General features: G+C 36.9%; 12 protein-coding genes and 1 pseudogene across 15 annotated transcripts; 4 read left to right on the forward strand and 9 right to left on the reverse strand.

Annotated features, from left to right (window-relative positions):
* Nucleotides 1-3,642: 3,642 nt before the first annotated feature.
* Nucleotides 3,643-5,415, forward strand: LOC135640138 (protein RGF1 INDUCIBLE TRANSCRIPTION FACTOR 1-like). The gene is made up of 4 exons (XM_065154295.1): nt 3,643-4,175; nt 4,649-4,723; nt 4,797-4,937; nt 5,003-5,415. Exons 1-4 carry the CDS (start codon nt 3,978-3,980, stop codon nt 5,249-5,251), a joined length of 663 nt encoding a protein of 220 aa, XP_065010367.1. The 5' UTR covers nt 3,643-3,977; the 3' UTR covers nt 5,252-5,415.
* A 3,458-nt stretch (nt 5,416-8,873) lies between these two features.
* Nucleotides 8,874-9,548, forward strand: LOC103988609 (uncharacterized). Its single transcript, XM_009407193.3, has one exon. It carries the CDS (start codon nt 8,874-8,876, stop codon nt 9,546-9,548), a length of 675 nt encoding a protein of 224 aa, XP_009405468.1.
* Nucleotides 9,549-13,750: 4,202 nt separating this feature from the next.
* LOC103988610 (probable pectinesterase 8) lies at nt 13,751-15,548 on the reverse strand. Its single transcript, XM_009407194.3, has 6 exons — nt 15,393-15,548; nt 14,900-15,300; nt 14,637-14,808; nt 14,353-14,559; nt 14,018-14,277; nt 13,751-13,919 (listed from the first exon to the last, which is right to left on the reverse strand). The coding sequence occupies exons 1-6, from the start codon at nt 15,546-15,548 to the stop codon at nt 13,751-13,753; spliced, it is 1,365 nt and encodes a 454-aa protein (XP_009405469.2).
* Nucleotides 15,549-24,889: 9,341 nt separating this feature from the next.
* LOC103988561 (choline-phosphate cytidylyltransferase 2) lies at nt 24,890-33,307 on the forward strand. 2 transcript variants are annotated; one of them, XM_009407132.3, is made up of 8 exons: nt 24,894-25,199; nt 27,858-27,971; nt 29,613-29,708; nt 31,274-31,316; nt 31,436-31,591; nt 31,897-31,977; nt 32,872-32,961; nt 33,031-33,307. In XM_009407132.3, the coding sequence occupies exons 1-8, from the start codon at nt 24,994-24,996 to the stop codon at nt 33,118-33,120; spliced, it is 876 nt and encodes a 291-aa protein (XP_009405407.2). In that variant the 5' UTR covers nt 24,894-24,993; the 3' UTR covers nt 33,121-33,307. The 2 variants fall into 2 exon arrangements, with proteins under 2 accessions (XP_009405408.2, XP_009405407.2); XM_009407133.3 differs by lacking the exon at nt 29,613-29,708 and having other exon boundaries at nt 24,890-25,199.
* A 1,477-nt stretch (nt 33,308-34,784) lies between these two features.
* LOC103988562 (uncharacterized) lies at nt 34,785-37,998 on the reverse strand. Of its 2 annotated transcripts, none has more exons than XM_009407137.3 (3): nt 37,761-37,998; nt 36,518-36,628; nt 34,785-35,186 (listed from the first exon to the last, which is right to left on the reverse strand). In XM_009407137.3, exons 2-3 carry the CDS (start codon nt 36,612-36,614, stop codon nt 34,960-34,962), a joined length of 324 nt encoding a protein of 107 aa, XP_009405412.1. In that variant the 5' UTR covers nt 36,615-36,628; nt 37,761-37,998; the 3' UTR covers nt 34,785-34,959. The 2 variants fall into 2 exon arrangements, with proteins under 2 accessions (XP_009405412.1, XP_009405411.1); XM_009407136.3 differs by having other exon boundaries at nt 37,766-37,986.
* A 2,182-nt stretch (nt 37,999-40,180) lies between these two features.
* LOC103988563 (ALA-interacting subunit 1) lies at nt 40,181-46,387 on the reverse strand. The gene is made up of 8 exons (XM_009407138.2): nt 45,928-46,387; nt 45,475-45,533; nt 45,306-45,380; nt 45,084-45,200; nt 44,873-44,943; nt 44,405-44,705; nt 43,657-43,946; nt 40,181-40,532 (listed from the first exon to the last, which is right to left on the reverse strand). The coding sequence occupies exons 1-8, from the start codon at nt 46,013-46,015 to the stop codon at nt 40,478-40,480; spliced, it is 1,056 nt and encodes a 351-aa protein (XP_009405413.2). The 5' UTR covers nt 46,016-46,387; the 3' UTR covers nt 40,181-40,477.
* A 1,198-nt stretch (nt 46,388-47,585) lies between these two features.
* Nucleotides 47,586-51,346, reverse strand: LOC135639869 (dihydroneopterin aldolase 2-like). Its single transcript, XM_065153849.1, has 3 exons — nt 51,094-51,346; nt 49,796-50,000; nt 47,586-47,936 (listed from the first exon to the last, which is right to left on the reverse strand). The coding sequence occupies exons 1-3, from the start codon at nt 51,284-51,286 to the stop codon at nt 47,720-47,722; spliced, it is 615 nt and encodes a 204-aa protein (XP_065009921.1). The 5' UTR covers nt 51,287-51,346; the 3' UTR covers nt 47,586-47,719.
* A 220-nt stretch (nt 51,347-51,566) lies between these two features.
* Nucleotides 51,567-54,103, reverse strand: LOC135639870 (small ribosomal subunit protein mS33-like). The gene is made up of 2 exons (XM_065153850.1): nt 53,800-54,103; nt 51,567-51,896 (listed from the first exon to the last, which is right to left on the reverse strand). Exons 1-2 carry the CDS (start codon nt 54,006-54,008, stop codon nt 51,806-51,808), a joined length of 300 nt encoding a protein of 99 aa, XP_065009922.1. The 5' UTR covers nt 54,009-54,103; the 3' UTR covers nt 51,567-51,805.
* A 404-nt stretch (nt 54,104-54,507) lies between these two features.
* LOC135641600 (probable ATP-dependent DNA helicase CHR12) lies at nt 54,508-71,810 on the forward strand. Its single transcript, XM_065157103.1, has 13 exons — nt 54,508-55,013; nt 55,887-56,040; nt 57,574-57,638; nt 61,346-61,540; nt 61,643-61,792; nt 61,958-62,353; nt 64,142-64,401; nt 64,478-64,696; nt 65,855-66,062; nt 66,149-66,302; nt 69,332-69,931; nt 70,043-70,763; nt 71,329-71,810. Exons 1-12 carry the CDS (start codon nt 54,756-54,758, stop codon nt 70,690-70,692), a joined length of 3,309 nt encoding a protein of 1,102 aa, XP_065013175.1. The 5' UTR covers nt 54,508-54,755; the 3' UTR covers nt 70,693-70,763; nt 71,329-71,810.
* Nucleotides 71,811-73,086: 1,276 nt separating this feature from the next.
* Nucleotides 73,087-78,886, reverse strand: LOC135584608 (bifunctional 3-dehydroquinate dehydratase/shikimate dehydrogenase, chloroplastic-like). The gene is made up of 5 exons (XM_065153090.1): nt 78,253-78,886; nt 77,972-78,077; nt 77,183-77,401; nt 75,626-75,872; nt 73,087-73,784 (listed from the first exon to the last, which is right to left on the reverse strand). The coding sequence occupies exons 1-4, from the start codon at nt 78,267-78,269 to the stop codon at nt 75,828-75,830; spliced, it is 387 nt and encodes a 128-aa protein (XP_065009162.1). The 5' UTR covers nt 78,270-78,886; the 3' UTR covers nt 73,087-73,784; nt 75,626-75,827.
* Nucleotides 78,887-79,119: 233 nt separating this feature from the next.
* On the reverse strand, nt 79,120-82,249 carry LOC103988568 (acyl carrier protein 1, chloroplastic). Its single transcript, XM_009407145.3, has 4 exons — nt 82,088-82,249; nt 80,690-80,794; nt 79,663-79,785; nt 79,120-79,450 (listed from the first exon to the last, which is right to left on the reverse strand). The coding sequence occupies exons 1-4, from the start codon at nt 82,148-82,150 to the stop codon at nt 79,322-79,324; spliced, it is 420 nt and encodes a 139-aa protein (XP_009405420.2). The 5' UTR covers nt 82,151-82,249; the 3' UTR covers nt 79,120-79,321.
* A 1,149-nt stretch (nt 82,250-83,398) lies between these two features.
* LOC135639794 (sodium/hydrogen exchanger 1-like) lies at nt 83,399-90,024 on the reverse strand. Of its 2 annotated transcripts, XM_065153704.1 has the most exons (15): nt 89,886-90,024; nt 89,618-89,801; nt 89,433-89,551; nt 88,554-88,651; nt 86,406-86,465; nt 86,245-86,291; nt 85,967-86,161; nt 85,802-85,848; nt 85,484-85,550; nt 85,271-85,371; nt 85,040-85,141; nt 84,600-84,738; nt 84,450-84,512; nt 84,112-84,195; nt 83,399-83,945 (listed from the first exon to the last, which is right to left on the reverse strand). In XM_065153704.1, exons 2-15 carry the CDS (start codon nt 89,789-89,791, stop codon nt 83,526-83,528), a joined length of 1,716 nt encoding a protein of 571 aa, XP_065009776.1. In that variant the 5' UTR covers nt 89,792-89,801; nt 89,886-90,024; the 3' UTR covers nt 83,399-83,525. The 2 variants fall into 2 exon arrangements, with proteins under 2 accessions (XP_065009776.1, XP_065009775.1); XM_065153703.1 differs by having other exon boundaries at nt 89,618-90,004.
* Nucleotides 90,025-121,963: 31,939 nt separating this feature from the next.
* Nucleotides 121,964-126,884, reverse strand: LOC135641372 (uncharacterized; annotated as a pseudogene).
* Nucleotides 126,885-144,179: the final 17,295 nt, after the last annotated feature.

Raw genomic sequence — 144,179 nt, forward strand, 5'->3', positions numbered from 1 at the left:
TTACTTATGTCTTTCATAAAAGGGAATTGTAGATACAAGTCCATCTATGGTTTCTTCCCTTATTTTATTTCTCTATAAATATCCTCCAATTATTGATCCATCTTATTAAGGTAGTCTCGGACCTCGATCGAAAGGTTGGTCGATTGAACGACCGACTCATTTAGGAATTTTAGTTCCAATGAAGGGTTTGAGTTTTGGGCCAATGATGGGGAATGTACTTCTGGTGATACTTGGGCATAAATCAGGTAAGACTCGATTACCACACTAGGAATGGGAAATGGTGATAGAGTAGGAGTAAAGATTGATGAAGTGAATGTATAATGTATGTGGGGTTTAATAAGCAAGTTGAGGAAGGTAGAGAGCAATGATTTGGATTATTTCAATTAAAATATATATTTGTTGGATTTGGGTATGAAAGGTTTATGCATAAATATTCATGGTTAGAGAGCTATAGAAGGAGATTGGATAAAGGTTGAGCTTGGAAAAACTATCGAAAAGGTTATGGTTCAATATAGGGAGGGGATTCAAAGTGGCTAACACTCCTAGTTCTCCCTAATTTAAGATCATTAATCATTAAAATTTAGGATCCACAAAGAAACATTTGAGACCATTAGACTCGGATTTGAATCCTCGAGATTTATCTAAGATGGACCCATAAGATTTTCTTGATATATACTGGTCAGTCGTCTTTCTAGCGCCAATCTGTTAGAGTAAATTTTGGTTGTTTAAGTTGGAAGCCAACTCGGATCCAACCTGACCTTTTTTTGAGTCTTTCTCAAGGTAGAGCTTGTTGAGTCAGATGGCTAAACCATGTAAAATTATATCGAGGGTGTTTTTGTTTAATTTAGATTGTTTTGAGTGTTCCGAGTGGTCCCTTTTATAGTTGATGTTTGGGAGGGCTATTACACTATTAGTATGGTAAAAAAATCATAAGAATTGATCATAACCACCCTTCATCAACATTGAACTGCTATACCTTCTATTATTGACCATAGACTATTATGCTTGTATTGTTACACTTGTTTACCACGTTATTTATATGATAATAGGTGCACGAATATTGTCCATGCTCATTTTTACAAGGACATGATTATGTGAAGCTGAGATAATGATGAAAGGTCACTAAAACAGTTTTTATATGTCGGGTACAAAACGATAGTGTTACCATATCGTAGCGATGGATCAGCCACATCACTTTTGCGGTAGTTAAAAACTTTCACGCCACCTAAAGTCTCGGCCCTCAACACCATAGTGTCCCCATCAGACGACTGCCAAACTCGAAAGAGGATAGATCTAGCGGCCTACAGTTACCGTTGGCATATGTTATTTGCATGGTAATCCTTCAAATATTTTCACTTGTATTTTTTTAATTTTTGAAAGAAAGAAACTATTTATTAGATATCATGGGAAAACATCCATAGTTTGCTTTTGCAGTTCCTTTCTTAAAGTTTTTTTTTTTATTTAGAGTGTGGTTCATTTTAAAACTTTGAGGGGAAGTCTTATGCTATTTTTCATCATTCTTTCATATTTTTGGGGATTAATATTATTCTATAGTTAAGATTAATTTTGACCAAAAGCATGTAATAAGATAGATACTAACCAGTAGGGAATAGATAGCTGTTTGAACTAATAGAAACTAATTAATATATAAATAGTACACCAAAGAACCTAACATTCGTAATAGCCATCTCAAGCAACCATAGAAAAGAAACACCTTTTTCATCATCGCTTTAATTTTTTTAGAGAATTACTTCTTTAATTATTTATAGAACACAACAAGCAAGCTGAGATTGCATGCGGTAGACATTAATTTGGAACAGGTTTGTGTTTCCATCTCATCTACCTTGTCTGGTTTTGAGCTCTAAGAACCCACAAGCGACCACCGGACGCAGATCAGATCACCGAGTTCGTTCATGTTTGTCCGGTCGTCACTCACTCCTGTTGTCCGGTTGTAACCTAACCGTCGGCAAGCCCGACCTAGGTGACCATTAATGGTGAACAGTTGTATGCATGCAGGTCCCTACGTGTAGAAGGGTGGAGAGACTGCCGCATGCACTTCCTTGCTCGCTCACTCCTCCAAGATCTATAAATGCATGCAGCCACCATAACTCTCTGGTACAGCTTCACCCTGATCCCCATGGAGATCAAGAAGGCAACCATCGTTGCATTCCTCTTGGCACTTCTCCTCCTGGCTTCTCGTAAGTCATAGATGAAGACAGAAGTTTCTGTGGTGTCAAGTTCCAGCTTAATCATATGCAGTTTTGATGCAGAGGAGGAGGGCGTGGAGGCGAAGATCTGCAGGTTGCCCAGTATAGGTTTCAGAGGGCCATGCACGTCCGATAAGAACTGTGCCAAGGTTTGCCGGAGGGAAGGCTTCGACAGCGGCGACTGCGAGGGGTACACCATGGGATGCCTCTGCAACAAGCACTGCTGATCCACCAACAGCAGTAGTTGCTGTGTTATGTATAAGCCACTGCGGGTCCCAATAAGTGAGTTCTTCTCACTGTGACATGTCCTTGATGTGGACCGGATGTCGTTCTCTTTGTTTTGGTAGTGTTTATAAGAAGAGTCCTACGTGTGTGATGCAGTAAACCCCAGTGTTCATCCCAGGATCTCCTCTCCTTGCAAGAACAAATGGATTAGAGATTAGTCTCGTGATACTAAAAAGAACTAAAGAATATAAATAATGAATTATTGTAAGTTGAATTCCTGAGAGTAATTATTATACGCCAAAATAATTAAGGTAGTCAAAGCTTGTTACCGAGGAAGTAAATGCTGAGGTGATCTCAAGTGGGCAGCGTCGTTGCTGCGTGTTCCTCTCACCACCTCGAACATCCAACCAGAGATTTTTGTAGAGGAATCGTTTAGGGTTCTCAAAAGAGCATTAATCTTAGATGAGTCAAACTCTGAGGCGTTAGAGTCCCCTCCAAGCTTCAGTCATGAGCTTTGGAGACGGAGATCTCCATCGTCTGCTTTCAGAGCTTTCACAATTTTCTTGGCGTCACTCTCATGGTGGAGACTAAAGTGCTTCCAACCCCACAGAAATCTCTGCGTGAAGATTACCTCCTGTGTACAACTCTTCTCGTCAAAGAGATTCACTCATGAGGAAGGACTCTCGTAACCTGAAGAAGATCTGTAGCAGCAGCTCATAAGCTCACTGAGAGGACATCAAGAACATGTTTGCTTGCAGAGATCGTATTGGTGAGGAGGCCCATCTTTGGCGGGAGGGGGCCTTGAAAAAGATGGTTTGACCAGATCAAAAGGGTTGGCTGGCTGGTGCTGTCAGGATGTTTAATGGTTTTACCACAAACAAAAGGAATGAGTGTTTAATGGGAGTGCATGATAACGAAGGTGCCTGAAACGCTTTCTTTTTCTTCAAGAAGGTACAGAGCACTTCTCGAGAGGAAAGATAACACGCAGCTGCAAACCATGTCAGATGAAATCAAAGAAGAGAGAGCAAATATAAAAAGGAAGCAACAGGAAACAAAGGTCTTTTTTCCTCCTTTTCCTTTTGGTTTCTACGACCCCATATTGATCTTTCTTTGAAGGGGAAAAGCCAGGCAGGACAGCACGGAAAACGGTACAAAGAAACAGTGGTGGACTTTCTGAATCCCCCACCAATTCCTGCAACTCTCCATTCCATACACAATAATAATAATAATAATAATAATAATGATAATAAACCCAACTTCCAATGTGTTTGCGCTTCTGGTTGATCCGCCCATCATTTTCTCTCATTGTCTTTCTTTATGCATGTCTCTGTTTCCCCTGTGTTCCTCATTTGATCTATTATCCTCCTCTATATATAGACTCTGCAACTACGTTAGCCTTCCTTCCTGCGTCACTTCTCTCCTCTGATCATCTGAGCTCAGATTAAACCAGCAGTAAAGAACTGTTCCTCTATAAACAAAGCTATATCTGGAGAGGGAGAGGGAGTTGGGTAAGGAGAGAAGAAGAGTGTGTGTGTGTGTGTGTGTATGGGAAGAAGAGAGTATGGAGGAGGAGGAGGAGGAATGCCGGGGTGGCTGGGCGGACTGGTGGAGGAGAGCTTCTTTGTGGGCTGTGGACTCCACGAGGGCCGGAGGAAGAACGAGAAGAACATCTTCTGCCTCGGCTGCTGCACCAGCATCTGCCCCCACTGCGCACCCGCCCACCCTTCCCACCCCCTCCTCCAGGTCATGCTTCCTCTCTCTCTCTCTCTCTCTCTCTCTCTCTCTCTCTCTCTCTCTCTGTGTGTGCCAACCAATACACTGCATGTTTGCCCAATTACTTGTTTGTTTGCTAGTGATCTGTTTCTGTGTTCGTACTGCAAGAATTCATCAAGACAAAGAAATTAATTCTCATATCCCGATTTGCTCCTAATTCTTTGTTAGTATATCTTATTTGGAAAAGAACCAAATCACTACCATCTTGGTCAGGTTTTGTTGGGCATCATTAACGACAGCGCTTGTCGCTGCTTGAATAGTGGGTGGTAATAAGTAAAGCAACACTTGGTGTTCGTCTCTGATACTTGCAGTACCAGTAATTTTCCTTTGCCTTTTGTGTTTCTGATGCCGTATGAAGTCACCATGCAAATTACTGCTTCAATGACTGCTTCTACATGATTAGCTCAGCTTTTTGTGGTTTGTATTCATGACGATTAATGCAGGTGCGGCGATACGTATACAACGATGTGATTCGACTGGATGATCTGGAGAAGCTCATAGACTGCTCTTTTGTTCAGGTGCGTGCAGCAGTAGCTGATGTTTGCCAACTGGTGTTTCTGAAGCTGATATGATGATGCTTTTTTGTGACAGCCTTACACCATCAACAGTGCCAAAGCGGTGTTCCTGAAGCCAAGACCTCAATCCAGGCCTCCCAAGGTCTCTGGCAACATCTGCTTGACCTGTGACAGAATCCTCCAAGACGGCTTCCACTTCTGCTCCCTCTCCTGCAAGGTTAAATCATGTCTCATCTACAGACTTGGCTTTGAGATGTAATGACATGACACGAAGTGCTGTAGGTGGATCACATTATGTTGCGAGGGGAGGATCTATCGAGCATACTGTTCCGGTTCGACGAGTCCGACTTCACCGTCTCCCACTTTGAGTGTCTTCGGGTGGACGGTACCGATCCACTCGATGAAGACAGAAACAGCCCAGGAGGAGGAGGAAGAACGAAGCACAAGAGTGTTGGTGGCTTCTTCCCACAGATGGTCTTGTCTTTGAGCAACAGGAGGAAGGGAGCTCCTCGTAGATCTCCTATGTCTTAGTGAGTCTCATGTCATGCCATAGCATTCATTGGGCAGTAGAGCAGTGTGTTTACTGGTTTGTGGAGGGGACTGAGGACTTCCATTGCTGACAAGGTGGGCACGTCGGCCACCGATTTTGTACTATGGTAATGGTTATCTATGTGATACCTATGGATCCAATTCTATGCTTGTTGTCACTGTCTTTGACCACATGAACAGAAGTAATGGAAGCCACAAACATCTCCCAAGAAACAAAGATATGAACAACTTCATACAAAGAGTCAAACTTTTGTTTGACCAATTCCTTTTTTTGAGCTTACTCTTCAAATCATCGAACCTTCATTATTGATCACGTGAAGGTCAAAAGTTTAGAGAGAGAGAGAAGTAGATGAATCGAGAAGAGAGTCTCTCCCTTGCATAGATTGGGCGAACTATGAAGTGGCTTTTGTTGGGGGGTTCCTAATGACCCACCCCCAACACAACAATTTCTCCTATTCCCAACGACAACTTTAATTGCAGTACAAACCACACAATCAATCACATTAACATCATCATTAATATTATCATTAAATCATAGAATAACAATGGATAGGATACATATATATAATTTGTCTCATTGGAACTTAAATATGATTAGCTATTCTAATACATACCAATTTGAACCACTCATAGCTCGGTTTTGTCAATCTACATAAGTTATTTACATTAATAAACGAATGTTTGTTTTTAAATTAATTATATAATTAGGTTATTAGGGGAGAGAAGACTTTGAAATAAAAAAATCTCATAAATTAATAAATCACAAATAAATCAGAAAATCAAAGCAAGATTAACATGGTTTGATTTTTTTTTTTTTTTGTTGCCAATATCAATCAATTAAAGTATTCTCGAGCTAACCCTAATTCAATTACAAGCACATTTATATATCATCTCAAAATATTTAGGGTATAATCAAATATTAATCTTTAGGATTTTTTTTCTTGAATAAATAAGTTATTTTTCATATTTAGAATATTTATCCTTCACGATATTGATTTCAGAAATTCTAATATATTTATGAACCCTAATTATCATAAAGGTTCAATCAAGGTTACTAGTTGATGAGAAGAAGTTCTCCTTTTGTATTCTTAGTTCATTCGATGCACAATCGCCAAGCATTCTTCAGCATGTTGGACTATCTCTTGCACAGTTTCACCTCCAAAGGTCACCTTTGGAATGTGCATTCCACGTGAAATAAGAATGATGAGACTATATGACATCGTTGCTACATTGCACTATTTAGATAGAAGAAGAATGGCGCCGATGCCTAACAATGCCAAGATCGAAATCTTACATAGGATCTAAAACAGCTTTCGTAGAATCAACACGTGGAAGTGTGTATGCATGCCTTTCTTTAGCTCTATAGCTCTTTAATTGATGTGACGCTCTTTGGCATCATCATTCTCTGTATAGCACCATCAAAATAGAAATAATAATATACATGTGATTTAGGTTCTTGTGCATGTAAGAAGCCCGGAAGCCTCACCTGGTCAAGATAGAAATCTTATCTAAGATCGAGAAGAGGGTTGACTTATTCGTCACACATGATAAATATGGATGTTTGATAAAGAAAGGTTAGGTATATGTATGCTGTGAACTTTAAATTGGGTTGGGTTTCCAAATATGAATTCTATTCTATGTGAGAGAAATTTTAAGCAAACTCCTTTATATAATGAATATCTAGATCACTTAATGTTGATCAATTAAGTCTGAGTCCAAGTTAACATATGCAAAATTTGAATACCAAATATAAGCTAGAATTTAAATTGTTATGTTGTAGTATAAACCTATCGTATGACATCTGTTTGTCTCGATTGTTAGCAATGTTCCACCTCATGCATACATATATATATATATATTTGTGATTGGGATCTATGTGCATGTATGAGATTGGTAAAATAAAATAACATGTGAAAGTGTTAATAACTTGTTCATGGCACATGATAAACATGTGTGCCTAAAATAGAAGGGTTAAGTATATATATTATATATATATATTAAAAAATATAGTACAGGTAATATGACACTTACATGATCTATCACTTATACAATATTACACTAATTAATTCAGATGTCTCAACATAAATAGGTATATCCATGTAGTTAATTAGCTTTGAATTGACTTGGGTTTCCAATTATGAGTTCTTTTGTACTTGAGATAAATCTTAAATCAGCTTCTTTATAGAAGAGATATGTGAAAGACTTAATAGTTTAAGATTAAAAAAAAATCAAAACAAAATAGTATTTTATGTGCTATATATATTTAATTCATATTGTCAATTCGGATTGGATCTTGATCGAATCAAGTTAAAATAAATTGATTATAACTATTATGTTGATCCTAATCCAATTCAATTTGTGTATAAGCCAATAAAAGTGACTTTTAGGATGCAAAAGGTCGAGGTTTTTTTTATTTTGGAAAATATAGATTTATTTTATGATGTTTTTTAATCATGAATATGATAATTTCTTCGGAGGAATGAATGTTGGGCCCACCAGTGGGCCCGGTAACTTCCAAGAACAACTTCAAGGCAGTTGGGTTCGCTCAATGGGCCGGAACGACTCGGACTCTATCGGCCCGTCCAACATAAAGAGCCTGTTTCGAACCCATGTTTCCTGTACCCATCTGTGGGCCCCTAAGTAGAGGGGTGGGCCAAATGGGCCCACTTCGAACCCCATTGGTTTTACGTGCCACATCACCATACACGTCCTCAGGTCAAAAGTCAACAAACGCGCGGGGAGCAAGACGACGAGACCGGCCCCCGCAATTCATGCGCACCAAACTTCACGAGGGTCGAAACAACTTCGTCTTCCTGGGTCCCACATTCCCCCAACCAATTTCCAGGCACGCCCGGTCCGTACCTATCTGTCGCATCGGTAAACCCCAACCACCAATCTCTTTGTCGGTCGTAGTTTGACTAAACCATAGTCGTCATCTCTAGCGTCAGCGCACCGTCGGCCTCGGGCACAGTCGGCCCCACCGTTCCCAGACCCGCTCTTTACCCTTTGGGAAAAAGTGGAGGATGTGATCTTGTGTGGGTTAGAAACCGGGAGATACGGTGCGGTTTAGTTTGGAGGTACATCAACGAGTCGTAATCGCAGGTGATTAGGATGCCTAATATTCTAAAGGCCTCTTGTGTTGCCACGGATCACGCAGTCGTCTCTCTCTCTCTCTCTCTCTCTCTCTAATTGTCTACTTGTGTACAAAATAAGCGTCAAATTCGCCATGTTTGATGGGCAATTTTTCCAGCAAATTTCAGTGAAAACAGAAACGATGGAGACGATTGAATATATTCTTAACAAAAACATTCCAAAAAATAGAATTTAAAGACTAAATTACGTATTAATTTCCTGCAGTAGCATGAACAGTTTGCGTCAAAAGATCACATCACAGCGGTAAATACGATGCTTCCTCGAACCCACGTTTTAATTGATAGATCGCCCAAAGCCGAACAACCCACGTGGCAAACTGTCGGCCACCTATGGTTGAGACATCGAAATCCGACGGACAGGAATTCACTTCGGTCGTCCGTTGACCGCAGTTTCTCCCCCCTTATAAATGTCCACCCCCAACCTTTGCTGCAATCCCTTCCCACACGTTACGATGAGCGACGCCACCACCTCAGGACCAGCACGGTGGGCTCAGCTCCGCGGCTGGCCGCACCTGCAGCCTCCGCCGGCGTCGCCCGCGCCCGCGACGTCGGCGTTCGGATGCGTGTCGGACTCCGTCGTGGTCTCGGCCACGTCGAGCCCGACGATCGACGGGTCGGCCAAGGGCGCGAGCCAGCAGCCCGGCATCGAGGGTCGGGTGGGCAAGCCGGTCCGGAGGCGGTCGAGGGCTTCCCGTAGGGCTCCGACGACGATGGTCAACACCGACGCCGCCAACTTCCGCATGATGGTCCAACAGTTCACCGGCAACCCGTCTGGGCCGTACACAGCCGGCTATCACCCTGGCGGCGGACCAGTCTCCAACGTCAGTAACGATTCCGTTGAGCGAGCTCATCAGACGACGGCCTTAATGTCCTTTGGAAACCCTCAGCAACACCCGTGCCAGCGGCAGAGCCATCAGCCTCAGCAGCAAAACTATCAGTCACCCGATCATTCTATATTTACTGCAACTGGTGCTAGTAATAACAGTAGTGGTGGTTTCCTTCAGGGGTTTAGCAGCTCTGGCACCAGCTTGGAGGTGGGCGATGACTATTTCTATGATGGCATGTACGACCAAATGATGCCAAGGCCAGCCTCCACTGGCAACAGGAGTGCTGGGCACTTCTCTTGACGAAAAGGCATGGCATCATGTTATCAGTCGTGCTTGTGTTACTTCTGAGAGAGATAAAGAAGAGGAGAAAGAGAGAGGGCGCTGTAAATAATGTTATCAGTCAAGTTATGGATACGTAATGGTCATATGGAATCTTTCTAGGATGTGTTAGTTTATCTGTCAGATTACGACCTCCGTGACATACAAATAATTGGTCTTCAAGTGAGAATACTTTTAATAAGATTAATCTAAAGTTAGAATTAGATGAAATAAAAAATAAAAATTTAGATTAAGATAAATAAATAAGGGTGAAATGATTTATTAGAATGTGATAGATTTTTTTTAAAAAAAATATATTTTATCTTTTATTTGATATAAATAGATGATTTTGGATGAATTCGAATCACTTCGTATTGGAATTATTTCTCATTTCTTTTATTATCTTCTTTCTCTTCTTTTTTAAGTTCTATATAAAGTCAACAAAGTATAGTATTAGAGTTTGGTTCCAAGAAGACCAATAAAATATATCGATTAAAAAAGAAAGAAAGGTAAGTAGATCTAGAAAAAAAAAAAAAGATGACAAACATTAGAATAAGTGTTTCTGATCAACTTCTTTCTACTTTTAAAAGTGAAAATGATCAGTTTTGGGCCATTAAAATGATAACTCTATTTATTTCATAAGGATTGTAAAATTTGATAAAAATATAATTTTGTTAAGTATGATCTATCGAATCCTAATATTATTGAAGATCGAAAGGATTAAATGAATGAGAATATACAAAAAGATGCAAGAGCTCTTTATATGCTACAACAAACAATTATGAATCCCTATTTCCTCGAGATGATATCAATATAAACAGAAGCCTAAAAAATATTAAAAGAGTGTTTGGAGACATAGATAAAGTAAAAATTTTAAAGCTTTATATTCTTCAACATATATTCAAAACTTTTATGATAAAAGATTTTGAATCTATCACTAGTTTTTTCTGAAGAGTCTATTCTATTGTAAACCAAATGAGATCTTATAATGAAGACTTCAAATATTAAATTGTAATAGAAAAAGTTTTACGAAGTTTATATTCAAATTTTGATATGATTTCTACTGCTATAGAAGACGATACAAATATAAGTATATTATCTGTTGATGAATTAATGGGTTCACTTTTAGTTTATGAACAAAAAGTGAATAAATCTTTAAATGAAGATAGATTAGGAAAAAGATCAAAAGAAAAATTTTAAAATTAGATCTCAAGAGAGAGATTAAAATGGTAGAAGTCATCGATGATCTAGCACTCCAAGAAGAGAATGAAGCCGATCAAATAAGGGTTAGAGAAACTCTAATGAAGGTAACAAAGAAACCCATCAATATTTTTATTAAAAAATAGACATATTAAAAAAGATTACTAGTACAAAAATAAAAATTTAAAATTTTCTCTTTGCTCTCACTTAAAAAATATGACTATCTTGAAAGAGATTATTGGAATAACAATTAAGCAAATTATAATGAGAAAAATAATAGTAAAAAAAGGATGAAGAAAATATATTTTTATGATATCTGATGAAGAATATTCTAGATTTATTTTATTTTTGGATAGTGAACGTAGCAATCATATGACATGGGATAAAAAATTATTTTAAAGACTTAGATGATTCAATTAGATCTATAGTGCTGATAGGAAATGAAAGTAAGGTTTAAGTGACATAAAAAAAAAAAAACAACCTTAGCATTGGCAACCTAGAAAAAATGATAAGTTTATCAATTTGATATTAAAGCAACCTTCTAGAAAGTTGTAAGAGAAGGTTTATATAAAGTAGTATGAAGGATTTGGAATTAAAGGGCTAGAATATAAAGTGTACAAATTGGATAAAGCATTATATGACTTCAAATAAGCACCAAGAGCATGGTATAACACAATTGATAAGTACTTTTTAACATAATTTTTAAAAAAGTTTATGAAAATTCTTATTGTCTATTTGTTATTGGATGATATATGATTTATTCTAAAAAATTATTAGAAATGTTTGCTAAATTTAAGAAAAATATGATGTTAGAATTTGGAATGGTTCATCTAGGAATTTTACATTATTTTTTTAGAATAAAAATTATTTAAGATGCAAATGAAATTTTTTATGCTGAGAAAAATATGCTAAAGATTTGATAAAAAAAATTATATGATAACTTGTAAGCTAGTAAATACTCCAATGAATACAATAAACTTACGTTAGATGATGGAATTGAAAAAAAAAAAAGAGCAACAATATAGAAGTTTAATTAGAGGGTTAATTTATCCCATATATTTAAGACTTGATATTATGTTTGTAGTTAGTTTGTTATTCAACCACAGCCCTAACAAGCATCACTATAGAGTAGCTAAAAGAGTTCTCATATATACTAAGGGAATCGTAAATTATGACATCCGTTATTAGGAGGTTAAAGATTTTAAGTTATATTCGCATGTTAATAGTGATTGGGCTAGTTGTGTAGATGATAAAAAAAAAGTATTTTAGAATTTGTGCTAAGTCATAGCTTAGGAGTGATTTCAAAGACAATAAAAAAATGAGAATGTACTCTCGGTAAAAATAGGAGCAATTTATTCTATTTCATTTATCAAGAAAATCGAAAAAGAAAGTGAGTATCTCTTAAAATACTAACATATTTTCTTAAACCATCCATAAGAGTTATATTATGACTTTTTTCTAGCGAATATCCAACAATAGATTCTATTGAATGAATAATAGATTCGGATGCGTTGCTCTCTCAAGCTTTGAGGCAGATTATGTTATGGTTATAAATATAACATGTCAAATAATTTGGCTCCGAAGAATTTTAGCAGATCTCCAAGAAAAACAAGATGGATCAAATAAAATCTACTACAACAACATATCTACTATTGCAATGATGAATAATCGTCTTTCATGGGTGTACTAAACACATCGAAGTTCGACATCATTTTATTCATGAACTGATTGATAAAAGAGAAATTTAAATGGACTACCGTAGCACCGAAGATCAGCTTATCAACATCTTTACAAAAGCTTTGATGAAAGAAAAAAATTATTTTTTCGAAGATAACTCCAAGTTATAATTATTTTGAATTAATGGAGTATGATAAGATTAATTCAAATAGTTAGGATTAGATAAAATAAAAGATAAGAATTTAGATTAGATAAATAGTTAGGATTTCTTCATATATTAGGATATTATTTAAAACACTTATATTTTATCTTTTAACTAACATAAATAAATACTCTTAGCTGAATCCAAGGCACAGACTAAAAGTAATTCTTATTTGTTCTACGATCTTTCTTCTCTTTCTTTCAAAAGTTCTGCATAAACCTAACAACTTGTTTGAGTTCTAAACATGTGCTTGAATGGATGGAGTGTAGAAGGGGCACGGTTGACGTTGCTGGGATTCAACCACATGAACGGCACTACGGTGTAAAGTCAAACCCACAAGTCATTGATCGATGTAGATATTTTTGTTGTTTCTGTGTTGCGTGTTTGTGAAGTTTAAACTATTAGTCAATCCATGTTTAGACCTCTCTCTCGTTCTCTCTCTCTTGCCTGCACTAGTTGAGGTGAGTTATAGTTCTGTTTGGTGGAAAGAGATCAACTCCAGCTTCGAATTTCAAAGTGAGATTCCTCCCTTTTATTTTCATAAACTACACTTCTTAATGTTCATGGAAAATGCTGTAAATACAAAGTATGACTCATATGAGTTTGAAAAATCCATCATGCTGTTTCTTTTCTACCTAAGATTTGTACATGAATCAGTTTGATCTTTGGAGCTCTTTGACTCCAATTCATTTAGTAGCTTCAAATGGAATGTTGCTAGTCATCTCAACAATGTCATTGTTGCCAGAAATGCATATGAGGAATTTATTTTTTGAGAGAAGATGTGACCTCATTCTTTAGTTTCTTACACTGCAAGGCTTAAAGGTCCTAAATTGCTCTGTCAAGGAACAGTCAACCCGAATAGCAAATGCATCTTGTTCAAACAGTACAATAGCTTTTTAACTGGTCACGATTGAATGCAGTCAGCATGCCTCTTATGCAAGGAATACATGTAATCAACATTGTCATGCAATTAGATAGCTGAAGAACCTTCAACCTGCTACTACTGACACACACGCACTCTCTCTCTCACCGCCCCAAAACCCATGAAAGAACCTGAATCTGAAAGATGGTCACATCAACACAAATCTGTTGATTTGTTTAGTCATTAGAACAGAAGGTTTGAGTCGAGGGGTTGCAGCCACTGGTCTCCGTCAATGAATGAAGTATTCAGGAATGGAGCAGCTTGAGTGTCGTTTAGCTTTTGTGCATAAGGAACCCTCGTCGTCAGGCTGGCACCAGCACCACTGCAGTTGTATTCACCATAGAATACAGTCCTGTGAGAATGAAGGAAGAAACAGAAAGGTCACTGGCTCAGTACTCGACAGTCTTGCTTAACGTAGCAGTAGATGAATCAGGAGGAATTGGTCCTTACTGATCTCTACCGGGGTCGCCGAAGTCATTCCATCCTTCCGGAGCGATAATATCGGACATGAAGGTGTTGGCGAAGACGACGCGAGAGAACGGCCTCCATGCTCTGCCCAGCCAGATCCGCCCCGTGCCGCCGATGCTGCAGTTGACGAAGGAGAAGCCGGTGTTATCGTCGCCGGATGCTCGCCCATGCGCCGTCACCGTTCCATCTATCGTCTTCAGTCCCGCCGCCACCGGGCTCGCTATCGATATCATTTGGCAGCTCTGAGAACCAAACACATGGCCTTAAGATAATCTCATGCCACATCCCTTGATGCATAGCTGCCAAGTCGTGATTACCTCGTACAGCGATCGACCATCTCCGAAGATGAAGTCGATGGAGCCCTGAATGTGGCACTCCTTGAAGTAATGCCGACCTCTGTCGTCGTGAAGCGTGTCCTGCGCTCCGAAGAAGCCGCAGCCCCAGAAAGCGGCCTGATCGGCGCCGACCCTTATCGCCACCGCTTGCGCCCCGACGTCGCCGGGGTTTGGTATGGGCGCCACGTTCTTGCACCAGAAACGCACCGAGGAATGAGTTCTACATCTGCTATATATACACATATGTCTCAGTACGAAAAGCGTACGATGAAGCTTATGTTCTTTGCTATGAAGTTGGCCCCGAAGACGGCCACAGACGCGCTATAGAATGTGCCGTGGGAGGAGTTGGCCGTGTCGTTCCATGCGATGCCCGTTGTGTACAGCCCTTGCCCTTGGAACGTGATATTTGGCTTCGTCTTCGGTATCGTCACCTTCTCGCTGACATGATCGAAACAACGTAGTGATAGCGTTCGTTACGTGAGGGTGGAAAACACGTAGCATGCGAAACCTTTAGCTTTGCTTTGCTTACTAGTATATGCCCTTGTTGATCCATACGATGCTCCTCTTCTGGCTGAGAACAGCGACTGCGTCGACCGCGGACTGCACCGTGGTGAAGCTGCAGCAGCCGTTACGGTCGACGCAGAAGATGGACGTCGTGTCTGTGTCCGCCGGGGGGAAGCCCGGTGGGAGGTCGTCGCAGATATCGGTGTCGTTGGTCTTGGGTGCCCTGTGGCGGCGGTGGTGTCCTGAGCCGTAGCTGTTGGGGGAGATGGATGATGTGAAGGAGAGGAAGTCCAGGTTGAGCAACCACTCGAGGCATGGTGGGTGTTGGAACACGAGCTGTGAGGAGAGCAGAGCTGCGACAATGGCGGACAGAAGGACGAGAAGGGAAGTGCCTCGGTTGGTGATGGCCATGGTGGATGCCCTGCACTGCATCGCACAAGGATAAATAGGATGATGCCTGGCAGACCTCCTTTTCCTTCAAGGTAGGGATATCAGTCAACCTAACCATGCTTACCAACGATGGCGTCGAGCAGAGACACGAATCCCCAGTCACATTGTTGACATGAGCGTTGCTTGGAAGAGAGACTCTCTGAAGGATCGAGCTGGAGCAGAGAAGGGTGGGATTGTGACACCCCATGAATTGTAATGAGCGGATTCAAGTCATTCCACGACATCAGTCTCCTCTAACGTCATCCATAGAGTTAAATCATCTCTCACTTCCTTCCTTGATCCAACCAAAGCATATGCACGACACAAACATCACTTTGTAGGCTCAACACCAACATCGTGCAGTTCACGATGCCATCAAACCCAACCAAATTTCTCATGCTGAGTCCTGGTGTGGATCTTTTTTGACACATCGAACATAGAAGAACAGTTTCCCTTCTGCTAGCACAGAAAAATGGTTGCACAGCATGTTGCAGAAAGAAACAGAGTCATAGTACAGCTTGCTCAACCAGAATAAAACAGACCCTCATCTGTATTGACAGCCAAGGAGTCCAAAACAAAACATGCAAAAGTAATTTGATTATCCCAATAGCTCTCGCAACTGAAGAAGAAATAGAAACTTCAGACTGCAGCAAATGCTTTCTTTCCACCACCGCTGGAATGTCTTTTAAAACAATGAATCTTGCAGTCTTCAACAATGGCCTGTGTAAAAATCTAAATTTGCAATAAAACTTTAGGAACTCAAAGAGAAACAAGCACGACATATGTTGGAAGACATTGGCATTTCAAGCATGTAAAGGAAATATTAAGTAACTTACCTGCACTGGCCAATGCCCACATGGTCCCCTTCCTTAACACTGAAGCTTGGGGATATGTGAGCTGCAATATTTCAATTTCTTATACTTGTTCTAAGGGACACAGGCAGAAAACACAAAAGAGTTGCTCAAGTTTGCTTGCCTTTGGTACTTGTTTACATAGTGGAGGTAGTTTCTGCAGACAATGACAGTTCTGTTCATCTTGGCACCATGGCATGTGCTGCCAAAATGCGACACCTAATGGAAACATCACCAATAAATGGGCATTTTTAATCTAAGTAGCTCCCTGCAAGCAAAGCCTAAAAGATCAAGCAGTGATTTTATCCTATATATACCATTCATCAGCAACTATGAGAATTAGTCATCACATTATTCATCAAAGCTGATAAAACATGCCATGAAATTTCCAGTATCTCAGTGGATGATTTTGGTCTACATGTGTTTGAAAAATCCAGCAAACCAAAAAGAGGTTCACTAAATAACCAATGTTTGAATTACTACCAGTATTATAATTGATATGATTTCTTCAATTTCTGAAAAGACCTAATAGCCTAGAGATAAAGTCAGAATTCCAACTATTTCAGTTTCTATCAGACCAGAAGGAAAGAAATAAAGCCAAAAGCACAGAGCTTATCATCACTTAATCCAATTTATTGAGGGACCCTAAAAAATGGCAAAATAAACATGTACTGCTTCACAATGATATTGCATTATGTCAAGTTTCTTGGTCACAAGTTAGATGTTGTAGCGATAACAGCATCAATTCTGAAGCAAAAGCTGCCACTCATTCAGGGTCACAAAGTGGACAGCTACATGCGCGTGCACGTAAATTAACAAAATAGTAATTCTGAACAATAAACTTGGGGCAATTCCATCTCCGTGTGGATCAGATGGTCATAACTAATACACTCTGGTTCCTCTAGTTAAACAGGAATGATGCCAAGTTTTGCAACCATCGTGATCTTTCTCCTGATAGCAGATAAGATTTTCCTAACTGAATAAGGAAATCTCCCTATTCTGGTGAGGGAAATCCTCCCTCTCAACCTGTATAAATAGGGAGAGAATATGTCAATGCAAAATAGCTTCTTCACTAGCAAGGCCATTGCTTCCACCTCTGAGTTCTGCACTGTTGGACAGTAGCCTGAGGAGTTTCAGGCTTGTCGAAGCCCTCTTCCTTCTCCCCTTCAGCCTCCAACAGTCCCCTCTTCCGGTTCTTATGACCCTTCTTTGGGTAATGCAGGTCTGGGCTTCATTTTGTGCGAATCACAGGATTGTTCATTTTGTGCAAAGCATTTCTCCGATTTTGCCGTTACTCTTAATGCTGCTAATATCATCAATTTTGTACTGGGTTCTGATATGTTCCCCTGGTCCATCAGGCATGTCATTGCTGATATACATGTTGTTCTTTCTATGCTTTTTGTTTCTTCCAATTCCCACATCCCTGGTAGCCTTAACTCTGTGGCTCACTCCCTAGCTAATATTGGATGAACCCTCTCTCTCTCTCTCTCTATATCGTTTTGGAGAATTAAGTGTCCTTCTCTCTTGGCTTTTGATGTACTTGCCTTTTTTCATCAATGAATGAATAGTTATTTTTTTGCTTAAAAATAATCATGAACAATAAAAGCTTAAAGAAAACAAGTTTCTGTAACAAAAAAAGGGAAACAGTTAAACTAATCCAGTACATACAGAATGTAAAATATGAATTCAACAAAATAGGACAATAAACAATAGGATTCCATACCTTCAATAGCTTCCCTAGGAGTTTTGAATCCAAGACCAATGCTCTTCCAGAATCGATTCCCACCCTTACCAGGTCTCTTCCCTTCACCAGATTTGTTGGAGCTACATGAAATTCGTAATTGTTAAAGAACATGTTCAGACAAGAACTGTGCATCGATAACAAGAATAGAACATTTGGTAGTTTAAGAAATGCCTTCTCTGTCTGTGCACGCTAAAACCATTCATGCGAACCAATAAACAGTAAAAAAGATAACTCGAACTACTTATTAGTCTACATTAACAAGCAAGAGCAAGAACGAGCAGGCCACAATACCATTTTGGAAGCTGTGAATAGAAAAGACCAAAGGAGAATATTAATAGATTGTACTGTCAAATTCTACAGGAAAAGAACAGAGGTGACAGAGTAACAACTTAAAGCCCCAAAATGTAAACCTTCTGTGATACAACCAATCTAAACCAAGGCTAAACCTTGGAAAATTTCCTAAAATTATCACAAAAGATATGTATTTTAATACATGAATTTAACAAAGAATCACGTTAAAGTTTACAACATTATTCAAAACTTTTCTCAAAGTAAATATAATGTATCTTGGTTGTCAATAGATCGTTTAGTCGAATTCTACAGTTTTGGAGAGATTCATCTAACTAAAACATGCAATATCTGATTCTTCCTCAATAATAAAAATCGATTCGTCGTCAGTAAACAAACAAAACAACGTTCAATTCATAGCCGCAGAAGCGCGCAGACTGAGGTCAGAAATCTCCAAAGTGCGAACTTTCTTCTCAATTCATCAATTCCAAACATACCCGGTGCGGATTTCGACATGCTAACGCTCAACTAGCCGACTCTTGATGAACCAGCAATAGTGTGAGTATCAACAACTAAACTATTTGTTAGGCACTCTTCTCAAAATCTGAATAAGAAAGGCAGCTACTTGCTCAAATTTGCATTCTTCGATGCCATATTTGCTCGGGTCGCAAAGGATCGTTACGTGAATGGAGGTGTAAGTTAATGAGATCTCAAGGAAAGGCACCACGCGTTACCTGCTCCGCCATGGTCGATCCATTGGGAAGGACGGAGAGAAAGCGAAGCTGAGGGAGGGAGTCTGAGTGTGGAGAGAGAGAGGGAGAGAAAGGTGGATGAAATGGGCAAAAGAAGAACCCTGGTAGGCTTTTATGTGTGTCGAACCGGACATCATAAGCGACTTTTTTAGCTTCATAAGGGCATATTAGTAAAAGATTACGACATAAGCACTCGATCTTGCTTTAGTCGGATCCAAACTAAAAAGTATGAATCCGTTAAGTATATATATTTTTATCCCTTATAGTTAATTATAATTAGCATCCCGGACCCTATACTTTTAAGATATAGTATTGAGATCCATATACTTACAAAAATGAAATATTATAATTCTTCTCAAATCGTTAACTTCATCAACAAAAAAAATTGCGTGTTATCACATGTAAAAAGGACACGGATGAAAAGGATAAAAAAAATAATTTATTATATTTTAAATTATTAATTTTTCTCTCGTAGAAATTACTTTCCTCTCCTTCAGTTCCCTCACCTTCGGCTGTGTTGCGGACAACATACTAGTGACGATGTCAATGGTGCGCGAGGCTAGTTCTCTAGTAGAAAGTGATGTATTTATGACCTGATCTACTTTTTGAGTGACGCAGGAAGCTTCGATCAGCGAGAGACAATTAAAGCAGAAAGAATCATGTTAGGTTGGAGTGGAACATGTTAGAAGATTGAACGTCGAGCCGGAGGATCGGTCGACATATCGGCAAAAGGCTTCTGATCATGGGTTCAGGCATCGGGCCAAGAAGAGCGAAAATTGTGCTAAGGAAATTAGAGTTACAGAGATCAACTGGCCAATTGGGAAATAGGCCACAAGAGAGGACGATGCGTTGAAGAATCGGATGAAGCGTCGATAAATCAATAACATGTCGATAAATCCAATATTTGATTCAAGCTTTGTAATAATTGTCTAGATCGAAGTAGGTTTTAGGCGTAATTGAGTTAGAATTGGGCCAAATCAATTAGGGGTCAATTGGGCCCAAGTTTGGGCTATGTTAGGCCAAGTGAAAGGCCCAAACAATGACCCAACAAATAGAACTATCGGTGGCATAGTCTCCGAGACTGTGTCATGGTACCGTCCAGTGTTAGTGCTGCAGGCGGTGGTACCGCTAGGACTAGAGAAACCCGGGATGAGACTTTTTTTGCTCTAATTTTGAAACCATTTGAGGTCTATAAATACACCAGTTATTCCTATATGGAGTAGCAAGAATTTATCACAAAATTGAGTTGAAAAAGGGAGAAAAATACTTGAGAAAAATTAGAAAACTCTGTTAGGATTTAGGACCACTTCTTTCTAGTATTTAGAAGTATGTCTAAAAGGATGAGTGAGGTCTAAGAAAGAGAGGCTTGTAAGGGTTGTCTCCTAGACCCATAAAAAGGAGAAAGAGTGTAAAAGGATAGTTAATCTTCGCCTGTTGAAAGAAGATCGTTAGTGGATACCGATGGCCTTGACGGAAGAGGAATCGAGAGTGGATGTAGGTCACGACGATCGAACCACTATAAAACTCGGTTTGCATTTGCTTCTTATAATTTACCTTTACTACAAATTATCATACTTGCTTTACTTTCTCATTACACTCTTTCATACGTTTTTAAGTTAAACTCACATTTCCGATACGAGCTTTAATCAAATGAAAGATTTTTGAACTAACATCGTTTTTATCCATTACACTAACTCAGCCCCCCCGCCCCCCCCCCTCTTAGTGCCGACTCGATCCTAACAGTTGGTATCAGAACCATATTTTTTTCTCGTTTGGTTTAACAACTAAGAGAAATAGCTCTTTTAAGCTTTCAAGAGGGCCACTCTATTATTTGTCCTCCTATGTTCAATGGAACAGATTACACATATTGAAAAACTCGAATGAGAGTTTTCTTGCTTTATTTAGATTTAAATTTATGGAACATTGTGGAAAACGATTTTCAAAGTCTTCTGGAATGAGTTGGAGAAGAAGACTTTCTCTTTAAATGCCAAGACTATGAATACCTTTGTTTTACGCTTTAAATAAAAATGAGTTCAATGGAGTGTCTATTTATGAAATGACTTTTGATATTTGGCACACTCTTGAAATCACACATGAAGGTACTAATAGAGTTAAATATTCAAAGTTAATCTTTTGATGCATGATTTTGAATTGTTTCGTATAAAACCAAGTGAAACTATTATTGATATGTACATCTGTTTTATGGATGTCATTAATAGTTTAAAAGTACTTGGTAAAAGTTTTTTGAATCTTGAACTTATTAATAAAGTTATATGATCTCTTTCTAAAAATTGGGGTTTAAAAGTAACGACAATACAAGAATCAAAGGACTTGAACCAATTTTCGATTGAAGAACTTATTGGGTTGTTGATGACCTATGAAATGAGTTGTATGACACAAAATGAACATGAGAACTACCTTCGAAAGAATAGGAAGGATTTGACACTTAAAACAAAAGAAGACCACTTGAGAGAAAACTCAAGTGATGATGATAATAATAATAATGATGACCTTGAACTTCTCATAATAAAGCTTAAAAAGTTCTTAAAGCAAGAATCAAAAAATAAAAATGAACTTAAAAAGAAGAAGCTACTAAAGAAGAGGAAATTATTCAAGGCGGCTTGGGACGAATCGAGCTCATCTGAAGATGAGAAGCAAACCAACAAAGACAAGTGGCGAACTATGTCTTAATGGCTTTCGACGACGAGGTAACAAAAACCCCCTTAGTTTCCTATGAAATTACTTAATGCATTTCATAAGTTATTTTTTAAATTAGTGCATAAAATGTAAAAAAAATTAAATAAAAGGGGATCATGCTTTTCTTTCTAGTGTTTTTGAGAAATAAAAAAAATGATTATGACAATTGCATTTCTTTATAATAAAAAATAAAATATTAGATTTAAATCTAATACTTATACACCTAATAAGATTAATCCTATATATATTTTTAAGAAGCAATAATGTGTATCTTGATAATTTTCATAGTGCTTTTGGATTTTGATCGAAGATGATTTATGTTCAATGAAACCATGCTTGATGGTTTAATGATGTAATAATAATATAAAGTAATAATGATTTGAAATCATGCTTAAGGAGCTTATATTTTGAAATTATGCATGATGATTTTTGTAATTTATGGCTTATTGATCTTTGGTGTAATGAAAGTTATTTTTTGATTTTAAATATGATGGATGGTTTTTATATGAAAAACTTGAGCATACTTATATGAAATCAATCACATAAAATGAAATACATAAAAATAAAAATGTACTATCATTGGAATTAAAATGATAAATCAAATCTCTTGTTTAAAGAAGTATTATGTTTAATGTGTTATATTTTTTGTCATGATGATTTTGATGATGAAATTTGTTTTTCAATTAAACAATGATGTATGTTTTGATTTGGCGTAAAAAACTTGGGTATGCTTATGTGAAATGAATCACATAAATTCAAACAAAAAAAAAGGGAGGAAAACATTTTTCTTAATAATTTCTCAATCCCTATCTTATCAAGTTTTCAAAAAAGAGAGATTGATGAATCTGTTTATATCATATTTGATGATTTTACATTTTGAAACTATGCATGATGAGTTTCAATGTACGAATTGATTATCTTTTTGTCACACAATTCCTCCACTTGTTACTTTATTTTTTTTTATGATTCTACTTACTATATATTAAAAGGAAGCATTATTGAAATTATGATATTGAATTCTCGGAATCAAAACTTGATATTTTCCTTATGTGAATCAAGACCCCTTACTTTTTATTTTTGAATAACTTCTTACATTTTATTAAAGTGAATATTTATGAAAATGAATAATGTCTTTTGGTATTCACATGATCTTATCTTTCATGATATGATTTTCTTTGTATAATTCTTTGTATTCATGAAGTATATCTCATCACTAAATTTTTCTTGATATCTTCCATGTGATGACTTGAATATTTATACCTTTGTGCTATTTCCCTCTTTTTGCACAAAGGGGGAGAAAATAAATGATGAATATTTGGTACCAATAATCATGAAGTGATAAATGCTTAAAAATATTAATTTAATGTTTGATATCATGAATGCTTTAGTATCATGTATAGGAGAAATGATGAATGTTTGGTATCATAATCAAAATGTTGATTTAATATATGAAGTGATAAATGATTAAAATTTTTAATGTCTTAGCATCATGAATGTTATGTCCAAAATGATGTATCATGAATACTTTAGTATCATGAATACTCGAATGACAACACTGTGATATATTCTTTATGAGTATCCGCTTCTGCATTCTCTTGCCTCATGCCAATGTCTTCTGACTCCAATTTCACTAAGATAAGGTGCACGTGCATTGAAGCTTTCTTCATCTTTGGCACCATGCTGAATGAGTCCACTCTATCAGAATAAGGGACCAATGGAATGATATGATCTCGCTCTTGCCTTTGCAAGAGTTCATGTCATTGACCTCTGTCCAAGGAAAACTTCGTGCCTCTACTTCATGTTTTATCTACTATGCCAACTCCCTTCATATGACTTGGGTACTTCACTAAGTTACACCCAAGTTGCTTCGCTCTTTGGTTTGCATCGAATTGATAGTAGCCCTCGTGCCAACTATTTCATGGGTTAGCCCTCCGTTGAGCCTATTCTCCATATCGACTCTAAGTGTACTTTAATTTGGCATTACCTTTGGTCGCTCCTCAACTTGATTTCGTAGTGCATCCATCAATGCATTACCTTATTCGAGATTATGTGACGACTCCATGTTGAGCTTTGTGGAGTTATTGTCTTGAGGTACTCCTCAACATGTGCAGTCCGTTGCACATGATTTTCTCTCAAGAGAACTGAGATTTATCTCTTCTGGATATCTGTCCCATTGGAACAATTTCTCTCTTTGCATATTTTCCTCTAAGTTTCAAAGATCATCATTCCCTTGGACTAGTCTACATTACCGAATAAACTATGCATTGGCTTGCCTTCGTAAATACACTTGCTAGATTATGACTTTTCGCCTCCCACCACCCCCCCCCCACCCCCCTCTTGCTACACCCCTCAAGGGTTAGCAATATGCTTAAACTTGCTACATACTATTGTCAGGATCAAAATCGGCACTAAGAGGAGGGGGTGAATTAATACTTACGTAAAATCGTCGATGATTTGAAAACTTTATTCGATAAAATCGTATCGAAAATATATTTGAACTTAGAGAAAGTGTGAAGTGGAGTGAGCAACCAAATCAGCAAGCAATATAAAAAAAAAGAATGCAAAGAAGAGAAGACTAACTAATTTTATAGTGGTTTGGTTGTCATGACCTATGTCCACTCCCGATTCTTCCTCCGTCGAGATTATCGGCTTTCACTATTAATCTTCTTTCAACGATCAACTACCCTCTTATAACCATTTTCTTCTTTTCATATGTTTAAGAGATAATATTTACAATATATATATATATATATATATATATATATATATATATATATATATATATATATATATATATATATATATATATATATAAAAGAGATGAGCCAGAGTTAATGGAGGTATATTAAGTATAAGCAGGCCAGAATACATAACTTGCCAGCGCATAGAAAGAATTATTTCCACTACTCTTATAGCAACTAAGAATAGGGAATGAATAGGGTAAGTAAGTGACTAAGTCAGTATTACTTACATAGAATTAATTCATAGGGTATAAGCGCCAAGCAACTACTACAAATGCAAAGGCAGAATTGACCTCTATCTCGCCTGCCACGTGCTCTCAACTACAAATACAGAATTCCACTCTCTAAGTAGGAATTAAGCAGTAACTCGAGTAAACAGAATTGGAGTTCCCCGCTCCCTCTAATAAATAGATTAGGGTAACTAGCACTATATACGGAAAATTCTCGCAGACGAAAAATAGTAACTATAAGAAGTAAAGAACCGTTATTTCCATTTATTATTATTCTTCTTATTATTAAGGCGTCCTACCACTCTCCTCCCCCTCCTCTCTCCCCCTTCGCAAACTCTTTATAAAGCTAGAGAATTCAACTTCAATCCATCGATCGATCTTTCTCTAATGGCGGATCCCGAGTCCAAGGAAGTGGCGATGTATCAGGAGAAGGAGAAGGCGGTGGCAGAGGCCGACAAGACGGAGGCAGAGGCGGGGAAGAACCAAGTGGAGGCGGAGGAGGAGGGGGATAGGCCGGTTCGGGTCTACGCCGACGGAATCTACGATCTGTTCCACTTCGGGCACGCTAGATCTCTCGAGCAGGCGAAGAAAGCGTAAATCTCTTACCCCCTAAATCTTCCTATCTTGATCTCTCGGCATCTTGTCTCGTTGGTGGTTCCTGTGGGATTGGTTTTGCCTTTCAACTGCTAAATTAGCTGATTCGCGAGTTCTTGATTGAGGGGAATTAGGAATTGCTGATTGACAAGTTCGATTCCCTTTTCGTCCTTTCTCGCAGATCTATTTGTTTCAGGTCTGGGATTTGAGTTCGGGTTTTGCTTCTTCCATCGGTTTGTTGCTGTCTTGTTTTCATTAACTGAGACTCGACCTCTTTAATGCTTCCATGGATGTCTGCGGGAGAACTCGTTTTGTTTTTGTATATGTATACATACTATGAGCTCCATTTACGACTACCTTACTACGTGTCTATCTGTTGACAAAAATGTTTCTTTTGATTCCCAGCTCGTCCTTTTACTTATCGAATGTCTACATCTATACTGATATAGACGCATATTGTGTCGGTGAGCATCAACTTCGTCTTATGAATGCGTTTATTCGCTGAAGGTCCCTTATTTGGACGCCACCTTAATGGGTTTTAGCGTTGACCTGTCAGGCTTCGAGCTTAAGTTTGGGGCGCCATTTTGGAGCAGTACTTTTTATATTAGGGATTTACACTTAGTAAAATAATCTTATCTATCATGTGATGCAGATGACAAGTAATGGATACGATTAATCAATATGGCCTTTGTTTCGGAAGAAAAATTCACAGTCACGTTCTGGGAACTGAATAGACTTACCAAGGCCAAATTAGATGCATACTGATCTTTAGTTTCTATAATTCCTGAATATATGTTCGAGAGAGGTTACAACAAACAAATATATGTATATCAATTCCGGGAACTTTCTTCTTAAACTTGTTTGATATGACAAAATTCAGGAATCACATGTCACCTTGTGAAATATTTTATGGAGTTTCAGATATTAAGGATATGTAAGTAACATGTTTCCAACTCTACAGATCTCCTGAAGACAACCACCCACCCACCCTCCCCCCCCCCCCCCCCTTTGCTTTTCAATCATTCAACCGAATTTAGATCTTTAGCAATGGAGAGAACTATTGATCTTTTTTAGCTATTAAATAGATCTTTCTAGAAGTTTCTCTGAGTAGAACTTCAAGTTCTAGTTCATAATACTGAAAACAAAATATGTATTCCAAAGCAAGGTTCGCAATACCATACCGTACCGATATTTCGACCTGGGCTCGGTACCGGTATGGTACGGTATACCGAGCGATACACCCAGGTGTACCGAGCGGTACACCTAGGTGTGCTGAGTACTGTAGTACTGTAGCATTGCTACAGTGCTACAGTGCACTCGGACCGGTAACAGGCGGTCCGCGTACCGACAACCTGTCGGACCGGTACGTACCGCTCATACCGAGCGGTACGGTTCGGTATGACAGACCCTGTTCCAAAGAAGAAAAAGAAAGGGAACAATAAAATTGCATAGAATTTCTTATTCATCATAACCATCACAATTGGATGAGTTGTAATACAGTGGGGAATGCCTTTATGGTGATCAATTCTTAGGCTGAGCTAATTAAATTTCTTTAGGGTCTCCTGTCACGTTTTCTTTTTGTCATAAACTTATTACAAGAAACACTTTCCTCTTTCTGAGAATCCTAAACTGAATTCTGAATCCCTCATGCCATAGCATGCAATTGAATTAATGTTCAGGAAATGGGATCAAATACAAAGGATGTTGAAATGGAGCAAAATTAGTGTACAAGAAATGGGGTCAAATGCAAAGGATAGTCAAAATGGAGCAAAACATTGAAGTGCTTACTCCATTTGTTACCTAAAAGTATCTTCTTTTATTGACAATACCTTTTGATAGTATTTGATGATTCATCTAGGATAAACCATTTTAATGCATACAAGGTAATCCTATCCCAGCATGCCCTGTCCTTAGATAGCAATTGAGCCGAGTCGAATTTTGCCATGTTCAGGCTCAAACCAACTTATCTTATAGGAGCTCAAGCTCAGCCTGAGATTCCAGTTCAGCTTCAAAACATGTTCAAGCTCAGGTCAACATAATTTTGCAAGCTCAACTTCAGTCCTAGTCTGAATTGTCAAATATTTCAAGGACTGTGGCCAATGGATAAGGTACTGCTTTATATAACAGGATGTTCTATTGCTCAAAACTTAGTCGAGCTCATATTTTTTAATATCATTTCTGAAAGAACAATTCTTTCTGCCAAATCATAAAGCTTTTGAAAGAGCAATTCTTTTTAGCCAGTCACCTACCTGGTTATACCCATAGTGGTTTCCATGGATTGACAAGATAGGGAAAGACAGCCAGGTGGATAAAGCTGCTGGAAGTGGTCCGAAATTAAGGAAAACGTATGAACGAAGCTGGAGAAAAATATGTGAAAATAGATGGAGTGTTCTTATTGCTACATTTGTTTGAAAACCTTGGTGCATACTATGCATCTCCAGCTTCTATTACATTGGAAATAAGGTTGAGATGGAGGATAAAGTAACTTATTTGGCTTGAAGTTGCTTCTAGATTTAGTGAGTAAAAGTAGTGTCTCTTCTAGTGCCTCTTTATTGCAATTTTTTAGGAGTTACATTTTTCTTAAATCATTATCATACAAGTTTACTGTTCTGTATTTAAATGGTAATAATTATTAATTAATTTGTCTCATCTTGCAGGTTTCCAAACACATTTCTTCTTGTGGGTTGCTGCAGTGATGAAGTGACACATAAATATAAAGGGAAGACTGTCATGACTGAAACCGAGCGTTATGAATCACTACGCCATTGCAAGTAATGTACCTTGCTCTTTCTTTTTACAAGCTTTCTTAATAATTTTACCCAGGAAATTTTTTACGTTTGTTTAGAATTCAAACTGTTCTCTGAAGATTCAATTGATATTCTTTTTTTGCTTGTGGAAATTTGATTACTCCCCAAGAAGAACTACTATTCAAATGGTCTTAAGTGCAAGTGGATGTCGCTTGCTATCCAAAATGAACTACCATACAATTGAAATTTGATAACTCCCCAAGAAGAACTACTATTCAAAAGAACAGCTAGAGTTCTTTTGCAGTTGTAAAATTACTCTTATTTATATATGTAGTATTGTATATGTATCTGTTGAAATTTATTTACCAGTATGCTTCAATTTGTAATAATCATAGGTGATGACGTGCCACATGTTCACATATATACATGTGCACTCGGGCCAAAACAAGTGTTTGCCGTGTTGAAAGCAAGCAGTATTTCTGATAAACATCATTCTAAGCAAGTGATTAAATAGGCCTTTCATTTTCATATAAGCAAGCTCAAGAATTTCTAATTTGCACATAAAGAAAATGCTGTATGCTATATATTTTTGTCAAAAAAAGAATTGCTATGGATTTTGTTGATGCCTTTTCATTTAGCATAGTCACTACAGATGCGCTATTATTGGAACTTTAAAATTGCTGAATCATTTCCTTGATAAATAATATGTGCACTGCATTCTGCAAAACATCAACTTTCTAGGATATATTTATATATTAATACAAGTAGTAATCATTTTAAGTCTAAGCATAATTAAGAAAAGTTTTACTTATACAATAATTTAATTTGTGGGTTTCTTGATGACTACCTCGAAGGTCATCCAAGCCCATCACATTGGATGAACTGTGTTATTTGAGAACTCCCAGAGAAAAGAGATCTACTTTGGTTCTGTACATATGCGATCTGAAAACTTTGTGACACCTGATAAAATTTCATAATGGACTACTGCTTTTTTCCTTATCCTATGCCTGGACTAGACTGTCCCTTTTAACTAATTATCTCTATAGACAGACTTCATTAACTAATTGCTTCTATCATATTGTGCTAAACTCAAATTTTCTTTTTTCTTTTTAGTTTTTTGACATCTTTAATTTGTCAATGAAGTTCATTCTCCCTCTGATCATAAAGCCATATCTTTCCTTGAGTGCTGAATATCGGAATTTGTTTTAAGCTGTTAAGCAATTTTGTCAGTGTCTTAGTGAATGTTGCTGATGTGGTGAGCATGAAGAGAAACCAGTAATAATTTTGTTCTAAGATTATTGTTACTAGTTTTACTAGTTCTAAGATTCTTGTTACTAGTTTTATTCTTGGCACTAGAGGATTCAATTGAGCTAGTCAATTCAAGGATATTCTTATGGTCATTCATAGGATGAAAATGATGCAGTTTGTAAGTTAGAAGTTTCTTTCATGGCATCTCATCACTTGCTTATTACCTGCATCAGTCTTAATTCTAGGGGTTTGCCTAATGCTTGGATTTCCTAGATGTTATATTCATATTTGTTGTCAGACATACTAAGTTTTTCTTACTGTAACCATGACAAATATGTATTTGTCTTTCCTTATGCACTTTTTGAATCTTAGAAGCCCTTGTGATGAAGTAAAACATGTCATTTTTCCTTTTTCCAGATGGGTTGATGAAGTCATTCCCAATGCTCCTTGGGTGATCACAAAAGAATTCCTTGATGAGCACAAGATTGATTATGTAGCTCATGATTCTCTCCCGTAATGTCACACAACTTGGATACATTTGTGTAATTTGCATGTTTGTGGATAGAATGTTTGCTACCATAGATGTCTATTAACTAGTGTAACCATAAATTTGTCTATAATAATTGCATGTCAATTCCTACTTTTAATATCATTTATTCATCTCAATTATGCATGTATTTAGATTTTAGGATATGCAAATGCGTGTATGCATGTTTTTAAATGGTGACGCTTGGTACAATAATAAGGTTGCTCTTTTGTGATTTAGGTGATCAGATTTAGTGTCACGACCCAGGTCTGATGGGCTAACTATCAACATCTCATTCGTACTTTGGGTACTCGTATAACCATCAAAGATCGTTGAAGTGACTAATTCTTGAAAATAGGGGTGTTGACGATAAAGAAATTGTTGGAGTTACCATTTCCATCTAGCACTAATACGATTGGTGTTAAGAAAAAAACTCTTGCGGGAAGGCTGGCTAGAAATTTCTTATAAAAATACTAGCTCCTGTCAATTCATAATGAGAATAGTGAAATTTTAATTCCATGGATTATTTCCTTTAGATGCACAGAAGGGAGGAGCCGTATAAAATGAAAATCTCACATCCGTCGCTCGTTTTCGAACTAATCAACTTTTTCTTTTAGTCCTTCGGAACCTGAGTGAGGTTGCAAATTGGCTAATCCTTTGCGGACGCTTATCGCAAGGGCACGTCACGACTTAGTAATTCTAGCTAAGTCCGTGACATTGAACCAATCAGAGTGTTAGAATTTTCCCCACTTAAGGGCTTGACGTCCTCGTTAAGGCCCAGCATAGCCCAGATCAAATCCTAGTATGGTACATATGAGGTGTAACCTAGTGGTGGCTTCACATCATGGACGAGTTCCTTGACTTAATCTATAGGTAGTCTTTTCCTACTCGAGCTCCCTCACTATGCTCAATTATTAGGTCAGTTCTGATACCAAATGTCATGACTCGGGTTTGGTGAACTAACTGGCTTATTTACTTTGTTTGGCCCAAACCACTAACCAAATTACTTAATCTAAAGTTGATAGTAATATACTCATTAGACTTTTATAAGTCAATCTTAGTTTTTGCCCACTTCTAATGTGGGACTAATTGGAGTGTTACATTTAGAGTTAACGGAAATAACCTTTGTAATTATAAGGGTATAAATTGGTAGATTGACCCTTTTCAGAAGTGGGAGCCTCGTGCAGTTCACCCTTTTACATGTTTATATGCATAATACATATTTGATTTAGTTAACTCTTACTCTTACTAGTTTGTTTGGGGCTTTTACATGCATATATCTGTCAAGAATAACCAAAGTTGCATATGCGCTCGTGGAAAGCATGTATTTCGCTCAATAGAATAGATTCTAGCATGTATTTCACATCACTTTGAAGTTTGCAATCTAAAAAGAAATGTTTTTAATCTTAGGTTTTGAGGGATATATGTAATTTCATATTTTAGAGGGTAAATATGAAACTCTTGTGTCCATTCTAAAAACCAGGTCTTTTTTTCCTCTTTTTTTTTTTTGACAAACGGAACTCTTTTTTTTGTTTTTATAAAATCTATGTAGATATGCAGATGCAAGTGGAGCTGGCAATGATGTCTATGAATTTGTGAGTCCTTTATGTTCTTTTACTTACATGTGTTTACTATACTTTATTTTTTCCCCTTTCTGTTTCCAAAATCGCTCCTTAATTTTACATTTCATTGAATGTTTAATTTATTATTGCAGGTTAAAGCCATTGGTAAGTTTAAGGAAACAAAGCGCACAGAAGGAATTTCGACATCTGATCTTATAATGAGGATAGTTAAAGACTACAACCAGTACGTGATGCGCAACTTGGCTAGAGGATACACCAGGAAGGATCTAGGTGTCAGCTATATGAAGGTTACAGTTGCACCAATATGTTCATCTTCAATTATCGACAAGGCTTTTTTTCATGTTCTTTTTGTTGCCATAACAAATGTTTCTTACGTGGTTGTTACTTGTGGAAATTCATATGTAACCAGATCTAGGTGTTAGCTATATGAAGGTTACAATTACACCAATAATGTTGATTTTTCAATTATTAACAAGGCTTTTTTCATGTTCTTTCTGTTGCCATAACAAGTGTTTTTTACCTGGTAATTACTTGTGGAAATTCTTATGTAATTCAGGCATCCTGATTTTTTGTCATTTGTATTGCCATCCAGGAAAAACGGCTGAGGGTGAACATGGAATTTGAGAAGCTGTATGACAAAGTTAAACAACAGCAAGAAAAAGTGGGGAAGAAGGTATTTTTGTCTAAATTTAACCGGGATAGAAATTATTAATACATCTGAGGCAGGAGTTTTTTATTGAGAGATAATATTCATAAAATGTTGCCTCCAGTTAAAGGTGTGGGAAGTATATCTTTTTTTATGATAATTTGTGTATCCAAAAAGGTTCTTTTGGCTGCAAAACATAAGTTTATAATGTCTGACAGGCCATGTTCTATGGGTTAGGTGAAACTGTGAGATTCTCTTGATTATCTGGTTGGCTTAATATCGAAACTCAATCTTTAATAATCATGACGCTTGAGCAAATTTGGTATATTCAGAGTATGCAAATTTGTGCTCAAACGTTACATGGAATCTTGAGCAAGTTCTCTAATCTCATTTCTTTTAAATGGACTATCCAATTGCAACCCCTTTGCTTCCTTCTGCTCGAGTAAAATGTGACTACTATGGTAATCTTTGTTGTATGCTTGTACCAGGACTGTTTTTAACTATCGACAAGGATAAATATTTACATTGATACGATGGAATCGGCTCCTAAAAAGGAGAACGTCTGAACCCTGAAAATTTTCTAAAATGTTTTAAATCATAAAAATGTGATGGATGAAAATCTCAAGCAATCTGGTTGCTGTGCTACCATGCATTTCTATATTTTATCTCAATTATACTCGTGTTGGTTCTCTGTCGAATCACATTCAACCGGATAGCCTGATTCCCTAATTGTTCAATAACTTCCCTGATATACCATATCCGGTTCTTCTGTAGTGTGCTTTTGTGAGAAATTTGGAACCAATTTGCAGTTAAATAGGGTAGGCTTACTATTCTCTAGCTGCATTGTGGAATAATGGGATCAGAGAAGTATCATTAGTATTACTTTGTGGACACTACAACAATTTAAATGGCCTCTTACAGTTGGGGCTGCTTCACGACGAGTGGGTGGAAAACGCCGATCGCTGGGTTGCTGGTTTTCTTGAAAAGTTCGAGGAAGGCTGCCATCAAATGGTAGGTTTCTTTGACAGAGGGTGTGCATCTGCTATTGCCTCCAGACTAATTTTCTGTTGAATTCATCAGGGAACGGTCATCAAAGAGCGGATTCAGGAGAGCCTGTTGAAGGGACAACCGAGAGGGTTCAGCTTGTTGCAGTACGAGGACGACGAGTAGCCAAGTATTCAGCATTTCTAGTTGTAAATTGTTAGGAGTTTGTTCAGTTCAGTTTAAATATAAATGTTATAGAGAAAGGAATTGTGATATCTAAATTCATCTCCCATGATGTGTTGGATGATCTTACTACATCCTGTTATTAAGAACACTTGTTGGTAATGAATGCATTGGATGTCTTGGTGGACTATGTGTTTATTGACACTCTTTAAACACATTCTGTTAAGACTATTCTGAGGTTTTAAACATTCTGTTAAGCCTATCTCAGATATTCTTTTACACATTCTGAAACTTCATTTGGAATCTTAACATTAATAAGAAACAATATGATAAATCAATTTACTAGCACATTTCTTGTTGAAGTTCTGATGTTTTCTTTCATTATCTTTCTTCTTGTAGTGTCTGATCATGCTCTCCTCCTGGTTGACAGCCACAGGATTCTACTCGACTCTCCCAACACAAAATTCTTCTGGAACTGCTTAGGGTATTAAAGTCGTAGACGATACGGTTTAATTTGGTCTCGACGAGGATCCGAAGATACATTTTCATGAATTGTTTGATGCTACTAAATCACTTAAAAGAAAACAAGGATACATCTCAAGAACGAACGTGTCAATAGATTTCCTCAAGAAAAGGAACGACAAAAATCTTGAGAAAAGAGGGGAAAAAAAGAAAGAAGGGAAGCAGTTAGTAGGTTTGGGTTATGTTCTAGTTAATATGAGTGGCTAATGGAGGAGTGTAAAGGACGGATACAAATGGTGCAAAGGTTATATTCCCAAGTCTGGTTTAATATAATGCATTGACAATGTTCATTGAGTTTATAGCACAACCATTTTTTTACCATAGAAATTTCATTCATTGAGGTTGGAAACTAAAACATAATTGCTCATCTGAGGATACTTATTTTGAATTAAGATAATATTTATTTATTTATTTATCTTGAGTTATTCTGTCAGATCGGTGATCTTTGGTGTACGTTTAGATATGATGAAAAAAATTGAATCACTTGGTGGATTCAGAGAACGATTCTAATCCTTATGATAATAATCGATATTTTACATATCTTAGCCTATCTATGAGATCATAATAATTTGACGAAGAAGTTGATTGTCAAACACATTACCATCCAGATTGTCTGAAGGAAAACGTGAATATTCTTCACCAGAGGATTACCTCTATTCGATGGGTATAAATGGCCTAAAATAGCAAGCTGATGTATCGACCAACTAAATTCTCCAATGGGTACATATCTATTTTAATTAGCGAAGCTGGCCGGTCCACACATTACCCTCTCCACGGTTCTACATAATGACACCATGAACATGAGACATGGGGCATAAGTCTGAGACAGCCATATGGTGAGAAAAAGAGCAAAGATCTCATAAAACCTTTCCTTTGTGAAAGCACAGAGCGCAGAGGATTAGATGCCAAACAACACTATTGACTTCTTTAGATCGTTAAGAGACATGATAAGAGATTTTATGTCCTTACAGTCAGCAAAAGAAATGTTTCGCACAAATGACCACAACATTGATTTATTACTTGGCAATAATACTGAACAAGATATGATAATGATGTCGAGCACGCTGTTGTGTCGTTTGTTCTTCCAAGGATCAAACAGCTGCCACATCTTTGCATTAAACTTCTTGTTGGGTCGCATAAGAACATCACAAATATGGAGTCTTTTTCTTGTTCGTTCAAAACACAACTCAGCATCATTATTTATATTACAACGATCCAATGGAAGGTAAAAGAAAAACAACTCCAAGTGCTGCTTCGTCATCTTACACAAACTTGACAACATAAATGGTTACAGAAGCATCTAAAACAAACAATGAATGCTTATTCCACTTTTTCCCGAGCCTGGGTATCATCGTTGGTTGTCATGTTTGATGGTTGCTTAATGCTAGCATTAGCCTCTGCTAGAAAGGCAGCATCTGGTTGGTGTTCACTGCTACCCGTCTCCTTCATGGCCATGATAATGTATAGCGCAATCACCAGATTCACCGAAATAACAGCAAGAAATCCACTTACAAGTGTTTGGCTTGAAGATGAAAGCTGACCTGTACCTGTTCATTAAAAGAACAATCATCTCAACTTGGTATGGCAATTAAGAGGTTTGTTGACCAAAAGAAACAGGTATTAAAAAAAAGAATGAGACAAGGAAAAAAAACAATATCCTTTTTCTTTCTTATCAGGAAAACTCTATCAGATCTGCAATTAAAAGTTTGGACAAAAGAGACAGTAAAAGAGAAAAAGAATTAACACCATGAAAAATTAAATGAAATGTCACAACTAAAACAAAAAGAAGTCACTAGTAAAAGTGATATGCTTTTTCAGTTTCCACAAACTGCTGGAGACAACAACTCATGGCATTGCATCAAACCTAGTGAAGAACAGATCTGATTCACATGCTTTATGAAATTTGAAGTAAAACATAACAACCTGATAGAACAAATGTTATTGCCTTCATTTACCTTGCAATCAAATTGTACTATACTATTAGGTATTATTAATTGGAAAGCCAAGATCCAAAAATCCAAGAACATAGTGATAAACGACACCATGAAAAGTTAACCCAAGGTCTCTTTACTTAAATGAAGGCTTTAATTATAGCTATCTACTGATTAACTAGTGATTCTCTTCGAGAAACATTTGGCTTCAAACAAGAATCTTGGTTTCCATCATCCATCGAGTCCATCCAGCAAGCTTTCAGATGACTTTTTTTTTTTTTTTGAAAAGACTTGATCCATTATTAGATGATATTTATTTTTTGAACCTACCAAGAATTTGTGGCTGGAAAAAGAATTGAGATTTCTTAGTTAATCAATGCATTAGAGACACTTGTAGTTACCAGAGTATCACCCCAGATATAGAAATGATTTGAAGTGCCAGTGCCACATTTTAGAGGCATGTTGCAGTTAACACGATACGCAATGAAATAAAATTAATTCAAGCTTACACTTTCCTTCCAGAGCTGCACCCGGGTGAGTTATTTAAAGCTTCCTAGTATATTGCTATGCAGAAAAGTAACTAACACGCAATGCAGAAAGCTAATCCAGCATAATGTGAATCTGGTTTGTAATAGAAAGAACAAAACTTGAGTCATTCATTCCTTCAATGTTTAAGTTGGCATGACTACAAAATAGATGACAATCAATGAAATGATGTACACTAGTTAAAATATGAAACTCAGGGAACCTTGGCAGGGAATAAAATTTCATAAGAACGATAATCAAGAGAAAATGGGTAGACAGTTATAATTTCACAATTAGGAAAGTGAAACTTGAAGACAAGCTTAAAAATACAAGTGAAACATCATTTCCAACATCGAGTCTATGCCTCTCTAAATTGTTGGTGAGCCTTCATAGTGTTGAATGCTAACGGTACAAGTATATACCAGGAAATATATGATTGTTAAATCCATATAATATAGCCACTGGAGCTATCCACATGATCATGGATGTAACAAAGAACTTCTTGATCACCCTTGACATCAATACCTACTACTCTGCAATTTCACAAAAAATAAAAATGGAAGATTAATTTTCCATAGCATCACATCAAATTGCAAATAAATAGCAGTATTGTTGTCATTCGTTTTTGGTAAATTAGTCAAAACTGAATATTTCACCTTATTAACAAAGAAAGATGCATAAAAAATTCTAGCTTTATCAATGTCTTGTATTATTAGTTTAGAAAGATTAAGCATAGAAAAACTGGATATGAGAAATGTGGGCATTCGAGTGTTCACTTGGCCTGTGGTTTTAGCATGTCATATGGCTATGTATTAATGGGCCCAATCAATATTTAAAATTATAGCTTTACAGTAGGGTTTAATGTGCTGCCCCATATTTTTGTGAACCCACCAGGACATGCAGGAGCTTCTATGGGCAACGATACTGCACCACTATGTCGAATGCAGTCATCACATTTCCTAATTTTATCAAAATGGTGTACGTATGTCATGGTTACAAAACCTCACCAGCATGGTGACTGACAGCCAGGATACTGGAAACATCAACTTATGAGATATTTGGCCAAAAAAGCTTTGAGCTTTGTGATGGTTGACATGGAGACAGTATGCTTAAGAATAACGGAGTGCATACAAACGAAATGATTGTTCGACCTAAACAGTACTCTTTCAGCATTCACCTTCTGAAATCAGTATCCATGAAACCATTGATATATTGAAGAACAAAGAACTTGCTACAATTCTCTTGCGATGATAAGGTCAATAAAGATAATCACATCTAGCTACATAAACAAATTTCAATTACCTAAACGGACGATCAACTCCACCAAAATAAACTTTGAATTGTTCAAAAAACCTACTGATCGAAAAAGAAAAGAAAGATTCCAGTCTTTTATGACTCTCCACCAACTGCTCCCAAAATTAGATCCCAAAACGCGAAGGTTTTTGGTGATTAGATACCTAATATTACGTCTACCTTCCGTCGATCATACTTACAACAAACCAATACGCATACGGTAATCTAACGAACGAGCGTTCCAGGCAGATTACAAGCAGCACCGATTGAAACCGAAAGAGCAACGAAAAAAAAAAAACCCCAAGAAGCGATCGACGATCCAGCAAGGAAACCCATGAACTGCGCAAGGGAAATTTGCGACCAGCGAACAACCTTACCGCGGAGGCAGAATCGCAGGCGACGCAGACGGAGCGAGAGAACCGGAGACCGCGGATCGATTAGGGAGATAGGAGGCGGAACGGGTCGGGTTGCGCGCGCTAAATGAGCCCTTTAGTGGTCACCGTATTTGATGCTGTTTTAGTTACGGTGCGCTTCGAGCTCATCATACCACCACCGTCCCTTTCGACGGTAGCGATGGACAGGTCGACCAAATGAACCGCAAAGATTCAACCCATCCGATTCGGGACCCACAGCAGATCTGTGGCAGTTTCGGCTCGACGCTCCCCCTGTCTCAACCGACGCACGAGACAGCCTTCCGCCTCAGGGAGATGGTGGGACCCAATCACATGCTCATGTCCACCCACGAGTTTGATGCCGAACAATTGTTTGTCCCGTCTTTGTCGGAAAAAGATTCTGTAATCAATATAAGAAAATTATATAAAAAAATATCTTCTATTCACAAAAAGTTCCAAATGATTTTACTTGAATGCACATCATTAAGTTTAATAAGTGTTCTCTCTTTTTCTTTTTGCTAAATCAGTGGTGAAGTGGAGAAACAATGACATAATTGGGTGATCATTTATATAATGATAGAAAACATATAACAAATTATAAATATAATATGTTATATATATGTATATGTATATGTATATATATATATATATGTATATATATATATATATATATATATCTTAGATTGTATCTTCTTTTCATTTTTCCTACTAGTCACCCTATATTTCTAATGTCTCAAAAATACCCCTCCAAAATTATCATGTGTTTTTTCACTCATTTTATAAGCCACCCTATGGAGTGGTGCATAGGGTGGAACAGTCAAACTATTTACAATATATTGTGCATTTTTATAAAAAAAAAAAAGAATACTACAAGACTAGTTAAAAAATATTACAAGTCTTGTTCAAAAACACTGTATAATTCTTCTTAAGGAACTATATATTGATGTCATTTTACTTAAAAATATTCACATTAAATCTTAACATGTTGTGGGTTAAATTTAAACTGAAGTATACTGATCCAATTTCTAATAATATATTTTTATCGACGTCACATGAACACTGTAAAGATAGTTAAAAAATACTATAAACATCATATTTTTTTAACGAATACTCAACCTATTTTACGAGCCGATTTATAGTGTTTTATTGTTAACTAACTTTATAATATTTTTTTAATTACCAATAAAAATGCTACAACGATAACTCGTACGAAGTCCTAATGTTATATTATAATTATTTAGATGATATGTGGCATAATAAATGAAAGAATTACCGAAAAGAAGTCTTTATAGTGTTTTTATGTTCGTGTTATAATATTTTTTGAACACGAATGAATGAAAACACCGTAAAGACTTGATAAAAATATTATAATGATATCTTTTAATCATTTTTTTAGAATTTATTATTCAATTGTGTATTTGGTATGCGCTGCAACGAATAAAAGAATGATAAAATTAAAGACTTTACAATATTTTTTATGTTATCTTTAATAGTATTTTTCTAAATATCGAATAAAAACACTGTGAAGACTTTAGAAAAATATCGTATCGAAATCTTTTAATCACTTTTTTTGGAATGAATGATGCAAATGATGTCTTAGTGCAATTCAATTGTGCATATGATATAAGTATCGGAATGAATGAAAGAATGATAGAAATAAAGGCTTCACAATATTTTTATATTATCCATTTTCTAAATACGGAATGAATGAAAACAATGTAAAGACTTTATAAAAACACAGTGATGTTTTAATTTTTAGAAACTAGTCTTAGATTCTTTTTACGCATGACATATCACTTTATTTTACTATGGTTGACATTGTAAGAGTGTAAATACTATACTATGGTTTACTATTTTCTATGCTAAAACATAATATATGATTGACTGTGTTCGATCAAAAATATGATATTTACAATATTATTGAACTACCCTTATCCTTTACTCTGGTAAAACAATTTAAATTTAATCCACAACCTGTGTCAAGATTTAATGTGTATATACTGACATCAATATATAGATCATATTGAACTATACAATGTTTTTCAACTACCTTTACTGTATTTTTTTTAATTAGTCTAACAATATTTCTATAAATAAAAACCTACAAAACATTAATAAACAGTTGGATCGATCCACCATATGTAGGGTGACTCATAAAATGGATGAAAAAACATATCATAAGAAATGGGCAAAAATCCATGACAACTTTTGAAGAGATATTTTTGAAACATTAGAAATAAGAAATGACTAGTTGGGAAAAATAAAAAAAGAGATACCATATGAGAAATACCCAACAAGAAAAAAAATTTAAAAAAATTCACCCTATGCACATTATATATATATATATATATATATTGGTCAACTGTCAACCTCTTATGAAAGTATCATCATCACTAAATATGAAGGAATTTTCCTGATATAACGAAAAAATAAGAAAGAGATAATGTTGTTGTTACACCCCAAGACATAGTTTTCACACAACCCACACAATGGAAGGGTTGGCAGTACGAGCATGCCAACATACAGAATGATGATCACAGAACTAAAAGAATGGAATAGTTACTTTAGTTAATGATACATGCATTGAGTCACTTATGATTTCCGCACAAAATCTTGCTCCTGACAGTTGATGACATGTGACTTAAACACGGAGACAAAAGATGCAGGATGTCATATAATTTGACGAGCCCTGAAAGCTTAGTGGCCGGCAGGATTTCTATTCCATGACAAGTATGAAGGATCACCAAGCTTCCTGCAATGGATACACAAAGTGGTTAACGCTACTAAGAACTAAGGTAGGGTTTACCGTTTTGTATTAGTAACAAGAATGATATGTATAAGAGGGTATCATATGTAGATAACAAGAAATGAACACATGAAGGATATTAGAATCAAGATTATTGTTCTGTTCCCTGAGTAAAGCATTTATGAGTAGCAGCTGGATCTACACCCACATACCAGCTAAGATGTTTTATCGATCACCAAGAACATGCACATTTCAGATCATTTGTAGGTTTCATACATCCAGCATGCATCTGACACAATATCATACAACTCAAGTGTAACTGGTTAAGGTTTTATCATGGATATGGATGGTGCTGCGATGCTAGCCTCTTCTAAATTGATCTTTGAATTACTGACACAAGCAACTAAGATATAGGTATGACAGATAAAACTGGAAAACACAATGAAGATATAGAAACTGAAAACTTATGCACATGGCCAAGAAAAAAAATACATGTTTAAGAAAAGGGTGAAAATATGCCTGAAGAATAAAAAAAAGGTCTCAAATCTACAGTACATCCATGTAATGTAAAAACCAGATATAGAATAAAACATATTAGGGCATGCTTAGTATTTTCCAACGAAGGAGGATGTACTTAACCAGACCAGATATCACCTACTCTTCTTTTTCCTTTTTACTTTTCATTTGTTGCTAGTAGCACATACATTAATTTCCACTCAACAACTGGAAGACAACTTTTAAAGCCTTCCCAGGCACTAATGCTGGCTCAACATGCCAATGTGGACTAAGTACTTAACCAGACCAGATATCACCTACTCTTCTTTTCACTTTTTACTTTTCATTTGTTGCTAGTAGCACATACATTAATTTCCACTCAACAACCGGAAGACAACTTTTAAAGCCTTCCCAGGCACTAATGCTGGCTCAACATGCCAATGTGGACTAAGTTGTCTAGACTAGTATTGATTCTGCCAAACCATAAAAAAACCAATCTGGTTCATTCCTATGCAGTCCGACTAAATAAATTATGCTGCATGCTCTAGTTTCATAACAGTACAAACAAACACATGAAATGTTTTGGCATGAAATAAATTTGAAGGAACTGAAGTCGACCAAAAGAACATGGATTGCTACCAATAGAACATGATGTTGCAGTTCACCAATCTAAAAGTGCAAAACACTATCTTTAACAGGCCCAATAAGTGCATCCTTCGGTTAGAAAAGTCCATACTTTTTGCATTGTCATTAAAGATAAACTGAATACTCCACATTCTTTTCACTATAAATACAGAGAGTCTATGATATCTCATAAGTATATTCATATTCTGCAAACAATGACACTTAGCAAAAGTGTCAAGCCATCACACGAACAGAAGAAACATAGCAACATGGTGGAAGCTCTAAAAACACCTAGGATGAATTATTATTTGCATAATGGTAGTTACCATATATGTTAAACAAAATTAAAGCATATTAAGCTATTTCAACATTTTAATATTACCTTACCAAAAAATTTGAAAAATTGCTTATAAATAAGAACAACTAAAACTAAATTTGTCATCATAGAGGAGCTTTATTTGTTAGATTACTGGATACAACTAATCCCATCTTCCAAATAGATTTAGCCACTCTGATCGATTTGCAAGTATCTTTTGCAAGGAAGATAAGTCAACAGGAAAACATATATCTACAGTTTATAAGAGGTTTGGTAGGACCATAGACTTTCCAACATTTCATTATTTCTAAGAGGACATAAGTGAACATCAATTTGACAGTAACAATCAGCTTTTCCCCAACCACAGATGGTATAAATCTATGATACCAATAAGCAGAAACTGATAACTAAAGGAAAAACTAAAAGTAGCTATGCACCCGCCCTCCATAACTTACTTTAAGATGGTCAACCTATTTTAGCTTGTATAGGTTTTTAATCTTCCACCATACCGGTGTTTGCTCGGTACGGTATGATGCAGCGTACCGAGCAATATGCCAAGGTGTACCGAGTGGTACACCATGGCGTATCGAGCAGTATTACTGTCGGCCGCCTCCCCTGATAAAGTCATGCAAGCCTTTACCAAACCCCAGCATCCAAAATCCAAAAGCAATGAGGAAGAACGATCATCGCCTTTACCAAACCTGTCTCATCTACACACACTGAATTCCCCAAAACCGACGGCCACCAATTGGCTGTTGTCGGCGTGCAAGTATCCCAGGACCCCTTCCTTCATCGTCAACTGCAACCTCCCCGACCACAGCGGCCACTATCCCTCGACCACCCCATCCGACGACGACTGCTTCCTCTACGAGAAGTTCCACTCCCTCTACACACATGAGGAGGTACGACGAGGACCCGCCCCCTGCTGTGTTCCGCCCGATGGAGCCCTTCTTTGTGTCACCCACCAAGTCCAACTCCCTTCTCCGAGATGCTAGACCGAGCATCGCAGCCTTGTCTTCCTCGCTGTTGTGCTCCTCCTCTTGTACATCAGATCCCAAGCCAAATACCTGATACCGCCCGATAGCGGACGGTTTGTGAGTCGGTCAGTTGACAGATTAGTACGTACTGCCCGTACCGGACGGTACGGTACGATATTCAAATCACTGGTTTCAACCACACTTAACAAAGGCGGAATGAAGTGTAAGATGGATTTCTAAATGAGCTAGTTATCTCCCATTGTATGTCTCCCACTAGACAGTGTCTTAGATTACTCTAGTTCCTGTTATTATAATCTACCAATTACTGTCAATGATAAATTAAATTGAAGAAGGCTCAAAAGATGTATCTCAAATGATAAAATTGACAATGTAGAGGGTATGACTCAAGAACTGTAGTACCTTATCACTTGAAGAAACAAAATCAGTACACATTGTAAATTTTCAGTTTCCTTTATCATATAACCATGTCAGTAATTTACTCAGGAGATATTTACTATCCTAAAGATAAAGCAAACGCATAGACAAAACCATCAAGGTTGGGTTACACAACTAAACTGCACATAGACAGAGAGTGACAGATAAATTTCGCTTTAACTAGCTTCCTAGTTTCCAGCACTGAAATAAGTCCACTTCAACCTCCTTGATCCAGTCATGGCATTATCAGTTTTGCTCAGTAGATAAATACAGTAGTACTTACCTAGGTTTTACCAAATACACGATAGTGAAGGCCACAGCTAAAAAGAAGCATAACCCTCCAACAGCCAGATAAGCAATGCCAAGAAAGTCATTTTTTCCACCAAGCCAACTTGATGTGGAAAGCACCAATTTCTTCTTGCCACTGAAACTGTATGTGTTGTAATTGTTCTCTAATGTAACAGTAATGACATCACCCGCATTCAGATCCTGCTCAATCTTCCCATACAATTTCCTAAATGTTGGAAGAGCAGCAGTGCGCATCCAGACAATGAGGTCTTCCTGCTCACTTAACTGTTCACATGAAAAGCAGAGCATATCAATATAGCACTCAGTTACACGAATTTCTCAAGATATCTATGTTTGCAGAGGCAACTATATAGAAAAACCTATCTATTAGGGAAATCTGACACTATAATTTCACTTAACAGATCGAGAGTAGAAGCAAGAATCAGAGCAAACAATTAGAAGCTGTTTCTCTTGGTAGAGGAAAAACATTGGGGTGAATGAATTTCTGAGGAACAAAAGAAAATTACTGAATAAGTGAAACATTCTTATTATTCACCCTCCAAGTCATGGAAGAAAAAGGTCAAATTGGTCTAATATAGAGAGAATGAACAAATTCAGGTACTTGAACTAAATCAAACTAATCACATTACCATGGCACTGTTATAGCTATCACTATTTGCTCATATTATGCCAAGAGATAAGAAACTGAACTTATGCAAAAAAAACACAAAGAGAAGTCTCACAGGTTTTGTAGCGTCAAGTTTTCCACCACCTATAAGAGGGCCACTTTGGAAGTTCTTTGGAAGGACATCCTTTCCAAACTTGTGATCCCTGTCACTCTTCCAAGAAATCCCCTTCTTGTTCACGGTCAAATTTTTGTTTCCAATGGCAAAGATATATGTGTCATTGAACAAACTCCATGCTATGAGACCACATGGAACAATTGGAGCACCATCTTTTGTCCTTTTTTCTGGATCACAGCCACTTGTTTCATTTTCCTGACTCTTCTTTCTCAATTGTGCATCATTTCGGCTCTTCACGTACCTGCATTCTTATTAATATAGGAAGTTAAAGTTCATAAAAATTGTCATGAGATATTGAATATGCAATAAAGAGCAATCAACATACAATGACAATGTACCATTCTAACTAGTTAATCCACAGAAAGAAACACAAGATTTTTTATCTTTAAAAGGTGGCTTGGTGCATACCTCCTATGGTTCTGGTAGAAGTTATCAAGTTGATAGTACACGTAAATAGGCTGACTCATGTGTTTGGGCACCTACAACAGAACAAAGTTGCATGTCATGACCTTAAGATTAATTCTCCTCTGATGGTTCAAGTCAGAACAATAAGCTGTTCTGTCCTCTTCCTGTTTTCACCTTTCGGAGGAAGAACTCGATAAAGGACGGGACACACTACCTCAAGCATTCTTGTGCAGGATTTGTCTGTTTCATTATTCTGAATATACGCAACCTTGTCATTAGTCATGTTCAGAGGCACGCAGACATTATCATATCGGTCCACAATCTCGACAACCTGTCAAAGGAAGATGCATGCTCAGAAACAAAAGGCAACCAACATAACAAGAAGACCATGGAATTCCCATCCTGATATTTAGAAGCAAATTAGAGTTTACTATACATCATTGGAGGCCATTAGTGATGCAACGCCAATCGGAACAAATACGACACCGATGAGAGTGAATACAGATATCACCTACACAAGATGGTGCAACCATGGTAAGGTACATATGCTAGATTTCTGATGTGAGTTTCAAGAATACGGGAAGGAAAAAGCTGCTGAGTCTTACCCATTTTGGAGTAAGAATAGGTTTGCATGCTGGCAGCTCCTGCTGCGTAAACCTTGAATCTGAGTACACAATCGAGCGAGAATTAGCTTTTGACATGTCCGTACTTATAAGAGACAATTTCAGCATTCAGTTCAGCAAATACATTGCTCCGTGGAGGCAGATGAAATTGAGGTATGAACAAAACCGATACCTCTCTTAGAAAGGCCAAACAGATCTTTCGACGCAAGCAGCAGACCAATTAGGAATCAAATGAAATCTTGACAACTCAAAACCCAACTGATGAAGAAACGAAGGCATGGATTCCAAGAAAGAGGCAAAAATGATATTTAAAGGCGCATGAACAGCAAACAGCCCAGGAAAACCTCATCGCACCAAAAAGAATCAAACTTCCGCAACAAACAAGAAGAATCCAAGAACAACAAAAGAAAAGAAACGATCTTGACAAGGGATTACACTTAGGCCGCTTGGAGTTCCTCCTGGGAGCTGATCCATCCCCAGATCCGGAGCTGGAACCGACCACGGAACCGTTGACGTTGTTCATCCCAACAGACACGCTCGGAAGAGCCTCCTCGATATACAACGAAAGGTCGGATTTTGAGATCTGAAACTATAACGATCGATCGCTTCAAAAACCTTCAAGAACACAATAAAGCTGTCGATTCCCCGTAAAACTCCTCCTCCTACTAGTACCAATCTCTCTCTCTCTCTATATCTCTCGATCGCGTCTTTGTTTGACTGTGGAAGGACAAAGAACGGAAGAAGCAGCACCTTCCTCCCTCTTCCCGTCTTCGGCCGGCAAAGAAGACGTCTTCCAAACCCAGAGAGGTCAACACGGTGGCTTCTGGAGACCCAACTTCAAGTACCAAGCATTCCGCTCCCCTGTCCTGGAAGATTGGTGACCGCTTCGCCGACGGTGACCGTATCCCCACAAGGCCTAAAAAGAATAAACCTCAACTGGGGACACGTATTTTGGTACCACGGAAAGTGCGGGTCCCGCGACCACCAACTTGCTTTTCTGCACTCACCAGCAAGGAAGGGACGTGAGTACGCGCGAACCGAGTACGAAAAACATTGCGTGTAGATGAGCTTTCATTATACCTTGTTCGGGACGGAGTATTTATTTAATTTATTATTTTTTATTTTAATAAGAAGGATTAGTAACCGTGACTCGAGTCCACGTTTTATTCATGTGGTCAAAACACACGAATTAGGGCTAATTAATACAATAAATAATCGTCAGTTGTATTGAAAAAAAATATAATAAGTGATATCATATATTATGTTAATGTAAAAATTATGAATAAAAATATAATTTTAATATTTTTCTTTTTAACGATTTTATTTATAAAAAAATAATTTTAACATGTCAAAAATAAAAAAATAAAAAATATTAAATTATTTTTTTAATCATCACTCTTACATGGATCCTGTCATGTCACATGTTATTGATGATATTAGGATAAATAAGATTATTTATTTTATATTTAAAATTATAAAAAATATAATATACTTTTTTTTAAATATAAGAATCATAATATTAATAAGATCTAAAGGATAATACGAAATTAATTTTCATAAATTAGGAAATCAATTCCAAAATATACGATGCTCATATTATATGTTGAATAAATTTGTCAACTAGGCCTTTATTTTCTATAGTAAATTTAAATATTGCAAAATCATTGCATGACACAAGCCACGCCATCGCCATACTGGCATATTTCATCCTTCGTCCTCATTTATATTATATAAATATCTATACAATATAAAGATTTAAGAAGAATCAATGTACAGAATGTCACTCTTGCAAAAAAAAAAAAAAATTCTAGAACTTAAAGAAACAACATGAGATGTGACTCATAAATCCCTCTGCAGAGTTGAAATTTAAATGACAAACTCTTCTAAGAACTCAGAAACTAGATAATGATATATCAAATTCAGTTACCAAGGATTAAGACTCAAAACCTTATTCGATATATTTTTTATATTTAAAATATTAATATGATAGATCTGTGTCAGACCCACTTATCAAAAGTTTTGGATTCAAATCTCATCTTCATTATGTACTATTTAAAAAAAACTCAAGAAAGACAGATTTGAGGGTAAACACCTTCACCGAATGACTGCATATTAATTATCTTTGACCGGTGTGGAGAAAAAGTACCTCGATGTTCATGAAAATTTCTCAAATAAGAGCTCGTGCTGAATTCAACTTGAGCGAAAAATACGGGCTCTCGAAAGACTCTCATTCAGGCTCACACTTATCATGATTTTGATCTCTGTGTCTAAGTATTTCGATGCCTAAATAGTCGATGGTGCCATGGACAGCAACGTGAGGCTTCCCAACCATCACTCTGACAGCAGATATCTGAGGGAATTTGAGAAATGTGGTATTTGCGATCACATGAGCTACCGACTCCAAAAGATTTCGAGATGGACCCTCCACAACTTCCTTAACTAACCTGCACACCCATGAGAACGAGTAGTTAATGGACTCTATAAGATGGTGAAAACATTATTATTCTACAGTAGTAGTGATAAAATCACATGCAATTGAAGTGTTAGTTTTGTAGAACCAGAGATGAGAAACTTCTAACAATTGTAATTCAGTTGGCAAGATTGCTTGATGTTTCAAAAAGACCAGAAAGCTGTGACACCAGCAATATACTGTAAAAGGAAACATGTCATCTTGTATGCTAGTGAACACCGAGTGTCCAGTCGACAATAAGACAACCACCACACTTATATAAACAAGCCGCAAACTTTAGGAAGAACGGACAAAATATGGAACATGCATATATATATATATATATATATATATATATATATAAACTTCTAACAGTTGTAAATCAGTTGGCAAGATTGCTTGATGTTTCAAAGAGATCAGAAAAGCTGTGACAGCAACAATATACTGTAAAAAGAAACATGTCATCTTTTCTGCTAGTGAACAGAGTCTCCAGTCGACAATAAGAGAACCGCCTCACTCGTATAAATAAGCTGCAAACTATAGGAAGAATGGACAAAACATGGAACATGCACATATATGCATGTTCCATATTTTATATATATATATATATATATATATATATATATATATATATATATATATATAATTGTTATGCATCCGATCGATGAACTGCTGATCTAGAAGTCAGCCCTATGAACCAGAAACATTTGGTAAGATTGTGCTACATGCTTAATACAAGTGTGGTTCCACCAAATGGAGTTACCTTGTGAACTGTTTACTTCTATAATTACCAAAATCCTGGAAATGAATTTGGAGGAACCTGCACTAATAATAATTGTGAATAGGAACAATTGGAACATGCCATTGACAAGCTTTTATCATTATCATTACAAAGTTCTGTAACAGGATACCTGTAGGAGCATATAACTATATCATTGTGAAGGATACAAAGGGAGCCTATTTTTAAGGCTTTTCAAACCTTAGTAGATAAAACCAGCTTCATGTTTCAAACTTACCATTTTCATTTTTGTTAACTCTTCTCAAGTTCATCAAACCTTTAGAATTTTTGTGCCAATCATTATGTACCAGGATTGTTCTTCAGCATGCCACTCCATACAAGCTAAGAATTACACCTTACTATATGCCAGCACCTCTAGCACAGGTCAGCATGGCTCGTAGCAGTACCTTCTTGCATTGATTTGTTTCACATCATGCTGACATGTCTATCAGCACAACAAACCATGTTCTGAAATCAATTTAGATAGATGAGAGCAAAGCTAGAGTTGATGATGGTGCAAATGCATGCAGGCCTCGCATGTCCTGGTACACACAAATGCTAGTAAATCATGTTACCAAGATGTGATTGGCAGGCCTCTAGAAAAATGCGGTATGCCCATACCGTGCAAGTTTAGGATTGTCATGTTTGGAAAAATGACAAGTTGATCATTGTTTCTTAATTGGGTGAGTATAAGCAGGACGTCAACAGTTCAGACTGTGCTGGCAACAAGCCGGTTAACATGAACAAACAAGGAGGACAAAAGGAAAAAAGGAAAAGTTAATGTCGATAAAGAATAGAAAACCCTAATTCCACACAACAACCAAAAGAGACAAGCACACAAACACACAAACACACTATTAATCAACACAAACAACTTTGCCAACAGCAACTGCAGATACAACTAAGATGCAATATCAACTGATAAAAAATAGCTATTACTATTGCTAAAATTCAATTAACAAAATATAAATTTGGAACAATTACTGTCTCATTCCGATTGATAGAAGCTAGCATCAACATCAATGCTAAACTTTCATTGTCAAGATGAAAGGGGTAAAAGAAAAAGGAACAATTACCTATAAATATCGGTGTAGCTGACAGTGTCGGAAATATCATCAGATTTACCAGCATTGCTTAAGTCTAACCAGGCATCTACATCAACCACAAACTTTTGTCCTAGCTTCTTTTCCTCTGGTTTCACGCCATGAAATCCATGAAACTGTAAGCCCCTCAATATTAGCTTGTCTTTATTGACAAAATCAGGTTCACCCATGGATGGACCTGAGGAGATATAGATGATTTCACTTTTACTAACAACAATAACGAGAATATACCTTGATGAATTGGCAACATTACGTATTGCATGCAACAACAATTGAGGTTGTTTCAGCAAAAAATAGCATTGATGAAAGCCAAAAGAAACCAGATTTTACAAGATACATATCTTGAAATAGATATCCGCTGCTGCAGGTTTAAGGTTTACATCTGCAGGAGGCTTCAAAGGCCCAAAAAACATAGAAACTTGAGGGTCATCACAGTCATATTGCAGGAAAAACTTGCATTCATGATCCTTTTGTTTTAATAACTATATCTGAGTTCATGAACAAAATTCTTGATCAGTAGTTTGTTATATTTGGTGCAATATCTACATTCAGTCATCATCTCCCATTTTTAAAGTCACACTTTGCATGTTCCTCATGTTAGAATCAGTACCGGATCGTGATTTGCAATTTCTAAGGAAAGATGCCAGCAGATATGCAACTACGTCACCAAAGATTGTTAGAATCAGTAACATATTGCAATATCAGTTCTTTGAAAAGGAAAAAATCACAGCAGATATTTAATTATATCACCAAGAAGCAATTTTAAGATTCGAGTTCAAAGTACCATAAAGGATACAAGATGGAGGTGCAAGGATAAAAAGGGTTCATACAGCTAACCACAACAAATTGAAACTCTAATGTTCAAAGTACAAGATTCATACATTTATGAGTAGGTTAAGAATTTGTTCTATTGGTTTCTCGAATACTAATGCCATCTATAACCTAGGAACCGTCCATTTAAGGGAGCACGAAAACGTTGAATTAGATGACAATAAGAAAGAAATCGATACTAAATATTGTAAAGCAACCATCTCGCATATAAATAAATATATATGTGCCTACCAAAGAACTGTTGAGTGACCAGATCAGACGAAGGATTTCGATTTTTGTTTTGAAAAACTAGGTTGCGATTTTAACAACCAAAGTTTAAACAGCTAAATGAAACCCAAAGCTCGATCTTGAAGATCTACGAAACTATCTACTTCACTGGCTTCCACGACCAAATTAGAACAACCTTTTAATTGATCCTATCCGAAGGGGGCAGAGATTACCGGTGCCGAAACGCCTGTTGCTGTCTGCCCGACGAGCCGTGCGACAGAGGTATATGGCTTCTTTTCGAGTCGATGATTCTTCGGAGGTGGAGGCGATTATGATGGGGTTCGGCGCAGGCGCGCGTGTACCCGAGTGGGGCCGCGACGCGTGCTCGTGCAGCACACACCTTGATTGAGAGAGCCGCAGGGACATGATAAGATCAAAGCACCGAGCATGCTTTTCCTCGCGCCCACTTTGATTTACCCGTGTTAACTATCCGCTCTGTGATTGGAGGAGGCTGTGACAGTCCAATGCGGGACCATGCTTATGGACCCACTCATTGGTGGGGTCCGACTCATATGGATTGCAGCAAGTCAGGAATATTTCGGCCCCACAAGTGGCCCACATTTGTGAGTAGAGAAGATTGGATCAATTTAGTCTTTTAGTTGAAAGATATATAAACTGGTCTCGTCATGGCTCAACAAGAATTCAATGAGCAACAATTCCAGCATCAGAAAACTGTAACCAGTGAAAAAAAAGTACATTACAAACTGACCCAAGTGCTGTCTCCATGAGAGAAAGGATCAATGACCATCTTATTCCTAGTTGCATCAAACTACAATGTGAAAAGGTCTAGCACACAAGGATTAGATGAGACATTGTCATACAAAATAATGTCCTATCAAGAGGAAGAACCAGGCATGAAAGCACAACAAAATAACGATGACACAATTATTTATTGCGCTTAGTAGCACGTTTTCCTTGGCCCTTCTTTGGAGGTCCCTTCCCACGACGCTTCAACATTTCCAACTTCGCCAACCGCCTAACATAGTTAAAGAGTAGCAAAGATAAAAGTCAACCCAGATACGCAATTCAAATGAAGAAATTGATAATTGTAACTGCATTTGCACACAGCTGAAAAGACTTGTTACTTGCTGCTCATACAAAAAAGTTCTTTACAATACTTTTTGGCAGAATCTGAAGCAGAAGATTTTAACAAAACATATATTGTCTAACCTGATAGATCAAGCACTCGATCACTTTAAGCTTGCTTGGGATGAAAATAGGTACTAGTTACAAGACCCAATTATCACAAAAGAAACAAAAATTAACAGGGTTATATCAGTGTACTAAGATGAGATGAATATGCCCAATCAAGTTCAAAAGATGTTGGAAGCAGCATGCTGGAATAAATATCTGAATAAAATCAGGGAAAGAGATGGATGAGTGATCTTCAAACTCCACCTGTCTGTGATGTCAGAAATAAAGTTGAAGTGTCATGCTGTATCGTATTTATTTAGCTCAAGCTTCAGAGTTTGAAATCAAAGACAGTCCTAATCAAAAGTGAACAATAATGTACATGTATTATATAAACAGCTTTACGGCAGAGTGCTAAAAGATCCAAGTATTTGAACAATAAACTTAAAGTAACTCCTGAATTTTATCAATGAATGTTCAAGAGATATAACTTTGTCAAGGGATGGAGAAATTTAGAATGTTGGTGATTCTTATGTTATCATTAACAACTATGAAGAACAAATGTTATAATATATCATGAAATTAAAGTTCTGTTGAAGGTTCATACTGCTCGCCAAGTCTTTATGCATGTTCGTGTCTTAAACAAAGTAGGCACCATAATATTTATATTAAAACCACATTCCTGCTGCGATCACCACCTCAGTGGGGCAAGGATTATGGATAATATAAATGGATGGATAGGACACAATATAGATGAGAATCACATTAAAGACACTTAAACAAGGTTACGATTTAGAAGCTTGTTAAGCTTGACTAAAAAGAATGCTACTGAAGAAATAATATTTGGCCGTTAATACTTCTTAAGGAGCTTTCAGAATTATGAATTGACTAAAAATATTTTTTAATGTATGTCAAAGAAATCAAGTAAAGATGATTGATGTAAATTCACCAAAACATCAAACAGGCAGATGAACAGACAAAGGCTCAAAAGTTTGCACAAATCCGAATATTTTGACAACTGATAAGCACACAAATATCAAAATATTGATAAGAACAATGCAGGATCCTGCATATGTCTGGCATCTCAAGTGGCATCCTTTGATCGCAGAGGAGAAATGGTCCTCAAGGTTGTAAAACTTCAATGCAGTGATAATGGAGCAACCTCAGATGGCTCAATAGAAACTGTGATGTGTTCTAGACATGCAAGTTGCATTGAAATAAAATAATGAAGATGGAGAACATCACTACACAAGGGGGAACTAAATACAAGGACTGCCTTATTACAGTACAAGAATTGTAACTTTCATGATTTTTGTTCTTTTCTTTTCACTGTGTTTGAATGGTTACTCGTCAGTTCCCAGGCCTCGCAAAATCTAATCCCAAGAACAATGACCAGCTTGTAGTTGCCAAAAGAGATTATGGTCACAGACTTACCCTGCAGCCTCAAGCTCAAATTAAGAAAAAGCACAGATCTGTTGATATCTCATCAATCATTCTATACAGAACCGTGATACAATTCTGTCAGCCAAGCACCAACTTATAAACGTTTTTCAACGTGTCTTATACGCGATTTGCAGACGACTATATGTAACACGTATAAGAAGCAACAGAAAACAAACAGCTACGGACACCATGTCACCAAAGCATTTCCTCACAGACGCATAAAGTCAAACAGGTAGCGCGCATCAAAGATCATGGAAGTCACAGAACAAACAGACAAATCGAGCAGCGAGAGAAGGTGGGCGTACTGTTTCTCCTCGCGGGCGATGACTAGGGGGTCGTCGTTCTTGATGTCGTAGGGGTACCACTGAGCGACCTTGTCGCCAATAAGCTTCTTTCGGAGGATCTTGTGGGGGGATCGCTTCCCCGTCGGGTTCAGGATGTGTCCAAAGATCCTCGCCCGCGCCTCCGCCACCCCCTGCAGCGCTGCCGCCGTCAACAGGCTCTTCAGGCTCATCCTCTCTCTCTCTCCCTGTATCTCACTACCTCCCTACGAATCCGCCAAACCCCCCCTCGAACAGTACTAGCAGTCTGCGCACTACCGTATTGATTTCTCGGCCCAACATTTGTAGCCCACTACCCTTCTTGCTATTGACCCACTTAGTGGGTCTCATACGAGAGACGTCGAGGCTGCTCTAAATCGGAGCCAAATCCGATAGGGTTACCAGAGAGACTTGAAGATTCACAATTGGCTACCAGATGATGGATCTACTATATTTGGATTTCGGGTTAGTGTGTTCCAACTCCGACACCGGTCCATGTTTACCCTGCAATAGACCCAAAGATGAGGTTATAAAAATATAAAGCAAAGTTCACATAAGCTAAACAGAACAAAAAATAGAAAAGAAAAGTTCGCTCGATTGGTTCGGGTTCGGATCTACACTGGCGGAACCCGAACCAGACATCGGTCACTATATATAGGCATACATTAAGGGGTTGTGTAACCCTTGGCGAGCCAACATCCGAATCCGCTCCCCGTCTTGCGGAGATCTCCGAAGGATATTAGAGAGACGACAGGGGAGGAGGGGAAAACAAGAGCGAGTTCGATCGGTCGGAATCGGAAAGCAAACGCGATCTAAGTATATAATATATTTAGATTAGGAGGAGGAGAGCGCGGGGTGAAGCGACCGTTGCGGTTTTTTGAATTCGTCGGTGAATTAGAGAGGGATTCGTCGAAGCTGCGGCCGCTGCTCCCACCGCCGACATGGCGGCGTCGGTGGAGAACCCGCCCCCCTCCTCGAACACCCACGTCGAGGAGACCAAGACCCTCATCGCCGCCCTCAACCTCCTCTCCCGCAACCTCCCCCTCCCTCCCGACGTCCTCCGCGCCGTCGCCTCCATCTACCATGCGGCCCACGCCGATCTTCCCTCGCCGACCCCGGAGTCGGAGGCGGAGGCGGTGGCGGGCTCTCTGCCGGAAGAGGCGGAGGAGGACGGTGACGCTCCTTCCTCCGGCGAAGAGGTAGTCGGCCCCGTCTTTCCGTAAATGTTATTTCTCTTGATTCTATTGGATTTTCTTGGACATCTTTTTGTTTCGGGTAAGCTAAGCGAAACAATCGACAAAAAGATTTAGTTTTATGGAAATTTGTCATCTCTAGGGTGGTGTAATGTTCTGCAATTATACTACTTTAGCCAGCGGTAGATTAGTCATTAACACATCAAATTATTTGGAGCCCAAGATAAGGCTCAGTCTTGTTATTCTTGGAGAGTTGTACTCGAGGTACGACAACAGGTGGGTTATGTGTTAGGCTTTCTTGTTGCAATAGATCGAGTTTTAAGATCTTAGGTAGTTTCTAGTGTCTCATATCAATGTTCGTGAGCCTGAGGTATTTAAGTGGAGACTGCTGGTCAAGATTCTAGAACATGGTGATGCTTTTTTGGCAATTGGGGTAAACTAAGTTAGGGTAGTTTTCTCAATCATCTGCAAGTGCATATTTGTTCGCATTAGTTTATGTGCTTTGACCTTCAAAGCCACTCATAAGGAGGTAACTTGGTCAGGAAGAAAGGCCAACTTTGACAACATAATGAGATGAAAGTGCATAACTTATGGAGAAAAGAACCATGAGTCTCATCTGCCTGATTTTCAATAGATCGTTCATCTATGGAAGCACTTACCCTACTTTATTCTACTTGTACTGTATACTATCATTTGTCTAATAAGGGATTTAACGTGAAGGCAAGTTAACAGCTATATGCATTAACAATTCATATTTATGTGATCACTTTTTCTGTAGGATCTATACTTGCAGAGTTATTATTGCTTGTTAGTGCATCTTATAATTTGATTAAAAGGGTTGCACCATTTTTTTTTTCAATTCATACCTTTTATGTGCAGATTCATTTGGATCCAACTGGTGGGACTTTGACTTCAGAGGTTGAAGATGCATTGTTAAAGCAGCAACTAAGTCGCATGTCTTGTTCAGCATTGATAGAAACAAAAGAAAGTCGCTTTAATGGTCTAATTCAGCATCGTCTTGCAGAACTTGAAGGTTACTGAATTTTGAATTTGTAATTCTTTTTCTTTTGAGCAACTAATTCACCTGAAGCATGTTTTGTTGAATATTTTATGAAACTGTTTTGTGTTAATCGGTATTTTCTCCATAAAAGTTCTCCTTTTAAATTGTTTATACTAGAGTATGTTAAACACTTAACTAGTTATTTGCAAGATTGTCTATTGACTGTCTTTTTAGCATTACTAAGTTGCTGTTGTCAGAGAGCTGGGCAGAAAATCATATCTTGCATTGAAGTTTGATCATCAAGAGTCTAAAAGTTATTACCTTCACATTGTTGTCTTGCCTAATGAAAATTGATGATTTGTATGTTTCTTGTACTTGAAGCGTGAAATAAAGTAGGAAACCATCAAATAATTCTCCCAATTTTTCTGCTTCAGATCTTTAGCATCGCATATGGAAAGGATGATACTAAATCACTTTAGATATTGCACAAGGAAAGGAGGGTGGGTTAACTTGTACTAGGCTTGGTAAAGTTAGTATTGGGAGTATGAATTTCGAGTCATGTGATTAAAGGCTTGTTGTTTTTAAGTTATTGGTCTGGTAGGTCAATCATTCAAGTTTAATAATTTGTTCTGATATACTTTGTTGATTTTTGTGTTGAACTATTGATAGGGGTGAAAGTGGGGTGGATGATATCAATCCAAATTTATCTTTATATTTGGGTGGAACCAAGGATTGAAATATCGTACCATATCGGAGTTTCGATATTCGCTCGGTACGGTATGGTACTATATACCGAGCGGTATACCGTTCGATATATATATATAATATAATATATTTATATATAATATATATATATATAATTCGGCGACGTCGCCTCTCTCCTCTCCCTAGGCGGGGCAACGTCACAGAAAAACGAGGCAACGTTGCCTCGACGCCGCCGCCTCTATATATATATATATAAGTAAAAAAATCTTATATATATTTATGTATATAAATAAAAAAGATTTTTTCGGCAACATTGCCGAAAAAGGCGATGCCCCTTCGCCTTTTTTGGCAACGTTGTTGAGGTGACGCGATGTCACCTTTTCTCGCTGGGGAGAAAGAGGCGACGTTGCATATTTATATAATATATATATATATTATAATATATATATTATATATATAATACCGTTCGGTAGCGGGCGGTCCGTGTACCGGTTTGCTGACGGACCGGTATGTACTGCTCGGTACGAGCGGTATTATTCGAAATTGTAATCCTTGGGTGGAACCAGATACAATAAAATAATTTACACTTATTTCATATTCCTATTCGTATCTAAGTGTGGTTATCTAAAATTTTCTGCAAATAGATACAGATGAGTTGGGGCCAACCATGTTATGATATCTTTATTTCTGAACATATTTGGAAGTGTTCAATTTATCTACATTAGTCTAAGAAAAATTATTTTTTGATTGATTTCCTTTGTATTATATATATGTGTAGTACTTTCTCTTTGAGGAAAGAGAAAATATTCAAGTAAATTTTCTTTATTTTATTAGAAAATTCACATTTGTCTTGTGTATCAGTGTTACCGGCAACCAGGGGTGAAGACTTGCAAATGAAGTGCTTGCTTGAGCTCTATGGCTTAAAGGTAATAGAATAACTAGGAATATGTAATTATTGACTTATTAACAAGTTAGTTGTGCATTCATGCATTCTCTTCTCCATTTATGCCTATCAATGACTTATCTCATAATACTTAGCTAATTTTTGCTTTCATGTATGTTGCTAATGCATAGTATGGTTTTTTGATATGGATTTCCATGGATTAACCTTTTTTAATTATATTTGTTTTTGCATATTCTCCAAAAAAGATACACAACATCGAACTGTAGAAGATTATGAATTTTTTATTTATCACATTTAGATTAAAAAATGAATGTACAGTAATTCTATGATTATGATCAAAGAATATTCTTGAAAGAACAAACAACTAATTAAGAAATAATAAGCTACTAATTAGAAAGTCAATCAAGCTTTCTATGAGAGTGAAAGTTGGCTCTCACTAAGAATTTTTCAAGTCCTGAATGATTTTAGTCATAGATGTACTTACTGAGCATATTTGAAGAGTCTAGTACTTGTGGATTCCTTGCTGATAACATGATGTTTGAGTATTCTAAATTATCAGATAATTTGATAAGTGGATGAGTCAAAAGGAATGTGTAAACGTGGATTTGAGTTTCTGAGGGCTTCTATTGTGCCATATAGTTCATTGAAGCTGAATTACCTCCTGTTGTTAGAAGTCCACCACATGCCTATGGTGTGTCTAAATACCTTTTTATTTAATGCTGGCTTGTCTAGTATTTTAAAAAGGCACTTGGGCGCTCGCTTAGCTCACATAATTGTCAGGTGATGCACTTCAGTGAAGCATTGCCTGGGCACTCACCTAAGCCCAAGCGTCGGGCACCTCGGCTAGGCGCCCGATTGAAGGCGAGCAATTGAACTAGATGGTCAACTCTGGTTCGGTTAAATAGTAACTTGGTTTAATCGAACTAATTAAGCATAATAAATAGTAGCAGTAACACTACCCCCCCTTATGCAACCCCTGACCCATAAACCCTAGGTATTTTGTTGCCCACCCAACTCACCTCTAGTCTGGTAGCTGCCTTCGTGCGTAGCCACTAACTCTGCCATCGATACCCATGTTTGACACTTCCTTTGCCGTTGACGGATAGGTCTGAAGTTTGTGTTGTTGTAGCTTTCGTACGTAGTTCCCTCCGTCATCACTACTTCCGTGTGTAGCTCCTTCCGTTGTTGAGGGATAGCACTGCAACTTTCTCCGCTATCGAGAGATGCATTTGAAGCTTCTTCTGCCCTCGACGTTGCTGTCAGTAGCTTCCTCCACCATAGCTGCCATCGTTCGGAGGTTCCTCTATCATCGTCACCCTCTCCTTCCCCATGTTCCACCATCGGTTACTCTTTTTCTCCCCCTTTATTGTTATGACTACTGTTAACAGTGGATTAAGTACTATTAACAGTGGATTTTTAAACCTTAACTGATATTAAAAGTTTAAAACTACTATTAGCATATAATAAACTAAAATTGATATTAATCTTTAGAACCGTTGACCTATTTAGAACTAATTCTTATTTAGAATTACTAATCCTTACTGATCATTGTTAATCGTTATTTAGCAAGGTTCACAATACCATGGTGTACCGCTCGGTATAAGCGGTGCATACCAGTCCGACAGGGGACCGGTACAGGTGGTGCATCAGTATAACCTCATGTATCGTGTATCGGTACGTTCAATACGACCCGGTATAGCTCGGAACGTACTGTACCGACAGTTGGTCGGTACATCGGTATGGACCGATAAGACAAACCATTCTATTTAGAATTGTTATTTGTCCCTATTTAGCACTATTAATTTTTATTTATTTCGATTTTAGAATTGTTATTAGGGTTTTAGGATTAACGACAAGTGTACAAAGGAATACAGAAGATTCATCAAAGAATTCAATTTAATGTTGCATTTTTATGTATATAATCATATTTATCAATTATATTATATATTTTTTTATATTTTAATATTCTAAAGCGCCTCGCTTCGCTCGGATGAGCGCCTAGCGTCGTGGGTGTTTTGGAACCTCTAGCCTAGTGCTTTTAAAAACACCGTTGTTTGATCATTGTGCTCAACTATAGGTGCTTGCTCGAGTCATGTAGAGAAAAGTAGAACACTTTGGTTAAGTACCTTCAGTAATTCAGTTGTCCTTTTATTTCCTGATTTATCTATTTCATGTACCTTTAGGGCTTTTCGGTATAAATGGATAGATATTTCCGTGGGAATTAGACGGGATTTCATATTACATAAACAAATTATAACAAAAATATTTCTTCTTTATAGTATTTGAACTTAAAAAAGAATGGGTAGAGAAAATGAAAATGTACCATGAGGTAGAGAATTTGTTTTTTCTTTCCTTTCTGTTGTTAGAATAGAAGAAGCAAAATTATCTTATTTATTTTAAGAACTTATAATACTGGCTGATCAAGAGTGCATCTATCAGTTATCCTATCCTTTTCAGATGGTGTGGTCAAGAGGATGACAAAGGTCATAGGCTGGAGATCTGATGATTTGTTGATCATAGTGTCAAAAACTGCTAGAGAAGCAGTGTTGATGTTAGTGGAAGGATTGATAATGAGTAATCTCAAGAGGGTTTTCATTTTAAGGGAGTCCTATTTATAGTCAAAATTTGTCCGTAACCATCATCTGTGAAATTTTGGCTGAAGAAAGGAATAGATTTGCAAGAATTTATGGGAATAAAAAGGGAAGAAAGATTTCTTGGCTCATAAGGATTACCATGTTGAGACATGCTTAGTCGCATCACTTTTGCAATTTGCTGGCCAGCATGTAGGTGTTCCATTGGTGTAGGTACAGTTTATGCTGTGCAAGGAAATTTATGGGATGTTCATGCCATGTAGTGTCATACGTATGTGTATCAATATATTTATTGCGATAAAATCAAATATGATTTTTTAATTTAATTTATATACAAATCTGCATCATCTGATGAGTTCAAAGTTTGATCCAAAAGTTATTTATTGTCCAATCGACTGGCATGAGTTGGCATGGGTTGTAATGTATTAAGCTAGAAAAGTGTCAGCATTTTTATACAGCCATGTTGATTTACTGGCGCTTTGTTTGTGGTTCTGAGTTTTTTTAATATATGTTAAATGAATCTTGGGTAACTGAAGCAATTCAATTGAAAACTGTCAATCTAACCCAATCTGATCTATTTTCTTATTCTGATCACTCTAGTTCAGGGAACCTGCACTCGAGCAGGTCAGGTTGGTTCTGGTCAACCTGGGCAATCTTACATTTTTGCTTCCTGACTTTAAGCTTATTCAAATCACAACCAATTGCCACTATAGCTGCAGTGAAGAAGCTCATCAAGTATGAAGTTTGATTATTTCATGTGCTCAAGGTGTTCTCCAAGTATCTTATCTTGTTCCATGACTAGTTTGACAGACTTTGGTCAAGATGTTCTCTAATGTCAAAATACATGAATTAAAGATTAACTTATGAAGCAATTATTTTAAGGTAGTTAATTTATGTATTTATATTCATGGTTTTCTTTTGTATAATACATGCCAAAATACAGAGTTTTCATAATACCTGGTCCTTGTTTACTCTTTAATTCTATAATGTTGTCAGATGCCATTGTTGGTACTTGGTAGAGACTGCTAGGATGGATTTGAGTTTTTATCTCATTTAGTTGACCTTCTGTTTCTTTTGGAGATGTTGATAAAGGCTAAAACTATCCTCATGGCCAAGAATTCTTTTCTTTCTTTGTCAGTTAGTGGAATTGCAGAAGAAGGTGCGTTCTGATGTCTCTGCAGAATACTGTTTAAACAAGAAATGTGCACATCCAGAAAAACAATTGTTTGACTGGGGAATGATGAGACTACGATATCCTTTTAACATGTATGGTATTGGAGACAGTTTTCGAGTTGAGGCTGATGATCGTCAGCGGAAGAAAAGATATGCAGAGGTTGTTCAACTACCAATTAGTACTTTCTGAAGTTCTTTCTTTCAGTTATTTAATGGAAAAGTGTAATTACTTTGTTTTGCATTACAAAATTTCTCATTGCAGAGGATGTCAAGGTTGGAAGAGGATGAAAAGAACCAGGCAGATATCAGAAAGAGGAAATTTTTTGCTGAAATTCTTAATGCTGCCCGTGAATCTCAGTTGCAAGCGCAAGCTGTTCTTAAAAGACGAAAACAGCGAAATGATGGAATTCAGGTACAAATAATATTTTTACTTAATAGTTTTTTGAGACTTTTCCTTTGGGAATTATGTTATTTCGATTTTGAGATTTTTGCATTTAAATTTCGTCACCATCATTCATTCTTTTCTTGCTTTTATATGATAGATATATTAATTATTTGCAACTCTTTGGCACTACAGGCATGGCATGCAAGGCAAAGGCAACGTGCTACACGTGCAGAGAAATTAAGGTTCCAAGCATTAAAAGCTGATGACCAAGAAGCATACATGCGGATGGTTGAAGAAAGCAAGAATGAGCGCTTGACAATGCTCCTTACAAAAACAAATGAACTACTTGTATGCCTTGGAGCTGCTGTGCAGAGGCAGAAGGATGCAGATGGGCTTGAAGCTCCAAAAAGCTTAGAGTTTGAAAATCTTTCAAAGAACTCTCTCTCTACTAGTGAAACCCCAGGGGAGATGTCATTAGATGATGACAATGATTTCGTTGATGCGGATTCTAGCCAGAATAAAAAAGCAAATGATTTGCTCGAAGGGCAACGTCAATATAATTCTGCTGTTCATTCAATTCAGGAAAAGGTATGGAATAAGAATTTTATATTCCAGAGCTTCTTTTTTCTTTTGCTATTAACGGCTGTTGCTTAGGCTACATCATTTTAGGTCATTTATTTAGTATAAATAACTGTCTCATTGCATATCTAGATGAGAACTTAGCTACTATCAGAACTGGTTAATTTTCATAATACCAACTGGTTAAACTTGCACCGGCCCTTGGTGGTCAGGGAATTAAATTCCAGTTGACCCAATACAATACAAACTGGTATTTAGTGATCCGGCCAAGGATTGGTACTGAACCATATAAGTCAGTACCAATTGATATTTGATTTTCTCTTATCATTTGCTGTGATATGAGGTGATACAGGTTGGTAGACCACTTGATATATCCGCTCCATACAGGTCTAACTGGTCACAAAACCATGTGCTTTATGATTCTGAGTCACGGAAATAGATTCTGCTTATGAGATACAAGAGTGTATATGTTTGACCCTTCTCAAGCTCCACAGCTGTGGAGCCTTATCATCTAAGGTGAACCCAGTAAAGCAGTTGAGAATGAGTTCATAAGATGTAATTGAAGTTAAATAGGTCATTTTTTTGGCTGATCCTTCTGATGTTTCAAAATTGGTGAATATAGAACTTTATCCAGCCAGTTCTTATGAGCTACATGATTTGTACTTCCTCTACCTTTCAACTATGTTTATGCTCTATAATATGCTAAATATGATATAAAAATCCTTTATATAATTGCTTAACATAGTCTGATTGTTGCCTTCATCGTATGGATGAAACATTTTGCAACTCATCCAATAGCATTATTGCTGGAAGTACAAGAATACAGTGAAGTTTACATGTGCTAGGGGGGAGTAAGCTTGTTCATTGTTTTTTGCGTTTTTTTTTGTCATTATAATCTGTGGTACTTGGATTTTAAATGTTTTGCATTATGGTTAAAGTTGGACTAAACAAGGGGAACTTCAGAGATTGACAAAATAGATGGATATAAAGCTGAGTGTTGTCTGCAAGTGTAATTGTGGAATAAAGAGTTGAAAGGCCTCCTTGTTATTATAATTTCAGGATATTACATAGATTTTCAGTTATAACAGATATAATCAAGCAAAATTTCAGCAAAATACACTAAGTAAAACATAAAACTTTAGATAGAATCAATCACTAATCAATGAAGAATTAACACTTGAAGTTCAAGGAAGAAATTAGTTGTTGAGTCGGTGCCCTTAAAGTATTTAGCTTAGACTGTGCATTCATAGAGATATAACAAGTTTTGTAATCTTTCTCTGTCTTAATCAATCAAATATTAAACAAATTTAAGAATCAATCCAACTTTAATAAGAAAAGATGAAAAGGAAGAGGTTGAAGGATCAAGGGCTAGGTCTGATTTAAGATCAAATAAGAGAAAGTTGTTCAAGCTAATTTGGACATGGTAAAGAAGACCTGTAAATGCAATGGTCAGATGAGGTGAGCCATTCAAATTAGTGGTGCAAGGATAAACAAATGAAGCCTTAAAATACCTTGATACAGACAACAAAAAGGAATATGATGTTTTTTTTTTGTTGACTAGTAATGTTACATAGATATAACTCAATGGTGGAAAAATCCATGTAGCTGACAACAGCCTGTTGTTATTCCCATGGCTTCTTTCTTTTTTAATACTGACTCTAGCAAGTATCATGCTTCGTTTTCTTTTATAGTACTCTTCTTTTGTTTTTTCTCTAATTGCACAGTTCTATTCTTATAATCTGGTGGGATTTATAATCTAATCTAATGGCATTAGAAATGGTCTTCTGGAATCTGTAGGTAACAGAGCAGCCATCGCTACTTCAGGGTGGGGAGCTTAGACCTTATCAGTTAGAAGGACTTCAATGGATGCTTTCACTCTTTAACAACAACCTAAATGGCATTCTGGCTGATGAAATGGGTCTAGGAAAGACAATCCAGACCATTTCATTAATTGCATATTTAATGGAAAACAAGGGTGTTACTGGCCCACACTTGATTGTAGCTCCAAAAGCAGTATTGCCTAATTGGATTAATGAATTTTCAACATGGGTACCCAGGTACGTCTGGTAAAATTCAGCAACTGTTTCAACATGAATGCCTAGTTTTTCATAACATTCTGTTTATTTTTGTCAGTATTACAGCAGTACTGTATGATGGACGTCTAGATGAAAGGAAAGCAATGAGGGAAGAATACTCCGGGGAAGGGAAGTTCAACGTGATGATTACACACTATGATCTGATAATGAGAGACAAAGCTTTTCTGAAGAAAATTCACTGGCACTACATGATAGTTGATGAAGGGCATCGCTTAAAAAATCATGAATGTGCTCTTGCTAAGACACTTGTTTCAGGGTATGTCCTCCATCACTAGCTCAGTTATATAAGCTTGGTTCAATCTATAGTTGATGAGTACTGGGTATGCTTTGTCTATGACATAAAAATGCTTCAATTTAGTTCTGGAAACAGTAACACCTGCTGCAGTTGCATAAAGGATACATAGCATAAGCAATTTGATTTGCCAATCAATCACTGAAGAGTATCTTGAAAGGTTTAAGCTTTCTGTTTAGTGGAAAAGTCTTAAAAATACTGGTCCATGCTAGATACTGTCTTAGTATTAGACCAAAACAGTATGTTGGCTAAGGCACATATACAGATGGAGACAACAATGAAAAAGAGAACAGGGGATGCTGGTTAGTTAAAAATCTTTCATCTTCCTCTTTGATTATTGCTGGTGATCAGAATGGGTGCTGGAGATGGAATCTGGAGGTGAGAGTCAGAATCTCCTCTTCCTCTTTTCCCTTTTGGTCTTTGTTTTTCTTGCAACCTTTTAAGATGCCTCCAACTTGTGATTGAGCTTTAAAGATCCAAAGGCAATGTTGTTGTGAGCCAACTTGGAAAGTAAATAGTCAGGTTGATGTACCTTGCAACTTATAAATTTAAAGGAATTACTAGTGGTTTAATATCTATAGAACTGAGTGCTCCTGGATTTAGCTGTTGCAAATTGTTCCAGTTTGTCATTATTTGCTGTTGATCAGTTAGCACTTTTTGGTGATAAAGCACCATATAGCTATGGCCATTGCTCAATATTGAAAAGCTTTTTTTTTTTTCTCTTGAACATTATTCCTATTGGATCAAAATTCTGAAGGTTGCTTGGTGGTTGACCTAAAATTGATAACCAATATGCAGTACTTCTCACCTCCCTTTATGGCACTTTTGGGTTTTATGGCAAGTTTCTATTATGTCTAAGTGAACTTGTACAGGACACAACCGTAGTGGTAACCTGAGTTTAGCATTTTTTTGACGTGGTATCATTTGTATATGAACTGACTATAAGTTTTGGACTCTCTTTTACTTCTATCATATTTTATTTTATACTAATGCTTTAGGAATCCAATTTAAGATTGTCTTTTTTTTCTTTTCGATTAATGCTCTCCCTTTAATCTCCTAATTTCTTATTTGTTACTCTCTTCAAAACTTGTAATTAAGATTTGAGGGTTCTCTTATGTCCAGCTATCGTATCCGCCGGAGACTTCTTTTGACTGGTACTCCAATACAGAATAGTTTGCAGGAGTTGTGGGCATTGCTTAATTTTCTTCTACCGAGTATATTCAATTCAGTGCAGAATTTCGAGGAATGGTTTAATGCGCCCTTTGTGGATAAATGTGAAGTTTCTCTTACAGATGAGGAACAACTGTTGATTATTCGTCGTCTTCATCAAGTAAAATTTGATGCTTACATCTTCTGTCCTCTGGTTTGTCATTATCATGATAGCACCTTGCCTTATAAGATTATTAAAAATCTCAGGTTATCAGGCCATTTCTACTGAGAAGAAAAAAGGATGAAGTGGAAAAATATCTACCTAGCAAGATACAAGTCATTCTAAAATGTGATTTATCTGCTTGGCAAAAAGCATATTATCATCAGGTTACTGACATTGGAAGGGTTGGACTAGAATCTGGTATGTTAAAACATGATTTTTTTCATTCTTCTAATTGTTAAAAATGACATCCTTTGGTGTTGCTCCACATTTTTTCACAATGAGACATTATGTTATCTGGATATGTTGAATTCACTGTCAATGCGGTGAGCCCATAAAGAGCACATTGGCAATATTACCTATGCACTTGTGCAAAAAGGTTGGAGATTATGCACCTTTTGCTTTTTTAAAGTGGTTAATATGAAGCTTCTAAACTTCGCAAACATATGCTTTTGTTCCAAAATGCATTTTTTCTCTTTCATGCAAACAACTACTACTACAAAATCTAGCGCTGGGTTCCCAACTATACAAGTTTCTGTTTGATTACATGTATCTTTTTGCATAGCTGAGCTCTGTTTAGGATAGTATCCCTAGTATAATATCTCTTTTTATTGTTTATAATAAATATCTCCTAGGTTCGTTTATATTTCTTCTTAGACCACTAATCTAATTAAATGGTCTTATCTAATGGAAGAATCTATTATTTTTCTTTGGTTATATATATCATCCTAAAAGATTTTCTCTTATTTTTATCTTCAACTGTAGTTATTTCTAGTTGGTCATAAATGTAAAATTTCTAAATTCTATCTTTTCATTATCTATCTCAACTTCCTCTTCTAAACAACACTTCGTTTCTTGGCTACCAAGCATTTCAAATCATAAAATATGATTTTTATAGCCATTTAACAAAATTTATCTTTTAACCTAAGTAGCATATGATTATTATTAAAAAGAGAAGACTTGTGATCCTTTCCACCGTAACCAATCTGCTTTCAACGTGATAAATATTATCTTCAATAGTCTCATTGTCTTGCTGAGTTTGTAATAGGCATTAGTGGATCGAATCCTTAATAGGCACTGAGGAGTGTGTGTGCACATATTCCACCATAATAATTTGTATGAGGTTAATGCCAGACTTGAAGCCTGCTCTTAAACTTTTCTGGTGATTAGGTTTGTTGATTGTGATAGAGTTGTCACATTCCTTTTTTCAATGATTGTCACTAATTGTCAAAGTTTGTACTGTTAAATCAAAATGTTTTTTTTCCAAGAACAATTGTGTTTGCTACTTGTTCATTGTTCACTGCTATAATGTGGTCAGATTTAAGGATTGTTATGTCAGTCGAGATGGGCCAGCTCTTTCAGAGCTGTGCCAACAGATGGACAAAGCCAGTTTTTGCTTATGCTACTTGTCAGAAGGGGTATGAGAACCAGCCAGGCACAATAAGTACGGTGTCATCATGTCTGATTAAGACTTATTCAGATCATTTTATGGGTGAAATATCAAGTTTCTATATAACTCATAATTAGGTCTGAAGACTCTGAACAATGATGTGAACTGTAATAGGCAACTCACAAAGTGTCACTCATGATAAACCTACTTAAAGACATATTTACATGGGCCGAAACACCACACAATATGGATCCTGTAATCATCTAAAAGTTCGAGCATAGAACCAACCCATATATGTCCCAGTTACAATTTAAATTTATGGATTCAACCAGACATGACTTAAAAGTTTGAACTATAGCCTAGATCTATGGTGTACCTGGGTTGCGGGATCCTGTTCTAAGATCTATGATCATCTTGTATAATTTTCTGCTTTAACCACTTAGGAAAGAAAAGCGGTAGTCTTTAGGCCACAAATCTATTTGTCACTTAACAAATATTTCATTTTGGTCTAATGCCTCACAAATTGGTTGTTATTTTATTGTTTGACTTTTGTCTCTTTAATGAAAGTATGAAATATCTCCATCATCTTGTCATTGAACTTTTGTGTTTTCTGTATAAGTATGAACTATGATTTATCCTCAAAATCTTTGATGTGGTCTATTTTTAAATATTGGAGAGGATTTCTTTATGTCCATAAAAATGTGGTGTGACCACTACTTCCTTCTTTACTTTTCTATAGGCATGAAAAAATGCATATGTGCTCAACACTAGGCAAACAACCTGATTTCTAGCTACTTAATGAGTTCCCTGAGCTCAATATTTGGTTGCAAAGACATTTAAAACTATCATAACCTGATTTCTAGCATTTTCTATATTCACAGTAATGCCCAACACTAGTAAACAACTCTAAATGTGACTAAAAATCATTGGACTAAAGCAGCTAATCAGTCTTTAATAAAGCGCCTAATCATTGGACTAAAAATCAACAAAGCTGTCCAAAAATAAGACAATACCATCCAGTTTGACTCAGAACTACACGACTCAATCCAATACCTCATGAACTTTTAGTATCCTTTTTGGACAGCTTTGTTGATTTTTAGTCCAATGATTAGGCGCTTTAGTATCCTTTTGTTAAACATTAATTTGCTCCCTACTTTAGTTCTTCTACAGTCATTTCACAGATTCAAGACAAATATGTGCTTTGACACTTTGCAGGGTTTAGTTTAGAACCTTGCATTTTTATAACTGAATTGAGCATGGATTTGGAAGGAAAAAAAAAAAAACTAGCTGAACTTAGCATATTGTAATCAAATTTTCAGGTCCTTGTGTTATTTTGAAATTTCAAGACTTCTTCTCTTTTTTTGAATATCTAGTTGTTAGGTATTTTACATTGGACTTTTACTGTACCAGACCACTTATCACCACCACCAGCTGACACTGAAACTATTTAAATTTGCATGTCTGTATTCTGAAGATATGTGTGTTTATAAACTTGTACTAATATAACTTAGTTGCTTTTTTAAATGACACCTGTATTTTACTGCATATTTCCTGAATATGATGAGCAAAGATGACTCAATTTTCTATATGTTTTTCGCTTGCAAGTTATCTCAATAGAGTAAGATTCTTGTTCCATTTCCTCCTCCTGTGATGTTGACTAATAAAATTTAAATTAATTATATAGACCAAAATTAGTACTAATTTGCCTGTTTTACTGTCTTATTCATGTTAATTTATCATTGTGTGGGTTTGTCTTTCATTGTCCTTGTGTATTTTACATTGAATGTATTACCTTTCATCTGCCATGCATGACTTATTTTTCATTATCAACAACATTTAGGAATAAAATCAAAGAGTCTTCAGAACTTGTCAATGCAACTCAGGAAGTGCTGCAATCATCCATACCTATTCGTAGGGGATTATAACATGTGGCAAAAAGAACAAATTGTTCGAGCGTCAGGAAAGTTTGAATTGCTTGATCGTTTACTTCCAAAACTGCAGAGGGCTGGTCATAGAGTGCTACTTTTCTCCCAGATGACAAAGCTTATTGATATTCTAGAGATCTACTTGCAGTTATATGATTTCAAGTACCTTAGACTTGATGGATCTACAAAAACTGAAGAACGGGGGACATTACTCAAAAATTTCAATGCCCCAGATTCTCCCTACTTCATGTTTCTCTTGAGCACCAGAGCTGGTGGTCTTGGATTAAACTTGCAGACTGCAGATACTGTTATAATTTTTGACAGTGATTGGAACCCTCAAATGGACCAGCAAGCGGAAGATCGTGCCCATCGTATTGGACAAAAGAAGGAGGTGCGAGTCTTTGTCTTGGTTAGTGTTGGATCAATTGAAGAGGAAATCCTGGAACGTGCAAAACAGAAGATGGGGATTGACGCTAAAGTTATCCAGGCAGGGCTATTCAATACGACTTCGACTGGTTGGTTACTTGTGTTATATCGGAAAGCTGATTGTCACGTTCTTTGGAAATGCTTGTTTCCCTTTCCTTTCAAATGAAAAATTGAGATTATTGTTTGTTTATTCCGTGCAGCACAGGACAGGCGGGAGATGTTGCAGGAGATCATGAGAAGAGGGACAAATTCACTTGGGACGGATGTGCCGAGTGAGAGAGAGATAAACCGCCTAGCGGCTCGAACCGAAGAGGAATTTTGGTTGTTTGAGAAGATGGATGAAGAGAGGAGGCAGAAGGAAAGATACAGGTCAAGGCTGATGGTGGAAAATGAGGTACCTGATTGGGTGTATCCTAAAACCAATGAAGACAAACCCACAGTGAATCTAGGTCAAGATACTCAGGGCAGTGAGGTCAGTGGGAAGCGATCCCGTAAGGAGGTCGTTTATGCTGATTTACTGAGTGATGTACAGTGGATGAAGGCTGTAGAGAGTGGAGAAGATTTGTCCAAAATAACTTCCAGAAGAAAGAGGAAAGAACACCCTTCTGATGCATGTGAGTCTGCCTCTGAGGAGGTTGACCGGCAAAGCATGTCTGAGCATAGGAATGTTAACAAATATATACTTGATGAGGATGTTAGTGATGACTCACCAGTAAGATTGAAGTCTGGCCTACTTCACAACAAAGATGAAGGTGAAAGTGATGCCAGCAGTTGGCCTGACAACATTACTTGGAGGACCCACAAGAGAAAACGTTCAAACCATGGACTATCGAGTGCACATAGGATCTAAATGACTTCTAACATGATTGTTAATTTGGTTGAAATTGATTGACAGCAGTTGATAAAAGCAACTATCAAGAGGTAAATGCTTTTACTACTCGTTATTTACTGACCCATTTCTTATTTCTTAGATAAGGGGGAAAAAGAACCTTAATATTGTGTTGTTTCTCTCTTGTTATTAACTTCAGATGTACTTACCGTCCAAGATGAGCTGCTTCATGACCTTTGTATAGAGATTTAATAGTTAATGTAGCTGCCTAGGATGGGATCTGACAAGGGCTGGTGTCTAGCTATCTTAGGCCAAGTAATCTTCATTTCTATTATATGGACATGAGCCGTAAGTGATTATCAGTTATCTATCACGACAGTGGAAAACTACAATTTCCTTCTTAATATTGCAGATGATCCAGTTATTAACTTCTTTCGTTCTGTGAACAAATTTGAGTACTCGTGTATCTTTTTATTTATCCTGAGACTTTTTTCTCCTTTAAGTCAGTCGGGCTAATTGCATACGGTACAAATTATATGTCACTTTGATCTCTATTCGTGGTTGACTGTTTTTATAGTTGGAAGTATGGTTTCTCAGATGTTTTTTAGTTGAATTCTTGAATTCTCACATTGGTGATGAAGCTTTCTTTATTATCAGCATAGATGCAGTCAAGAGTACGAACTCATGCAGAGTCTGCCAGTCGGCGTGCCAACCGTCCCTTTTATAGTTGCCAAGTAAACAATCACATGGCATTTTGATGGTTCTTGTGACGCTCAAGATGATTTATGAAAGTCTTCATGTGTTGGTAAGATTCTTAATACCAAAGGCTGCTCTTGTTGGTCTCTCCTACTGAAACCATTTAACTCCATCTGCTTATCCATGTCGAATGACATGTTTTGATTCTGCCTATGCAACAGCAGTATGCAATCTGTTTCCTGTTGTAGGATGGCAGATTGTGGGAGAATTAACAGCATGCGTGACTGATCCACACGAAATGGTGCTTACCGTTGTTGTATGTTTGTTGATGGTACTGATTGCTGGACATGGGACTCATTGTTACTTTTGTCGATGAAATTGATTGCAGGACATGATATCATCATTGTTATCATTTTTTGCTCATTAACTTATCTGGTGGTAACTTTTGGGTTGTGAACTTTTGTTTTATGTTGACTATTATTTTTGTTCATTAACAGGTGTGCTTACCCTTAATGCTCATGAAGATGTTCTTTAAAAGTTTAAATCAAAACTGGCCAGTTGGCAAGGTCAAATATCTATCACAATCAGGTTGGCTTGTCTTGATTAATACTGTTTTGACCTCTATTCATTCCTATGCATGCTTCAAGTGTCATTTAAGGTATCACTTGGATGCTTGATGTTATTATTCAAAAAATTTAAACCTTAATCAAAAATTATTTTGACAGAATAAAGTTCACTCTAAAGGTCTTCACTTTATTAGATGGGAGACCAAGGTGGTCCGAAAGTTCAGTTCATAGCATTAGAAGTTTGAAAAATGCGCTTCAAGATTATTTATGTAAAATATGATACTGTTCATCCTTGGAATATATCCAAACTCCGAGTTGGAGTTAGGAATTGTTCTCTCTTTGATATTCTTACATAATGTTATATGTAAGAATATAATATCGATATGATATCGATTTTTTATAATGTTGTATCTTTACCCATAGATGCTAAGGTTGATGCGTTTATTCAATCTGGTAGGGTCGTTGGAATTGTCGATTGGGTATTGGATTTGTGCACACATTACTTGTTGATGTCATTAAGGTGATAGAAATTACAGAACATCCTTGTGATGATATTTGGATATACATAGGTTACCTACAACTAACTACCAAGGGAGCTTATAATCTAAAAACAATGATCTTATTCAGAATTTGGTATGGCTGGATTTGCGTGTGGAAACTTCCTACAATCCCAAGAATTCAAATATTCTATTGGAAACTCATTCATAAAAAGACTTCCAACCAATTATATAAGCTTTTCAAAACTCAGTTTACAGATTCGTAAGTTATTTTGAGTCAGTTGATTATGAGATTGGTGGCTAACATATATATTACATTTCACTTTTGAGCATAAACGTACATGGATTCATGGTGATCGGTTGAAGGAAGACAATAGTATAGATTCAAGTAAACTCGTTAGCCATTGCAAACCAATTCATTTGGAAAACAATATTCAAACCTTCCGTTAAATGGGTTGTGGCTCGAGCTTTCACTTTCATGCCCAAAAATACTCTTTGAAGCAATGTTATAGAGCAAAAGAACTATTCAGCTTTCATGGCTAAAATCTTTGATGGTTTTGTGCTTTCCAAGGATGGGGGGTTGGATTCATATTGAGAGAACACGGAGGAGGAGGAAGTTGCAACGCAGTAGAGCTTCGGCATGTCCATAATAAATCTGTATTAGACTATGAATCATTGGCTGCAAAATTAGGATTGCACTTTGCAATTAACAAAGGCTTTGATTCAGCTACAAATTCGAACTGATTCGACTACATTATCAGATCTGCTAACAAGTGACAAACAATCACTTTCTGACATCAAACTACTTCTATTACTTCTCCATTATTTTCAAATAAATAATCCTCGACTTAAGGCCTCAGGTTTATCTCAAAGCAGAAACCACCTATAGACCTTCCATAGAGTTTTGTTTTTTTTTTTTTCTTGACGATGTTTGATGGAACCATTATTTATTTGAAAATAATGGAGAAACTGGACTGCATGCCCAACTAGCCTTACCAAGTGACTGATATTACAACTTACAAGAAAAAAATCCATATACATACACATACACATACACATACACATACACATACACATATACATATACATATACATATATATATATATATATATATATATATATAGAGAGAGAGAGAGAGAGAGAGAGAGAGAAGTTTAGTCAAAATTAACAAGCAACAGAGTCCAATTTTGGCTCATTTTTTGCTCTTTTGATATCTCTCAGTCTTGCAGGTAGTTTGTTGCCTCTTCTTTCTATTCACAAGTCTTAAAGCTTTTGCATGGATGGTAATACTGTGGGGTCTTACAATAACACATTCTGCTTTTACCTCTCCCTCTGCATGCAGCCCCAGAGAACCTGATGCACGATATTGTAACAAATAGATTACAGCAAATATCACTTGGATATAACTCAGGAAGACTGAGAGATGTCAAAAGAAGCTAAACAGGTAGACATAACAAATATCACACGTACACTTCCTGCAATCTAAAATAGCTAAATTGCATGCCAAATTAGTTCCAGATAGTGGTGCATATGCAAATGGCGTCGTATACCTTCGCAATAGGATCAACCTCATCACAGCATGTAACTGCTGCCTCCTTGTGTGGAATTGTACAGCTACAATGCAATATCTAAGGAACTATTAGACATTCTATAAAAAAATTCGTAAAGGTATTATCTTGTTGGATATTATAATAGTCAATGTCTGATTAATGCCTGAAAGTCATTATTTCCAGAGATCTTTAGTAACATGATTTTTTTCAAACTTTCAAGACTCCTTATGTGTCTTCCTGGTTATTTTTCTTATCTGACATGTGTCCGATATATGAGGTAAAGGATTTACTATACTTTTGATGGTCTTATTCCCTGCTTGACTTCGGCAGATTATCTATAGTCATAAATGAGTTTAATAAAAATCAACTAGTGTGCAATACATTTATACATAAAAATAACACTCATTTTGAAAAATCAGGAGGTAACATCACCAAGGCATTAGAATCCTATCAACAACAACAGTGTAGCAAACTTCTATAAATGAATAATGTTCAAAACTTCAGATGGTAAATAAAGTATCCAGATATCTTGGTGCAAAACCGTAGTGTCACACAGGTGTTCTTTTTAGGTGTCTCCAGCTGCTTGATGCAGTCTCGAGTAATATATCATCCATAATAATAGGTTGGAAATGGTGCCTGCCACTTTATTCCTCTGAATATACATCTTTTACTCAAATGTGTGTGATAACCGAGATATAGTTTTCATAAGGCTCCCATCCACACACATATCACATTTTAATCAAATCTATCAGTTGGTCATTTGTGGAGAGGATGTGAAATGTGCATGTACTAAACTTATCGAAGCACCAATATCTCAGACATACATAAAAGCCTGTCTAAACATGTAAAGCTAGATCTTGTATGCAAAAGTGGATATTAGTACAGTAAATTGCTCCATGCATTTTACATTGGTTTACTTAGTGCCAAATATATGATTCATTGCAATTTTAGAATTCCATAGAACAGCATTTCCAAGTCAACCAAAACTTCAGATGCTAAGAGTTCTCTGTCAAGTAAATTTCTTGGGCAGAATATGAACCTATCTGAACCTAGAAAAGTGTCCAGCAACTAAACAAGCATTAAAAGAAGAAATAAACATAAAGTTAACAGTTATAACAGTAAAACCATCAAATACGCATCAACTTGCTACATCAGCACAGTTCACGGCAAGCTGGAATTTTCAAGAGATAATTGTTAATAAAGAAAATATATCTTTTTTTTACATTTTTGCCTGTTCTAGACTATCAACATTAATGGAAACAATTGATTTTCAAAGCCATAGAGAGATACATAAGATACTCTACGTATTAAGATTCAGCAAACCAGGATATCTTGTACACAAATGCACAACACTAAAAGGAAACTAGAAAGCAACAGAAGGAGAAACCTCAAAATATGAAAACAGGACAATCAACATTCCACAGATCAGAAAAGGAAACATTCAGGTCAGTATATTAATGACCTTAGAGAATAAAATATCTGAAACCCATGGTTCTAATCATGGATGATGCTTCCAAAATGGAAAGAAAAGAAGGCTAGTAACAACATAAGAAATGTAAGTTAACAAAGCATAGGGAAAATTTTAACAATGACTTATACATCAAAAAATAGGTATTGAGGTTCTATTCATAATCCACATTGTACCTGAAACCAGCAAAATCCAGGGATGAGTAGGCAGTGAGAAAATTTGCAAGGTCATCCACCAAAAGTGGTACATAAACTGCATTCAAACCAACTGATCTAAAAGCCCCATTGTGCAAAATTGGGCTCTTGCTGTGGCCCACAGGTTTGCCAATAATTCCAAAGACCTTCATATCAGGGCCTATCTGTTTGATATTATACACATTCAACAAGTCAGAGATAGTCGGCTGTCCAGCAGCTGATTCCTTCCCTGCATCAATTGTGGCAAAAGTAAGATATCCACCAAACTTAGGGCAAAGCAACCGAGAGATGGCACCTCTCTCACTCATGACCAATCCTATTATTGGTACATGCCACTCATACTCACTAGTTAAATGAAAGATGATTTAAAACCAGTATCATAATATATCTATCTTGGATAATTTCATGATCTATAAGAGAATAATAATAACTTTGAAAAACATAATTCAGGAAATTTTGATAAAAATGATTAGATTTCTCCTTTTTTGCTTTAAATATCAGAAAGGAGCTTTGACATGGTCATAATGAAGTCACAAAACATCAAATAAGCATGATGGATTTAAGTGCAAAAGCACAAAATCGTTGTCCTAACAAGTGCAGGAAATGGGATTGTCCAGGAAGCATGTCACATAATAATAGTTCCACATAACCATTACTAATCACTGATCACTACTAAACCTTTGGTGGTTAAAACTCACTAATAATGAGACCTACTCCACATCCTTCCAATTCAATCTAGTTAAGAATATATAGATATAAAGAGACCAGCTTATATAGTTATATGATTAAAATATTCCAAGTTCTTCCACTGCCATATAACCATAACGGAAAGAATTGAATTGTTAATTAAAAAAATACAAGATGTCATGATCCATGGAAACCAAAATTAGACAAGATCAGTTTGTATTATAGTTTAGTGTCATCTTCAATCTACAGAATAAGAATACAACAACAACAACAAGTCACTATGTCCCAAATATTTGGGATCGACTATGTGCATCTTTTTTCCTCATTAAGCTATATGTAGCTCAATATCCCTAATTATAGCAAAAGCAATCAAAGTTTGTTTCATTTTTTCTAATAAAGTTTTCTTAAGTCTCTTTCTACCTCTCCTTGCACCGCTATTCATCACATCTAAGCAAGGCGGCACTATATTCTATAGGTACTCTTTGAATATGTCCATATAATTGTCACCCTGACCTTCCCTCTCTTCCCTTCCACTCTTGCTCATTGATCTTTCTACACATTCTGAAATCCCAATCACATCTGTTTATTCAGCAAAGAGCTGTTTCTGCCAAAAGGATACTGTAGCAGATCGAGCCTTAAACATGAACATAATTAGACACATTTTTTGCATATGCACAGGATGATGCACCAGCTACTGCTCTCAGCTACCAGCACAGTCAAGCCAAAAGCATGACATGTATCATTTACCACCATGCCGATTGCCAACATGCACTGAAGTGATATGGGCACCACATTCATCTCCTTCAGTAAGCACAATTTATTAAAAAAACATCAAATTCTATTTATACTCACTTGGCAATGCACAATTATTTGGAACATGTGTGTTACATCAACAATATCCAAAGCAGTTGTTGCAATCTTTACTATGTCAGCCCCAACAGCTTGTATTCCTGCTACAAGGCTGCCAAGCACGTCCCTTGATGGTGTGCTTTGATAGTTATGCGAAGATACAATAAGCTTAAAGGTCTCTGGCCTTTTTCCTGATATGAATCTAACAAAATCACCAGCAACCTGAAATAAGTGTCACAATAACATATCAAGAAAAGATGAAACAGGGACCAAATGGAAAAGGGTGAAGAAAATTACTTGTGGACATGCAAACAAACACTAAAGCAACGGATGTCCAAGTTGACCTCCTGCAAAAACACATCTCTATATTTTTTTTGGACCACAAGGTTATTCCTAGTATTGTCATTCAATTTTTCTCCGCAGGACCATGTTTTCTATGTCTCTTTGCAGAGATTTAATATGAATATTTGAATTTACCAGATTAATGTTGTTTCAAGTAAGTTTTTTGAGCTCCTATACCAACATTTCTGTATCATTCTTGAGATGTGTTGCAATTGCATATGATGGTCCATGTGTGTAGAAATGCACCATGCTGCTACAGGTCTTCATGCCATGTCACGAGCATGTCGAGTTCCAACTAGACTTTTATTAATGTTTGACTTGCGCTGATCGACATGGCAACCATGTTGTACAATCTAGGACATGTTGGGAAAAATGATATCCTTGACATAAAGGCCAATCATGATCTTAACATAAGCATAAATCATTGTCATATCAGTCTTCAAACCCAACCTTAAGCTCGATATCAATGTATTCAGCTCGTAATTCCATAGCTAAGCACAGTGCGTTGAACCGCCGGCTATCATCACCTTCATATTCCCCTCCTTCCCACTTTGGCCTACAAGGAAGATGTTAGAAGTTACAAATGAATAAGAAAAGAATGATGAAAAGGATGTGGAACAGTTAAAGATAAGCTTAGAAGAAGATTGACCGAAGGATGTGAAACAGTTAAAGATAAGTTTATAAAAAGCCTAAAAAATAAAAAAGACCGCTTTTGGTAAGTTGCAACTCACCGATGGATATCTGGCATTTGGATACATGACAGGTATAGATGAAGGTTGATGCAATAGTCGAAGTATATTGAAAATTGGATGTGATTATGTAGCCTTTGTTGTTGATCTATTTAACTGAAACTAAAGCGTACTAGACAGGCGAGGGAGTGAACTATCTTAGGTCAATGCTTCCTGTTGCATCCTCCTTGAGCTGGTTTAAGCTGCTTCCCTCGTAAAATTTAAATATGCAAAAAAGGTCCCGTAATTTATTCCCCAACCACTCCAATTTCCATCAACAAAAACGAAAAACGGATTATATTTCGATAAACCAAAGGAAAAAAGAAGAAGAAGAAATATAAAAGACAATCAAAGCAATACAAGTTGCGTGGAGTACAGCAGAGTTCAGCTTAGTAGAGTTTTAGGCATTCTTGTTGATCAAAAGACGAGGGCGGGAATAGGTCGGTTCTTGAGGAGGAGCTCAAGATCCCGCCGGGGATGGACGACGGCGAGGTGGTCAAGGCGGATCTCGACGAGGTCGGCGCCGCGAGCCCTGGCGGCGGCCATCTCCGCCACCAGCGGCACGCACACAAGCGTCATCTCTCTGTCTCTGTCTCTCTCTCTCTCTCTCTCTCTGCGCAATCGAATGGAAGTATCGACGATCTGGAGGAATAAATAGGTAAGTTACCAGGGATCCCACCACAACCGTCCATCTCTCATCTCCTTCATTCTTGACCGTCCATTTTTCATTAAATACAAAAATAACCTATTTGACCCAAAGAGAGGGGGGTTCGGACCGTTCATGACTTGACTCACGTAATTGTTCGAAAAGGTCATTGTAACTGTAATGGCTGGCAAGCAGCAGTAACAAAACAAACACGCAGTAAGAGATAGTCATTAAATATTTCTGATGATGTCGAGGAAGTTCTAATTCATAGTAATTCCAATCACAAACCAACAAGGAAATAACATAGAATCTCAGGTCTACCAGCAGTGACGTGACACGTAACTCTAATGTGACTCGGTGGAAAACTATAATGACTCGATAGCCCAAAGGATAAAGCTAGCGATGTGACGAAGCATTCGGGTTTGATCAAGCAGTCTTGGCCTCCACGAGTTCCTCGATCATATTGGCGGCGTCCCGCACGGTCACGATGCTCTGAGCACTCTCTTCTTCCACGGTGATTCCAAATGCCTCCTCGAGACCCATCACAATCTCAACCTGCACAAGAAGTTTGATTAACTTGCAGCATGCATCAAAATGTTATATGCCTTCGGGATTCATTACGCCATTACTCTTAGATTAGACACTTAAGTACCATACTAAACCATAAAATTATGCTCATTTTTTAAGTACTCAGGGAAGAAACTGAATTGGCTTCTCTTTTTTTCTTCTTTTAGAACAGCAAAGTGGATTATAGATATGGATGGTACCGTGTCAAGAGAATCAGCTCCAAGCTCCGCAAACTTTGAATCTCCGGTAATAGAAACGTCATCGGCAAGTGCCAACTGCTTCTTCACTATTCCACAAACCTTGTCCAGTGTCTCTGGTTTAGCCTGCATTCGAATTAGCTCAATTTTCAATCTACTTTGTGAAAAGCCAGTAGAATAAATATAATGGCTTATAGTTATGTAGTACAAAGATTAACATTTACACAGTGCGCATGATTGTCACAGTGAGAATTAGTGAGAGAACCGTATTCTTGGATTATGAAGCACTGAGCAATTGATGAAGTGTTACAGATAAAACACACTACAACTGAAACTATTTGGATGGCATAGAGCATTAACAAGCTTATTATATCAGACAAACAACAATCTTGTTAAGCTTCATAGAAAATTTACCAAAAATATGACAATTCACAATAACTATTAATAAATAAACAAAACTAACATCAAAATAAAGAGTTCTAAAAACATGAAAGAATTATGATTAGACATCTAACAATCAGCAATAAACCTATTCCCCAACCAATCATGCAAAACGCAAAGTACTGTCAGTGCCAAGAATATTCTTTTCTGTATAAGTATCAAAGAAGATAATTTCTACATCTGACAATAAATATATTCACGAGATAAGGAGAATGGTAAAAACAATAACAATATATTATAATATCACAAAAAAATTGATGAGCTATATCTTTTATACTCATAGAAGCACATCGTATTCATGTATTTATAAACAAGAGCTGATTGCAATGGAGTCTGTCTGCCTAGTTCATTTGTTGCTATTGCATCAGTGTCTTCAGAAGTGCATGTTTGCATAGCAGCCATAAGTGGAACTCGGAATTTTCAGATCAAATTATGTTCCATAAAGCAAGGAAATATCCAAGCTGTGAACCTAGTGGTTATTGATTGTAGATTAGCCAAACAGCAAACCAGCAATAGTCCTAAAATAAAAGCATGAGAACAAGACTGCACTTATAAAATTTAAAGCAGATAAAAAGTGAAAGAAACATACAGCACAAGATACACGAAACGGTGCTGGGTTCAAACGAATTGACCGGAAGCTCCTCCTTTGGCTTGAAAAGGAAACTGATTTTAGAGCAGATAGACCATTAAATACCTGCAGACCAGCAACAAAATTGCAACATCATGTAGACTAACATTTTAGTTTGATGAGTTCACTGTACACAAAATTAGTATAGTGATTAGCACACATGAATTTTTTTCCCACAGAACCTTGAACCGAGTTGTTAATTGAAGATCACAAGTTGAAAAAAATTTAAACATAGATCTTGATCAAAAATGCTACTTGGGAGTAGGAATGTATTCTCTCTCTCAAAAGTTAATTCAGTAGCATCATGCACGTTTGAGCACATTTATCTAATTTAAGATAGATGGAATCTCCAAATCAAACGTTCATGCTATTGATCTTCATGTTAATTTGTTTTCCTTGTTCATAGCTAGCATGATTACATAAAGCTCCAGAGATATTGCAGAGTTCAGAAGGTCTGGATGTTCTTCAGGTACGACTGTAGTTAATATCAACGAACAAGCAAACCAAGGATGCTCTTAAAGCAACAGACATCCTCATTTGTTGAAAAAACCATGTAAATATCTGGTTAAGTTCAGCGATTCTACCTTGGTGCGAAAATGTGGGTCATGCTATAATGCCCGGAAGAGTTAGAAATGCATCAACACCGTTGTTTGCCAAGGCAAATGGAACAACAGTTCAAAATGTGGGTTGGGATAGTGGCTGGACATGATAAGGAGATCGTGTTATCAGCAAGAGACGGTGACAATAATTTTGTCAAAGGGGAGGCTTGCAACTATGTTGTGACGGTGATCAACGAGAAACACGTCGAGCAAGGGTGACGGCAGTTGCTTGGTTGTGAAATAGACAAACCCGATGAGCAGAGACGCTAAATCACTTTAAATGGAAGGTTCAGAAAGGGGCTCAGAATGCGATCCGCTCTTCACACTTGTTGAAGAACCACTGGATGTTCGAGATAATGACATCAACATTCAAATAGGATGAGTAGAAGCTACATGCAGATGCAAAAGGCCAGCGATTAAAGTAGAGATAGAAGCAGAGAAGGTTGCATAGGCATAGGAGGCTCAGTAAGATGTAGGGGCGGAGAAAGATGTAAGGACTGAAATTAAAGCTATCAAATGGCAAACGATATCAATCAAGGTGTTTTTCGCTTGATCCATTCAGATCTCGTAAAGACAAAAAAAAGGAAAGATTTTTCGAAAGCATTATCGGGTCCACAGAATCAAAGCAAAAACACATATAAAGCTGAACAAAAAGTAGTGAACCACACGGTTCTATGATTCCGCAAGGCAGAAACAAAGATCCAATGAAAAACCCTCAGGCAAGGCAGTAGGCAAAGACGAGACCAAAAGCGATCGATACCTGCAGAGATTGCCGCGGCGGCCGAGCCGAAACCGGGATCGCGATTCCGGCTATGGAAGCCATAGATCGATCTGTGAGAGAGAGAGAGAGAGAGAGAGAGAGAGAGAGAGGTATGGAGGAAGATCACGGCGACGAACACGAGGAGCTTGAGAGAGGAAAGGTGAGATCCGAATATAAAGAGAACGAGGTAACCTTGGTAGTATCGAAAGGTGCCAAAATGACCATAATACCCCGAAGCAAACAGTTATGGGCTTTCTGGTCGTTTTAACAATGCCGACTTGGACTTGCTTTGCTGTCGCTGAGGTCGGAAAGTCTGCTCAATACATCTCAACCGTCTAACCCACAAAATCATGAAGATCAACGGTTGATTGATCATCGTTTTACATGAGGTGCGATTGCTAGATGCTGTAGCGAGCTGCCAGCAGCATCATTTATATCGGACTCCAAAATTTTCATTAATGTATCAAATAAACGAATGCAATGAACCCAATAAAGAGGTACAATCTCAAAAGAACTCTTCATTTGCAATATAAAGAAGTTTCTTTTTCATTTTTTTCCCCAAAAAAATCTTTTTTTGTTTCAACTGATACTCCCTCCTGATTATATCTCTCATCAATCCTAATGATATTTTTTATATTTTTTATTTGATTTAAATTATTATAATATTTTATTTAGTTCATTTATAGTATTTTTTATTGAGATATCGAGAATATTATAAAGTTATTAAAAAATATTATAAGTGATATTATATTATATCTATTTAATTATCACTGTTCATAAATCATTATAGTATCATAGTTTTAGTTTTCTAGTTGGTTTAATTACGGTTACAAATTAATTTAGATTATTTATAATATTTTTAAAGAAATTTTAAATATCTTGATTGTAATGGTTAAAATACTATAATATATTAATTTTTTATCTTTATTTGGATGATGTTATTTTTAAACAATCATAACTATCTATTTAAATCGTAATATAATATATCAAATGGTCTATAGTATATTTTGATTTCATTTTAAACACTTTGGCGTTTTTCAATAATGTTACAATATATTATGTTTTTTATGCATTATCATTATTTATTATGATATCAAAATTTTATATTGTATTTCGTTTGGTAAAGATTATAAATCTATTTATATTATTTATAATATTTTTAAGTAAATTTTATATTTTTTTTATTATAGTGACTAAAATATTAACGAAAAAAATACTATTAAAATCAGTGAAAATTTTTTGAAAATTATTCGAAACTGAGGACATTTGAATTAAAAACAAAAAAAAATCCAGAAAACTCACTCAAGAACGCACCAAAATCACATGCAGGTTTCATTTCTCTCACTGCGACATCAACAATCCCCACAGTTACGGACCGAACACAAACGTACATGTGGCAGGAAAAGAGGAAAGAGGAGGTGGGTTCTCCCCCTTCCGGTTAAGAGGTGGCCGGAACAGGGGAAAGTGGAGGTGGGTTGTCTCCTTCCGGCTCGCTCTTAGATGGTTGACATGGATGGAGACTGCGTTCGGTGGGTGAACCAGGCACGAAAGGAACGAAACCCCTTCCACCGAACACTGGACGCATGAACTTATCGTCGAACTTGCGCCAGTAATGGTGAACCGAGCGACTCGGAGCTGTGAGAAGCATACGGAGGTCCGGAGGAGGCGGAGGCGGAGGCGGAACAGTCTGTTCTTCTTCGACCTGAGACTCCTGTCCGAACCCAAGCAGCATGGAGAGGTAAGATCTGGGCGGGCTCGAGGGCTCAGATGTGAAGCTGAGAGTTAGACTGCTCAAATGGCCAGTAGCGCTCGGAGGCAGTAAGTATCCCACTAGAGGCTTGGTGATCAACCCAAACACCTAAAGCAAATGAGAAAATGTCATTCAAAATTTGCACGATCATATTAAAACAATCTATCACCACTATATCATAATTATTTTTCCTGATTTCAGGAACAGTTTCTGGCATTCTCTCAAACATCTGAGCCAAGAACAGTAACAAAGTGTGAAGGATGAGAGTCCTTACTATTGTGCTGAAAAGAACGACGGTGATGGTACTGGTGATCAAAAATGCATTTCCACGCTCTTCGGTGTCTCCAAAGCTGGTAAACTACAGAAGGACAAAAAAGAAAAGAAAAATGCATAGTCCATGATAGACGGGTGGAGCTTCTGATGACATGAGAGTAGTGTATGAATAATCTCATAACAGTCCATTAGTAGCCCAAAGTGGAGCTTGCCACATCAAATGTATATAAAGACATTTTTCATCCAATATAACTATGCTGATACATTGAGAAATATTGCATTTTGCATTGGCAAACCACCAGTTAAATGGATGGGTGAAAGGTTAGAAATTGAATTAACCTGATTGTACGCAAGTGCAATTGATACTGCTCCTCTCATGAGACCTGCCCACCAGATCGTCACCTGTTGATCATATGCTGGAGCTTAATGCAGAGAGGAACATGTAAACAAGGTCGTACGGATACAGGTGAAAAAAGGAAGAACACTTGCTTGTTGCTTAAAGGTGATCTTTTCATCTGGAGATTTTCTTCTCCAGTTGGATAGGGCAGAAAGTGGAAAAACAAAAGCAGCTCTTCCAACAAATACCAGGCCAAGCAGAATTGAGCTTACACTCACAGATTTTCCAGGGCTGTAGATGAAGAGAAATAGTGAGGGAAAACAATGACCAACTTGTAAGATGCCGAAAATGTATAGAAAGTTTACTGTTGCTAAAAATATGAAGAACAATTTTACACTAGGGACTAGTATTTGTTGCTAAAAATCAGCCACTAGAAACAAAAAAAGAGTTTTTTTTTTTTGGATTGAAATGGCCAAATTCAACAAGAATGGTGCCTTTTGACACACCGAGATCTGTTATTCAACAAAGAAGAAATTTTGGGTATTTTTTTGTGCTGTTCAACATATATATAGAGGCTTAATAAGTCACAAACCTGTTGCTGACAGATCTCCATTTCTCAATGTCGAGTGCATCCATGCCAACATAAAGGAACAGAAAAACCTCTGCAATAAATGACAGAGTTGCAAATGCATGCCTGCAGCAACAAGCAAGCAAAAGATCATACGGTATATCCTGACTATATCGGTGAGCCAAAGAAAATAGGAGAAAACAAAAATGTAGAAGAGCATGTTGTTTGAGGCAATGAGAAAAGGAAATCACATACTTTGTGGTGATTCTAGATTTTTCTGTCACGTTATGCCAGGTATAGTGCGACATTAATATCCCACAGAAAAATACTGTGAGAATACCACTTAAGTCTAACAACTGCAAGGAAAGTTATATTTCCACAATACCAAGAAATCAACCATCATCTAAGCATCCAACACCATGGAGACGGAAGAAAGAGAACACTGAAAATTCAGGAGAAGTAACTCACTTCAGCCACCATGTAAGAAAGATATGCCATGAGTATCATAAGGGCAACTTCTCGATCCGTCGAATGTCTGGATAAAAAAGAACATAAACAAATATATGGATGTTTGCACTAGCAGGAACATTTTTGAAAGATGTTTATTTTTAATGGTGTATATCAACCTTCCCTTTTAACTCAATGGGAGGGAAGACAAAAAGAACAAATAATTCTCAGCTATATGTTTAACTTCAAAAAAAATAAGAGAAGAATCAAAATCTTTAGGATGCTGGTCATTAAGAATAGTTCTCTACGGGAAACCACAATCAACATCATTTCACAAACCTGCCAAAGTATAACTTCTTGATAATATAAGCAGTGAGCAATCCAGCCTGCAGCATGAGCAATTATCAGCCAGAAATATAACTACTATGCAAGAGAAAATTATTAAACATGGCTAGGAGTGAGGGAGAGGAAGGAAGAAGGGAGATGGGGAGTTGAGAGACTTACAATTGCTCCAAGCAATGTGCTGGTAAAAAATAGATAAAGGAAGTTGCCGACAAACTTCAAGACAGCAATGGCATCGATATGAATTAGATCAAAGTTCTGGATTGCATGAAAAAGCACCACCGATGTCGCATCATTCACAACACCTTCACCAAAGACCAGGCTATAAAGCAAAGGTGTCTCATCCTGGTTAAGCACCTATTCAGTGAGCAAAAACTCGTAAATTCAGTATTCAGATATATTCATAAGAAATTTGTGAAAGATTTTGTTGGATTCAGAACCTGCAAGGTACAAACAGAATCCGTCGCAGAGAATATTGCTCCAATTGCTGCAAAGAAAAATGTGTATGTGGAAATAACCCAAAGAAACAGTATTCAGAAAGATCAGAATAACATATCTAGATTTATAAAAAGGATCAAATCATGTTTCTCTAGCTGTTTACCAAGATAGTCTCCAATTTCGAGTGCACCGATATCAAGTTTTCGGAATAATCCAATGGCACCTGGATCGATCAATAATGTCAAAGGTGATGAGTTCTCATCATATAGACGAACGCATGCTATTCAAACATAAGAGAGGTTAGCTACAAAGTCAAGGTTTCGGAACATCATGCATTTACAAACAGAGTCAGACAAACATGAGAAGACATGGATACCGTAAGTTTGTGAACATACTCTTTTATCATGTTTAATGCCATGGATGACCTCTAATTCTCTTGAGTTACTACCTTGTGCTTCAAGAGAGACATATTAGTCTGTTTCGATTATGACACACTGCAACTACAAGCTAGAATCATGCCAGCATTCAATGCTCCATATGACCAAACTTCAATTTCACATTCAAACAACTCAACAATTCAGTAACTGAAAATTTTTCCATAACCCTTGCAAAGAATAATTTGCAATTTATGTAAGTTCTGAAAACACTGCAAGCAAGAGACCATAAAACACCACAAGTATCAAAGAGTGATCAGTACAGCTGCTTTCAGTGGAAGCTATGCTTATCATTTGACATCTCTCCAAGTGTAACTTTCTCATGTCAACATAACAGAATTTCTGTATTCACAAAAAATGTATCTTAATCCATAAAACTTTGAAGGTTTTGACATCCCAAAGACATCACATTTGCATTATGTTATGGTCCTCAAAGCTGATTGCCTATTTTCTTCTGCTCCTAATGCTTCTTACATAGATGACACTGGACTATCATACAAGTTGGACAGTGGGAATTCAGTTGGTTTTAATTTGCACATTCTGAATTCCCACTGTCAATGGAAGGTGTTGACAATTCCATAAATATGCACAAGTAAAACCAACTGCCAGTAAGACACTGGCAACACATTTGAGCAAGAGAGACTAATACATATGCTACATCAAGTAATTGACCGACATGCCAGAAGAGATGTCAATTGCAGATCATAACAGTCCATGTAGGGAGAAAGACGAGAAAGAAGCCCTAGCCTTAGACTTACAAAGAAAAATTGAAACAGAGGAGATTGGAACTAGAGAAAATGGTGCTAGATATTCAGACATTTAAAATCCAGCATCACTAACACTCAGGATTCAATAGAACTCCAAGGCAACAATTGGAGAACTACAGGACTCCCTAAAATGGCCAAATACATAAAAGATTTCACCATTTTCAAATCCTGAAGCCTCTCTCACAGAACTTGATTGGACTGGCAACAAAAGTGTAGGAAGGAATAATTGGAAGGCTTCTGATATTCAAGAAAGTGTGAACCTATCTGTTGTGACTATCATACAAGAATGTGCAAGTCGGACAATATTTCACACATCTCTCAATGTGAGGGATCATTCCTCCAATATTCTTTAAAAGAATGCATTAAAATCAAATTAAAACAGGTAGTTCAACACTCGAAAACAGTTTCTCACGACTAAGTGACAATTATTTGTGATCCTAATGTTGAGCTTTTGTGATCAAGATTTTTTCACCAAATAGCTGCAGCAAACTTTCCAAAAATCAAACTTCCAAGAATTACAGAAGTTTGACTTCCAAGCTTCAGAACTTAAAAACGGATGTCCAGAAGATATGGATAGGCAGTATAAATAAGAGAAAGAAAAACACTAAATTAGGGCTATCCTGAAAGTTCAAAATAGTGGGTGTTCAAGTTCAATGCAGTTGAAAATGTTTCGCACAAACATCTGGTTCCACCTAGATCAATAAGTTTTCTGACAACAGATATAGTCTTCCTCCACTTCAACAAACATTATTTTTTTGTCATCAACTGTAAAGATCTCCATGCCCTAAGGAGCATGAACTAGTATTGAGGCAGAGAGTTGCGAGGAATGGAGAGGACTAGACTACAGCTTGTTGCTTTCATATAACTGAAGAGGCCAATGTATCAGTTCTAGAGAATGCAAACTACTAAAGAAGAATAACAGATTTTTCAAACATGCATAATTTGGTATCTTGTATTGCAGCAAAGAAACAGATGTAAGGAAGGGCCATTAATACGTATGCACTTCAGATGATTGTGTGCATTACATTATCAGTGCTTTGACAGCCCGTATGTGTAAAAAACCTACTACAATTTTTTTCCTGAGAGAACACAACAACATTCAGAACTTACCAAGTGAAATGATGATGAATGAGATCAGTGTCCCTACAGCACCAAAAAGCATAATTGTCATGAAGTTCCGAAAGAACTGCTTCTTCTTTACTTGAAACCTGATTAGGAAAAAGACATAGTTTCTTTAGATAAGCATACATTCAAATTCAGACCTTCAGGTGCTCTAGATATACATAGTCACAACAATCAACTAATCAAACAGAAACCTTCAGATGTCTTGAATAAGACTATAACTGAAAGAAGGTTAGTGTTTAACTTTAGTGAATTTACTAATAGTTATATAATATAAACCTTTAAGCATCATGGGATTAAATGGTCTACAAAGTATAGAGACCTAAGAAAGATCAACAAAATTGTAGAAGTTCTTCTGTAAGGAAAAGTCATATAAAAAAACCTTGAAGCAAACTTGCTGACACAGAGGAGAATACCGAATTTGGTTTCCTCAAAATGGGTGTCTTGGATTTGCTACATAGTTTACAGTATTGCGGGAAGCCATTCAACACATAGGAAGCAGTTTGATATAATGTGTATCACTTCAAAACAATAATTTTTGCCAAAAATGAAATTGTTGAGTTTCAAAAAATATATATTAAGGATGATGGTTAATAAGAAGCCAATATAAGGAATGAATCTTCTAGTAGCAATGCTCAATCTTCAATGAGTTAGCACAGCATACAAAACCTTTGGGGCAGTGAAAGCAAACTCCAACTAAATTTGACCCCTAAGATTCACAACCACAGAAAAGGTACCTAAATTATCCATAGAACAGTCCAAACAACGAAACTAAAAGAGTTGAAGTCAGATAAACTGTGTTTCAAAGAAACGAGTGAAGTATTAAAGCAAGAATTGAACTTAGAAAAGAGCCACAAAGGGAAGTACCCTGCATTGAAAATGATTGGTGGAAGCACGTAGATAAAGAAAAGGTCTTCGCTAAAAACCAGAATATGAGAACTCTTCCCTCGAGTGGTAAGAAGAATCACACCTCCAGTGCACAGTCCCTGCAATTCGCACAGCCCTAAATTTGACTCATTTCCTAGTCAAAAGCACTAATTGAGGGAACTCACAATGACCAAGGCAGTGATAGACTCATTGATCCACCGGTGCTCCTCCAGCAGGTGGCCGATCACGATGCAGGCGCAGAGGAGCGCGACGAAGATATTGATCGACGCGACCGAGGTGTAGTCGGTGGCCGAAACCACTCCCGGATTCATCAGCATCCCACCCCAATCCACAGCCATGCCGCTGATTCTGCCAAACAAAGAGCACCACAAATCATCAACAAACGTCAGAGGCGACTCAACATCGACTCGGACGAGGCGATCAACAGCCCACTTTTGGCTCAGAAACTCGAATCTAGGGTGAAATTCTTGTGTGATTTTGCGAGGAAGAAGACCAAGAAGGGATCAGATTCGAGCTTTCCTTCGGTTCGAAGAACAGCTTGAGATGGCGTCGAATTTATCGGGCTAGTGGCCTCAAAGGTCTTATTCTCCATGTGTGGGGCCGGAGGGAGGGAAGCATTACAAATACGAAGGCGGTGAAACGTGTCACGATCAGATTCGTCCCCTATTTCTAAACGGGATTTCTTCTACGTCATTCATTAATAGTCAAAAGGTTGATCTAATAAACAGCAATAATATTCCGATACTAGTTCTTCGCTACCCAAATGTTCACCCATCCAGAATCACCGTAGGGCACACGCGATGTCCAGTAAAGAAGAGGGTATATCGGCGACCGGCCCCAAACTTCTTCCATGGTTTAGTACTTCAACGCGTCCAGTAAATATTTGCCTCAAGAGTACGTGCAAGCACGCCATACGAAATGGATATATATATATATATATATATCCTCAATTCAGCATGCCAAGAAAGATAATAAACTTTGGAGGAACAATTATTAGGGGTGGGCTTGCATCAACATATTTTTCTATTTTTTTCTCCCTTTCTTGAGTTTTATTCATGGCAATGTTGCTGGTCAAACAACAAGGCATGCATCAAACACTATTTTTTTTATTTCTTTCGATTTTTCTTAGTTTCTTCTTTGCCTCTTCTCTTCATCTGCTTTATTTCGCTATAAATTAAAAGGTTTTTCTTCAGCGTATGTGATTTTTTTTTTTTTTTTGCCTCAGTTGCTAATGGTTCATGAATTGGAAGATGAATTTAATCTTTTCCATTGTATTCGATTTAATCTCCTCGAGAAAAAATCGTTATAATATACAATTAAGTGCAGTTAATTTTGTTATATAGCAATAGTGGAGGCAGTCATTAACAAATGTTGTTGTTTGGAAATAATTTCTAAACAACGACAACAATATCTCTCTGTTATTTTACTGTGGTGAAAGTTTCAGGATTGTTTTTACACCCAAAAATCTATCTGATATATTCCTTTTAATCAGAGAAGGATCCGTCTCCAATGAGATGGCAAGAATCAAAGAAAAGACGGGTAGAAATGCACTATTGCACTAGCTATGTTGCCATGGTAATCTCATACTGCAGATCTAAAGCTTCAGAACATAAAGCTGTCTTCTCCATCAACACATTTACTCCTGGCAGATCTCACGACAACCCAAAGAGGAGTCTTCAGATGCGGATAATCCACGAACAACCTTGGTAAGATTGTCAAAGAGGTTGACGAGACCGTAGACAACGAGGAGCATGTAGATCAAGTAAATTGACGAGACTAATGAGGATCACGAGATTCACGTAAATCAAGTAAAAAATATAATTATTATATAAAATTTGAATATTAAAATTAAAATCAAATATTGTAGTTCTAAAATAAAAGATGTTCACCTTTTAAATATGATAATCAATAGGTTATCTTAGATGTCACCAAGGAACGCACTTTTATCACTCTTCTTCTATTCTCCTTTTATTTTCATACTATTATAATTAATGAAATAGGGATATATAATGAGGTGAAAGAAAAGATCTTTATAATCATATCCTTAAAAGGTCTTGTTCGCCGTAGCAAGCGTCTAGAAAAGATAATTAAGAGAGTTCCTTCCCTTTCATTAAGTTCATCTCCTAAGATATTTTATCATAATTGAAATTCTTTTCTATTGATCGATGATCAATAATCAAAATCTAATCATATTTATAATATATCTTATCTAATTAAAGAGGGTCACATAATTTAATATTCTCCTACTTGATTCATTAATTGATAAGATATAAAAAATCTAAAATCAAAATAAATAAAAAAATTTAAAAATAATTTTAACTAATTAGATTTTAAAATTCTAAGAATCATTTACATGCATGCAAATTTAAAAATAAGTCAATAAGTATAATAAATATAATAATATTATATTAATTCTAATCTGTAATGTAAGTCATAGTAATTATATATCATCAATATTATATATATTTTTATATGTACTATAATATTGTTATTCTTTTCTAATCTAGTATAAATGATCTTATAATTTATTTTGTTAAGTCAATTTTATTATTCATATTCAACTATTTTATATATATATATATATATATATATATATATATATATATATATATATATATATATATATATATATATATATATATATATATATATATATATATATGAACATGATAGTAGAAATAAATAACACTATCAATTATAGTATCTGCTTAAACCTAACCACAAAAATATATTTTTTTCAAATACTTTAGAGTATAAAGCCTAAATGAATAGATCAGCAATTAATATAGTGAAACTCAAGTTCTTAATTGACACTAATTATATCCTGATTCATTCTCTAACAACCAAATACTTTATATTATATTATTTTTTTTCAAGAAGAAAGTTACTATATTGTGTCACAAAATATTTTTAGTGACTTCATAATTAAGTTTGTTCACACTAAATCCTAAAACAAAATTCAACGGTCATAAAGCTTGATTAGTGACTTTAAAGCATTTCATAAAATCAGTTTCTACTATCGATAATATAATTTATATTATATTATTCTTATAAATTACCCCTTTAACTGATATAGATATAAATCGTAAAGTGGACTTCCTATTATTGAGATAATTTAAAGGATCAATATTTGAAAATACTATCACTTCAAGCTAAGCTAATTTTCTATATATGAGCATATAATTTTTTGTCATTTACATATATCTTGTTGTTTTCTTTGCCGCTTTCCAATATTTCATTCTTAGATAACTCTAATATATATCTAATATTCTAACTAGAAAACTAATATTTGGTTTAGTATAGACTTGAACATTTAATATATTTTAATTACACATATATAAAGAATATTTATTATTTATTATTTTATTAATTCTTTTATAAATTAATTTTAAAAAACATGGCTTTAATTGAATCGTACACCTTTGTTATTTATTGAACAAAGGTACATGTAAATCTTTAAGACTCAATTAATAAATTCTATACAGTCCTAATAGCCCTTAAAATCTATTTCTAAATATTTCAATATCAATAACAGAAATTATTTCATTAATATCAATTATCTTAAAATTTTTTGTAGGAAATATCTTGGTTTCATACAGTAAACCAAGATTACTATAGATAAGCAAAATATTATTAATATACAATAACTAATATAATAAGCTTGCTCCTACTGATCTTTATCTTTAGATATAAATACTAATCAATAGTATTTTTCTTAAATTTGAAGGAAGTAATTATATTATAAAACTTAATATACCATTATCCCAAATCTTATTTATAATCATAAATATATATATATTTAATTTACATGCTAAATTTCATGTTTCTTTCTTTTCTCTACAAATCATTTATATTAATCTATATAATTTCTTTATCTAGATTTTTATTTCAAAAAATTATTTTCACATTCATCTAATGTAACTTAAAATTATAATAAGTCACTAATATTATGATGATTCTTAATAAGTCCATTAGGTAAGCTAGAGAAAATATCTCGTATGAATAATGTTTTCCTTATGAGTAAAAATTTTAATCATAAGTATAACTTTATATTATTCAATATTATCCTTTGAGTCATGTTTAGTCTTAAAGACCTATATATAATAGATTTTTATGATTATTAGGTAATTCAACGAATTCTTAAATATCAATATGGTCTATTGATTTTAACTTTTCTTTTATTATATCATATCATTTTCAAAATCATTACTTTTCATACTTGTGAAAATAATAAGGAATTTGTTTGATATTGTAATTTAATTCTTGTAAATATATCAGATAATCATCAAAATAGTATGTCTCCTTTCTTTTTTAAGATTTTCTCAAAACTACTAATTATAATTATTCTACAAGTCATCAGCAACAATAATATCAACATTCTGTGGGAGCTTATTAACATTATTTTATTGGTCATCTTTATCAACTCATTTAGTGATTTGATGAACAACTTCTCAAATATAAAATGATAAAAAAATATTAACTTATATCTTCTTAATATCAAGATTATGTTAAGATTTTTTAGGAATCTTATTTAATCACATTCAACTATTCTCATACTATTATTAGGGCAATAAATTTGTACTCTTTTGAATTTTTCTAGATATATATAATAAAATACATAGAAATGGTCTTTGAATATAAATTATTTTTATGTGAATTAAAAACTCTTATCTTTATAGGACAATCCTAAATATATAAATGTCTCAAGTTAGATTTTCTACCAATCCATAACTCAAAATAAGTTGATGAAATTAGCTTATAGAAGAATAACTTATAATGCTCCTAATCATATATATAAGAGTATAATTTTACCCTTCAACAATCTTTTATATATATATATATATATGTGTGTGTGTGTGTGTGTATGTGTGAACATGAGACCTTAGGTGAATTAGATATACATAGTTAGATCTTAACATATTATTTATAAAGGTGATAAAATATCTCTTTCTAGGGAACATGAAGTGGTCAACAAATATCAATATAAATAATCTCATAAAGTTTTTTACTTATTGTGATTTTTTTTATATATTTAGTTTACTTTTTCTTAATGTAATCTATATAAGTATTAAAATCAATGAAGTCTAAATCTTTCAAAATATTATTCTTCACTAATCTTTTAATTTTTTTCTTAGAAATATGTCTCCAAACATGTGTCATAATATATAAGATTTTTTATCATTAAAACTATATTCAAATCCAACATCTAATTACAGGGTCACTATTGTCGTTATAAACTCAAGATTCAAATTAATTCTATATAAATTATTATATAAAATTTTAAGATTAACTTTTATTGAATAATAAAATATACTAAATTTATATTACTAAAAAAATAATATTTTAATAATTTTAGATATAATAACTAAATTTTTAAAATTGTAGGAATATAATATGCATCCACAAGATCCATCAAATAAATCATCTATATGCATAGACGATAAGTATTTACTTTTATCACTTTTAATTTAAGATGATATCCTACAATAATGATCCTTTCATGCCTTTTGGTTTTCAAGTTAAAATGAATCCCTATATATTATTAGTAATATAAATTGAAGTATTAGAATCAATTCATAGAAATAACACTTTAATGTGAACATTTTTTCATTATAGTATTTATAAAATTAATTAATTAATTTGATAAATTATGCTTCGAGCTTTTATTGTAAGCAGTACCCAAGATATTATAAGTCTTTCCTATTTTAATCTTATTTTTTTCTAAGCACATATACTTGATAGCTCATTTAAATTTACTTATTATTTATTTATGTTATAGCAAATTTTAAATTAGCCAAACTAAAAAAAAAGTTAAAAATAAATTATATGTGAATGACTCATCTATATTCATATATAATATTTTTAAAATTTGTAGCTTTATCAATCGAGGATATATCTTTGAATTCCTCGATTGATAAAGCTACAATAATTATATCATTAAGGTATTAATTAATGACTTATTAATAATTTTAAATCAACCTTTTAATATTCTAGTTTGCTAATTATATTTTATAATGAAGTATAAATATTATTAACAATAATTAAAACTAAGCCTTTAGACCTTTTTCATTTATTTGATTATTTGCCTCACATAACTCTCAATCGAGTCTATAATCCTTTTAACAAATAAGATCAATATCTATTTCTCAATGTAAATTATACATTCTCAAATCATTTATAATAATTTAATTAAAAAAATATAGGATTATTTATATGAACACAATGAAGGAAGTATTATTGTAATAAATAATATAATATTAATATTTTTAAGTTTTCTCAATAAATGTTGAACTATTGATATCATCTCTACTTCACTTTTAATTGAAATATTGATATATATGGTGTTCATATTGTTAGGATCGAAGTGGCATTAAGAGGGGGGGGTGAATTAGTACAGCGGATTAAAACTTTAAGTTTAATAACGAATTCGTAAATACGAGAAAATTTCGTTTCGATAGTAACTTGAGTGGATGAAAACTGAAAGCTAGCAGTAGTGTAAATAACAATTTCAGGAAAGTAAGAACTCACACATTCAAGGAACACACCAATTTAAAGTAGTTCGGTCAAAATGACCTATATCCACTTGCGAAGCCTTCTTCAAAGAGGCTCCCAACTTCCACTAGCAAATCACTTTGAAGGGGAAGGACAAATACCCCTCTTACAACCTTTTACAAGTAGTTCACACTCTTACAAATTTTCAATGAGAAAGAAGGAGGTGAACACTCAAGCAATTGAAAACAAGACTTGCTAAAGACTTTACTAAGGCTTTTATTTCAATCTATTACTTCTCAAAAGTTATAATCTCAGCTGAGAATTGAGGGGTATTTATAAGCCCCAAGAGGATTCAAATTTGGGCTCCAAATTTTGAATCCTCTTGGGTTCCCAATGCTGGTGGTGCCATCGCCTGTTAGTGGCGGTGCCATTGCTAGGATCAAGAGCACTAAGAGGGGGGGGGGGTGAATTAGTGCAGCGGAAATCTTTCTGCGATTAAAACCGAAAGATGCGTTCGTTTGATAAAAACGATTTCGATGTAAAAGCCGATTCTAAGATTACTTTAACTTAAGATTAAGCGAGATGACGTTAAAGTAATTCTACGAAGGCAGTTTGCAGTTTATGATAAAAATCAGAATGCAAGCGCAAACTGAAATGCGACGTTCGTACGATAAAACCTATTTACGTCTAAATGCCAATTTTGAGGATACTGAACTTTGAGATACGTTTTATAAATGCGCAGAAGGCAGTTTGCAGTTATGATTGAAATCAAAACGTAAACGTAAACTGAAATGTAATGATCGTACGAAAAAGTCGATTTACGTCTAAACGCATATTTGGAAAGCTCTGAACTTAGAAACTCGTTTGTAAAAGCGCAGAAGGCAGTAGCTATTTAGGAGGTTTGCAGTAAAGATAAAATGCTCAAAGTAAATGCAAACCGAGATTTAGAGTGGTTCGGTCAATCTTGACCTACTCCACTTTTGGCTTCCTCCACCGACGTCAACTAGAGGCCTTCCTTCAATAGGCGAAGGCCAACCACCCTTTTACAGTTTCACTCCTTTTGACGGGCTTAGGAGACAACCCTTACAGAAATTTTCTCTCCTCTCTTTACAACTCAGAACTTGGAAGAACAGAGGGAGAAGAACTTTTGGCCTTTACAATAATTTTGAGCTCTAAAAATCACTGAGAAATATCAAGATTTCGGGTAAGTTCTTACTCTCTCAGTGCTGAATGGGTGGGGTATTTATAGGTCCCAACCCAGTTCAAATTTGGAGCTCAAAACTGTCAATTTCCGGAATTCCGGGATCAGGCGGTTGCACCTCCTGACTGGGGCGGTTGCACCGCCTGGCAGAGCTCGAAGACTGAGCCTTTGGGCGGTGCCACCTCTGTCAGGGGCGGTTGCACCTCTCTGCCATAGCTCGAAGACCGAGCTCAGGCGGTTGCACCTCCTGACTGGGGCGGTTGCACCGCCTTGCAGAGCTCGAAACTTGAGCTCAAGCGGTGCCACCTCTTGTCAGGAGAGGTTGCACCGCCCAGTCTCGCTCGGAGACTGAGCCCAAGCGGTTGCACCTCCTGGCTGGGGCGGTTGCACCGCCCAGTCTCCCTGGGAGACTTAGCCCAGGCGGTGTTACCTCCTGGCCTGGGCGGTTGCACCTCTTGGCACTATTTCAGATCATTGGTTGGGCTCCAAACTTGGCCCAAACCAGTCCGAATTCGGGCCCAATTGGCCCCTAACCGGGTTATAAGATTAACACCTAATCCTAACCCTAATTAACGTGCTAACTACAAATTTAAAGACATTTCTTAAGCTATTACAAAGTCAGCAAGTCAAGACTTCTTCCGGCGAGCTTCCGATGAACTTCCGGCGGTCTTCCGATAAACTCTCGGAAACCATTCTGCGGACTCCCGGCAAGCTCCTAGACTTCACGATTTGATCTTGGCGAGTTTCGACGAGTTTCTTTGGCAAGCTTCTGGACTTCTCGGATTTGTTCCCGCAAAACCTCCGACGACCGTCCGAACTTCCGTCGAACTCTCGAACTCCCAACGTGATCATAGTCTTGACTCCAGCGCAACTCCAGCTACATGTCTTACTTTCATCGTAGTTAATCCTGCACATGTAAAACACAAACTTCGATCGAGACAATTAATCCTAAGCAATTAACCAAGTTGTCCGGCATGTCATTGGTCCCTCGACGCTTCGTCCGATTCTTCGGCGCATCGTCCTCTCCTGCAGCCTATTGCCCAATCGGCTAGTTGACTCCGCAACTCCGATATCCTTGGCACAATACCCGCTCTTCTTGGTACGATGCCCGAGTCCACGGCCCGAAGCCTTCTGTCGATACGTCGACCGATCTACCGGACCGACGTCCAATCTTCTGACATGTTCCTCCAGCACAACATGATTTTCCTGCTTTAATTGTCTCATCCTGATCGAAGTATCCTGCGTTACTCAAAACGTAGATTAAATCATAAACATATATCAAGTGGTTTCATCTTCAAAATACGAGATTCAACAATCTCCCCCTTTTTGATGATGACAACCACCTGATGACGGAGTTAACCTTAACTCCCGAAGTTTAAACAAACTCCCCCTATCAATATGCCATATTGATAGAAACTCTTAGATTCAAAAATCTAAGCAACATGTCATCATAATCGGAGTTAACCTTAACTCCCAGAGTTTAAACAAACTCCCCCTATCAATATGCCATATTGATAGAAATTCTTGGATTCAAAAATCCAAGCAACATGTCATCATAAACTTATGCATAACATATCATGTCATCAACATACTTCTCCCCCTTTGTCATCAACAAAAAGGAGAAGTACCACAATCAAGTGTTTGTGATATAAGTTTAACTCATTGCATGAAAAACATAATATCTATTGTTAGCATCATGCAAGTTTGCTATCATCAAATGGTAAGATATCAACATGTAAAATTGCGATTCAAGTTCTTGATATCTTAACATGATATGACATTCATAGCACCTATTCATATGAATGCTGCTTTTGATATCTCATCATAATATGGCATTCATAACATCTATTCATATTATTCAAATATGTCACTCATAGTATCAATTTATATATTTCTCCCCCTTTGTCATCAACAACAAGGAGAACGATATAAGCAAATTTTAAATATAAGTGCGATGCTATAAGTTGGTTCATGTCATTTTCCAACAGTGAGTGATAGGATACCAATTATGCAAACATCTCGAGGAAAACATGACATGGAGATAGCTTTTATTGCTTCTTCCTTTTTATTTGTTATCTTTTTACATGAAGGAGGAAAGCCATATGTGAAGTTTAAATCGATAAGATATTAAAGTACACTTCATTTTTGCAAGGATTAAGATATGTAAGTGAGTCAAATCCTTGTATGTAAAAATATCTTCCTTTTATAAGAGGGAATCATCAAATATGTTTCTCGAAAAATATTTTTCACATGATAAGTGCATTTGCTAGATGATTCCATATGTCAAAAATCAATGATGTGAATTAAACTTGATATGACATATGCTTGTTAAGTTCGGAAGAGGATAATGTATCAAGAAAATCCAATTGTTAGGATCAAGAAAATCCGAAAATGAAATTTGACTCTTTCATACATTTGGACAGGGTTTTACTAGAGATATTCAATTACAATCATGAAAGTAAAACATGCTTATTATCATGGAAATTTTTGTATTCAAGCACATAATTTCCAACATGTAATCATGGCAAGTAATTGTGTAAAATCATTATGGCAATCAAGTGATTTGATCATTCAATCAAAAAAGTCCGAAAAATAATTTTAACACGTTTAATCATTCGGAAATATTTTTGCCATAGTTTTTCAAATATAATCATGAAGATAAGGCATGCTCATCATCATGGTAGTATGATAGCAAGTTTACCATATACAAGCTAGCAAAAAATTTCTACATTTTAAGCCCCGCAAGCTAGCAATTTTGAGATGTTCAAGAAAGCAACTCTTGCTTCTTGAAATATAAGTTTTGCTAGATGTGCAAGTTAACTTTTTGCTTCTTGAGATCGGCAAGATAGCATTCCTTGGTGATGTTCAAGATAGCAATTTCTTCTCTTTTGAGAAGTGTAATTTTTGCTTTCTTCTTGAATTGTGTAAGCTAGCTATCTCCCCTTTTGTCATTGTCAAAAAGAAGGGAAAAACCCTTTACATCAATTTTTAAATCATGACAAAGGTTTGTATCAATCTCATTTGTGCATCATTATATTTTCAAATTAAAACATGCACATTTTCAAAACATATAAACTCATTATTATATGCATGATTCCAAATCATTATTCATATTATTTCAATCATTGTTTCACTCATCACTATAGCTTATCATGCATAATATGTAAAACCATCTAACATGATATAAACATTTATTTATTTAATTTTTTTAAGCATTCATGATACACATCATACATTATCATAATAAAAAGCATATGCATCATTCCAAATCATAAATATTTCAAATCATCACGGTATTAATTTATCACATTGCATCCTACCATGCATGATCGAAACTTCTCATTTGCATACATCAAAATAAATTCATGAATATCTCATGCATTCATATCATCACTTGAGGAATATTGAAAAGAAATAATTGGGTGATGAGATAAATATTTCATGAATACAAAGAATTGCATAAAAATTATATCATGAATACAAGGAATACAAGTCACAATCATTCAAGAGAAAAATCATCATTCATTTTCAATTCATTCAATTTGATAAATCAAGATCATGATTTTGATAAAACTCATTTCAAATTTAAATCATCAAAATCATTTTTATGGCTCACAAAATTTATAACATAAATAGATTCATGATTTCATTGATAATATATTTTCCCCCTTTTTAAGTGTTTCATTTTAAGTGGTCGATTTCATGTTAGCATGCCTTTTCATTTATGAAAACATGCATCAATTTTTTTTAAAGCCACTGTTATTATTATGAAAATCGATAATCCATAAATATCAAGAATCATCATACATAATTTCAAAAATATATACTCATTAATCATAACTTAAAATTAAACATGATTTCATATACTCAAAATCAAGAAATAACAATGGAAATCAACATGATACACATTATTACTTCTCAACCACATATAGCATGATTACATAAGGTATTTTTAATCAAAATCATTTTGTTTATCATAAACATGCAATTTTCATGATTATTTTCAAAATTACTAGAATGATAAGCATGATTCCTAATTGTTTGTATTTTCATTATAAAATTATTAAACATGTAATTTTCAAGAAAATTAAATAAAAAAGAAAAATACTTTATGAAAAGCATCATGTAATTTCAAAGTAAATTAAAGGCATTTTGATTACCTCAGCGTCGAAAGGCGTAAAGGCGTAGTTTGCCACCTCGCCTTTGTTGATTTTCTCCTCGTCTTCGGAGGAGCTCGATTCATCTCAATTTTTGTTCTTCTTCTTGCGTTCAAAGCAAGTAGTTCCGTTCTTTTTACTTTTTAATTTTTGTTTCATTTGTAGTTTAAGTTCACCATCACTTGAGCTTATGCTCGAGTGGTCTTCAAATGTTCTATGTCCCAAATCCTTCCTGTTCTTTGGAAGGTGGTTCTCAAGTTCTTCACGTGCATTGCACGTCATTTCATATGTGATCAATGAACCAATTAGTTCTTCAAGTGGAAAAATATTTAAATCTTTTGTTTCTTGTAAAGCCGTTACTTTTGAATCCCACTTCTTAGAAAGAGAACGAAAAATCTTGTTCACAAGTTCAGAATTCGAAAAACATTTGTCAAGAGCTCTTAAACCATTGACGACATCCGTAAAACGGGTGTACATGTCACCAATGGTTTCGCTTGGCTTCATTTGAAAAAGCTCGAAATCATGTAGTAAAATATTAACTTTCGAGTCTTTGACTCTACTAGTTCCCTCGTGAGTGATTTCAAGAGTGCGCCAAATATCGAAAGCCGTTTCGCACAAAGAAACCCGATTGAACTCATTTTTGTCCAAAGCGCAAAATAAGGCATTCAAAGTCTTTGCGTTTAAAGAAAAATACTTCTTCTCTAAATCCGACCATTCGATCATTGGAAGAGAAGACTTCGAAAAACCGTTTTCGACAAGATTCCAAAGTTCAACATCCATAGAAATAAGAAAGATCCTCATTCGGGTCTTCCAATAGGTGTAGTCCAATCCGTTAAACAACGGTGGACGAAAAATCGAAAAGCCCTCTTGAAAGCCATGAAGAGCCATTTCTCTCGGGTGTAAGTCTGAAATGAGAAATACCGGGCTCTGATACCAATTGATAGGATCAAGAGCACTAAGAGGGGGGGGTGAATTAGTGCAGCGGAAATCTTTCAGCGATTAAAACCGAAAGCTGCGTTCGTTTGATAAAAATGATTTCGATGTAAAAGCCGATTCTAAGATTACTTTAACTTAAGATTAAGCGAGATGACATTAAAGTAAATCTACGAAGGCAGTTTGCAGTTTATGATAAAAATCAGAATGCAAGCGCAAACTGAAATGCGACGTTCGTACGATAAAACCGGTTTACGTCTAAATGCCAATTTTGAGGATACTGAACTTTGAGATACATTTTATAAATGCGCAGAAGGCAGTTTGCAGTTATGATTAAAATCAAAACGTAAACGTAAACTGAAATGTAATGATCGTACGAAAAAGTCGATTTACGTCTAAACGCAGATTCGGAAAGCTCTGAACTTAGAAACTCGTGCGTAAAAGCGCAGAAGGCAGTAGCTATTTAGGAGGTTTGTAGTAAAGATAAAATGCTCAAAGTAAATGCAAACCGAGATTTAGAGTGGTTCGGTCAATCTTGACCTACTCCACTTTTGGCTTCCTCCACCGACGAGGTCACCGACGTCAACTAGAGGCCTTCCTTCAATAGGCGAAGGCCAACCACCCTTTTACAGTTTCACTCCTTTTGACGGGCTTAGGAGACAACCCTTACAGAAATTTTCTCTCCTCTCTTTACAACTCAGAACTTGGAAGAACAGAGAGAGAAGAACTTTTGGCCTTTACAACAATTTTGAGCTCTAAAAATCACTGAGAAATATCAAGATTTCGGGTAAGTTCTTGCTCTCTCAGTGCTGAATGGGTGGGGTATTTATAGGCCCCAACCCAGTTCAAATTTGGAGCTCAAAACTGTCAATTCCCGGAATTCCGGGATCAGGCGGTTGCACCTCCTAACTGGGGCGGTTGCACCGCCTGGTAGAGCTCGAAGACTGAGCCTCTGGGCGGTGCCACCTCTGTCAGGGGCGGTTGCACCTCTCTGCCATAGCTCGAAGACCGAGCTCAGGCGGTTGCACCTCCTGACTGGGGCGGTTGCACCGCCTTGCAGAGCTCGAAACTTGAGCTCAGGCGGTGCCACCTCTTGTCAGGAGAGGTTGCACCGCCCAGTCTCGCTCGGAGACTGAGCCCAGGCGGTTGCACCTCCTGGCTAGGGCGGTTGTACCGCCTAGTCTCCCTGGGAGACTTAGCCCAGGCGGTGCTACCTCCTGGCCTGGGCGGTTGCACCTCTTGGCACTATTTCTGATCATTGGTTGGGCTCCAAACTTGACCCAAACCAGTCCGAATTCGGGCCCAATTGGCCCCTAACCGGGTTATAAGATTAACACCTAATCCTAACCCTAATTAACGTGCTAACTACGAATTTAAAGACATTTCTTAAGCTATTACAAAGTCCGCAAGTCAAGACTTCTTCCGGCGAGCTTCCGGTGAACTTCCGGCGGTCTTCCGATAAACTCTCGGAAACCATTCTGCGGACTCCCGGCAAGCTCCTAGACTTCACGATTTGATCTTGGCGAGTTCCGACGAGCTTCTTTGGCAAGCTTTTGGACTTCTCGGATTTGTTCCCGCAAAACCTCCGACGACCGTCCGAACTTCCGTCGAACTCTCGAACTCCCAACGTGATCATAGTCTTGACTCCAGCGTAACTCCAGCTACATGTCTTACTTTCATCATAGTTAATCCTGCACATGTAAAACACAAACTTTGATCGAGACAATTAATCCTAAGCAATTAACCAAGTTGTCCGGCATGTCATTGGTCCCTCGACGCTTCGTCCGATTCTTCGGCACATCGTCCTCTCCTGCAGCCTATTGCCCAATCGGCTAGTTGACTCCGTAACTCCGATATCCTTGGCACAATACCCGCTCTTCTTGGTACGATGCTCGAGTCTACGGCCCGAATTCTTCTGTCGATACATCGACCGATCCACCGGACCGACGTCCAATCTTCTGACATGTTCCTCTAGCACAACATGATTTTCCTGCTTTAATTGTCTCATCCTGATCGAAGTATCCTGCGTTACTCAAAACGCAGATTAAATCATAAACATATATCAAGTGGTTTCATCATCAAAATACGAGATTCAACAGCCATCGCCTGTTAGTGGCGGTGCCACCTCCTGTTAGTGTCTGACACTGACAGTGTACTAGCGGTGCCCCCGCCTAGTCCGACGGTACCACCGCCTGATCCTCGGGTTCTGGGCGGTGCTACCGCCCAGTCCGATGGTTCCATCGCCTGGTCCTACGGGTCACTAGATGAGCTTCAAATTTGGCCCAAACTAGGTAATATCGGGCCCAATTGGCCCCTAACCAGGATATAGGATTATCCCTTAATCCTAACCCTAATTACATGCAAACTACACAACTGAAAATATAGTCCTAAGCAAGTTTTCAACAGGCAAACGTCGAGTCTCCTTCTAGCGAGCTTTCCGGCGATCTTCTGGCGGACTTTCGATACACCCTCGGATTTCTTCCGACGGACTCCCAGTAGGCTCTCGATCTTGTGGCGAGTTCAGCGAGTAGCCGAGTCTTCTCAGTGATCTCCGTGAACCTCCAACGATCTCTTCGGCGGACTTCCGAAAATTCTGACAAGTCCTTGATTTCTTCTCGGCTGGTTCCGGCAGCATCTCCGACGAATCTTCGGACTCTCAAACATCCATCGAACTTGACTCCGGTATCCTTCGTTATATTTTCAGGCTATTGTAGTTAATCCTACACACTTAACTCAATAATATGGATTAGATCAATTAACCTATCAATTGATTTCATCATCAAAATCCGAGATTCAACAATCTCCCCCTTTTTGATGATGACAATCAATTGATGACGGAGTTAAACATAACTCCCCTTATTTATATGTCATATTATGAGAAGATAAAACCACTTGAATTCAATCTCTTTGAATTCAAGCCTAAACCGATAAGTTCCATCCGTTGAACTTATTGTTATTCTCTATAAGCATGAGCAAATACGAAACTTCGTATTTCTTATAATTTCAAGCTATGAAAATCATTTTCAAGTCAAATGATAAAAGATAATTATCACTTCGATAAGAGATAAAAATTTTCAACATGAATTTCATGATATAAATATAAGGCATGATTTCATATGATCAACCAATCTAAGAACTTACGATATTCTCAAAGAGTTTTGCGATGCATATAAGACATTTACATTACACAAGCTTTTGCAATTCATATAAATCATGCTATCGATGCATATAAGATATTTGCATTACACAAGCTTTTGCAATTCATATAAGTCATGCTATCGAATTGGCACAAGTCATCACAAGTCATGTTTTGCTCATTCTTCTCCCCCTTTGTCATCAACAAAAAGGAGATGAGACTTTAAGCGTACAATTTGTGATCATAGAATAATTAGAAAAGGAATTCAGCATTAATATTGATCATCCAAAATTCATCTCATTAAAAAAAAATCACATTTATCTAGAATTCATCTCATTAAAAAAAAAATCAGCATTTATCCAGAATTCATCTCATAAAAAAAGCATGGCTTTCATATAAAAGAAAGAAGATGACAAAACTTTAACTTAGCATTAAGAGTAATCATACAAGGATCGCATGTCAAGGTAACAAAATAAGAAGGCATATCAACTAATCCTTAGGAGAAAATCCATAGTTCTTATTTCGAAATTTGGAAACCTAAGAGCTACTTCTTTGGATCTAAAAACATTTTGGTCATATGAATCTCCTTAAACCCTTTTCCCTTTTATTCTTGTTGATCTCTTAGGAGCCATTATCTAGACAAGATGATAGATCAAGAATATGAAATTATGAAGAGTAGGCAAAATAATGAGAAGATGAAGGAAAGATTTCAGATTTTATCTTATGAAGAATTCCTTGAAAGATGGAGAGCTTGAACCAACAAGAATCCATCTCCTAGGCTTCTAAAGTTTAGAATGAGGGTTAGAGAAGTTTTGAAGGAGTTGTGGGAGATTTAGAGAGAGTTCTCACGGGTTGGGGGCGGTTCCACTGCTGGCCCTAACCCCTTTTCTTATAAAGGAGATCTCGGGCGGTGCCATCGCCAATCCGAGCAGTGCCACCACTTGGCGACCAAGCGCTTAGGTGGTGCTACCGTCAGTTCTGGCGGTGCCACCGCTAGCATGCCAAGAAAGAGAAAGAAAAAATTTCTTTCCTCCCCCTTTTTATTTTTCAGAGGTGTTTGACTCAAGATAGGATAGGATCTTGGATTGCACTTTAATATGTTATTTGGAATCAAAAGAGAAGGAAGAAATCAAATCCACGAAAGAATGGAAAGAGGATGAAAATATTTTTGGAAAATACATTCAAACAAGCTTATTCTCAAGGACAATTTAACATGCCTAGTTCCCTTCTAATGAATTCAAATTGGTCTTCATTTAAGGCTTTTGTAAAAATGTCTACTAATTGATGCTTTGTGTAAATAAACTCTAGAACAACATTATTGTTAAGGACATGATCGCGTATGAAATGATGCCTAACGTCGATATACTTAGTTCTAGAGTATTGAATTAGATTTTTGGTAAGACATATGACACTTGTATTATCACATTTTATGGGAATGTTTTTAAAGTAAATTTCATAGTCTTCTAATATATTCTTCATCCAAACAACTTGTGCATAGCATGCACTTACATCAATATATTCGGCTTCCACCGTAGTTAGTGCAACTGAGTTTTGTTTCTTAGAAGTCCAAGAAACAAGTGCATGTCCTAAAAATTAGCATGTTCCAGATGTACTTTTTCTATCTATCCTGCATCCACCAAAATCGGCATCTGCATAAGCTATTAAATCGAATTTATCGGATTTCGAATACCACAATCCTAAATTGGGAGTTCCTTTAAGATATCTAAATATTCTTTTAACCCTCTTAAGATGAGATAATTTAGGATTAGATTGAAACATAGCGCAAAGTCCTACACTTAACATGATATCCGGTCTAGTCGCGGTGAGATAAAGTAGACTACCTATCATTCCCCTATATGTTTTTTGATCGAAATTCTCATCATTTTCATCCGTATCTAACTTCGTCGAAGTACTCATAGGAGTGTTTATCGCTTTTGAACCATCCATGTTAAATCATTTTAATAATTCTAATGTATATTTAGATTGATTAAGAAATATACCATCACTAAGTTGTTTAATTTATAATCCTAAAAGGAAGGTTAATTCACCCATTAGACTCATTTCAAATTCATGACTCATACACTTAGCAAATGATTCACATAGTGATTCATCCGAAGAACCAAAAATAATATCGTCAACATAAATTTGCATAATAAGAAAATTATTTACAAAGTGTTTGATAAACAATGTAGTATCAACCTTGCCTTTGGTAAAATTATTTAAAATAAGAAAGGAACTAAGCCTTTCATACTAAGCTCTAGGAGCTTGTTTCAAGCCATAGAGAGCCTTAGTCAATTTGAATACATGATTAGGCTGAAGAGAATTTTCGAATCCGGGAGGTTATTCGACATATACTTCTTCGGAAATAAAACCATTCAAAAAGGCACTTTTGACATCCATTTGAAATAGCTTAAAATTATTACTACTAGCATAGGCAAGAAGCATCCTAATGACTTCTAATCTTGCCACAGGAGCGAAGGTTTCTTCATAGTCGATACCTTCTTATTGGTTGAAACCTTTGGCCACTAATCTAGCCTTGTTTCTAACCACGATATCGCATTCGTCTTGCTTATTTCTAAAGACCCATTTAGTACCAATGACTAAATGGTCACTAGGTCTAGGAACAAGCTTTTATACCTCATTCCTCTCAAATTAGTCCAATTCCTCTTGCATTGCAATGGCCCAAGAATCATCTTTCAAGGCCTCATCAATGCATTTAGGTTCGATTTAAGAAAGGAAGGTGGTGTTAGCACAAAAATTCTTGAAGGAAGAACGAGTTTGAACCCCTTTTGATGTATCTCCTAGAATTAGCTCCTTTGGATGAGCATCCACATACTTCTATTCGTTAGGTAAGGAAGAAGATGCATCCAAGTTACTATTTTGAGGAGGGGGTTCATTTAAATTCAAATTTTCAAAACCAATATCATCATCAAAATCATTTTTATTTAACTCAAAAATTTTATTGAAAACTACATGAATAGACTCTTCTATAACTAAGGTTCTTTTGTTAAAAACACGAAAATCCTTAGAAATGGAAGAGTAACCAAGAAAGGTATCTTCATCGGATTTGACATCAAATTTTCCTAAAGCATCCTTCGTTCAAAATAAAGCATTTATAACCGAAAACTTTAAAATAAGAAACATTTGGTTTTTTGTTATTCTATAATTCATAGGGAGTTTTTGATAGAGACGGTCTTATTAGAACCCTATTCATGATGTAGCAAGCCATATTCACGGCTTCAGCCCAAAAATACTTGGGTAGACTATGTTCATTCAACATAGTTCTTGCCATTTTTTGTAGGTTTCTATTTTTTCTTTCAACTACTCCATTTTGTTGAGGATTTCTTGGAGTGGAGAAGTTGTGGTTATATCAATTAACTTCACAAAAACTTTGGAAGTCACGGTTTTGAAATTCGCCACCGTGATCACTCCGAATTGATGAAATCATGAAGCCTTTTTTGTTTTGAGTGAGTTTACAAAATTTAGAGAAACATTTGAAACAATCACTTTTGTGAGCTAAGAAATAGGTCCAAGTGTATCTAGTATAGTCATCTACAATTACAAAAACATATTTGCTTCCTTCTAGACTTGACGTGTCAATTGATCCAAATAAGTCCAAATGGTTCAATTGTAATGGTCTAATAGTACTAATTTGATTTTTTGGTTTGAAACTAGTTTTTATTTGTTTACCTAGTTGACACGTATCATATACTTTGTCCTTAACAAACTTCATATTGGGAATCCCTCGTACTAATTCTCTAGACGAGATCTTAGATATTAGTTTCATACTTGCATGGCCTAATCTCCTATGCTAAAGCCAAGCATCATCATTTAAAGCGGAGAAGCACATTCCATTACTTAGTTCATCAAGGTTGATGGTGTAGATATTATTTTATTTTAAAGCAATCATTGACAAGTTATTGTTTGGTTTTTCAATAATACACGCATTATATTCAAATCTAACGATGTAACCTTTATCGCATAATTGACTAATACTTAAGAGATTATGTTTTAATCCATCAACTAGTAATACATCATTAATTGAAAAACATGATCTGTTACCTATGGTTCCTTTGTCAATGATTTTGTCTTTGTTATTGTCTCCGAAGGTGACGTACCCTTCTTCTTTGCTAGTGAGCATAGAGAAATGAGATGGATCTCCAGTCATGTATCTTGAGCATCCACTATCAAGATACCATCTCTTGCTCCTAGCTTGTGGGTTTGTCTACAAAAGAGGATGGTTTTTAGGTACCCATTTGATTTTGGGTGTCTTAAAAATTGATCTACCAATTTTGTTATTCATCATTGAAGTATTTATGGTTCCTTTAGGAACCCATATCAACTTATGTGGACTAATTTTCCTAAATAGACATTTGTATGCAACATATCCAGATTTACAACAAAAGTTGCATTTTAAACAAGGTGAAACATGTAATGTGAGTCCTTTAATGAAAGTGGTAGGATTTTGGTGAGATCCTCTCACAAAACCAATTCCACTTCTATTTGCGACGTGACCCTTATTTGCAAGGATCATGTCCAATCCCTTGCTACCGACCTTAAACTTGTTTAAGGTCTCTTTAAGTAGCAAATTCTCATTTTTTATTGCTTCTAAGTATTCACACTTAGAGCATGGAGGAGTTTGAAGACTATCAAGCTTATTTTGTAGTAAGACATGCTCTTTCTTTAAAAGATTAAACTTCTTACTAATAGTTCTACACTCATCAAATAATTCGTGAAAAGTGATAGAAAGTTCATCGAAAGATAAATCTTCATTAATTAAATCACATACCTCTTCTCCTAAAGCCATTAGAGCAAAGTTTGCCTCCTCTTTGTTGCTAGCTTCTTCACTTTCTGAATCACTTGAATCGTCCTAAGTCACTTTCAAAGCTTTCTTCTTCTTCAGTTGCTTCTTCTTGGCTTGGGGGCATTTATTTTTGAAGTGCCCCGGCTTCTTGCATTCGTAGCATATTACTTGATCCTTTTTATGTTCAAGTTTATTTTTGGTGTTATTTTTAAATTTGTTCTTTCTTATAATTTTTTAAAATTTTTGAGTTAAAAGTGCAATGTCATCGTCACTATCCTCATCACTTGATGTTCCTTTCAAGTGGTCTTCTTGTGATGTAAGCGCTATATCCTTCCTATTCTTTGGAAGGGGGTTCTCGAGCTCTTCATGAGCATAGCATGTCATTTCGTAGGTCATTAGAGACCCAATAAGTTCTTCAAGAGGAAATGTTTTAAGGTCCTTGGCCTCTTGAATGGCCGTAACTTTTGGATCCCAACTTTTTGGAAGGGATCTTAAGATTTTAGCTACTAGTTCAAAGTTAGAAAAATCTTTACCAAGAGCTTTGAGTCCATTGATGACATCCGTGAAACGGGTGTACATGTCTCCGATGGACTCACTTGGTTTCATTCGAAAAAGTTCGTAAGAGTGCACAAGAATGTTGATTTTGGACTCTTTCACTTAGCTAGTGCCTTCATGAGTGACCTCAAGAGTTCTCCAAATATCAAAAGCCGAATCACAAATTGAAACGCGATTAAATTCATTTGTCTAATGCACAAAACAAGGCATTCATAGCCTTTGCGTTTAAAGCAAAAACCTTCTTCTCCGATTCATCCCATTCGCTCATCGGAAGAGAAGATTTTTTAAATCCATTTTTGACGATAGTCCAAAGCTTGAAATCCATAAAAATGAGGAAGATCCTCATACGAGTCTTCCAATACGTGTAATCCGACTCATTAAACATAGGTGGACGTGTAATAGAATGACCCTCATGCATGCCAGAGTAAGCCATCTCTCTTGGGTATTAAACCAAATATGAGAGTGAGCCTAGCTCTAATATCAATTGTTAGGATCGGAGTGGCACTAAGAGGGGGGTTGAATTAGTGCAGTGGATTAAAACTTATAAGTTTAATAACGAATTCGTAAATATGAGGAAATTTCGTTTCGATAGTAACTTGAGTAGATGAAAACCGAAAGCTAGCAGTAGTGTAAATAACAATTTTAGGAAAGTAAGAACTCACACATTCAAGGAATACACCAATTTAAAGTTGTTCGACCAAAATGACCTATATCCACTTGCAAAACCTTCTTCGAAGAGGCTTCCAACTTCCACTAGTAAATCACTTTGAAGGGGAAGGACAAATACCCCTCTTACAACCTTTTACAAGTGGTTCACACTCTTACGAATTTTTAACGAGAAAGGAGGTGAACACTCAAGCAATTGAAAACAAGACTTGTTAAAGACTTTACTAAGGCTTTTATCTTAATCTATTGCTTCTCAAAAGTTGTAATCTCAACTAAGAATTGAGAGGTATCTATAGGCCCCAAGAGGATTCAAATTTGGGCTCCAAATTTTGAATTCTCTTGGGTTCCCGATATTGGCGGTGCCACTGCTTGTCAGTGTCTAACACTGACAGTGTACTAGCGGTGCCACCGGCCAGTCCGACAGTGCCACCGCCAGACCTCTCAGGTGCTGGGCGATGCCACCACCCGATCCTCGGGTTCTAGGCGGTGCCATCGCCTAGTCTGACGATTCCACCGCCCTGTCCTACGGGTCATTAAATGGGCTTCAAATCTGGCCCAAACTAGGTAATATCGGGCCTAATTGGCCCCTAACCAGGATATAGGATTATCCCTTAATTTTAACCCTAATTATATATAAACTATGCAACTGAAAATATAGTCCTAAGCAAGTTTTCAACCGGCAAACATCGAGTCTCCTTCCGGCCAGCTTTCCGACGATCTTCCGGCGGACTTCCGATATACCCTCGGATTTCTTCCGACGGACTCCCAGCAAGCTCCCGATCTTGTGGCGAGTTCAACGAGTAGCCGAGCCTTCTCGATGATCTCCGCGAACCTTCGACGATCTCTTCGGCGGACTTCTGAAAATTCTGACAAGTCCCTGATTTCTTCTCGGTTGGTTCCGGCAGCATCTTCGACGAATCTTCGGACTCTCAAACACCCATCGAACTTGACTCCGGTATCCTTGCTTTATATTTTCAGGCTATCGTAGTTAATCCTACACACTTAACTCAATATTATGGATTAGATCAATTAACCCATTAATTGATTTTATCATCAAAATCTGAGATTCAACACATACAAAATTTTATTATTATGGAGGATTGATATCATATATATGGGATAGAGTTACTATTTTTGGGTATATAACTCTAAACTACAAGGATATTCAAAATAGTATTATCATATCTCATCACATAATTATTCGAAGTAAATTCTCATATGAGATTATCTAAATCTTTTAATTATGTATGTTTGAATATTATTTTTCTTAATACCATTTAAGACTAATTTCTTAATGTAATTTTATAAATTTATAAGTCTACACTACTTTGGCAATTATAAATTTAGAATATCTTATAAATGATAAAATTTTTATTGTAGTATAAGCCTATTATCCTAAGCCACTTACCCAGCTATTATTAGATAAAACTTAAGGATATAATTTACAAATAATATTTATCAATTTTTAATCTAATTTATATAAAAAATACTTTAATAATAATTATTAAATATTAATCAATATGAAATAAAATATAAATCCTATTTTTATGTAAAAATAAATATTATTTTGTAATTTCACGTATGAACAATTATATAAATAATCAAAACTAATAATTATAATTCAATTATCACAAGTAAAAATTTTATCAATCTGTCATATGAGAAAACTATAATAGAAATCTATAATTTTTATTTTTTAATTCAATATAGAATTTTAAATTAGACCAGTCAATTTTATTTAGTTAGGTAGGCCCAAAATTGGGTTAAACATCAACCCAATTAGATCAATCAAAATTAAAGTTAATTAAAATAAAAAACTAATTAAAATTTAACTTTTTCTAAATTCGTTCAAAATTGAGGATCAAATCTAAATTTAGTTAAGTAGTTAAAATATAGTCAGAGATCAAAATGTTTGATTAAAGTGGATCAAATTTATTAGTTTTATAATTGAGGATATGAGTCAAAAATATCTTATTTTAAAAGTTATTGAAAATATTAAATTTATAAAGGGTAAAACTATCAAGGGATATTGATTAGAATGAAAATAATTAGAAGGTTAAAACAATCTCTTAGTTGATGAATAATCCTATTTTTCCTTTCTTCTTAGTTGTTAGAATGCCTATGCAAGGCACTATGACCGTCGTCGTGGCATGAGACCATCAGCCACTTGTGACCGTCGTGGCACGTGGTCGTCCGCCACCTACATGCTGCTTGTGGCCATCCCGATGCGGTGTGAATTATCATTGTAACATCTCTACCACGCACGACCACCTCATCGTGACACACCATCGTCGTCCACTGTTCGTCACAACCTGCACTGCCACTGTTGCCACTTCACCTCCAATGCCATAAAGCGACAGCCTCAAGCGTCCTATCAACGTCAGCATCCTCTCCGCAACTAGCAACTACCTAGCGTTGCCTCCACCTGAGCAACTACTAGTGACGCTACTTGCGATGCTGCGTTGCGATGTCTGATGTTGTGCTGTCACCTACAGCTCGTAGCTCTTAATGGAGCTATTGTCATGACACCTTCGGTGACCGCTATCAGCTACTAAACCCCTATGTAACTACACACAACTCTACCAGCTACAAGCCTACTATAGGGCTCATTTTGTTGCCCTCAATACGATTGTTGCACTTTCACTTCACTGCAATGAATAGCCACTACACAGCAGTTGTCCTTGACAAGGTAGATGGCTACAGTAGGCCACCGCCCTACATTGCACCATCACCAATAGTAGACTGTCGATAGTAATCCTTAAGGATCCTTAAGGTTAATCATATGAAAACAAATGGATCATATGAGGCAAGCATCACAAGATCAAAATAGAAACAAATTTTGCAAATGAAAGGTGATAACAACAACAAATTTCATACAAAATAAATCTAATGTATAAATAGATAAAAAATAGATCTAGTTTCTCTAATAATCTATAATAACTTAGATTTCAATTACATGACTCTAATGCCAATTGTGAGAAATAAAATTAGTATATAAAAATTTAATGTCATGATTGAAATCAAGTATTGTATATCTAAGATAGAAGGTGCATATGAAAGAAGCTAGGTTGTCTTTCTTCTCTTTTCTTATTTTTAGGACCATAATAGAATATAAACTTATTTGGAGGTAAAAGAAGAGATCAACATTCCGTAAGCGGATCAATCAGTGAATTCATTCCTCAATGAGCACTTGTATTGTATTCCTAGTGTCCCCACACGAGCAGCTATGAGACTAACTGCATCCATCATATAGATGGGTATACAACACACTAGTCTGTCCAGTTATCTCGATGTCCCTCTCGAGTAACCTATGACCGGGATTATTTTAGATCTGTGTTTAAAGGCGAATTGGTCTCATTATCGTGATCTCATCACGATCTGATTCCCATTGCATAGATCCAAGGACATCACAATATATATATATATATATATATATATATATATATATATATATATATATATATATATATATATATATATATATAAAGTGATAAATACCAAAATATAATAAGTAAAAAGATTGTGTGTCAAGTCACATGTGCCATCACTCATATGATTTGCTTACAAGGCATATATGACTAGTATTATTTTATCAAAATATGTCCTTTCTTCAAGAGTCTTTGTGGATATACTCCTAGAAAGCGACATCCATATCTCATCGGTTTGAGACATCTCTTGGAATTTTTCATGTCAAACCTTTTGACAATAGTTTCTATGTACTTGGACTATCTCTATAGATCTACATCCCCAATATGTAGAATTCTTCTCCTAAGTCCTTTATGGAGAAGTATCTAGATAGACAAGCCTTTACTATGGAGAGTATTTTTATATCATTCCCAATGATTAGAATGTCATCCACATATAATACTAAGAAGGTGATAGTGCTCCTACTTACCTTCCTATACACACAAAGCTCATCTTCGTTCTTAACAAAGTTATAAGATCTGATCGCCTCATCAAATCTTATATTCCAACTTCGGGAGGCTTGCTTCAGTCTATAGATGGACCTAAGTAATATGCATACCTTATTTAGACTTTCTTTGGGCACGAATCCCTTAGGTTATATCATATACATCTCCTCCTCAAGGTTATTATTGAGGAATGCAGTTTCCACATCCATCTTCCAAATCTCATAATCATAGTGTGCTACAATAGCCAATATAATTTGAATAGATTTTAGTATGGCTACGAGTGAGAAGGTTTCGTCTCAGTCAACACTTTGCCTTTGATGATACCCCTTAGCCACTAGCCTTGCGTTATAGGTCTCCACCTTTCCATCTATTCTGATTTTTTTCTTGAAGATCCACTTGCAAACAATAGGTATAATGCCCTCGGGTGCATCAATTAGGTTCCAAATCTTGTTGGAGTACATTGAATCCATCCAGAATCCATGGTCTCTTGCCACTTCCCAGAGTCTATACTCGTAATAGTCTCCTTGTAGGTTTGAGAATCAATATCCTCAATATCCTCTCCTCTAATATGTCCTACATATCTCTCAGGAGGATATGATACTCTACTGGATCAAAGAAATCCCTAGCTAGGGTCATTCGGATTGAGAGAAAGAGTTCTCCGAGAGAATCCAATTAGACTAAGACTCGAGTAGAAATCATATGGGTCTGATAGCACCATGCCCCATATACGGTCTTTGAGATATTAGATAGATAAGGGACTATAGGTATATGGTAATTGAGGACAGATAGGTCCAATGGATTGGATTCCCTTATATCGTCTAGGGACTACGGCATAGTGGCCTAATACGTCTACAGTCGATGAGTCGAGTGAATTATTATGGAGATAATAATTCATTGAGCCAAAAAGAGTTCTGATAGGTATGACTCACGGCTAGCTTGATATTGGGCCTAGAGGGTCACATGCATATAGTAGGCACTGCGACGAGTAGAGGTTCGGATATGATATATCTACCGGAGCCTTTATCTTATTGGATATCCAATAAGCCCATGAATTATTGGATCCTATGGATGAAATCCAATAAGAGCCAATGAGAGATTATTGGATAGAGATCCACTAATCTAAAAGGCTTGGGTAGTTGGATTGAGATCAAATACCCAATATTGTAGGATCCATTAGGGTTAAGTTAATAGGGGACCTCTATAAATAAAAGGGAACCAAAAGTTCATAAGCTAGAGCCTCTCTAGGTTGCCATCTCTTATTCTCCTCTCCCATTCTCCTCCTTAAATAGTAGGCTTGGAGATTTGAGGAGCATCGTTACAGCCCTACTGTGTAGATCATCGCTAGAGAGAAGGATGCTTGACCTCCTTCATCCACTTCTACAGATCTACATTCGTCCACTCCTATAGATCTACATGGATTCAGGAATATACAATCTCCCTAGGTAAAACACTATCTCACACGTGAATTTAAGTTTTACGAGTTTTTATGCACCATCTTCACATGATGACGAATACATGTTTGAGAAATTTGGGGATTTTATTTTTATGTTCTTCCGTTGCACATGTGATGTCGCCCCCTATATTTCCCTATAGTGGTATCAGAGCCAGGTTGTTCATGCAAAAGATTAGTTTTGAACTATGTGTGTTATACTTTGGAGAAGCTTTTAGCGTCAAAATCGTTGACGCAAAAGCGAGAAAGGGTAGCAACAGTTGCTACCCTCACTACCATCTGTGTGTAGGCGCTTGCGGGCGGCGACCGACAGCCTGCGAGGGTCGGCAACCCATTAGCACTGCCAGCGAGCCTCCATTTTATTTCTTGTTTATTGCTGGTCCTGCGTACCTATGATTAAGTTGTAATCACACGAGGAGATGCAGTAGGAGTGTGGAAGTGATAGCGGGACCCACGAGGTCGAGACGGACGATCGCGATGCATGGAGATACATCAAGATGCCGACGGAACTAATGAGGATGAGATGGACGTTCATAGGGCATGGAGATGCAACGCTACACACATAGATCTTGATGTGAGTGATTAGGCCCATTGGCTCGTGCCTAATCACATTAGGCTATGGTCCATGATCATCTGGTGTGATCTCATGTGATATGTGATTGCTTATACACCTACTATATATATATATTTGTATATGATGTAGATATATATTAAATATGTATATATGTGACATATTATATTATGAGACCAAATCAAAATCTCCTCTCTCGACAATATTAAGTCCGTAAACGTGAGGCAATTAGATTGACCCATGTGGCCTTCCATTGTTATAGATAGGGATCGATTCTTGATGTAGGTTAAGTTGGTCGAGTCCCTCGAGACTCACCTATATCGTGATTCGCAATCTTGCCAATGACATATTGATGTCACCGGTGACCTAAGGACATGGTATGCTTGGTCGAGTCCCTCGAGGGTATATCATCAAATCAAACTCATCTTGTAACGATGGTGTTGACTTAATCGAACATCATGGTCGGTCGAGTCCCTCGAGACCATGGTTGTTCGGAGGCCGAATATGATGAGAATCACAAGGAGTTGTGATCGGCAAGAGTTGCCTACCTTTTGGGCTTAGTGTGATTGGTCAAATCCCTCGAGATTACACTAATATGCTGATTGGATATTGATCCCCACTAGAAGTCTACCGGAGACTTCTGTTTCACGTGCTAAGAGTGTCGCGTGACTCGTCGAAAAAATAGTTTGAGCATATTAAGATAGAAGTCTATATCTTATTTATTTATTTTTTCTGTAAAATCTGTATGTTATTTATTTCTGCTGCATCTTTATTTTCAGAAAATATCGCTTTCAAATCCCTTATTTGGCATACTTGATGTCAATCACCTCACTGGTCCGAATTATACGGGTTGGCTTTGTAACTTGAAAATTGTTCTTACAGCAAAGAAAATCGTGTATGTCCTTGATATAGTGATGCCTATGTACGAGGAAAGGGCAAGCGATGATGAGATCGCTCACTACGTAAAGTACATAGATGACTCTACTCTTACTCAGTGTTACATGTTGGGCTCCATGACTCCTAAGTTACAAAGACGACATGAAAAGATGAATGCCAGATCTATTCTCCTACATGTCCATAAAAAGTTTGAGGAACATGGAAGAACTCAAAGATATAAGATATCCAAGAGCCTTTTTCGCGCTAAGATGACTGAGGGGACACTAGTTCAAAACAATGTCCTAAAGATGATTGAGTGGATAGAGAAACTCACATGTCTAGGAATGGTCCTAGAGGATAATATGTGTGTGAATCTTGTGCTTCAGTCCCTGTCAGATTCTTTTTCATAGTTCATAATGAATTTTAATATAAACAAGCTTGAGGTGACTCTCCCTAAGCTCCTCAATATGTTGAGGGAGGCAGAGAGCACTATCAAGAAAGAGAAGTCAATTTTCTATACAAGTGAGATCAGAAAAAAAAAATGAAAGCAAAAAAATCCCTTAAGAAGGGCAAGGGCAAGGGCAGACCAGGTAAAGCAAAGGTTGCTAAGAAAGACCCAGCAAAGAATAAAGGCCAGTGCTTCTACTGCGGCAAAGATGAGCATTAGAAGAGGAATTGCAAAGAGTACCTTGCAGAGAGGGCGAAATAGAAGCTTGGAGAAGCTTTAGGTACATTCATGATCAGTCTCCATTTATCAAACATTTATGATAATACATGTGTATTGGATATCGGTAGTACTTATCATATTTGTAATTTATTGCAGGTTCTGATAAGACTTAAAAAATTGGGGAGAGGCGAGATTGACCTCCAAATTGGCAATGGAGCAAAAGTTGCTATAGTAGATATTGGCGATGTCACCATACATATGCTTGGTGGAGCTATTATTACATTGGATGTATGCTATTTTGTTTCTTCTATTATTAGAAATATTATTTTTATTTCATGTTTGATAGTTAGTGGATATAAATTAGTTTTTTAAGATAATGATTGTTCAATACTATTAGATGATGAGATCATCACGAGAGGAACATTGTATAATAGTTTGTTTATGCTAGACACTACTCCACATATCATGAATTAAAGTGTGTCCAAGAGGAAACGAGATGAGGTGAACAGTGCACACCTATGGCATTGTAGGCTAGGTCACATCCATGAGAGAAGGATTCAAAAGTTGCTAAAGAATGGATATCTAGATCCATTCGACTATAAGTCATATGCAACTTTCAAGCCTTGCCTTCATGGAAAACTGACCAACTCTTCTTTTAGTGGAACTAGAGAGAGAGCCACTGAGCTGTAGGAACTCATACATAGTGATGTATGTGGACCCATGTCAACTCATGCCATAAGTGGTTACCCATACTTTATTACTTTTACTAATGATTTCTCAAGATATGGACATGTGTACTTGATGAAGTACAAGTTTGAGGCCTTTGAGAAATTCAGAGAGTATAAGAATGAAGTAGAGAACCAGATTACAAAAAGTATTAAGACTCTTCGATTAGATCGAGAAGGTGAGTACTTAAGTATAGAGTTCACCCAATTCCTTAAAGATTATGTGATTCTATCCCAATGGACACCTCCTTATACACCTCAGCTCAATGGTGTATTTGAAAGGAGGAATCGTATACTGTTAGGCATGGTGCAGTCCATGATGAGTTTTACCGACCTACCCATCTTATTCTAGGGATATGCCCTAGAGACCGTAACTTACCTTCTGAACAGAGTTTCAACTTAGTCGATAGTGTCTACACCATATGAGATATGAAAAGGGAAGAAGCTTGATCTTAAGGTTATTAAGATTTAGGACTACCCTGCCCTTGTTAAAAGACACAACCCTGATAAGTTGAAATCAAGGACGGAGCGATGCAAGTTTGTGGGATACCCTAAGGATGTTGGGAAATCTTGGGGTGACATCACATGCGCAGCGGAAGAACAAGAAAACAAAATCCCCAATTTCTCAAAAAGATGTTCATCGTCGTGCGAAGATTGGTGCGCAAAAATTTACGAAACAAACTACGTATAGAATAGATTGTGTTACCTAGGGAGATCATATATCCCTATTTCCTTGCAGATCTCTATGAGAGGGTGAAAGAGGTCAAGCGTCCTCCTCTCTAGCGGTGATCCACACAGTAGGGCTACGACGACGCTCCTCAAAACTCCAGACTTGCTCTGAGGTGGAGAGGGGGAGGAGAATAGGAGAGGCAAGCAAAGGCTCTAGCCTATGAACCACTAAATCCCTCATATTTATAGAGGTTCCCTATCAAATCCTAATGGATCCTCCCCTATTGGGTATTAGATCTACATCCAATTACCCAAGCCTTTTAGATTAGTGGATCTCTATCCAATAATCTCTCATGGGTTCTTATTGGATCTCGTCCATGGGATTCAATAATTCAGGGGCTTATTGGATATCCAATAAGATAGGGGCTCCGGCAGATATCTCATATTCGAACCTCTACTCATCGCAATACCTACCATATGTGTGTGACCCTCTAGGCCCAATATCGAGCTGCCCGTGAGTCATACCTGTCAGAACTCCTTCTAACTTAGTGAATTATTATCTCTATAATAATTCACTCGACTCATCGACTACGGATGTACTAGGCCACTACGCCGTAGTCTCCAGACGATACAGGGGAATCCAATCCATTGGACTTGTCTGTCCTTAGTTTACCTATAGTCCCTCATTCATCTAATATCCCAGAGACCGTATATCGGGCATGATGCTATCAGACCCATACGGTTTCTTCTCGAGTCTCGCTCTCATCGGATTCTCTTGGAGAACTCTTTCTCTCTCAATCTGAATGACTCTGACTAGGGATTTGTCTGAATAAGAAAACAAGGGATATTCCTCTCATGATGCCGAGATTGGATGATCCTCTATCGACACTCAATAGCCCTCGTAAGGTCGACTGCCACTCCCAATGACCAATTGTACTAGATCTGGGACATCTAAACCTATAAGTCTAGTATCAAAGAGTGGAGCACTCATACAGGATATCCTTAGTGTCTTAAGTCTAAGGACTAGATACACCACTAGGACTACGAAATCGTTGTCTGACAATAAGGCATAATCAACCATCCAACATTCCATAAGCGGATCAATCAGTGAACTCATTCTCCAATTAGCACCTATATTGTATCCCTAGTGTCCCCACACGAGTAGCTATGAGACCAGCTGCATCCATCATATGGATGGGGATACAGCACACCAGTTTGTCCGGTTATCACGATGTCCCTCTCGAGTAACCCATGACCGGGATTATTTAGGATCTGTGTTTAAAGGTGAATTGATCTCATTATCGTGATCTCATCACGATCCGATTCCCATTGCACAGATCCAAGGACATCACAATATATACATGCATATATGCAATAGTTAATATAAAGTGATAAATGCTAAAATATAATAAGCAAAAAGATTCTATGTTAAGTCACATGTGCCATCACTCACGTGATTGGCTTGTTAGGCACCTATGACTAGCAATCTCCCATTGGACCAAAAGCCAATCACCTATGTGTCTGATCCCCATTAGACCCCTGTGACTCTCAAAGATAATTTGAGACAACGGTTTTGTTAGTGGATCTGTAATATTATCCTCAGATGGAACTCTTTTCACTACTACATCTCCTCAAGTCATGATCTCTCTAATAAGTTGGAACCTCCTTAGAATACTTCTGATGAGACCCGGGTTCCCTTATTTGAGTAATCTCCCAGTAGTTGTTGAAATATAAGAAATCAGCTCTTCACTACTTAGCCCGACTCCTAGATCTGTGATGAACTTCTTCATCCAGACTCCCTCCTTTGTTGCATCTGCTGCAACAATGTACTCCGCCTCTGTGGTCGAGTCAGTAGTAGTATCTTGCTTGGAACTCTTCCAGCACACTGCTCCTCCATTCAAGTTGTACACATACCCCGAATTCGACTTGCTATCATCGATATCAGACTAAAAACTTAAGTCCGTGTAGCCTTCGACCCTAAGGCTACTACCTCTATATACTAGTAAAAGATCCTTAGTCCTTCTCAAGTACTTAACGATACACTATGCTGCTTTCCAGTGCTCCAAGCCTAGATCTGCTTGATACCTGCTCATGACACTCAGAGCATGCGCTATATCAGGCCTAGTACATAGTATGACATACATGATAGACCCTTTGGGGACATACTCCTAGAAAGCGATATCCCATGTCTCATCAGTATGAGACATCTCTTGAAATTTTCTATGCCAAACCTTTTGATAATGATGTCTATGTACCTAGACTGGGATAAGCCAATTATCCTCTTGGATCTGTCTCTATAGATCTGAATCCCCAAGATATAAGATGCTTCCCCTAAGTCCTTCATGGAGAAGTATCTAGATAACCAAGCTTTTACTGTGGATAGCATTCCTACGTCATTCCCAATGATCAGGATGTCATCCACATATAACACCAAAAAGGTGATAGCGCTCCCACTTACCTTCCTATACACACAAGGCTCATCTTCGTTCTTAATGAAGTCATAAGATCCGATTGCCTCATTAAATCTTATGTTCCAACTTCGGGAAGCTTGCTTTAGTCCATAAATGAATCAAGCAACCTGCACACCTTATCTGGGCAATTCTTGGACACAAATCCCTCAGGTTGTATCATATACACCTTCTCCTCGAGGTTCCCATTGAGGAATGCAGTTTTCACATCCATCTGCCAGATCTCATAATCATAGTGTGCTATAATAGCCAATAGAATTCAGATAGATTTTAGCATTGCTATGGGTGAGAAGGTTTCGTCATAGTCAACACCTTGCCTTTGACGATACCCCTTAGCCACTAGCCTTACTTTATAGGTCTCTCTACTTTTCCATCTACTCCGATCTTTTTCTTAAAGATCCACTTGCAACCGATAGGTACAATACCTTCGGATGCATCAACTAGGTTTCAAACTTTGTTGGAGTACATAGAATCCATCTCAGAATTTATGGCTTCTTGCCACTTCCCGGAGTCTATACTCATAATAGCCTCCTCGTAGGTTTGAGGATCAATATCCTTAACATTCTCTCCTCTAATATGTCCCACATATCTCTCAGGAGGATGAGATACTTTACCAGACCTACATAAAGTTGAAACTTATGTGTTAGGTACCTGAATAGACTCGGGCTGTAGAGTGGTGCTTGAGCTTGGTTCTCCAACCTCGCTTAACTCTATCATACTCTCACTATCTCCGCCAAGAATGTGTTCCTTCTCAAGGAACACTGTTCTCTTGACTACAAAGACCTTTTGGTCCTCGAGATGATAGAAATAATACCCACAAGTTTCCTTGGGGTATCCCACAAACTTGCATCGCTCTATCCTCGATTCTAACTTATCGGGGTTGTGTCTTTTAATGTGGGCAGGGTAGCTCCAAATCTTAACAACCTTAAGTTTGGGCTTCTTCTCTTTCCATATCTCATATGATGTAGATACTACCGACTTAGTTGGAACTCTATTCAGAAGGTAAGCTGCGGTCTCTAGGGCATATCCCCAGAATGAGATTGGTAGGTCAACGAAACTCATCATGAATCGTACCATGTCTAATAGCGTACGATTTCTCCTTTCAGAGACACCATTGAGCTGAGGTGTATAAGGTGTCTATTGGGATAATATCCCATAGTCCTTGAGAAACTTAGTAAACTCTATACTTAAGTACTCACCCCCTCGATCTGATCGAAGAGTCTTGATACTCTTTCTAGTCTGGTTCTCTACTTCATTCTTATACTCTCTGAATTTTTCAAAGGCCTCGGACTTGTACTTCATTAAGTACATATATCTATACCTTGAGAAATCATCAGTAAAGGTAATGAAGTAGGAGTAACCACCAATGGCATGAGTTGACATGGGTCCACATACATTATTATGTATGAGTTCCAATAGCTTAGTGGCTCTCTCTCTAGTTCTAGTAAATGAAGAGTTGGTCAGTTTTCCACGAAGGCAAGGCTCGCAAGTTGCATATGACTCAAAGTCGAATGGATCTAAATATCTATAATTTAGCAACTTTTGAATCCTTCCCTCATGGATATGACCTAGCCTACAATGCCATAGGTATGCACTGTTCACCTCATCTCGTTTACTCTTAGACACACTTACATTCATGATATGTGGAGTAGTGTCTAGCATAAATAAACTATTATGCAATGTTTCTTTCGTGATGATCTTATCATCTAATAATATCGATTAACCATTGTTCTCAAAAACTAATTTATATCCACTGACTATAAATGGAGATAATATTTTTTATAATAGAAGGAACAAAATAACATGCATCTAATGCAATAAAAGCTCCACCAGACAAATGTAGGGCGACCTCGCCAACAACTACTACAGCAACTTTTGCTCTATTGCTCATCTTGAGGTCCATCTCGCTTCTTGCCTCTCTCTAGTCTCCTAGGCCTTGTCAGAACCTATAACGAATTGCATATATGATAAGCACTATCGGTATCTAATACCCATGTGTTATTATAAGAGTCTGATAAATAGAGACTAATCATGAATGTACCAAAAGCTTCTCCAAGCTTTTGTTTCGCCCTCTCTGCAAGGTACTCTTTGCAGTTCCTCTTCTAGTGCCCATCTTTGCCACAGTGGAAGCACTGGTCTTTGTCTTTTGTTGGGTCTTTCTTAGCAACCTTTGCTTTACCTAGTCTGCTCTTGCCCTTCTTAAGGGACTTTTCTGCTTTTCTTTTCTTTCTAGTCTCACTAGTGTAGAGAACTGGCTTCTCTTTCTTAATAGTACTCTTTGCGTCCCTCAACATATTAAGGAGCACTGGGAGAGTCACCTCAAGTTTGTTCATATTAAAATTCATTATGAACTGTGAAAAGGAATCTGGTAGGGACTGAAGCACAATGTCCACATATAATTATCCTCTAGGACCATTCCTAGTCCTGTGAGTTTCTCTATCCACTCAATCATCTTTAAGACATGGTTCTAAACTAGTGCCCCCTTATTCATCCTAGCATGGAAGAGGCTCTTGGATATCTCATATCGCTGAGTCCTTCCCTATTTCTCAAACAATTTACAAACATGTAGAAGAATAGATCTGGCATCCATCTTTTCATATTGTCTCTGTAACTCAGGAGTCATAAAGCCCAACATGTAGCACTGAGCAAGAGTGGAGTCATCAATATACTTCACATAATGAGCGATCTCATCCTCGCTTGCCCCCTTCCTCGGGCGTAGGCATCACTGTATCAAGGACGTACGCGATTTTCTCTACCGTGAGAACAATTCTCAAGTTACGGAGCCAATCCATATAATTTGGACCAATGAGGCAGTTGACATCAAGTATGCCACCGTAAGGAATTTGAAACCGATATTTTCTGAAAATAAAGATGCAGTAGAAATGAATGACATGCAGATTTTGTAAGAAATAAACAATCAAGATATGGGCTTCTATCTTAATATACTCCCATTAATTTACTAGCAAGTCACGCGACACCCTCAGCATGTGAAATGGAAGTCTCCGACAGACTTCTAGTGGGGATCAGGATCGAATCAGCGTCTTAGTGTAACCTCGAGGGACTCGACTAATCACACTAAGCCCAAAAGATAGGCAACTCTTGCCGATCACAACTCCTTGTGATTCTTGTCCTGTTCGACCTCTGAATCACCATGGTCTCGAGGGACACAACTAACCATGATGTTCGGTTAAGTCAACACTATCGTTACAAGATGAGTCTAATTCAATGATATACCCTTGAGGGACTCGACTAAGCATACAATGTCCTCAGGTCACCGATGATATCTCTATGTCATAAGCAAGATAGCGAATCGCGATGAGCCTCGAGGGACTCGACTAACTCAACCTACACTGGGAATCTGTTTTTACCTATAACGATGGAAGGCCATGTGGGTCAATCTAATTGCCTCATGTTTACCGACTTAATATTATCGAGAGAGATGTTTCTATGATTTAGTCTCCTAATATGACATATCACACATATACATATTTAATATATATCTACATCATATGTAAATATATATACATATCTATTATGTGTATAAGCAATCATACCAGATGATCATTGACCACATCCTAATGTGATCAGGCCCGAGCCAATAAGCCCAATCACTCACATCAAGATCTATATGTGCAACGGTGCATCTCCATGCCCTATAATCGTTCATCTCGTCCTCGTCAGTTCCGTCAACATCTCGATGCATCTTCATGCATCGCGATCGTCCGTCTCGTGGGTCCCAATAATAATAATCACAAGTACACACATCATACAGTCCATGATCATCCGTCCGCACATTGAACATCACATGTATAAATCATTATCATCTAGGACTACTAGATAATGATAAAAAATAATAATCAACTAAACCTTTTAATTAATTAATATTTTCTGAAATCAGGGACATGTAGATAAATTCTTAATTCCTAGGGGTATTTTTATAATTTGGTCAAAAGATAGAAACTGAAATTTCTCAAATTTCGAGGGGCAAAACTATCTTTTTTGCCTAAAACCCTAAACCCCTCTCCATCTTCCCTACTATTGCTACCGCCACCACCCTACCGGCGGTGGCATGTGCAAAGAGGCTGTGGCGCCGCCCCTGCAGGTGGTCGCCCCTGTGGGTAGCATTGCCCCTGCGGGCGGTTCTGCCCATGAGGCAACGCCCGCATGCGGTGCTGCCTCGCCCAACGACCGCCCCTGCGGGGTTTTTGCCTACAGGAGCAGCGGCCACAGTCGTCGCTGCCCTGCAAGGCATCACCCCGTGGGAGCAACAAGAGCAACAGCCGCAAGCACCGCTGCCCTGTGGTGCCTCAGATCGTGGGCGCCGCGACCGTAGGTGCCACTACCCCGCGGCACCTTTGCTTGTGGGTCCAACACCGACAGGCGTCGCCCATGCGTGCCACCGCTGTAGGCGGCCTACTTGCACGAAGATGGCAGTAAGCAGGTAGCTATCCTTGAGCGCAGCAAGGGCAGCAATATTTGCTGCCCTTCCTCGTCTATTGCGTCAACAATTTAACGTTAAAATTCTTCCTAAACACAACACACACAGTTCAAAAGCAATCATTCGCACGAACAACCTGGCTCTGATACTATTGTTGGGAAATCTTGGGGCGACATCACATGTGCAGCGGAAGAACAACAAAACAAAATCCCCAATTTCTCAAAAAGATGTTCATCGTCGTGCGAAGATTGGTGCACAAAAATTTATGAAACAAACTACATATAGAATAGATTGTGTTACCTAGGGAGATCATATATCCCTATTTCCTTGTAGATCTCTATGAGAGGGTGAAAGAGGTCAAGCGTCCTCCTCTCTAGCGGTGATCCATACAGTAGTGCTGCGACGACGCTCCTCAAAACTCCAGGCTTGCTCTGAGGTGGAGAGGGGGAGGAGAATAGGAGAGGCAAGCAAAGGCTCTAGCCTATGAACCACTGAATCCCTCATATTTATAGAGGTTCCCTATCAAACCCTAATGGATCCTCCCTTATTGGGTATTAGATCTACATCCAATTACCCAAGCCTTTTAGATTAGTGGATCTCTATCCAATAATCTCTCATGGGTTCTTATTGGATCTCGTCCATGGGATTCAATAATTCAGGGGCTTATTGGATATCCAATAAGATAGGGGCTCCGGCGGATATCTCATATTCGAACCTCTACTCATCGCAATACCTACTATATGTGTGTGACCCTCTAGGCCCAATATCGAGCTGCCCGTGAGTCATACCTGTTAGAACTCCTTCTAACTTAGTGAATTATTATCTCTATAATAATTCACTCGACTCATCGACTATGGATGTACTAGGCCACTACGCCGTAGTCCCCAGACGATACAGGAGAATCCAATCCATTGGACCTGTCTGTCCTTAGTTACCATTTACCTATAGTCCCTCATTCATCTAATATCCTAGAGATCGTATATCAGGCATGGTGCTATCAGACCCATACGGTTTCTTCTCGAGTCTCGCTCTCATCGGATTCTCTTGGAGAACTCTTTCTCTCTTAATCCGAATGACCCTAGCCAGAGATTTGTCTGAGCAAGAACACAAGGGATATTCCTCTCATGATGCTGAGAGTGGATGATCTTCTATCGACACTCAATAGCCCTCGTAAGGTCAACTACCACTCCCAATGACCAGTTGTACTAGATTTGGGACATCCAAACCTATAAGTCTAGCATCAAAGAGTGGAGGACTCAACCAGGACATTCTTGGTGTCTCAAGTCTAAGGACCATATATACCGCCAGGACTACGGAATCATTGTCTGACAATAAGGCATCATCAACCATCCAGCATTCCGTAAGCGGATCAATCAGTGAACTCATTCTCCAATGAGCAACTGTACTGTATCCCTAGTGTCCCTACACGAGCAGCTATAAGACCCGTTGCATCCATCATATGGACGGGTATACAGCATACCAATCTGTCCGGTTATCACGATGTCCCTCTCGAGTAACCTATGACTGAGATTATTTAGAATATGTGTTTAAAGGTAAATTGATCTCATTATCGTGATCTCATCACGATCCGATTCCCATTGCACAGATCCAAGGACATCACAATATATATATATATATATATATATATATATATATATATATATATATATATATATATAATAGTTAATATAAAGTGATAAATGCTAAAATATAATAAGTAAAAAGATTATGTATTAAGTCACACGTGTCATCACTCACGTGATTGGCTTGTTGGGCACCTATGACTAGCAAAGGAAACTTATGGGTATTATTTCTTTTATCCCAAAGACTAAAAGGTCTTTGTATAAGAGAACAGTGTTCCTTGAAAAGGAATACATTCTTGACAGAGACAATGGGAGCTTGATAAAGTTGAGCGAGGTTGGAGAACATAGCTCAAGCACCACTCCGCAACCCGAGTTTGTTCAGGTACATAGCACATAAGTTCTGACTTTATGTAGGTCCGGTAGAGTATCCCATCCTCCTGAGAGATATGTGGGAGATATTAGAGGAAAGGATATTAAGGATATTGATTCTCAGACCTACGAGGAGGCTATTATGAGCATAGACTCCGGGAAGTGGCAAGAAGCCATGAATTCTGAAATAGATTCCATGTACTCCAACAAGGTTTGAAACCTAGTTGAAGCATCCAAGGGTTTTGTACCCATCAGTTGCTAGTGCATCTTCAAGAAGAAGATCAGAGTAGATAAAAATGTAGAGACCTATAAAGCAAGGCTAGTGGCTAAAGGGTATCGTCAAAGACAAGGTTTGACTATGACGAAACCTTCTCATGTGTAGCCATGCTAAAATCCATCCGAATTCTACTAGCTATTGTAGCACGCTATGATATGAGATCTGGTATATGGACATGAAAATTGTGTTCCTCAATTGCAACCTCCATGAGGAAGTGTATATGATATAGCCTGAGAGACTTGTGTCCAAGAACTACCTAGATAAGCTATGTAGGTTTCTTAGGTCCATTTATGGACTGAAACATAAGATTTGATAAGGCAATCAGATCTTATGACTTCGTTAAGAATAAAAATGAGCCTTATGTGAACAGGAAGGTAAGTGGGAGCACTATCACCTTCTTGGTATTATATGTGGATGACAATCTGATCATTGGGAATGATATAAGAATGCTATCCACAGTAAATGCTTAGTTATCTAGATACTTCTCCATGAAAGACTTAGGGGAAGTATCATATATCTTGGGGATTCAAATCTATAGAGATAAATCCAAGAGAATACTTGGCTTATCTTAGTCCAGGTACATAGAGACTATTGTTAAAAGGTTTGGCATGAAAAATTTCAAGAGATGTCTCATACCGATGAGATATGGGATATCGCTTTCTATGAGTATATCCCCAAAGACTCCTGAAGAAAGGATGAATATGGATACGATACCCTATGCCTCAGTGATAGGGTCTATCATGTATGTCATGCTATATACCAGGCTTGATATAGCACATGCTTTGAGTATCACGAGTAGATATCAGGCGGATCCAAGCCTGGTGCATTGGAAAGCAGTAAAGTGTATCCTTAAGTACTTGAGAAGGACTAAGGATCTTTTACTGGTATATGGATGTAGTAGCCTCAGGGTTGAAGGCTACACAAACTTGAGTTTCCAGTCCAATATCGATGATAGCAAGTTAAATTTGGGGTATGTGTACACCCTGAATGGAGGAGCAGTATACTGAAAGAGTTTCAAGCAAGATATTACTCCTGACTCGATCACAGAAGTGGAGTAGATTGCTACAATAAAGGCAGCAAATGAGGAGTTTAGATGAAGAAGTTCATCGTAGATTTGGGAGTTGTATCGTACAATAAGGAGCTAATTCCTTTATATAGTAATAACAACAAGGCGTTTGCTCAAGCAAAGGAATCCAAGTCTCATCAGAAGTGTTTTGAGGAGGTTTCAACTTATTAGAGAGATCATGACCCAAGGAGATGTAGTTGTGGAAAGAGTTATATTTGAAGATAACATTGCAGATCCATTGACAAAGTTGTTGTCTCAGATTGTTTTTTAGCGTCACAAGAGTTTGATGGAGATCAGACACATAAGTGATTGGCTTTAGGTCAAGTGAGAGATTGCTAGTCATAGGTGCCCTGTAAGCCAATCATGTGAGTGATGGCATGTGTGACTTAACACACAGTCTTTTTACTTCTTATTATTATTTGGTATTTTATCACTTTATATTACTTATTACATGAAAATATTGTGAGTCCAAGGATATGTGCAATGAGAATCGAATCGTGATGAGATCACGATAATGAGACCGATTCGTCTTTAAACACAGATCCTAAATAATCCCGGTCATAGGTTACACGAGAGGGACATCGAGATAACTAGACAGACTGGTGTATTGTATACCCATCTTTATGATGGATGCAGCTGGTCTCATGCTTGCTCGTGTGGAGACACTAGGAATATAGTGCAGGTGCTCATTGGAGAATGAGTCCACTGATTAATCTGGTCACTAAATGCTGGATGGTTAATGATACCTCATTGTAAGACAGCGATTTTGTTGTCCTAATGGTGTACTTGTTCCTTAGACTTAGGACATCAAGGATGTCCTGTATGAGTGCTCCACTCTTTGATACCAGATTTATAGATTTGAATGTTCTAGATCTAGCACAACAGGTCATCGAGAGTGGCAGCCAATCTTACGAGGGCTATTGAGTGTCAATAGAGGATCATCCGCTCTTAGTGTCATGAGAAGAATATCTCATGTGTTCTTGCTCAGACAAATCCCTAGCCAGGGTCATTTGGATTGAGAGAGAAAGAATTCTCCAGGAGAATCCGATTAGAGCGAGACTCGAGTAGAAACCGTAAGGGTATGATAACACCATGCCCGGTATATGGTCTCCGAGATATTAAATGGATGAGGGACTATATATACATGGTAACCAAGGTTAGACAAGTCCAATGGATTGGATTCCCTTGTATTGTTTGAGGACTATGGCGTAGTGGCCTAATACGTCCGCAGTCGATGAGTCGAGTGAATTATTATGGAGATAATAATTCACTAAGCCAAAAGGAGTTTTGACATTTATGACTCACGGCAAACTCGATATTGGGCCTAAAGGGTCACACACATATGGTAGGCACTACGACGAGTAGAGGTTCGGATATGAAATATCCACTAAAGCCTCTATCTTATTGGATATCCAATAAGCCCATGAATTATTAGATTTTATGGATGAGATCCAATAAGAGCCAATGAAACATTATTGGATATAGATCCACTAATCTAAGAGGCCTGAGTAGTTGGATTGAGATCCAATACCCAATAGAGCAAGATCCATTAGGGTTAAGTTGATAGGGGACCTCTATAAATAGGAGGGAACCAAAGGTTCATAGGCTAGAACCTTTTTGGGTTATCATCTCCTATTCTCCTCTCCCCTTCTCCTCATCGGATAGTAGGCTTAGAGATTTCAAGAGCGTCGTTGCAGCCCTACTGTATTTAAGTTTAACCTCTAGAAAGGAGGGCGCTTAACCTCTTGCATTCACTCCTACAGATCTACAGGGATTCGGGGATATACGATCTCCCTAGGTAATACACTATCTCACACATGGATTTAAGTTTCGTGAGTTTTTAAGCATCAATCTTCGCATGACAACGAATACATCTTTGAAAAATTTGGAGATTTTGTTTATGTTCTTCTGCTACGCATATGATGTCGCCCCCTAGATTTCCTTACATATCTTGCCTCTTGCCAATCTCTTAGGTCTTGCCAAAACCTACTACGAATTATAAATATGATAAGCACTACCAATATCCAATACCTATGTGTTATCATAAGAGTATGATAAATGGAGACTAATCATGAATGTTCCTGAAGCTTTTCTAAGCTTTTGTTTCGCCTTCTCTGCAAAGTACTCTTTGTAGTTCCTCTTCTAGTGCCCATCTTTATAGTAGTGGAAGCACTGACCTTTGTCCTTAGCCACGTCCTTTTTAGTAACTTTTGCTTTACCCAGTCTGCCCTTGCCCTTCTTTAGAGACTTTTCTATCTTCTTTTTCTTTCTAGTCTCACCAGTATAGATAATTGGCTTCTTTTTATTTAATGCTCTTTGCCTCTCTCAACATATTAAGAAGCTCAGGGAGAGTCACCTCAAGCTTGTTCATATTAAAATTTATTATGAATTGTGAAAATAAATCTGGTAAGGATTGAAGCACAAGATCCACACACAGGTTATCCTTTAAGACTATTCCTAGACTTGTGAGTTTCTCTATCTACTCAATCATCTTTAGGACATGGTTCTGAATTGATATCCCCTCAGTCATCATAGCGGGGAAGAGATTCTTGGATATCTCATATCGCTGAGTCCTTCTCTATTCTTTAAATAGTTTGCGGATATATAGAAGAATGGTTTTGGCATCCATCTTTTCATGCTTTCTTTGTAACTTAGGAGTCATGGAGTCCAACATGTAACACTGAGCAAGAGTAGAGTTATTTATGTATTTCATGTAGAGAGCGATCTCATACTCGCTTACCCCTTCCTCGGGCGTGATTTTCTCCGATATGAGAACAATTCTCAAGTTGCGGAGCCAATCCCTATAATTCAGACCAGTGAGTCAACTAACATCAAGTATGCTACATAAGAGATTTGAAAGTGACATTTTCTGAAAATAAAGATGCAGTAGAAATAAATAATATGCAGATTTTTTAAGAAAATAAACAAATAAGATATGGACTTTTATCTTAATCTACTCCCACTATTTTCTCATGAAACACATAAATCCCTCTAGTATGTGAATCAAAGACCCCTAGTGGATCTTTAGTGGGGATTGGGAGCTAATTGGCGTCTTAACGTAATCTCGAGGGACTCGACCATTCACACTAAGCCCGTAAAGGTAGGCAACTCTTGTCGATCACAACTCTTTGTGATTCATGTCCTATTCGGCCTTCGAACCACCATGATCTCGAGCGACTCGACCAACCATGATGTTCGGTTAAGTCAGTACTAACATTACAAAATGAGTCTGATTTGATGATATACCCTTGAGGGACTCGACCAAACATACAATGTCCGTATATCATCGGTGATATCTCTATCGTAGGCAAGATAGCAAATCGCGAAACAAGTGAGCCTTGAGGGACTCGACCAACTCAACCTATGTCGAGAATCGGTCCCTACCTATAACGATGGAAGGCCACGTGGGTCAATCTAATTATCTCATGTTTACCGACTTAATATTATTGAGAGAGGAGATTTTGATTTGGTCTCCTAATATAACATATCACATATATACATATTTAATATATATATCTAAATCGTATGCAAATATATATGCATATTTAGTTGGTGTATAAGCAATCATACATCATATGAGCAATTACACCAGATGATCATAGACCACAGCCTAATATGATCAGGCCCGAGCTAGTGGGCCTAATCACTCATATCAAGATATATGTGTGTAATGATGCATCTCTATGCCCTATAATTGTCCATCTCGTCCTCGTCGATTTCGTCGGCATCTCGATGCATCTTTATGCATTGTGATCGTCCATCTCAGCCTCGTGGGTCCTGCTATCACTTCCACACTCCCTTTGTACCTCCTCATGTGATTATAACTTAATCATAGGTACGTAGGCCCTGTTTTAGATATTTGTCTGAGCAAGAACATATGGGATATTCCTTCTCTCTCAATCTCCCGAAGAATTCTTTCTCTCTCAATCCGAATGACCCTGTTTTAGATATTTGTCTGAGCAAGAACATATGGGATATTCCTCTCATGACACAAAGAGTGGATGATCCTCTATCGACACTCAATAGTTCTCGTAAGATTAGCTGCCACTCCCGATGAACGACTATGCTAGATCTAGAACTTTCAGGCCTATAAACCAAGTATCAAAGAGTGGAGTACTCATACAGGATATCCTTAGTGTCTTAAGTCTAAGGATCATGTACATCACTAGGACAACGGAATCATTGTGTGACAATGAGATATTATTAATCATCCAGTATTCCATGTACAGAACAATCAGTAAACTCATTCTTTAATGAGCACCTACATTATAGCTCTAGTGCCCCCACACGAGCAGCTATGAGACCAGCTGCCTCCATCATATGGATGGGTATACAGCACACCAGTCTGTCTGATTATTTCGATGTCCCTTTCGAGTAATCTATGACCAGGATTATTTAGGGTCTGTGTTTAAAGATGAATCGGTCTCATTATCGTGATTTCATCATCATCCGATTCTCATTGGATAGATTCATGGACATCACAATATATATATGCATATATGCAACAAGCAATATAAAGTAATAAAATATTAAAATATAATAAGCAAAAAGAATGTGTATCATGTTATATGTGCTATCACTCACATAATTGGCTTGCAGGGCACCTATGGCTATTATATGCTCGCTTAGACAAAATCTCTAGCCATGGTCATTCGGATTGAGAGAGGAGTTCTCTTAGAGAATCCGATTAGAGCGAGACTCGGACAGGATTTCGTGTGGGCCTGATGTTACCATGCCCAATAAATGGTCTTTGGGATATTAGATGAATGGGGGACTATAGATATACAATAATTGAGGATATATAGGTCCGATGGATTAGATCCCCTATACCGTTTGTGGATTATGGCATAGTGGCCTAGTACATCCATAGTAGATGAGTCTAGTGAATTATTATGGAGATAACAATTCATTATATTAGAAGGAGTTCTGATAGAATCGACTCATGTCCAACTCGGTATTAGGTCTAGAAGGTCATACAAATATGGTGGATGTTGTGACGAGTAGAGGTGCGGATATGAGATACCCATGGAGCCCTTAGTTTGAATCTTATAGATAAGATCCAATTGGATAATTGAATAGAGATCTAATGATGATAGGATCCATTAAGGGTTAAGCTGCTTACACCTTTATAAATAGGAGGAACCTCATAGTTATAGGCTAAAACCTTTGGTGGTCGCCCCTCCTATTCTCCTCAACCTCCTCTCCTCCTCCTTGGCTCTAGTAGCCTTGCGATGTGTGTGGAGAGGGAGGTTCCATAGCGATATGAGGAGCATCATTATGATGTCTACTATGTGGATCACCGCTAGAGAGGAGTACACGAGTTCTCCTTCATCCACTCTATTGGATTTGGAAATTTCAGGGATATACAATCTCCCTAAGTAACACTTCTCATATGGTACGTGCGATTTTATAGTTTTGTCATACACCAATCGTCGCTCAATGATCAAGTACTTGATTTTGAAAAATATGATTTTATTTTTTATTTTCGCTACGCATGAGATGCTGACCCATGATTTCCTAACAAGGAATACGATGCTCTGCTCCATAATACCATATGGACCCTTATACCATCTTAACCCATATAAAATGTTATCGGGTATAAGTGGATCTTTTAAATTAAGTGGAACTCAGATGAATCCATTGCCAAATACAAAACACGTCTAGTGGCTAAAGAGTTTCACCAACAACCATGTGTTGATTTCATAGAGATCTTCAGTCCAGTTGTTAAGTTAATGATAATTCAACTCATCATAAAATTGGCTATCACTTAAGGCTAGTATATACGATAACGAGATATCAACAATACCTTCTTTCAAGGGACCTTAATTGAAGATGGCTTTATGCAATAACCCATTGCCTTCATCCATTCTCAATATCCTGATCATGTTTGTAAACTATAAAAAGCTATTTATAAATTTCATTAACCTCTAAGAGTTTAGTAGACTAAACTTGGCTTATTTTTTATGTTAACTAGCTTTATCAACTCAAGTTTGATACCTCTTTATTCCTACAATAACAAAAGTGATGTATTATATATCTACTAATTTATATGGATGCATTATTATCACAGGCAATGATTTTATAGGGATCAAGCAATTCTTTAAGCAATTGACAAATCAATTCTTAATTAAAGACCTAGAAACCTTAAACTACTTTCTATAAATGGAAGCAATGTTCATATCTTCTAAATTTTTTATCTGAAAATTTTATTATCAAACATAAACATGCAAAATGCCAAAGAAGTCACCACCTCACTCTCTACAATTGAGTCACTTAAATTATATGATGATAGCTCTGTTGAATCTCGGATTTTGATGATGAAACCAATTGATAAGTGTTTATGATTTAATCTATATTTTGAGCGACGCAAGATACTTCGATCAGGGAGAGACAATTAAAGCAGGAAGAATTATGTTGGGCCAGAGGAAAACGTGTCAGAAGATTGGACGTCGAGCTGGAGGATTGGTCGACGTATCGACAGAAGGCTTCGGGCCATGGATTCAGGCATCGGGCCAAGAAGAGTGGATATTGCACCAAGGATATCGGAGTTACGAGGTCAATTGGCCGATTGGGCAATAGGCCACAAGAGAGGATGATGCGCCGAAGAATCGGACGAAGCGTCGATAGACCAATAACATGCTAGACAACATGATTCATGCTTAGTAATAATTGTCTAGATCGAAGTATGTTTTTGTGTGTGCAGGATTAACTACGATAGCAAGGCATAAAGCAAAATGAAGTCCCAGAGTCAAGAATACGATTTCGTTGGGAGTTCGAGAGTTCGTCGAAAGTCCGGACATTCGTCGGAAGTTCTGTAGGAACCAACCGAAAAGTCCAGGAGCTTGCCAAAGAAGCTCTTCAGAACTCACCAAGAAGATCGTTGTGAAGTCCAGGAGCTTGCTGGGAGTCCGCCGGAACATTTCCGAGAGATCGTCGGAAGTTCGCCGAAAGATCACTAGAAGAAACCGGACTTATCTTGCTTAGATTATGTCTTAGGAATCATAGTTAGCATATAATTGGAGTTGGGATTGGGAGGTAATCCCATCAAGTTGGGCTGGTTTGGGCCAGATTCAAGGCCCAACCAGGGTGTTGAAACCCTGGATGGCGTTGGCACCGCAAGTCCAATGGCGGCACTGCCTGGGGAACAGCACCCCAGGAAATCTGGGCGGTGGTACCGCCCAGGTTGGGTGGTGGTATCGCTAGCAACAATGCTGCCAGCGGTGGTACCGCCCAGTAGCAGATCTTGCAACGGTAGTATCGCCCAAGAACGGCGATGGTACCGGCAATACCCAGGAAACCTAGGATGAGACCTTTTTAGGCTCCAAGTTTGAATCAACTTGAAGCCTATAAATATCCCTCTCATCCCTGGTTAATAAACACAAGCACAGAGAGTTTAAAAGTGAGAAAACACTTTAGAAATCACTTGAGAAATCCCTCATCTAGATCTAACTTTATAATTTTATTTAGAGAGGAGTGTGTGTGCTTGTAAAGGTTGACTCCTATACCTGTGAAAAGGAGAAGAGGGGTGAAAGAAGGAGGTTGATCTTCGCCTATTAAAGGAAGATCAATAGTGGATGCCGGTGGCCTCGACGAAAGAGGAATCAACAAAGTGAATGTAGGTCATGACAACCGAACCACTCTAAAATTTAGTTTACATTTCATCTTAAGCAATTTACTTTACTGCAAACCATTTTACTTGCTTACTGCCTTCAATACATTTAGGAACATGCTTTCAAGTTGAGCAAGTTTCTAAAATCATTTTTATCGTACGAGAATTTTTTGGAACCGACGTATTTTACTGCTGCACTAATTCAATCCCCCCCCCCCCCCCCCCTCTTAGTGTCAACTCATTCCTAATAGTTGGTATTAGAGCCTCGTAATTTCTCATTTGGTTTAACACCCAAGAGAAATGACTCTTTTCGACTTTCAAGATGGTCACTCTCTCATTCGTCCTCCCTTGTTCAATAGGATGGACTACATATATTGAAAAACTCGAATGAGAGTTTTCTTGCTTTCTTTGGATTTGAACTTATGGAATATTATCATAAGCGATTTTCAAAGGTCTTCTTTTCTAATGAACCATTGGAATGATCTGGAGAAGAAGATTTTTTCTTTAAATGCTAGAGCTATGAACGCTCTATTTTGCGCCTTAGACAAAAATAAATTTAATCGCATTTCTATGTGCGAAATGGCTTTTGATATTCAGCACATTCTCGAAATCACACACGAAGGCACTAATAGAGTAAAAGATTCTAAAATAAATCTTTTAATGCACGATTTTGAACTATTTTGAATGAGGCCAAGTGAAACCATTGGAGAAATGTACACCCATTTTACGGATATCGTCAATGGTTTAAAAGCTCTTGGCAAATGCTTTTCTAATTTTGATCTCATTAACAAGATTTTACGATCACTTTCTAAAAATTAGGATTAAAAAATAATGGCTATTCAAGAATAAAAAATTTGGATACCATTTTTATCGAAGAACTTATCGGGTCTCTAATGACCTATGAAATGACGTGTAATGCACGTGAAGAACTTAAGAACTACCTTCCAAAGAATATGAAGGATTTCGGACTAAAAATAATTGAAGACCACTCGAGCATAAGCTCAAGTGATGGTGAACTTGAACTCATCACTATGAAATTTAAAAAATTCATGAAACAAAAATTAAAGAACAAAAAGAACACAACTACTTGCTATGAACGCAAGAAGAGGGAAGAATCGACCTCCTCCGAAGATGAGGAGAAAATCAACAAAGGCGAAGTGACAAACTATACCTTAACGACTTTCTACAACGAGATAAACAACTCAAACGAAACTCCCTTAGTTTACTTTAAAATTACTTAATGTTCTTCGTGAGTTGTTTTTAATTTAATTTTAAAAAAATATTTATATACATTTTTTAAAAAAATTACATGTTTAATAATGTAATGAAAATGTAAAAATTGGGATCATGCTAGTAATTTTGAAAATGATAATGAAAATTATATATTTTATGTTAAAGGAATAAAATGTTAGATTTAAATCTAATAATAATCATATGTATGTTTTTCAAGAAGAAATTATGTGTATTTCCGATGTTGACTGAAATCATGCTTGGTGTTTTAATGATACAATAATGCAATAAAATGTTAAATATAAATCTAATGCTTGTACACTTAACAAGATTAATCATATTGTTTCTTAACTTTAATTAAAGATGCTCTATAATTAATGAAATCAAGTTTCATTTGAAGTAATGATTTGATATTATACTCAATGAGTTTATGTTTCGAATTTATGCATGATGATTCTTAAGATTTATGGATTATCGATTTTTACGTTAATGAATGTGGCCTTTTTAGTTTTAAACTATGATGTATGTTTTCATACAAAAAACTTAATCATGCTTATATGAAATCAATCACATAAAATAAAATACATAAAAAGAAAAATATATTATCATTAGAATTAAAATGATGAATCAAATCTATTGTTTAAAGAAACCTTATGTTTAATGTGTTATAATTTTTTGGTCTTGATTTTATTATGAAATCTACTTTTCGATCTTAAACAACAATGCATGTTTTAACTGAATTAAAGAATAGAAGATAAGAACAATTATTGAAGAAGCTTTATTGAAAAAGTAAGGAAGATGAAAATGCTTTACATGTTCCCTCTCCTATTTATACAAATTAGGAGAAAGGATTTTCCTCAACAGAATAGAGGATTTTCCTCAACAGAATAGAGGATTTTTCTCAACAGAATAAAGAGATTTCCTCATATAGTTGAGAAAATCTTATCTTCTATCATTAACTTGGGCATTGCTTCTGTGAAATAAATCAAATAGAAAAGGGGGAAGGAAATATTTTTCTTAAAGAATTTCTCAATCTCTACTTTATCGATCTTTTAAAAATGGGGATATCAATGTATGTTTGTTATTTTTTTGAATCTCTTGAAATTGATTTTGAGTTGACGATTTGAATTTAAATGTGCTTTATCTTAATTTTTCAAGATTTATAACTTAAGATTTCTTATGTATCATTTGATCTCTTATGTTTCTTTTTGCTATTTATAAAAAGAAGAGATTTATTAAAATAAATAATATCTTATGACACTCATAAAAAATTGAGACATTATGTATCAATCGAGTTCTCACAAGAATCTATTTACATTGTCTTCATTAAATTTTCTTGAAAAGATTTTGATGATTTTGATTATTTGAATTTGAATGAGTTTTTACCTATATCGTGATTTTAATTCCTTGGAATTACTTGAGATATTTTTTTAATCAAGATCTCTTCTTTGTACTCCTACGATTTTTCTTGGTATTTTACTAAAGAAGAGATTTTCTATGTGAATCATAATATTTTATATGCATGAATTGAGGTCTTGTTCTCCTATAAGATTAAATGAATTTTATCTATATTATGATCTCCTGAGAGTTATTTTTGTTAATTATTTAAGAGGAGATTTGTTAAAATGGATCATGGTTTCTCTTGATTTCTTAAATTTTAGATTTAATCTTTCATTTTTTATGATTGAAATAATGATTGAAACATTGATGATATGAATGCATAAAATACTCATGATATTGTTTTGATATTCTAAAATGATATAAATTTGCTAGTTTATGAGTATCATGTATGATATGATGATTGATTTATTTTTAGTATCATGCATAGAGTAAGGATGATATGTAAAGTTTTAAAATTGTGCATGTTGTAAATTGAAACTATAATGATGCATAAACATATTGAAATAATGATTGAAACATTAATGTAATTATGAATGATGATTTGATATTATGCATGTAATATTTCAACTTATGATAATGATGCATGCAATGATAAAATATTCATGATGAAAAATTGTTTTGACATTCATAACTTGATTTTTCATCTTTGATTATTCATCCTTTATCATGATTTGAAAATTATTGTAAAAGGAAAAAAAGATACAAAATTGTATTCTTCCCTTCTTTTTGACAATGACAAAGGGGGAGATAGCTAGTTTGCTTGCACATCTAAAGAGAAGATACATATGTACTTCATGTAGCTTGCTTCATGTAAAACATTGTATCTTGCTATCTTGTTATCTTGCATTATTTTTCAAAAACTTGCTAGCCTTCGTACTTCAAAGAGAAGTAACACTTGTCAAATTGTTAACTTGATTGTTGTAAAATAATGTAAAATTTTGTTAGCTTGCATTTTGCAAAGGAAGCAAAAATGACACTTCTTAAAAGAGAAGAAAGAGCTTGCTATCTTGAACATCACTATCTTACTAATCTCAAGAAGCAAAACTTGCAACTTGCACATTGCAATAGGAAGCAAGAATCGCTAGCTTACACACTTCAACAAGAAAGCTATATTACATTTGCTTTCGAAATTTCTGCTAGTTTGTATGTTGTAAACTTGCTATCTTACTACCTTGCATATCTAAAACTTGATAGCTTGTATGATGTAACACTTGCTAAAATTTCTAGCTTACAAGTTGCATGATGATAAAACTTAATATTATGTTTTTCATGCAATAATTTGGACTTATATCTCAAACACTTGATAGTTGAAACTTCTCCTTTTTGTTGATGACAAAGGGAGAGAAGTATAATCATGTTATGCATGATGATGTGTTACAAATATTCATGATAAAATTTGTAATGACTTGAATTTAGCTTGAATTTAAGGTTCTATCAATATGGTATATTGATAGAGGGAGTTTGTTTAAACTCCGGGAGTTAAAGGTTAACTCCGTCATCAATTGGTTGTCATCATCAAAAAGGGGGAGATTGTTGAATATCAAATTTTGATGATAAAACCAATTGATAAGTGTTTATGATTTAATCTACATTTTGAGTGACGTAGAATGCTTCGATCAGGGAGAGACAATTAAAGTAGGAACAATCATATTGGGCCGAAGGAAAACTTGTCAAAAGATTGGACGTCGGGCCGAAGGATCGGTCGATGTATTGATAGAAGGCTTCGGGCCATGGGTTTGGGCATCGGGCCAAGAAGAACGGATATTACACTAAGGATATCAAAGTTGCGAGGTTAACTGGCTGATTGGGTAATAGGCCATAAGAGAGGACGATGCGCCGAAGAATCGAATGAAGCATTGATGGACCAATGATATGCCGGACAACACAATTCATGCTTGGTAATAATTGTCTAGATTAAAGTGTGCTTTTGTGTGTGCATGATTAACTACGATAGCAAGGCATAAAGCAAAATGAAGTCTCGGAGTCAAGAACGCAATTTCGTTGGGAGTTCGAGAGTTCATCGGAAGTTCTATCGGAACCAACCGAGAAGTCCAAGAGCTTGCCAAAGAAGCTCATCAAAACTCACCAAGAAGATCGTCGTGAAGTCTAGGAGCTTGTTGGGAGTCCACCGGAACATTGCCGAGAGATCATCGGAAGTTCGCCGGAAGATCGCCGGAAGAAACCAGACTTATCTTGCTTAGATTATGTCTTAGGAATTATAGTTAGCACATAATTAGAGTTAGGATTGGGAGTAATCCCATCAACTCTGTTAAGGGCCAACTGGGCCCGAAGTTGGGCTAGTTTGGGCTAGATTCAAGGCCCAACCAGGGTGCTGAAACCCTGGCCGACGGTGGCACCGCCAGGGCCAATGGTGGCACCGGCTGGGGAACAGCATCCCAGGAAATCTGGGTGGTGGTACCCCTAGTATCAGATCCTACGATGGTAGTACCGCCCAGGAACGACGGTGGTACCGCCAATACCTAGGAAACCTAGGATGAGACATTTTTAGGCTCCAAGTTTGAATCAACTTAAAGCCTATAAATACCCCTCTCATCCCTGGTTAACAAACACAAGAACAAAGAGTTTGAAAGTGAGAAAACGCTATAGAATCACTTGAGAAATCCCTCCTCTACATCTAACTTTAGAATTTTGTTTAGAGAGGAGTGTGTGTGCTTGTAAAGGTTAACTCCTAAACCTGTGAAAAGGAGAAGAGGGGTGTAAGAAGGAGGTTGATCTTTGCCTATTAAAGGAAGATCGATAGTGGATGCCGATAGCCTCGATAGAAGAGGAATCGGCGAAGTGGATGTAGGTCATGATGACCGAACCACTCTAAAATCTAGTTTGTATTTCGTCTTGAGCAATTTCCTTTACTACAAACTATTTTACTTGCTTACTGTCTTCAATACATTTACGAACACGCTTTCAAGTTGTGCAAGTTTCCAAAATCGTTTTTATCATAGGAGAATTTTTCGGAACCGACGTATTTTACCACTGCACTAATTTACCCCCCCTCCTCTTAGTATCGACTCATTCCTAACAAGCTCTACTATGGATCCTACATAGTACCGATAAGTATTTGGTTCCTTACAGTATTTATCTCTCACATGTCTAAACATTTCTTTTATAATCAATAAATTATCACAATTCATGCATCAACCCTTATTGGTCTACACTAAAATGTGTTATGCAATATCTTAAAAGGACTCTCAATCATGAACTTCTCCTTTTGTAAATACTTATCATTATATTTTCAAACCTTTGCTAATGTTAATTGGACAAGCCTACTATTCTCTTTGGAGCAAATCTAATTGGTTTGAGTTCCAAGAAATAAAACACAATTGTAAGATCCACCACTAAGATTGAATACTAAGCTATCTCTACCACTGTTACAAAATTCAATTGGATCACCAATCTACTATATGAACTTAATATCACCTCTCAATCCACTCCTATAATATATTATGATAATGTC

Source organism: Musa acuminata, chromosome BXJ3-6 (assembly GCF_036884655.1).
Source record: "Musa acuminata AAA Group cultivar baxijiao chromosome BXJ3-6, Cavendish_Baxijiao_AAA, whole genome shotgun sequence".
Lineage (NCBI taxonomy): Eukaryota > Viridiplantae > Streptophyta > Magnoliopsida > Zingiberales > Musaceae > Musa > Musa acuminata.

Excerpts from the sequence above, each read along its gene's own strand:
- LOC103988610 (XM_009407194.3), bottom strand. The coding sequence starts at position 15,548 with ATGTCGTGGAATGACTTGAATCCGCTCATTACAATTCATGGGGTGTCA. Across the intron at positions 14,278-14,352 it reads ATGGTCGATCGCTGTACGAG|AGCTGCCAAATGATATCGAT; the intron begins GTAATCACGACT and ends TTTGGTTCTCAG. Across the intron at positions 13,920-14,017 it reads GGCGACCCCGGTAGAGATCA|GACTGTATTCTATGGTGAAT; the intron begins GTAAGGACCAAT and ends TCATTCTCACAG.
- LOC103988562 (XM_009407137.3), bottom strand. The coding sequence starts at position 36,614 with ATGTCAAGGGTGATCAAGAAGTTCTTTGTTACATCCATGATCATGTGG. Across the intron at positions 35,187-36,517 it reads TAACAATCATATATTTCCTG|GTACAGGTCAGCTTTCATCT; the intron begins GTATATACTTGT and ends TTTAATGAACAG.
- LOC135640138 (XM_065154295.1), top strand. The coding sequence starts at position 3,978 with ATGGGAAGAAGAGAGTATGGAGGAGGAGGAGGAGGAATGCCGGGGTGG. Across the intron at positions 4,724-4,796 it reads TAGACTGCTCTTTTGTTCAG|CCTTACACCATCAACAGTGC; the intron begins GTGCGTGCAGCA and ends TTTTTGTGACAG. Across the intron at positions 4,938-5,002 it reads TCTGCTCCCTCTCCTGCAAG|GTGGATCACATTATGTTGCG; the intron begins GTTAAATCATGT and ends GAAGTGCTGTAG.
- LOC135584608 (XM_065153090.1), bottom strand. Across the intron at positions 77,402-77,971 it reads ACATTGATATCGAGCTTAAG|GTTGCTGGTGATTTTGTTAG; the intron begins GTTGGGTTTGAA and ends CACTTATTTCAG. Across the intron at positions 75,873-77,182 it reads AAATAATTGTGCATTGCCAA|GGAAGGAATCAGCTGCTGGA; the intron begins GTGAGTATAAAT and ends CAATTGATGCAG.
- LOC135639869 (XM_065153849.1), bottom strand. The coding sequence starts at position 51,286 with ATGTCCCTGCGGCTCTCTCAATCAAGGTGTGTGCTGCACGAGCACGCG. Across the intron at positions 50,001-51,093 it reads CAACAGGCGTTTCGGCACCG|GTCCATCCATGGGTGAACCT; the intron begins GTAATCTCTGCC and ends ATATCTCCTCAG. Across the intron at positions 47,937-49,795 it reads AGCTACACCGATATTTATAG|GTTAGTTAAGGAAGTTGTGG; the intron begins GTAATTGTTCCT and ends ATGGGTGTGCAG.
- LOC135641600 (XM_065157103.1), top strand. The coding sequence starts at position 54,756 with ATGGCGGCGTCGGTGGAGAACCCGCCCCCCTCCTCGAACACCCACGTC. Across the intron at positions 55,014-55,886 it reads CTCCTTCCTCCGGCGAAGAG|ATTCATTTGGATCCAACTGG; the intron begins GTAGTCGGCCCC and ends TTTTATGTGCAG. Across the intron at positions 56,041-57,573 it reads TCGTCTTGCAGAACTTGAAG|TGTTACCGGCAACCAGGGGT; the intron begins GTTACTGAATTT and ends CTTGTGTATCAG.
- LOC135639794 (XM_065153704.1), bottom strand. The coding sequence starts at position 89,791 with ATGGCTGTGGATTGGGGTGGGATGCTGATGAATCCGGGAGTGGTTTCG. Across the intron at positions 86,162-86,244 it reads ATTCTGTTTGTACCTTGCAG|GTGCTTAACCAGGATGAGAC; the intron begins GTTCTGAATCCA and ends CTCACTGAATAG. Across the intron at positions 84,739-85,039 it reads TGGAGATCTGTCAGCAACAG|CCCTGGAAAATCTGTGAGTG; the intron begins GTTTGTGACTTA and ends CTTCATCTACAG.
- LOC103988563 (XM_009407138.2), bottom strand. The coding sequence starts at position 46,015 with ATGAACAACGTCAACGGTTCCGTGGTCGGTTCCAGCTCCGGATCTGGG. Across the intron at positions 45,534-45,927 it reads GAACTCCAAGCGGCCTAAGT|ATTCAAGGTTTACGCAGCAG; the intron begins GTAATCCCTTGT and ends TTGTGTACTCAG. Across the intron at positions 45,201-45,305 it reads CACTAATGGCCTCCAATGAT|GTTGTCGAGATTGTGGACCG; the intron begins GTATAGTAAACT and ends TTCCTTTGACAG.
- LOC103988561 (XM_009407132.3), top strand. The coding sequence starts at position 24,994 with ATGGCGGATCCCGAGTCCAAGGAAGTGGCGATGTATCAGGAGAAGGAG. Across the intron at positions 25,200-27,857 it reads CTCGAGCAGGCGAAGAAAGC|GTTTCCAAACACATTTCTTC; the intron begins GTAAATCTCTTA and ends CTCATCTTGCAG. Across the intron at positions 31,592-31,896 it reads TAGGTGTCAGCTATATGAAG|GAAAAACGGCTGAGGGTGAA; the intron begins GTTACAGTTGCA and ends ATTGCCATCCAG.
- LOC103988568 (XM_009407145.3), bottom strand. The coding sequence starts at position 82,150 with ATGGCTTCCATAGCCGGAATCGCGATCCCGGTTTCGGCTCGGCCGCCG. Across the intron at positions 80,795-82,087 it reads CGCCGCGGCAATCTCTGCAG|GTATTTAATGGTCTATCTGC; the intron begins GTATCGATCGCT and ends GCTGGTCTGCAG. Across the intron at positions 79,786-80,689 it reads CGTTTCGTGTATCTTGTGCT|GCTAAACCAGAGACACTGGA; the intron begins GTATGTTTCTTT and ends ATTCGAATGCAG.
- LOC135639870 (XM_065153850.1), bottom strand. The coding sequence starts at position 54,008 with ATGAGCCTGAAGAGCCTGTTGACGGCGGCAGCGCTGCAGGGGGTGGCG. Across the intron at positions 51,897-53,799 it reads ATCGCCCGCGAGGAGAAACA|GCGGTTGGCGAAGTTGGAAA; the intron begins GTACGCCCACCT and ends TAACTATGTTAG.
- LOC103988609 (XM_009407193.3), top strand. The coding sequence starts at position 8,874 with ATGAGCGACGCCACCACCTCAGGACCAGCACGGTGGGCTCAGCTCCGC.